This window comes from Malus domestica, chromosome 11 (genome assembly GCF_042453785.1).
Source record: "Malus domestica chromosome 11, GDT2T_hap1".
NCBI classification, from domain to species: Eukaryota; Viridiplantae; Streptophyta; class Magnoliopsida; order Rosales; family Rosaceae; genus Malus; species Malus domestica.
The window spans coordinates 20532800-20675669 of NC_091671.1; the positions used below are offsets into that span (position 1 = coordinate 20532800).

General features: G+C 38.9%; 9 protein-coding genes, 2 long non-coding RNA genes and 1 pseudogene across 20 annotated transcripts; 5 read left to right on the forward strand and 7 right to left on the reverse strand.

Moving 5' to 3' along the window:
* Window positions 1-20760: 20760 nt before the first annotated feature.
* Window positions 20761-23667, forward strand: LOC139189370 (uncharacterized). Its single transcript, XR_011573279.1, has 2 exons — window positions 20761-21973; window positions 23269-23667. It is a non-coding gene; the product is annotated as an uncharacterized lncRNA (long non-coding RNA).
* Window positions 23668-25100: 1433 nt separating this feature from the next.
* On the reverse strand, window positions 25101-35564 carry LOC103430052 (abscisic-aldehyde oxidase-like). 3 transcript variants are annotated; one of them, XM_070807974.1, is made up of 11 exons: window positions 35219-35552; window positions 31657-33336; window positions 30525-30781; window positions 30171-30380; window positions 29791-30009; window positions 28022-28987; window positions 27692-27742; window positions 27479-27574; window positions 26308-26406; window positions 25748-25937; window positions 25101-25623 (listed from the first exon to the last, which is right to left on the reverse strand). In XM_070807974.1, the coding sequence occupies exons 1-11, from the start codon at window positions 35379-35381 to the stop codon at window positions 25406-25408; spliced, it is 4149 nt and encodes a 1382-aa protein (XP_070664075.1). In that variant the 5' UTR covers window positions 35382-35552; the 3' UTR covers window positions 25101-25405. The 3 variants fall into 3 exon arrangements, with proteins under 3 accessions (XP_070664075.1, XP_070664076.1, XP_070664078.1); XM_070807975.1 differs by lacking the exon at window positions 27692-27742 and having other exon boundaries at window positions 35219-35549; XM_070807977.1 differs by lacking the exons at window positions 25101-25623; window positions 25748-25937; window positions 26308-26406; window positions 27479-27574; window positions 27692-27742 and adding an exon at window positions 27754-27917 and having other exon boundaries at window positions 35219-35564.
* A 3575-nt stretch (window positions 35565-39139) lies between these two features.
* LOC139189481 (uncharacterized) lies at window positions 39140-40573 on the forward strand. Its single transcript, XM_070808435.1, has 2 exons — window positions 39140-39610; window positions 39875-40573. Exons 1-2 carry the CDS (start codon window positions 39140-39142, stop codon window positions 40571-40573), a joined length of 1170 nt encoding a protein of 389 aa, XP_070664536.1.
* Window positions 40574-42801: 2228 nt separating this feature from the next.
* Window positions 42802-44734, reverse strand: LOC114819754 (indole-3-acetaldehyde oxidase-like; annotated as a pseudogene).
* LOC103448235 (uncharacterized) lies at window positions 44408-54086 on the reverse strand. Its single transcript, XM_008387487.4, has 14 exons — window positions 53754-54086; window positions 52920-53576; window positions 52574-52780; window positions 52156-52467; window positions 51276-51406; window positions 49851-51005; window positions 49464-49605; window positions 49210-49369; window positions 48809-48972; window positions 48103-48188; window positions 47007-47106; window positions 46046-46107; window positions 45373-45532; window positions 44408-44919 (listed from the first exon to the last, which is right to left on the reverse strand). Exons 1-14 carry the CDS (start codon window positions 53997-53999, stop codon window positions 44746-44748), a joined length of 3756 nt encoding a protein of 1251 aa, XP_008385709.2. The 5' UTR covers window positions 54000-54086; the 3' UTR covers window positions 44408-44745.
* A 1184-nt stretch (window positions 54087-55270) lies between these two features.
* On the forward strand, window positions 55271-57069 carry LOC103448236 (inactive protein RESTRICTED TEV MOVEMENT 2-like). The gene is made up of 2 exons (XM_008387489.4): window positions 55271-55614; window positions 56023-57069. Exons 1-2 carry the CDS (start codon window positions 55503-55505, stop codon window positions 56937-56939), a joined length of 1029 nt encoding a protein of 342 aa, XP_008385711.2. The 5' UTR covers window positions 55271-55502; the 3' UTR covers window positions 56940-57069.
* Window positions 57070-57297: 228 nt separating this feature from the next.
* On the reverse strand, window positions 57298-65340 carry LOC103448242 (double-stranded RNA-binding protein 1-like). Of its 5 annotated transcripts, none has more exons than XM_070807981.1 (6): window positions 65070-65340; window positions 60809-61087; window positions 58924-59018; window positions 58610-58829; window positions 57951-58127; window positions 57298-57808 (listed from the first exon to the last, which is right to left on the reverse strand). In XM_070807981.1, exons 2-6 carry the CDS (start codon window positions 61047-61049, stop codon window positions 57501-57503), a joined length of 1041 nt encoding a protein of 346 aa, XP_070664082.1. In that variant the 5' UTR covers window positions 61050-61087; window positions 65070-65340; the 3' UTR covers window positions 57298-57500. The 5 variants fall into 5 exon arrangements, with proteins under 5 accessions (XP_070664082.1, XP_008385715.2, XP_028944553.1 ...); XM_008387493.3 differs by having other exon boundaries at window positions 57951-58082; window positions 60809-61107; XM_029088720.2 differs by having other exon boundaries at window positions 60809-61107.
* Window positions 65341-66031: 691 nt separating this feature from the next.
* Window positions 66032-68932, forward strand: LOC103448237 (protein AE7-like). Of its 2 annotated transcripts, XM_029088724.2 has the most exons (7): window positions 66032-66280; window positions 66555-66687; window positions 66898-67003; window positions 67100-67199; window positions 68253-68298; window positions 68416-68507; window positions 68581-68932. In XM_029088724.2, exons 2-6 carry the CDS (start codon window positions 66561-66563, stop codon window positions 68469-68471), a joined length of 435 nt encoding a protein of 144 aa, XP_028944557.1. In that variant the 5' UTR covers window positions 66032-66280; window positions 66555-66560; the 3' UTR covers window positions 68472-68507; window positions 68581-68932. The 2 variants fall into 2 exon arrangements, with proteins under 2 accessions (XP_028944557.1, XP_008385712.1); XM_008387490.4 differs by lacking the exon at window positions 68416-68507.
* Window positions 68933-85582: 16650 nt separating this feature from the next.
* LOC103422946 (5-methyltetrahydropteroyltriglutamate--homocysteine methyltransferase) lies at window positions 85583-96804 on the reverse strand. 2 transcript variants are annotated; one of them, XM_029088726.2, is made up of 12 exons: window positions 96493-96804; window positions 95799-96208; window positions 95613-95700; window positions 95386-95513; window positions 94905-95296; window positions 94660-94823; window positions 87557-87637; window positions 87298-87464; window positions 87088-87193; window positions 86730-86980; window positions 86448-86649; window positions 85583-86215 (listed from the first exon to the last, which is right to left on the reverse strand). In XM_029088726.2, the coding sequence occupies exons 2-12, from the start codon at window positions 95945-95947 to the stop codon at window positions 85838-85840; spliced, it is 2106 nt and encodes a 701-aa protein (XP_028944559.1). In that variant the 5' UTR covers window positions 95948-96208; window positions 96493-96804; the 3' UTR covers window positions 85583-85837. The 2 variants fall into 2 exon arrangements, with proteins under 2 accessions (XP_028944559.1, XP_028944558.1); XM_029088725.2 differs by having other exon boundaries at window positions 95799-96152; window positions 96493-96771.
* A 7409-nt stretch (window positions 96805-104213) lies between these two features.
* LOC103443774 (uncharacterized) lies at window positions 104214-114457 on the forward strand. 2 transcript variants are annotated; one of them, XM_029088727.2, is made up of 13 exons: window positions 104214-104334; window positions 109536-109652; window positions 109768-109918; window positions 110024-110101; window positions 110202-110317; window positions 110537-110590; window positions 111282-111369; window positions 111474-111566; window positions 111745-111785; window positions 111954-112007; window positions 112160-112323; window positions 113601-113670; window positions 114123-114457. In XM_029088727.2, exons 2-13 carry the CDS (start codon window positions 109554-109556, stop codon window positions 114246-114248), a joined length of 1134 nt encoding a protein of 377 aa, XP_028944560.1. In that variant the 5' UTR covers window positions 104214-104334; window positions 109536-109553; the 3' UTR covers window positions 114249-114457. The 2 variants fall into 2 exon arrangements, with proteins under 2 accessions (XP_028944560.1, XP_070663954.1); XM_070807853.1 differs by lacking the exon at window positions 110537-110590.
* A 5646-nt stretch (window positions 114458-120103) lies between these two features.
* Window positions 120104-120872, reverse strand: LOC139189264 (uncharacterized). Its single transcript, XR_011572969.1, has 2 exons — window positions 120736-120872; window positions 120104-120328 (listed from the first exon to the last, which is right to left on the reverse strand). It is a non-coding gene; the product is annotated as an uncharacterized lncRNA (long non-coding RNA).
* Window positions 120873-136542: 15670 nt separating this feature from the next.
* LOC139189658 (uncharacterized) lies at window positions 136543-140804 on the reverse strand. Its single transcript, XM_070808727.1, has 2 exons — window positions 140677-140804; window positions 136543-139835 (listed from the first exon to the last, which is right to left on the reverse strand). Exon 2 carries the CDS (start codon window positions 137746-137748, stop codon window positions 136606-136608), a length of 1143 nt encoding a protein of 380 aa, XP_070664828.1. The 5' UTR covers window positions 137749-139835; window positions 140677-140804; the 3' UTR covers window positions 136543-136605.
* Window positions 140805-142870: the final 2066 nt, after the last annotated feature.

Consider the following 142870-nt stretch of genomic DNA (forward strand, 5'->3'; position numbering starts at 1 on the left):
ATTTTCAATCAATCTTATTTTTAGTTATGAATAAAGAAGTTTATTTTTCAACGTCTGCTCTTTCTTTCTTTCTTTTTTTGTTGATGATGCAAGGAATACCTTACTCATCCCAAACAAAGCATGAACTTTAAAAACTTCACATGAACGCAAGTCTAAAAATTCAAAGCAACATTGTCAACGGAGTCTCTCTTAGCCCATTCCATACTAAACGGTCAACAACTTGGGATACTCGAACCATAATAAGCGCGGTTACGATTGGCAGGTTATGGGCACGGGTACATGGCACCTTGACCTGGAGTCTAATGCACCATTCGACCTCCGAAAATTTTACTACTAGAAAAGTTGTGGGTTATCCGGAAATTCAAAAATTATCTGAAGGCGGCTCTAAACTCCTACCCAAGTACGACTACTTTATCTCGAACTGACATACTACGAAAAGTATATTCTGCAATAGCGTATGTTAGAAGGTTCGAAGGGGGCATCCAGACTAGGTAATCCTCAAGAGGAATTTTATTTTAACAGAACTCTATTATGCAGAAATGCTTTGACCAAGCCAGTCAAGGTAGTCGGATTGGAAACGTTCAGGTCTAACGCATATGGTCTAATAAGAGGATTCAAAAAGTGTTTTCGACCGGCATGTTGACAGCCAAGTTTCCAAAGAACTTTCGCGTAAGTTTCACTGGAAACGGACACATAATTCGGGCTAGGGAACGATCTTTTCATTGCAAGTATTCAAGCCATTGGCCTAATAATCGGGGCAAGGCATACAGAAATCAATTCTTGTTTTTAAGTCATTTTCAGGTACAATTTGAAGCACTTAAATATGATAATGTTTAATTCTTGGTACCTGAGTAATGTGGTACTTCAGATACTGAGATGAGAATACTTTATGAATCCTAAGTTTGGGAGGCAACGTTTGATAGGAGCATATTTATGCGCCTTAGTTAGCTAGTTCTTATGCATCTTTGTTATATTTTCTTTGTTAAAGTAGTCTTTTAAGCTACTTTCATGTGTTTTCAGGTTTAAGGGACATATTACATGAAATGATGCAAGTTGGAGCTTTTGGAGCAAAATGTGAGCTTGGATTGAAAAGGACATGCTTGGAACACAAGGTTGGGATGGAATTGAAGAGTTGAAGATTTGAGGTTTCCTACTCGAAGTAGGAAAGCTAAGCCTAAAAGTTTCCATTTTGGGTTGATCTTTCCTAAATCGGAATTGGCAACTAAAGTTTCTAAAGTTGGAAGTTTCTATTCTTGGAGGTTTCCATTTTCGTGAGTTTCTATTCTTGGCTTTGGGCTTTTGGATGACCCATCTTCACTTCTTGGACCTATGCCGCACCTAGGCCTTGTTCACATGCAAAAATCAGATTAGTAACCTTAGCCCACATACCAGCCGCACCCTAGGCCCTTTTTCCCACTAAATGTCTAATTGTTTCAACCTAATTTCTGATGGATTTGTGTTTTAGAGGCCCTAATCTGATTTGCTAGGGTTTTTAAATGCCTATATATATATTTCTCTAAACCCTGGCCGCACATATCATTCCCTCTACACAAATCAGAAAACTCCATTCACGCCAGAACCTGTCCCTCACCTTTGCCGAGCCCAACCTTCACCCAACTCCATATTTTCTGACCCCAAACCTTCCTAGCCGTGCCCTACACCCATCCTAGACATTTTTCCACCATTCTCCCTCGTCCAAAATCATCCAAAACTACCCAAAAATCCCCTAACCCTCTCTGCCGCAGCAAGGAGAAGAAGAAAGAGGAGCTTGCTGTGCAGAATTCAAAGTGGAATTCTTTGGCATTTTAGGTGTAATCTTTCTTATGTCTTCGATGTTTCAATTCAATAAACTTTGTGTTGTGAGTATGAGGAACTAAACCCCCTTAGTTGGGGGGTGATTCGAAACCATGTACATGCTTGCAATTTGATTCGATTACATTCAGTTGTTATTTCATAAGTTATGGATTCAATTCGTTCATCTATTTGATTGATAACTTATTTGTGTATGTTGATTGAGAGTGCACGCTTAGTTTTCAAGCATGAATATGATGCTAGATTATGAGGGAGTTTCACCTAATAGTTACAATCTTATAATCACAAGTAGTGAAGATCGCTTGAAAACGATCGCGTTGAATGAATTCTTAGCATAAGTTTCATGCAATTCATAGTAACAAATGCTTCGTCAATGCTTATGTTTTTCATAGAACGTAATGATTCTTGCTTGTATCTCTATTATGCAATTCATGTAGGGAACTTGTAGGGAATGTTTTGGGTTGTCGTATGCAATCATCCAACTTAATAACTTGTGGAAAAACTGAGGGTTAATTAGTGCAATTCACGGTTAACTTGGGGCGTTGAGTATTCATAATTCATTGGAAGAACAACTGAAAATCGTTTTGTTTGCAAGTGTGACATGTGTGGAGAAGAACCTCCTAACTAGCCTTTTACCCATCTATTTCACCAAAATCGTTTTTACAATCTGCCCTATTTCCAATCTGTTTTCTTTATTTTAATTTTCGTCAAAACAAAATCCCCCTTTATTTTAGAGTCTTAGATTAGTTAGAAAGTGTTTTGATTTGTGTTTCTAAGTGTTTTGATTCAAGTTTTCATCAAATTTCGTCCAAATTAGTGTAGGTGCTTAAAACAGCCCAGAAAGTGGTTTTTAGGCAGTTTTGAGCCTTCTAGTTGCTGTTTTGAGTTTTAGGTTTGTTTAAGTGTTTTAACCTTTACTTTTGCATTCTTTGAGTCTAGTTTAGTGTTTTAAACTTTGTTTTTGAGTTTTAAGTCAGTTTCCAAGTGTTTAGCAATCCCTCCTAATCCCCGGTTTAGAACGATCCCTACTTACATCTTTGCTACAATTTGACAAAAAGAGGGTTTAATTTGTGTGCTTATCTATTTCGCATCAACGTTTTCTCAGATCAACGTTGCCAAGGGGGATTTTGAGCTCTTTCCCAGGCCCACAAACTTACTCGTACTCCGCTCAGCCATATATTTCTCATACAAAGTTCGTTTACTTTAGAGAGGTGTATCGGATTGGGATTTCTTCCATGAACAAAAAAGGAACAAAAAGGAATTCATATTAAGATGCAAAATTTAGATCACATAATGGACAGACCCCCATCCTAGACAGGAAACTTTAAGGCTGGTCTCATTTCGTCACTTTTTTTCCTTTGGTAACGATTAAAGACTCTCTAGGGGCATCAGGTGCTGGGTCACAAGTGAGTCAAAAGATGTAGGAGACTTCTTCTTTCTGTATAAATGTCTTTACTATTATTTTAGTGCAATTTATTTAGGCTTTGAACACCACTTGTGTGAAATGGGTCGATCCCGTTCACATGCGCACTCTAGAATTAGTTACTTTAGGTTTAAATTAGTAGCACTTTACACATCACCATCACTTTATGGCTTCATCACATTCCGGGTGATGGCCAACAAATCCCGATTTGGGTGTCCAGGTGGATATTCCGGGTCGGGGTGTGTCAGTTTGGTATCAGAGCATAGGTTAGACAGTATTGCAATCATCTCACATGTGATGTAAGCATTCTCAAATTTTGAAATCTAATGTCATAAGTACATCTCAGAACGAAAATTCCTAATGCCAATCAGGTGACTATTTGACCCTCCAGAAAAACGCTCTGGCAACCGCCTTAAGACATTAAGTGATGAACCTCCCTGCCAAGGAAGGATTTGGATTATAGAAAAGTTCATTGCCCTAATGTATCGTTAATTAAGTACCACAAAAAAATACCAATTAATCCCACCACTATCCATTCAGCACTACCAACCATTCCGAGATAAAAAACCGTAAACAGCTTTATCCTTGGCAATGTTAATGTAAGTGATAATGTAAGTGTTAGAAGTGGTAGCATTCAATGGAAGAACATCTGGGGAACAATCACTTTTGGTCCTCGACAATACTAATCTTTCAAACGTAATAGTTATAATTTCGAATCATCAGGAGGAAAATTGAAGTCCCCTAAACACCATTCTGAGGTAGGTTAACACAATTCCTATTCTCAAGCTTAGGCAGTTTCACCAACACTGGTTCCCATAATTAGTTCTGATGCAGTATCCGTCACTACGGTGAGTATTGGCACGAGCATACAAGTTGTTATACCTACGGTTAGAAGACATATCAAAAGAAAAAGTCATGGTTAGCAGACATATTAAAAGCAGTAGTCATTGTTCCTATAAACAACAAAATCAGCTCACTAGAGCAGCCTTCTTAGAAATCTTACTTATTCTTCCAACCATGCCCTAGATAGTTGCTAACCTAGGTGACGCTAATTGCCACCAAAATGAGATTATCCTGTATCTGAGAGCTGTCAACCAGTATCCAAGTGGTATGATTTCTTTATATTGAAAATTCAATACGGTATATTAGTATCATACCTCTTTGCCAGAACACTGGTTCATAATCCCATAGAGGCAAATGGTACTAGAATACCATAGAAATGCTAGGTAGCAACACAACTAGCATGCACACATATCAAGACAATTAGGGCCAACGGAACCACAATCGTGTAAACTTAGGAGTAAGCCATGCATGAGATATGTAAGCCTGTAGTTGTGCCATAAACATTAACCACCAGGCAGTCATATTATCCTTGTTTGTTCAAATACTTCAATCACATGGTACCTAAGTTGGGTACGTCTTAAGAATCCCAATGCCATAAGGCAAGTCTGTTATGTCCATTGCGAGTGCAGTAGTTGCACTGTGTCCATTACAAATCCAATAATGCCAGTTAATCTTATTTCATTGGATATTGTGGATTTCCACGTAATCCAAGAGGTGAATCAACTACATCATTATTATTCGTTTGGTGAAGCATCCATCGAAAGTGGTCATTTTTCCGACGACCTGTCATCCTTGTGGTCACCTCAACATGCAAACGTCAGAATCTGAAGCACGAGTTAATTCTCACTGTAAAGGTGAAACAATTATTGAGAAAAAGTTATGAAGGCTTATTAGCACGTGTGGTGGAGGAAGAAGACAATCCGGTACAACTAGAAATTATGAACCTAATCAAACTAAATTCTTAACGTCATTCCTAAATATCTACCTGTGATACCACTAGATTGAGATGTGTGTCATTTATGACCTGGTTTCACCCTAAATACATTTTGATGGATTTGTTGTCAACCGTTCAGATTTGATTCGATGGACCTAATTCGGTTCGCACATAAGGCCCGCACCTTTGAAACGTGTTCACTTTTATGTTAGTTTGGTTTGCTTACAAGAGATTGGGCTTTTGCCAGATTTGTTCTTTAAAACAATTTTCAGGTAAAAAAAAAATCGTACATAACCTAAACCGAATCGACAAAATCGAACTGTTGGAACTGAATTCGCACACTTCCGTGAGCTGTGGTCGAGAACAAATCCGAGTAAATCTGAGCAACCTGCAAAACAATAAATAGTTGTGAGCAAGCCTAAGATCCCGCTGAGGGGGGATGTGTGCCGACCAAAGGCTCTCCGGTGATGAAGTTAGTGAATGAAATTAGACTCAAGCAGTAGGCCAGAGAATTTAAGTGTTTAGATTGCGTTACCATAGATGAACCCTAGGTGGGTATATTTATACCATGGGGAAAGAAACCTTACCCTTTTAGGATAGAATCTATGTTCTAAGATGGGAGAATCATAGAGGATGTCTAGAAGTAGATATTGCACCCTCTTAGGATTTGTGATTACTTACGGCGCACGCCAATCCCTAGGTTATAGAAACTCCAAGACTTATATGAACTGATTGTGTCCATATCTGGATTAGATCGGGAGTCTTGCAGAACAAGCATGGTCATCCAGCACAACCACTAGGACTCCGTCTAGTGCCCCGGAATAGAGTGATGGTGGCACCACTACTCCGTCTGATACAGCTCCGCTTGGAGCTGGTGAATCCATGATTGGACTTTTGAGGTAACTATATTCATATCAAACTTACTCTGGTCCTGGAAAATCATGGTCCCACAATTGCCCCTAACTATCTGTATGAGAGGCAACCTGTTCCCCTTGAGAATGGATTGTTATCCAAAGACCATGCCTATTAAAGTAAGCTAGAATACGTATTGTTTGGTCTTCAAATTCTTGGAATACGCCTCCATTTCGCACACATGCTTCTCGAAAAAGAATTCGTATATTTCATTAATTGGCTTTGACCCTTATTCAAGCTGACCTGATGACGACCCTTTGTCTTCAACAATGAGATCCTCTTCTTATCTGTCTTTATATAGCCTTCTCAAATAACATTTTTCTTATCCTTTCTTATTTCTACCATGACATCTGTTTTTCCTTTGCTCAACCCTAATCTTCTTCTAAGTCTTTCATTGAAGAAAACTTTGATCCCAGAAAACCGTGTTGTCCATTGTAAATCCCTACATAATCGTAGAAATGTCTCCTTACTTCCAGCAACTTGTTTGATAATTTTTCACGCTTCTTGCAACTCGTTCTATAACACCCATCCCCATGTGGTTGAATATCAGAGTGCGCAATGAACAAGACTAACAAGAATAACAGAAATATTATTAAACAAACGAAAACGCCGGAACGGCTACAAAACCCTAAAAGGCTACATTGTGACTAGCTTGTTATAAACTAAATTACAAGCTCTATTTATAGAGCAATAAACCTAAGAAACCCTAATGCGTAAATGCCAAAAATACCCTACTACAAAATCAAATCAAATCTCTAATTAATTTCCTAAATAAACCTAATAAATTCCAACACCTCGTCAAACTCATGGTAATACACGTCATGAATTGGCCAACAAGCAGATGTGGATGTAAGCTCCGAATTCCAATGCCAATGTCGATGCCGATGCCAATGCCGATGTCGATGCCGATGCCGATGCCGATGCCAATACCAATGCCAATGCGAATACCAACATCAATACCAATACCAATACCAATACCAATATAAATACTTCTTTCTTTCCCGTGTGGGCCCAAAGTCAAAACCTTAAAAAACAAAGCATTTTCTTCTATTTCCCTTCTGTCTTTTTCATCCTCCTTTTTCTGTTTCGTTTTTCCTTTTTTTTCTTCAGGATCTTCTTCAAAGTTTTTTTCTTTTTCCTCCTCCTTTTTATGTTTCGTTTTTCCTTTTTTTTTTCTTCCTACAGTTTTCTCCACAAAGAACCTGCAAAACACAAGAGTGCAACGATGCGAGTGCAGGAACGTGAAGGGTGCAGATGCTCCAAATGCGGTTTAGACTACCAACAACTAATATCGAAATCCAAAAACAAACAAACTGATACGAGCAAACAGAAGCAGATTAAATCCCGAAGGATCAAACCTACTCTGATACCAAGTTGAATATCAGAGTGCGCAACGAACAAGACTAACAAGAATAATAGAAATATTATTAAACAAACGAAAACGCCGGAACGGCTACAAAACCCTAAGAGACTACATTGTGACTAGCTTGTTATAAACTAAATTACAAGCTCTATTTATAGAGCAATAAACCTAAGAAACCCTAATGTGTAAATGCCAAAAATACCCTACTACAAAATCAAATCAAATCTCTAATTAATTTCCTAATGCATCGGAGTTGATCCTTTGGATTGGCTTGTCATTCTTGTGGAGGTCTTTCATCACCACTTTCTTCCTCGTCTAGCACTTGATGACGGTGGCGGTGAAGCTTCTTCGTTCAAACACTAACCCATGCAGTATTTATGTGGTTTGACCATTGAAGTCACATAAGAGTGTCCTTTCATCAATGTTCTTCCCTCCCTGGCTCCTAGTGCAAAATTTGCATCGGAGTGGAATTCCTTTAAGGTGATAGAACGTTCTTGTGAATTCTTCGTCTCCGTTTCTTTCCATTTCCTCTACTCATAGACGGGGACGATGGCAGACTCCATCTGAGTACTTGCCCTCAATGTAGTGTCGTGCTCGGTATGCAGCAAGGTGGACGTAGTGTGCTGCTAACTTGATAGTGCCATTCTCTCTTGAATCCAGTGGCGGAGCCACATAGAGGCCAGTAATGGCCTAGGCCTATCCTGAAGCTTTAGCTCTTATTCATACTGCCTGCAAGCTTTCACAAAAATGAGCACGTAGCTCATTGGTTTTGGTGTTTTGCATATCGAAATGACCTTGGTTCGAGACTTGCTTTAGGTTTCAACATTTTAAAGATTTTTTTAAACTGAAAGAAGAAAAAATCCTTATAATTTGCCTTATTTTTTACCATAATAAAATTAAGCCCTTCTTTTTTTGTTATAATTAGCATTATGTTTAAACATATAAAAAAACTATCCTTTCTTTTGGCTAGACGATATAAATCAAAGACTTATACTGTCTAGAGCAAACTCTAATTTTAAGTTATGATCTTAAATTTTTGTTTGAATCTATTTTATTTTATTTTTATTAAAACATGTAAACAAGTTTAATTCTTATGATATAATCATTTCAATACTAAGTTTTTTCATACATAATATAAAGCTCCACCATTCTTGTTTGATTAGAATTTTCCATGCAAATACGAAAAACAAAACCTTTAATTTTTCTTCATTAATTATACTTCAAAGCCTAATTTCTTTTTATGACCTAAGAGGCCCCTCATAATCTGTGATTCCAATTCAACATGCTGTTTCGACCCCAGATTTTCTCTTTCACTAGGGGTGAGGGGTTGTCACACCCAAACCATTGTACTAGTTATATCTTCTTTGTAACTTTGGTAGTAATGATTAATTTGTACGAGAATCTTCATGTCTTGTGTATCTTTTGGCATAAAGAATTTTCAATCTGATAAATGTTTCCAAATAAGTAAACGAACTTTGAGAAATAAAATAAGCAACGGAGCAAAAACGCGATTAAGTTTGTAGGCCCGAGACAGAGTTTAAAAAAACCCCCCTTGGCAATGTTGATTGGAAAACCATTACCTCCTAAACTTTGTATTTTATGAAGGACTCTAATCGTGATATCCAGAGTACCACCTTGTCTGGTACTAGGAATTGAATATTAAACCCATGAGGAGCCCCTTTGCTCCGAGCTGTTTTTCGACATTGGTCGAATCTAAGACGACTTCGCGTATATTGAAAATATCCTATAAAGCATAGGTTTAGTGAATTTTCCATACTTCTCATGTTTTTAGGTTAAGAGCTTTGACAATTGCAACGTAGTGAGGGAAATGAGTTTCCCTTCCCAGATTGGGTTGCAAGTACGTTTCTAGTGAATCTTAAATGAAAGTTCTTTGGAAACATAGTCATCGACATATGGGTCGGATTTTTAGAATCCTCGCATTTTCCAGGATGGTTTGTTCTTCGATATACAGATTTGACATGATTTTGATTTGAAATGGGATGATGGCCTCTTTTCCGTAAGCCATAAAGAATGGTGTTTCCCTTGCAGCTTTCAAGACTGTCGTGCGGTACGCCGATAGGACTATGGGTAGTTCTTCCAGCCACTTATTTTTCTTTGGTTCTTGTATTTTCTAGGGCCAGCTCAGACCCAATGCGGGCTAGGCGACCGTTTGGGGCCCAAAAAATTGGGGGCACCAAAATTATTAGGGTGTTATATTCATATATGTTTTTATAACAGTATAAATTTATAAAATTAGGTTAAATGGCAAAGAAATTTAACTAGAATTGAGGGTTTTTGTTGTTTGAAATTAATGAGGAGGTCTTGGGTTCGAAACACCATGTATGTTTATTTACTTTCAATTTTTACGAATTTCTTGTCATAAGATCAAAAGTGGTTGTTTATGTTGTTTAAAATTAACGAGGAGGCCCTAGGTTTGGAATACTATGTGTTTTTTTTACTTTCCAATTTTTATGAATTTCTTTTCATAAGAGTTTAAACTTATGAAATTTGGCTAAATGATCAAAAAAGTTTAATCAGAAGCAATGGTTTTTGTTGTTTAAAATTAACGAGAGGTCATGAGTTCAAAACGTTATGTGCAGTTTTTAAACATTCATTCCAATTCATGTCTAACCTTCAACAAAGAGTAATGCATAGATCAAATTTGCAAATCATATATCATGTCACCAATAGGTTTAATTTAGTGCTCATTCATTACTTATACATATCAATTAAAAGTTTGAAAACATAATTATTTTTAGTCTTGTATTGACAAGGTTAGTAAATAAGCAAAAACCCCTCACAATTTATCTAAAAACATTTTTTTTTTTAAACAAACAATATTATCTACACTAAAGAGGTGGGGGAGTGGGCTTAGCCTCATAATGGGATACCAATAATGTGGTTCATGTTCGCCTTTGGCAAGAATCGACCCTAAGACCTCTCACTTACAAGTGAAGAGGATACCACTCGACCATAAACTAAGTGGCAAAAAAACACATTAAAAATTCAGATAAAAGAAAAACAAAACTCATCATCTATCTACTTGTAAAAATTTAGATAAAACGAAAACAAAACTCATCATCTATCTACTTATAAGTCTGGGGTTTTCTAATAAATTATTTTTTCCGTGTTTCTAATTTATTGAGTTTGAAGTACTTTTCTAATAATTTTTTCGAAGTCTTACATGTCAAAACAAATCATTTTCTTAAATAAAGTTGGGGCACATTTTTTGGCGTCACTCAGGGCCTCAAAAATCTCAAGACTGGCCCTGGTCTTTTGTTCAAGCTCTGCAAGATGGTTTTGTTCGAGGCTTCTACATGTCCATTGCCTTGGGGATATCTCATATGGAGGTGACGTGGCGGATCCCAAGTTCTTTGTACTAGTCTATGACTTTGGAGCCAGTAAACTGTAGCCTATTATCGGTTAGTATGGCATTGGGAATCCCCAATCGATGATTGATATTTTTCCAAACGAAAAACTTGACGACTACGACCATGATTCTTGTTCGGGGTTCCGTTTCTATCCATTTCGAAAAGTAGTCTATCGCCACTATCAAGTAATGTCTGTTTCCTGGAGCGTTCTGAAAAGGTCCTACTAAATCGATGCCCCATTGCATGCAAGGCCATGAACCTGTCAGGGTATTGAGTTCTTCCACATGTTGATGGTTCATAGGAGCATATCGTTAACATTTATTGGAACTCTGAGCGTATCTATTTGCACTTTGTCGCATGGTAAAACAATAGTAACCTACGGTCATTGCTTTTTGGGCTAACGACGTCCCTCTAGCATGATTGTCGCAGATCCAAGAATGGATGTGATTCAGAATTTTCCGGCCAATCTATGGTGTGACACACAAGGTATAGGGCCTGGAGTAGGAACATCGATAGAGCTTCGCGCGGATGACTATATACGTCGTCAGCCTTCTGGATTAACTTTCTGGCTAGGTTGCAATCCTCTGGTAGTCTTTCGTCTCGTATGTAATCAGTGGTTTCATCCATCCAATTTTCTCGAGCATTGATGACGGCTACTAGTTTAGGCTCAATCTGATTAATACTAGGGGCTTCTAGATATTCAAAGGGAATTGCTCACTAGAAGGAGTAATCTACATTTAAAGCTATCACGACAAGTGCGTCGATGTGGCTGTTTTCTCCTTTGGCAATTTGTATGATTTTATATTTTTTGAACTTCTTAAGCAGGGCCTTAACTCTGATCAGGTAGAGTCCCATGGTGGGATGGTGGGAGATGTAATCTCTTGTGACTTGGTTAACTATAAGCATCGAGTCACAATGGATTAGTAGTTCTTTTACTTGGAGTTCTTCTACGACTCTCAGTTCCGCCAGAAGGGCCTCCTACTCTGCTTTGTTGTTGCTTGTTTTTAATCCAAGTTTTAGTGCCTGGTCGAGTATGGATTTGTCTAGTGTTTGAAACACCATCCCTACATCGACCCAGTAGATGTTGGACGATCTACCTATGCAAAGCTTCCATAGGTGTGGATTTTCCTAATTACCTTGGGAACTGGCTGCGTCTGTGGTACCTTAAGCCACTGATGTGCATTTGGCTACGAAGTTTGCCAGTGCTTGCACCTTGATGGATGTCTTAGGTCAATAAATTATCTCATGTTGCCCTAGTTCGATGGCCTATTTGGTGACTCTGGATGAGGCGTTGGGGCTGTGCAATATTGATCTAAATGGATACTTTGTCATGTAGATTACTCTAAATGATCTGAATGTAATATACCGATTTTTGCTCCCCCAAGTCTTCTCGAATCTGAGTTGCATTTACTGCATAGTTGGACATGGTCAAGTACAAGTACAAGTCTTCTCTGTCGATTGGCTTGGATAACATTAAAGGTTTGGAAAGGTACTCATTAAGTTTAGTGAAGACTTATTCGCATTCATCTGTCCAAAGAGGGTCCATTCTTTTCTTTATTGTCGTGAATAATGGTTTGCATTTGTCGGTGGATTGTGAGAGAAATCGGCTGAGAGCCGCTGCTCATCTTGTTAAACTTTGTATTTCATTCATGGTTCTAGGCGATCTCATTTTGATGATGGCTTTGATCTAATCCAGATTAGCTTTGATTCCTTGTTTGGTAACCATATAACCTAAGAATTTGCATGATGCTACTCCAAGTATGCATTTTTCTGAATTCAACTTCATGTTGTACTTCTCGAGCATATCAAACGACTCTTGAAGGTGTGTTATGTGGTCCTTCTTTTCTTCGCTTTTAACGACCAAGTCGTCCACATAGACCTCCACTGTATCTTTGATTTTCTCCTTGAAGATTCGATTGACAAGTCTCTAGTATGTTGCCCTTGCGTTTTTTAGTTCGAAGTGCATGACTTTGTAGCATTATGTTCCTCAATCAATGATGAAGGAGGTTGCTTCCATGTCTATTCCATACATTTTTATTTGGTTGTATTCGGAGTAAGCATCCATGAAGCTTAATAGTTTGTGCCTCGCAGTTGAATCCACCAATAGGTCGATCCATGCGAGTGGATATGGGTCTTTTGGACAAGCCTTATTTAGGTCCGTAAAGTTTACACATACTCTCCACTTTTCGTTCTTTTTTTTTTACATTATTATAACATTCGCTAGCTAGTCCGGATGGTGGGCTTCGACGATGAACTGTGCATCTTTGAGCTTGTCTATTTCAGCCTTTATGATGTTACTGCGCTCTATTCTGTGGTTCCGTTTATGCTTGATAACTAGTCCAGCAATTGGGTCCAGTTGAGACAGTGGTAAATCACAGAAGGATCGATTCCAGGCATGTCTTCTACTGACCATGTGAAAACGTCCTTTTTGGCTCGTAAGAAGTTGGTGAATAGTTTTTTTTCTTGATTGGTCAACTTCAAACCAATCTTAATCTTCATTTTCGACCTGTTGGGGTCGAGGCTAATGTAAACGGCATCTTCGTCAGCCTTCGACTCTAGCGTGCCGTCATCCTGGGGATCAAAGTCCAGGTCAAACTCCTTGTAACTCATCTCCTGACCCCCAGGCTGTGATTGCTATGTTGTTTCATCCATTCGTGCACTAGAGCTTTGTTCTCCTTTCCAGATCATGTTCATGCTTTTAACGGCTCAATAGCACACTACCGACTGACCTCCTTTTATTTCCTTTACCCAGCTGAGAGCCGAGTAGTGAAGTAACTGGTGATAACTGGACAGAACGGCGTTCACCTTATGGAACCAGTTTCAGCTAAAAATGGCGTTGTGCGGAGTTAGGCAATCCATCACATGAAAAGTTACCAAGTGGTTATAGGGTTCCACTTGGACTAATAACTTCAGATGATGCTTTTTCCGTCAAGTATTGGACAAGGTGCACATACTAACGCCTTGGGGATTTTATGGGGTGCCTCTCTAGGGTAGTTCGTTGAGACGACCTGTCTAACATTAGTTTGATCACCTTTTCTTTCTGGGTGGTTAATTCTCCAAAGCGAGTTACTGCTTCTTTGAGATCTTTATTACATGCCTTCATGTCGGCGAGCCTAGTGGGCTTTTTAGCCAAGGAGTTTCGTCAAACGCCTTCTAGGGAAAAGCAGATTTTCATGACATCTTCCCATATCTCGTCAATTGCAATGACGCTGTCGTGCCTTTTCTAGGTAATGCTTTGAGAGGTGGTGAAGTCGATATGATCAACTGAATTTTCTAACATCTCAAATGGTAAAGTGATATGGCCAAGAGGAATATAAGTTCACTCTCAATGAAAGCACTAATTGTTAGAACCAAATTTGCGCACCTCCATGAGTGCTGGTCGAGTGCAAATCCAAGTAAACCTGAACAACCTACAAAATAGTAAACAATTGTGAGCAAACCTAAGACCGCGCGGAAGGGGGTGGTGGGGGGGAGGAAGGGGGCGTGCCCGCCAAAAGCTCATTGATGGTCAAGTTAGTGAATGATTTTAGACTCAAGTAGTAGGCAAAAGAATTTAAGTGTTTAAATGGTGCTACCATAAATGAAGCCTAGGTGGGTGTATTTATACCATGGGAAGAGAGATATTTTTAGGACAGAATCCTCATTCCAAGCCAGGAGAATCCTAAAGGATATCCAGTAGTAGATATTGCACCCTTTTTGGAGTTGTGATTACTTGTGGTGCACATCAATCCCTAGGTTGTAGGAACCCTAAGACTTAGAAGATCTAATTATGTCCATATCCGGATCAGATTATATGTCATGCGGAAAAGGAATGGTCATCCATCGAAGTCACTAGAACTTTGCCTAGTGCTTCGGAGTAGAGCGATAGTGGCAAAATTCGATAGAAAAATCAAACCAAATAGTAATTTCGGTTTTGACAAAAAATCGGACTGATTGAAACCAAACCCAATACTAGTCTTGTGCTTACATGTGAACACTATGTTGGGTGAATCTATATATTAGAGTATCTATAATCATATTTTCTATCTTATAGCAAAATTTAAGCTAAAACTATCAAAAAAATTATATTAGAAGCTTCGTGGAAAAGTTATACTTCAACCATACTCTTTACTTGAGAGAGTTATAATGACTATGATTCAATAATTAGCCAATTAGAATTATTAATGATTTAAAATAATACTAAAATAGTTAATATTACTTATAGAGAACACTAGGAGCTCAATTCTATCCCATTGTATTTAAGAGCTTATAGATGAATCCCTACCCAAGGTTCCAAAAGGTGTTAGGTGCTACTTAGGCAGTTAGTAAGAGCTTAGGGGCCTAGGCGGTTTTTATATTTTAATTAAATTATTAATAGGGTAAATTACATAGTAGCCCCTCAGGGTTGAGATCTATTACAACCCTATACAACATCTTTAAAACATTTCACTTTCATACCTCAATTACTATTTTATTTCAAAATAATACATCCGTTATATTTTCCATCTATTGATCCGTTAAGTGCTGACGTTACTGCCACATTTATGCCACGTGGCAAAAAAAAAATTAGAAAATCCAGATCCCTCCCCTCTCCCAAAGCCCTCGTACCTGAACCTTGAACCAAAGAAAAAAAAACATAAAGATCTGAAACCCCGATCCCATTATCCCCCCCTCCCCGCAAAAACCCAGTTCCCATTAAAAAAACCCCAGATCCCATTATTCCTCCCATCCCTAACAAAAAAACCCAGATCTAATACTTGGCGAAGTCCGACGGTCCGCACCCATCCTCCACCTCCTCATCTGCACCCAACTCCACCTCTTTCGTGCACCCATCTTCTGCTACCCCAACCTACAACCCAGAAAGAAGAAGAAGAAAAAAAACCAGCGCACCCACCCTCGCACGCATTCACTTCCCTCCTCTACACACCTCACTCCTTAAAACCACACTCGTTGGAGAAGACGGGATCTGGGTTGCAGGGAAAGGGAGATGGTTTTTTTTTCTTTTTTGGGTTGCAAGTAGTGAGTACGGAGGAGGAGGTAGAGGATGGGTGCATGGTGGGTTTGGGGAAGACAGGAGGGGGAATAAAGGAGTGGGTTGCAAGGAAGGGGGGTCGGGGAAGATGAAGATGGGTTTTTTTTTTTTTTTTTCCCTCTCCTCTTCTTCTTCTTCTGGGTTGCAGGTTGTGTAGGTGTGTTGTGGGTTCAACTTTTGATTTTGGTTTTTGGTTTTTTTTGTTTTGTTTTTTAATTTAGAAGATTCATGTTTTTTTTTTAAAAAAAATTTGCCACGTGGCGCACATTTGGCAGCCACGTCATCACTTAACAGATCAATGGATGGAAAATGTAACGGATGTATTATTTTGAAATAAAATAGTACTTGAGGTATGAAAGTGAAATGTTTTAAAGATGTTGTATGGGGTTGTAATAGACCTCAAACCTGAAGGGCTACTATGTAATTTACCCTTATTAATAATATATAAATAAGTGTCTACTTAGGTAGCGAAAGCAGTCACTCTTATGAAGTACCAAAGAGCGACCGCTTTCGCTACCTAAGATCTATATTGCAAAAGAACGGAGTGTTGGATGGAGAGCTCAACCATAGAATACAAGCTGGATGGATGAAGTGGAAAAGTGCATTCGGCGTGTTGTGTGACCGTCGTATGCCACTAAAGCTCAAGGGAAAATTTTATAGGACGGCAATAAGGCTGGCAATGCTTTATAGCACAGAATGTTGGGCGGTGAAGCATCAACATGTACATACAATGGGTGTAGCGGAGATGAGAATGCTTCATTGGATGTGTGGGCACACGAGAAAGGATAAGATTAGGAATGAGGATATCCGAGGTAAAGTAAGAGTAGCTGAAATTGAAGGAAATATGAGAGCAAATCGGTTACGGTGGTTTGGACATGTGAAATGAAGGTCTATTGACGCTCCGGTTAGAAGATGCGATTACGAGACAGAGGTTCAAGGTCGAAGGGGTAAAGGAAGACCTAAAAGGACTTTGGAAAAGACTCTAAGAAAAGACTTAGAGTACTTGGATCTAATGGAAGACGTGACACAGAACCGAGCACAAGGCGTTCTAGGATTTATATAGCCGACTCCACTCAGTGAGAAAAGGCTTTGTTGTTGTTGTTGTTGTTGTTCTTGTTAGGAACATAAATTACAAAATACAATGATATATGTTATAGATAATATTTATTATGAGGACATTCACTTTTGAGTCAATAAGTACTACCTAAATAGTTGAACATCCTTCTATTTAAATTCTACGCCTATAAATAGGCACTCTAATAAGAAAGAAAACACACCTTAATTTCTCCTCCCCCAAAGAAAAAAATAAAGCTCAAGGTGTGGAATATCCACTCTCTCTTGTGAATACAGAGGTTCTATTTTTCATTTGTTGTCTATGTATTCCCACATTTTCCTAATTTATAAAAATTATTTGTTACTATGAATTTCTTAATTGAGCTTATTGTTATATCCATTTGTATATCGGTCAATTTATTTTTCCAAATTAGTGTACACTTGTCAAGAACCAGAAGTTCAGTGGCCAAATAATGGCATATGATTAACATGGTCATTCATGATATACAATGACGTGTCAGACTATTATAAATCCATATGGACATTTTTTTTAGGCATAAACGAAACTCTGAAACTTGTTTACCTTAGTCTTTTCAAACTTAGACGCATCGGGTTGAGTCATATAAAGCTCGTCCTCTAGATAGCCATTCAGAAACTGTCTTCACATCCATCTACCATATCTCATAATGATGGTATGCAACTATAGCAAGCAAAATCCCAATGGGACTTAACCATGACTATAGGAAAGAAAGTTGCTTCATAGTCAATCACTTCACAAGATGTCAAAAGACAGATATCTCAGCTCATTGGGTAATGACCACATGGGCACTTGTGAACCTTTTCTATTGGGGAAGATGTCCAAATCTCCATTCACTGGGAAATGAGAGCATGCCAAAGATATACTAGGGTTAATCCACACATATATGTGTGGTGTCCACCACATCAGGCTTCTCATACTATATCACATTTACCGACGTTCCCTCTCGATTTGGCTATGTGTATCTTATGAAGTACAATTTAGAAACCATTGAAAAGTTCAAAGAATTCAAGAATGAAGTCGAGAAGCAAACTAGGAAACAGATAAAGATCTTAACATCAAATCACGGGGGTGAGTATCTGAGCACTAAATTCCTAGATTATCTCAAAGTGTGGAGTAGTATCACAGTGGACTCTACCGAGAACTCCTCAACATAACAAAGTTTTGGAGAGGAGAAACTGAACCTTGATGGACATGGTTCATTCCATGATGAGTTTCGTTGATTTACCACTATCATTCTAAGGATATGTACCACAAACGGCAGCTTATCTGCTAGACACAGTGCCTCCAAATCAGTTCCACAAACACCATATGTGTGATATGGCATGGGAGAAGCCAAGTCTTAAACATCTTAACCTAGTGCATTGTGCACGTCCTTACAAGTAGTGCTCACATAGAAAATTGGTCCTCAGACCATCTTAGTCAACATGTAAATGTGGATTATTTGACCTAAATGTATTTACAAGATAGTCATCATATAATTTGCTTGTTATTACAAGCACAGTGTCCTAAGTTTTGTTGGCTATTTCATGCCACTTGGGATTAAATTATGAGCACACAATGTTTCATGGCTTACCACAAGTTTCAAGCAATTTATTCATTGTCATTTTTTGCTTATGAGATGCATCTTGATCACATGCATCATCATGATCAATTCGGTTGAGGTAAAATTTTCCAACCAATAAGTAATTGTGTACTGATGAGTCAATATTATGTATATATTTTAGAGAACTTTAATAAAAAGGGCTTAAGCTGAGTTTAATTTAACAAAAAATCATCCTATAATATTAGTTAATCAAAAGGGATTCATATTAAATGGTAAGAACAAAACTAATCTATATCAAGTCCCACAAACATTGAACACATATGGATTGAATTAAAAGCCCAAAATGAGATAAATTTGTTTCCAGCCCTTGCCCCTAACAGAAACCCCTTCTCTCAGCCAATTCTAAAAATTAATTTTTTATTTACAAGTGTGCCACTACCTCATTAATCCACCAGACAAAGGGCTGGTTTGGTATTGATGTGCTTTGAAAAAAAAGTTGTTTTTGCTGTGTTGTGAGAATAAGCGGTTGTGAAATAAAGCTATAGAGTGTTTGGTAAACTTTTTTTGTAAAAATTCTTTTGAAAAAAAAAAAAGCAGTATTATAGTGTTTGGTAAACTTTTATGTAAAACAAATGTGAAAAAAAACCGATTTTTCAAAGCTGGGTTTTGCAGCTTCTTGTTTTTAGCTTTTTTCACCCAAAATTGTGAAGAAAAAAAACTGAAACTAAATATTTACCAAACACAAAAAAAACTTTCATATCAATTTTCTTTTTAATCACCTCAATCCCAAACTGCACCAAAGATTAATGGGTTGGTTATTCAAAAGGTGCCTACCTCCTCCAACGAGGCGCAGCCGACATTCTCGTCGAGATGAGGAAGTTTGACTGAGCAAAAATATGAGAAGGATGGAGGATCAACATCCCAGTTTCATTTTCGGTTCGTGGTTTTTTTAAGGAGAAAGTTTAAATATGGGGTAATTTCTTGATGATTTATATCAGTCAACATAGAGCTTCGCTAATTCCCAAAATTTGGGTTGCGAATCAAGCGAAGAATCAAAACAAGCAACAAGGGAGCAATCAACAGCAGTAAACCCAGGATGGCGTTAAACCTTTGTGGGTTACGGATAAGGAAAGTAAATTTTAAATATAAAATTGAAATTTAACAGAGTATCTTCAAAAGAGATGTCAAATATAACTAGTATTTGCCTACACACTTTGTGTGTATGAAAATATTTTTTTAGAAAATGAGAAGGAGAGAGGGAGAGAGAGAACGTGGGGGGAGGGAAGTGGGAGGTTTTTGTTTTTTATTTTTTATTTTTAATATATGATGTATTTTAACATCATATGTAGGTGAAGCTTCAATTAAAAACAGTAAAATTTGTACATATGAAATTACATTATTGCCCATCAATTTTTTTGTTTGATAGAAGATTAATTTGTCTTTTCACCCTCTTTTGGTTGACAAAAAAAGTTTTATTAATTAGTAAAGATATGTCAAAATTTTATTTGATGGCTGATATGGCAAATTGAATACAAGTGTTAAATTTTTTTCTTTTCCAATGGATGTATCAAATATTTATTTTATTATTTTATTGGGCCTAGAGTTACATTAACTATTAAAAAATAATCAAAATTAATTGTAGTTTTTATTCTATTGGTTGTTAATGGGACCCATGTATTAAAAATTCAATAAAATATATTTGACTCCTTCTTTATTTGCTGTCAAAAAGGCCACTAGTCAAACAACGGACTGGGACCTAGCAGCTTGGTGCCTAGGCAAGATCTAGGCAGGAGCCTAGATGGATTTAAATTATCGTAAAATAAGCATTAAACAATGTTTACATTGTTTTTAAAAAGTAATACAATATTTATAAATAATGTGAGAGTTTAAAATAAATACAGTGGAAGTCTTAAAAAAGAAAATAAAAATACATACAGGAATAAAAATAAATAAAAAAAAAGGAGGAGAGAAATAAACCACAAAAAAAATATTGGGTCAGAATAGAAAAAAAGGGGGGGGGGATGGGTAAACAAACAAGTAGGGCAAAAAGAGAAAGACCGGAAGAGAAGTGGTGGATCAGCACATTATTTTAAGAGAGAAAAATGTAAACAAATGGCCAACAGGATAATACTTGGTAAAGTGTCAGTACCCAATTTTTACTAACTTAGATGGCCTAATAATTGTCCAACATCTATCTTTAAAACTCACATCCAAATTCTTGCTATCTTGATAACCGAATCCAGATCCCCTCTCAATCATTCATTGCGGATCCACGCTGACCAATTCATCCTAGCCCTTGATTTAAATCTCACGGCCTAGGTTTAATTTTCACCTTTTTAATTTCCTTCTTTCGCGCAAAACAAAGTCTTTTTTTCTTCCACCAGATGCATCTTCTTCGTTCTTTCCTCTTTAAGCTGTCCATTCCCAATGAAAAAAATGGAGCAACAATCACAAAACAAATCTGGTGGGGAGGTATCAAAAGAATTAGATGGATTTAAGAGGCCTTGTCCCACTCTCGCTCTCTTTTGCCCAATCTTTTTCTCTATCTGCAATTTTTCCCTAAATTTAGCCTTCCGTCACCAGAATAGACGCCGGAGACGACGGGGTCAGTGATGTCGCTGAGTAAGTGGGTGAAGTATCGAGTTTGAAATCAATATTCATCCTCGTTTTGGCCTGGATGTTAAAAAAAAAAAAAAAAAAAAAAACTCAGCTCTGCTGCACGCAGAGCAGAACCAGACAGACACCAACGGAGAGCAGCAGCAGCATAACCAAATAGGTTTTCAGGCGAGGGGAGGGGCTGAACCAGCGCTCCAGTCTTGTTTTTTATTGCATTTTCGTGGTATGTGATCAAGGATACCGTGACACCTATCAATTTGATGGGGTACTTGATTGCGTTTGGCGGTGTTGCGTACTACAATCATGCCAAATTGCAGGCAGCAGTGCGGCGGGGATCGTTGTGAATCGCAATGGTGGGGAAGGATCAGGCTAAACACATGTTCTGGGTGCAGCGACAGTGAGTCATGCAGGCTAGCTAGGGCGAGTCAAATTGGTGCAAATGCAGTGGATCTTGTACTGGTGCAAGAGTGGTCCAGGCGGGCCTGGATGCGGTGATGCAGCGGTGGGGTTACGGCAGATTCAACTTTTTTTTTTTTTTTTTCAAACAACAAAACCCTAACTAAAACAAAACCGAAAGTCTAATACTGAACAAACAAACAAATCGATATCAACCCCAAAACAGATTAATTCCCGAGTGATTTAACCTGCTCTAATACCAAGTTGAATATCAGAGTACGCAATTAATAAATGAACAAGACTAACAAAAATAATAAGAATATTATTAATAGAGAAAAATGTCAGAATGGCTACAAAACCCTAAGGGGGCGTTTGTTTGGCCTCACTAAGTGGGACTGGACTAGACTGGATTAAGTATTTAGTGAGTCCCATGTTTAGTAGGTAGAGGGACTGAGTTTAATGGGATAAACCTGGACTCGCTCAGACAAAGTCCTTCGCTAAGCGTTCTTAGCGAGGACCCCCAATTTTCACGGTACTACTAAGCCCAGCGAGAGGGAAATTCGTCGCTCGTCTGCGAGAGAAGACATCCTACTCCTTCACCCTCGTCCTCCTCGCCCTCCTCTGCGTTCTGCTTGCCGTCCTCTGCTCCTCGTCAGGTAAATTTCGAATCTGACGATTTTCTTCTTCGATTTTCTTTTGCTGATCGTGAACGAAACGAATTCGATTTTGTCTGGTAAATTATTACTGGGTTATGAACGACTTCGTTGTTTTGGTTTGAAAACTTTTCAATAACTGATCTGGGCAATTGAAAATAAATTAGGGTTTTCATTTTTAGGTTCAACTTGATATTAAAATTTGGGCTTTTACTGGAGTGGATTTGATATATATATGAATTTCATCATAATTTGTTCTGCCATTGTTGAATTTCATCTAATAATTGATATGTGTATATAGTCTATGATTGTATGTGTCTATATGTATGTATGTACTGTGTGTGTGTAGGTGTGTCCTTCCATATGGGTATGCTGATTTTGGGTGTGTGTGTGTGTCCTGGAATATTCAGCATATTCAAATCCTTGCAATTGGACCGGAGTTCATTGTTCTGATTTCAAGGTGACTTCTATAATAAATCTCAATGGACTTAATTTGTCTGGCACTTTGTCTCCAAGCATTTGTAATCTTCCCTACTTAACTGAATTCAATGTGTCCAAGAACTTCTTCTCTGGTCCTTTCCATAGTGAGCAAAGAAGGTGGGTTTAACTAAAACGAATCATGCTCTGAAAAATATCTTGTTTATCTACTGTAAGTTGGAACTAATGGTCTTGCTTCAATTTCCTGCATCTAATGGCTCATGTTCATGGGTTGTTTGTCTTCTTGATTGATAAATCATATTGCAATATATGTGTGAAGCCCATGAATAATGGGGCTTAATTGCAGGAAATAATCTTACCGTTGCATCGTGATCCTGTTTTGATCTGGGTTCAGATTTTCGTTTGGGAGATGCATCCTTATCTTTCTTTGTTTGAGTATTCGTCTACTGTGATCATTGGAGTTTGTATGTATAAATGAAGGAGCTCCATGGCAAAAATGAATAGAAATAGAGCAACCTCAAAAGCTGTAAATTGATTGCTCAAAGGCTAATTTTTTTGTTAATTAGTTAGATATCCAATACAAACAGAAAATAGAATGAGCGACTTGTTTCTTTTTCGACTTGTGATAGCTACATATTCGAATGCCTTTATCGTTTGATTATGATTAAAATATCTTTGTTCAACCCCTACTTCTTGATTTAACAGATTAAAAAGACCAAATAAAAAAAAAACTATAATCCTTAATTCAAACTAAGCATACGAGTATTCTTGTTTGATCTCTAATCCTTGTTTCCATTTGTTTTTACTTGATTTTTTGTACTTTTATTTATTCAGTACGATTGGTGGTTGTGATCTTTTAGGCATGGAATTAATACACAGAAGGCAAGTCCATTGAAATGCTCGAGACATCAGTAGGAGACTCCAGTAATCCACATGAAGTTTTGCGGTCAATCCATGTGGGTCTTTTATGCGTGTGCGTGCAACGAAATCCGGCAGATAGGCCAAGCATGCCAGCTGCAGTTCTGATGTTGAGTGGTGAAAGTGGATTGCTTGAACCTTACAGTGAAAGGGATCTAGATGACAACAAAGTCGATCCTTGTGTAAACAAGGTTACAGTTTTTTCAGCTAATGAAAACACTTTTACCCTACTCGAGACTCGATAGTTGATATTTCATGTTGCTGTTTATTTCATCATAACTTAATCTGATGTCTACTGAAGTGAGTCAAGTCAATCAAATATTTCTTGAGTAACCTGCTTATACATTTTCTTGCTTTACATATACTTTGAGATTAGCGGTGACTCGATTGAAGAGGAATTTAATTTGATTAGATGATACATTTGAATTTCTGTGATTTGGATTCAACAGATTGTTCACTGTATTTTCTAATATTTGCTGCAGTATGGGATGTACTAATGGCTTTTTTCTTTTCGGTACAACTTAATTAAACACGGTTCAAAAAAACACCAACATGAAAGGTAATAAGGCAAACGACAAAGCAAACAAAGTTGCAAAACACAACCAAAAAAAGCAAACAAAGCTTTAACTTTAATCTACAACTTTAAACCAAAGGTGAATAATTAAGAAAAGCATTTTGAACCCTATCAATTGTTGAGAGAATACTTTTTTAAATTGATGTTTGGAACAATGCTACTCTTGAATCATGTATATTTCTTTCATTGGCAAAAAAATTTGGTTTTTGTATTTTTATTGAGTCTCACTCTCATCCAATATTATTAATTTAAATAATATCTTTAATAAAAAAAGCAATTAAAATAGAACAATAATGTAGTCGTAGTCTGAGCAAACACCAAACTAGTGAACATTACTGTTTTCATTATCTTGCTTCTTAGTCCGACACTGCACCAAACGCTTCACTAAACTAGTCCAGCTTAGTCTAGTCTAAGCCAGTCCAGCTTAGTCCCTGCAGCTAGTCCAGTCCGAGACAGTACGGTGCAACAAACGCACCCTAAGAGACTACATTGTGACTAACTTGTTTATTCTACGAGCTACAAAGCATCATATATATAGAGAACTAAATTCCAATTAGGAGCTCATTTAGAGAGCCTATCTTACGTTTTATGATTAGGCTTTTTAGTCAAAATGATCCCTTAGATTGACATAACTCCTCATTTTGGTCCTTAGGATTTGAAATCGATAGAAGTAATCCCTGAGTTTGTCTACTATCAATCATTTTGGTCATTCTGTAAAAAATCTATGTTAAGTAAGGACCAAAATAACAAAAATGCCCACAATTTAATAGGAAAAATAGGGCAATTTGATTTGACAAAGTTTTGAGAGTATTTTTGTCATTTTACCTTATTAAACGGAGATTTTTCACAAAAAAAATCCAAAATGATTGATGGTGGAAAAACCCTAAGGAGTGGTTCTATCGATTATAAATCTCGGAGACCAAAGTAAGGAGTTATGTCAGTCTCAATGACCATTTTAACTAAAAAGCCTTATTATTGTTATTATTCACATAAGCGTTGCACCTTAACTGGTTTCGTCCCCAACTTTGTACACCATTTCACGGTATAGGAGTTCGATTTAGCAGTATTGGGGCAGAGCGTTTGGACAATAATGACCCCATTTCTGCATAGAATTTTCCTCAAGTATAAATATAAACAGAAAACACCCAATTTCCGGGACCACGAACCATTTGTCTCAATATAAGTTGCAAACACAAAAGGTATAATAAGATAGTTCATGTTTAGTTGTCTTTCAGATTAAGGCTTATTCAATAGTAACGTTCACAAACTGGACAATGAACCTCAACACAAGTAACATGAGATGGAATCGTATCTATCGCCAGTTCTCGTTTCTTTTTAGTTTCGCACTATAAACAAATCTAAAATATGTTGTAAAACGTATATACTTGAACCATATTCGTATCCTTACTGAGATCAAGTGATGGCGATTGACTCACATTTTAGGTTCTTTGGCTGTGATGGACAAATTAACCAGCATGATCATGCCTTCCAGCCATAACGTACGTTTATTCTCTGCCTACAATCCATTCCAAGTACCTCTCCACAGCTTCCAGCCCACACAGCTCCTTCACAACAGGCATGGTAGCGGGAACATCCAACTGGAATATTGATGCCGATCCATCTAGGCCGCCCCACTCAAGAAGCTGTTTTCTTGATTCTTTAATGGCAGCCCTTGTCGCACAGTGAACAGAAACCGCAAGAAGTAATGGTGGCTCACCAGAAGCTGCACACAAGATTTTCAATGTGTTTTTTTTCAAAATTTGGCTACTTTTATGCACACAAAACACTTTTCAGGCATCGGTTGTAATTGATGTAAGTAGAATTGTGCAAGGCACGACATGGCATACCTTTTGAAGAGAGCACGCGTTTTTTGTGATGCCCACTGCTCAATACTTCAACGTTGAACCGTTTGGGTATGGTGTCCATTGTAGGAATCTTATACGTCCATGTACCTTCTGAAATCACCAACCCATCAGAGTTTTCCGAGTATTCTTCAAGCATGAAAAACCCAATACCTTGAACAAAAGCACCTTCGATCTGCAAGAAACATGTAATGTCAAACTTAAGTTAACTAAACCACATTGACTACGCGCCAGTGAACTGGTGTTATGGATCTTAACAGATTGTAGAAAGTTGAAAACTACGATCTTATTCCAAAGACGACTAGATGATGAAAATGCTACAATGCTTCGAATAGAGAAGGCCTAAAGACGCTAAATAACGAAAGTATCCTAAAAATGTGTAAATAAACCAAACTGTTAACTTCTCTTACAATGGATTTTGAAAAATTCTCCAAGGCAGAACCTACCGATTAGCAATACGAAAATAAAATCTAGGTAGAGCTTAACTCAAAGAAAATGTATGCAAACATTATAAAAATCTGAGTAGCATGTTCAATCATGCTAACCTGTCCTAAATCCACAGCAGGGTTGAGACTCTGACCACAATCGTAGATAATATCCGATTGCAGAATTCTGGTTTGTCCAGTCAGAACATTTACCTCCACCTGTGATCAAGTAGTTTCATTGTTATTACTCTAGAAAATTTAAATGATACAAACTGGTAGTAATCACCCTCAGACCACCTCCAATGGTGGGCTAAATGCTAAATTGCCCCCCCCCAAACCATCTCCAACCCATGCAAAAACATTGGGCTAAATGCCAAATGTTAAGGCTGGGCCAAATACCCCCCAAAATTCCCCCCTCCCCCCAAGCGACTGGACTCGTTGGCCATTGGGCGAGTCTCGGCCTGTTCATGCTCCAACGCGCCCCACGCGGAGCGCCTGCAATTCGTTCCCGACAGGGGTCGGCCCCGCTATCAACGGTTTTTCGGCCACCCAATGCAGTCCAACGGCTACATTTTCAATCCGATGGCTGGTTTTCACGGACCGTTGGTTGATCCAACGGTCCAAATTTAAATCCAAAGGCTAAAATAATTTTAAAAAATTATTTAACTCAAAATTCACCCAAAAAACTCTATAAATACCTATGTATTTGTTCAAACATCCACACAAAACTCAATTTTCTCTTACAATTCTTCCAGTTTATCTTTCTACCATTTCTTTCCATTTCCAAATTGTTCAACATGGCAAGAGAGAATATTAGAGGTTGAGGTGAATTGAAAGTTAGCCCAGTGTTGAAAGATTGGTAAAAGTTGAAGACTTGCTTTGTGAAAAATTTAGTGATTTTTCAATATTTATAGGAATTTAAATTTTTTTAGATTAAAATGTTCATAAAATTAATTTACAATAGTCTACATATTTATTTATTTTTTTAATTTAAGAAAAAAAATAGCCTAAGTTAATTCTTTAATAATCCCGGGTTAAAATTGTAGACCAGAACGGTTGGAGCAAAAAAACTGTTTCTGGGCCAAAAGCTAAATTTTCCGGGCTAAAATATTTGGCTTTTAGCCCAATCATTGGAGATGGTGTAATAGTGTGACTGTGACATTGCACTATGATTTTCTCTGCATTTTGTAAACCTGCATCAATGCCCTTTGGTTGCCGAAAATTCAACAGGCGCAAAAGAACTACAATATACAAGAATGAAAATGGAGTACGACAGTCAACACAAACTTGCCTCACTCACAGCAGCGCCATAGTTAAGGTATCTCTTGGAAGCAAAATCAGGGACATAATAAGAACTTGCTGATAAGTTCACATCTTGCAAGGATGCCTGCATTTTGACAGAAGAAAGATAAACTGCAACGAGTACATATAAATTTCGGAATAAAGAAAAATGCAAGCTAGAGAGATTTTCTTTTTTTTTTTCTTTTTTTTTTCGGTCTATTACCCGGAGAGAATGTTTGCTAGTCCTAAGCTGCCACTGGGAAGTAGGGCAAGCCTGAAACTTTGAGAAATCATTAAATTCATAAGTCTAGAGAAATCACCCATTTACTCCACCTGCAAGAGTTTCCTACAAAGGAATTCTGGGGCGTGGTGTTGCTACTTAAGTGTGCTGATTAATTTTTATTCCTCTGGGGTTTGAGTTTCTTGGGCAGTTCAAGATTCAGTGTGAACTATTGGAGCGCCATGGCATGGATGTGAAACAAATCAATAAATTAATTCTTTCAAAAGAAAAAAGTGATGCATCACTAATTTCCTGGCAATCCAAATAGAATACCTGCTGAATACGAGTCTCCCAGTTAATAGAGCCCATTTGCTCCTTCAATCTCCCTTTGAGAGTAGCTAACCTCTCAACCAAAATATTACAGCAAAGTCTAACTGCCTCACAGCTTGCCTCAGATGTAGTGCTCCCGACAGTAATTCCCCCTTGAATTAAGCTCAACGTATCTGATTGCACCACCCGTACTTTATCCGAAAGATCTCCACTACCATCGCATTGAATCGAACCAAGAGCAAAAGCTGTCACCTGTTTTACCTTCGTCCAGAGCCCCTGACCCAGTTCAATTCCTCCAACTTCAACAACAACAGACCCATCACTTAAAATGCTTACTTTTCCCGGAGTTGGCCTCAAAGACACTTCACACAATATCGGTACTCGAGAAATTCCTCTTTTCTGCCATTTAGTACACCTATTAAATTCTTTTACCATCTCAGTCCTTGGGTTAAAGCTTGAAGACATGGCCAACTTGTTCCATATCAATGGTAAAGTATACTCCAGAGGTTCACCAGCGCTGTGCTCGTAAAACAAATCAAGGCTGCGAGATGTGTGAAGATTAACACTTCTCACATAATCTACTTCTATAGAAAGGGTGGATGCTACATGTTCAATTACAGCTTCAGCGATAAATGACCCCTGCACCTCCCCAGGGGCCCGCATAGTAGACCTACTCGGAGTGTTTGTTTTGCACACCTTTATATCGAAAGCCAGAGCACCCCAGTCATACTTCTTAAGTGCCCACAGAATAGTTCTTGGCAATACTGGACTAAAGCCTATGGAAATCCCAGCATTTATCAATATCTCAAGTTCTAAAGCTGTAATCTTCCCATCAGACTTGAATCCCACACTGTAAGTTATCTTCATGGGATGCCTTCCTCCAGCCATTATCATATCAGTCTTGCGATTGAGATACATCCGCACTGGTCGATGTAATTTGTGTGCTGCAAGAGCACATGCAGTTGCGACCTAAAACATCAGAATTGCAGCAGCTTTATCTTCTATTGAACATTGGGAATCAAGTACCCCAAAAACCATAAACATAACAAGCGATACATATTATGTGTGTGTGTGTGTGTGTGTGTGTCTCGTGTCTGCACGCATGTGTAAGATAAAGTTTATTGGTTTACCACCATTCCCAGAACTGACACTAGTAGCACATACAACTATTGGTTTACAACTATTCCCAGAACTGACACAAGTAGCATTTGTGCTAACTATTGCTTTATATTCTAAAACTTCGGGTCAAGTGTACACCTCTCTGCACCGCTAGAGAGCCAAGACATTCTATTCAACAAACATTTTTTTAACAGAAACGAATGTTATTGATCATTTTAAAATCATATTGAGTTCAACATTCGCAATGAGCTTGTAGTTACAGGATCCTAAGATCTCCCACTTGACAGAAACAAATGACAAAGTTTACTGGTGCGCTGCTAAAAAATTATATGGGTCAGTATCAATATCATTTTATGTATGAACTATATATAAGGGCTTGGTTGGAGTTCTTTGGTTAAAAAACCTCCTATACTCATTCCCAACTTATTTCTAAATTTCTGTGGTGCATGGTGAGACTAAACTAGTATGTTTCTCTCAATCTGCATTTGTGTAAACCACGCATGCAGGATCGGAGTTGTATGTGCTTAATCTACACTTAAATGGACAATTGGAGTTGCATTCATTGTCTAACAAGTGCTTAATCTACACTTAAACGGAAAATATCGTCCACGATTAGATTGAAATATATAGATTTCTGTAGGTTTTATACTCACAGGCACTGATTGTATGCCCTTTCCACCAAAGCCCCCTCCGACCCTTCTTGTAATTACACGAATATTATTTTCAGGAATACCAAGACATTTTGCAATTGTAGAGTGGGCATACTCAGGCCCTTGACTTGAAGTGTAAACCACCATGCAGTTTTCTTCATCTGGTACAGCAAGGGCTGTTTGTGTCTCCATGTAGAAATAGTATTGTGAACCAAGTTTGATCTGAAAGCAAGGCATTCATGGATTTGTAAGTTAGTGGGCGATTCTACTTGAAACCATGGAATCCAAATTACAAGAACATAGAAAAGTAGAAACAGGGCAGAACATTAGTGTGGGAAGGAGACCGGGAAACAAAGAAAGAATGTCATATTGATTTCAAGTACCTCAGCAGAAATAATCTTGTGATCAGCTGCAGCCATTCCATTTGATATGTCACCAACCTGTTTTGGATACAAGAAAGGAGGGACCTCAAAAAAACTTGCTCTCTTAACTGCCTCTTCGACTGACAAGATAGGTGGATCTGTATCTTCCATGCCATAATCAACCACCGCAAAGTTTGTAGCCATATCTGCATGTTTCTGCGTATCGGCTACCTACAAATTTTTTTTTTCATGAGTAAACTGACATACAATCCAAAGAAAGAAGAAAAAGTATTTGTGTATAATCACGATTATGGATAATGTTTAGCATTCATCCCACTAAGGTTGTTGGTTATAATCACAGGATCGTTGAATTACCAGGAAGGCAAGACGCTGACCAGCACATTCGGTAAGATCGTCAGCAAACAGAGGTTCTGTACCAAACATAGTCTTAGACCCTATGTTCTCCCCAGACTTGGGAATATCTTTAAAAGATATCAGTGCACCAACTCCTGGATGTGGTTTAGGTTCAAATTTTATTCCCTTCACTCTAGCCAGAGGCTTTGTACTATAAATGAACGCTCCATGTAAGCAATATTTCGGAGATGGAATGTCATCTACAAAGACTGCCTCACCTACAAATTGATGGTCATGAATGAGATAATCAAAAGAAATATAAAAGAAACAGTAAACACTGAAGTCGTATCAAACCCACTGTTTTCCCTGTTGGAAAACAATCGACAACTATTACAAACGAGGAAACAAAATACCATATAGCAGGGGAACTAATTGTCCACAACTGATCATCAGTTTGTATTCTGTCAATCAAGATTGGTTTGATCATTCTTATATAAAAGAATGATCAAAAGATGGAAAATAAAACCTTTCTAATTATCTCATATTGTAAGTTTATAATTCAAACTCTCACTACTTTTAGGTATTTAACATGACTGGCCAGCGGGAAAAGGGATATCAAGAACCAGCCATTCTAATCCTAAACACAATTTTCTCAGCTAGATAAAAGGGAACATTTTGGAGCAGAGAACAGGCCTGCAGACCAAGTCCAATACCAAAAAAATGGAGACAATGATTGCTTGTTGCCTTACTGGTGTATTTTATGCAAGTCAGATTCAGAATCTGTTGATCAAATATTTCTTCATTTAACTTTAGGTCTGTGGCTGAAGCTGGTTTGGGAGGGAAAGAAAGCTAAGTTATGTGGGGCTCACACCATGGTTTGTTTTGGGTGGTTTGGATGAAGAGGAATAGAAGGATTTTTGAAGATTTCGTGGGAGCTGGCTTAACGGAGCTTTGGATAGCATTTGTTGTTTGTCAGCCCTTTGGGCTTCTGTTTTCCCAGAGTTCGTTAGAAGTTTTTAGAGTTTCGTTGTTTCTTTCTTGTTTTGTTGAGGCTGTAGTCTGCTAGTCCTCCTCCCCCCACCCCAAAAAATAAAATAAAAGGATGCTTAGTAATTAGACATCCGTATAATCATCTATGTGAAGGATGACTAACCTGAAGCTTGTATGAGACCTCCAGATTTTGTAATTGGCTTACCAACCGGATCATACTCTGTACTTAGTTCAATCACCTGTTTACCAGATGACAGAACAGTTCTCATCTTATCGTTAGCGCTTTTGTTCCTTTTTAACTTAGAAGCATTGGCCAACGAAGTATTTCCCAAGAATCCATTGGAACCTTCACTGTCAATTAAGGGGCTAAAGAACTCGAAAATAAAACCAGCAGCCAAGCTTGACCTGTAAGCAGGGCTCGTAGTTCCTTCTTCAGGAACCACAGCATCCCTAACTAATTTAATAGCGTCATACAGAACACCAGGACTCAGCACTTTCCCAGTTAAAAATTCCTCAACCTTTCTTGCTCTAATTGCATGTTTAGTTCCATAAGCACCAAAAGCCAGACGACAATGATCCACCATAATTCCATTGGAAATCTTCCAAAACGATACTTCAGCTAGGAAGGCAGCATTCAAATAAGCCAATGCGCTTCCTAGGGGTCTTGGTGCAGCTCGATAGGTTTCAAAAAGCAACATGGTGTTGGTTTCTCGAGAACCTTTTCTAATTGCTTCCCAGTTTGGGATTTTAACACTTAAAAGTACACTTTTCGGATCCAGTGGAGGCCTTCTCAGAAAATCCTCCAACATAATCGTCTCAGATCTAGCACCATTCATTATATCTACCTCTGAATCCACAGCAAGAAGTATTGTAGCAATATCTGAAGGAAAACATTTTCTCTGTGCCATCACCAAATTGCCTCCTATACTAGCTGTATTTCTGATGAACCCGGAAGCAATTTTCTCCATATGAATGGCAATATTTTTTAACACATCACCACCTCTTGATGGAGATCCACCGTTGTCATTCTTTCTCAAAGACTCAATAACTTTAGAGATTGTTACAATTGCTCCGAACTCAGCCCCCGTAGGATCGATCTTAATCATTGATAATTCAGGAACACATCTGAGATCAATGTATCTGTCATAGCGCTTTAGTTCCTTGTAATAGCCCGTCCCTGTGTTTCCAACAACTAATTTCATCTCGTTTGCACTATCAAAATCATTATCTTTCAATAAGTTTTGAAGCTCCTCAACTCTAACAGGATTGTACCAACCATATCTCTTAGGATCCAAGGGCATGGAAGAACGAATTTCTTTCTTTAAGAAGTCCGGAAATGTACATATGTCTCCATTACGGTTATATGGAGGCAAACTCTTTACTTTTACTTCCTTACTATCTCCCTTTTTCCAAAAGGAGTTGAACCCCAAATCCTCCATATCAACATCAGCTGCAAAACTCTTGCAGGCATCAGCAATCGGTCGATACCCAGTACATCGACAGAGGTTACCTGCAATAGACTTTTCAGCTTCGGAAACAGAAAGCTTGGAGAACCCAGGAGGGGGATCAGGTCTATTCGTCTTTTCAGCATTGACAAGAGCTCCAAAGAGTGAAACACACATGCCAGGAGTACAAAAGCCGCATTGAGAAGCATGGAAACCAGCAATCCTTTGGTGAATTGGGTGGAACCCGTCTTTGATATTTCCAAGGCCTTCAGATGTTGTAATTGAACATCCATTTATACTACAAAGCAGAGTGAGACATGAACTTGCAGTAAAATCTTTCACTTCGTCGACAACAGGGTCGTACTTGGACAGTAGCACAACACAAGCACCGCAACCACCTGCAACCAATTTTTATAAGTGCATATCATAAAACTTATCCAAATATTTATAGTAAGACGTAGTTTTCCTTGAAAAATTTGAAATCCAAACTACAACCTCATCTAATATGATCACTACAGAAGTAAAAAAAAAAACACCTTACATTACAGATTTTTCATCACAAAAGAAACCTCTTTAAGCATCAATTGGTCACCACGGAAGCGAGGTGATTAACGAGTTTCGTTTCCTGAATTACTTTAATTTGAAACAATTGTTCAGCATAGTAAACCAAAATTTCGAAAACTTCATTTTAATCCTTAAAAAAGATGAGTTTTAGACTATAATCTTGTGTAAGATTAAAATCCAATTTTAGTCCTTCATACATTTAATCATCTCATTTATTATTTATATTTTGATGTTTTATTTATCTTTTTCTTTCTTTTTTAATGTATTAATTACATTTAAATTTAATTTTCATTTCATTCATTGTAATATATTTTAATGTCTAAATTTAGGCAAACTAAACTTTTTATAATATATTCCAATAACAATTTTGTATGTTCTTCATTTAGGTATATTAATACATTTGAATATTTCAGTATATCCATGGATACAAACATATAGGTACATTAATGCAATGTAATGCATTTTGGTGTGTACATTTTGATACACACATTTGGGTATTGACGTTTAGGTACATTAATTCAGTATACTATATTTTGGTACATACATTCTAGTACGTGCATTTCGGTATATACATTTAGGTACATTAATTTAATATAATACATCTCAGTACATACATTGAGGTTCATTATAATATATTTCGGTACAAACATTTAGGTATTAACATTTAGGTACAAACATTTCGGTATAAAGAAGTCAATTTTATATATTTCGGTACATTCATTTGTGTACACTTACATATTTACATATTTTTGTATCACAAATTTCTTTTAATATTTTCTCATTTATGTTCATTTATAATTAAAGAACTAAATATGTGCATATTAATAAAATTAAAATTTAAGGAAAACTAACGAAAAATGCTTGAAAACTTTGAGTTTTAACGATAAGGACAAAATAAAAGGTAAAGTGAATAGTACCAGGATTGACTTTTTAGTGTAAAAATGTGGTTTTTCGGTAAAGTGAATAGTACCGGGAGTTTTTCGTTAAAGTTCTCTAAAATTTAATGTGGAGAGATTAAATAAAAATACACATTAAATAACAAAAATTGAATATAAATTTTAATAAAAGTACATTTCAAGGGATTAAATTGAATATGTAATCTAGTATAGGTTTTTTTTTTTTTAATTTTAATCTTTTGCAAGGACTAATGTTCAAAAATTCCCCAAAATTTCAAAATTCCTTCTTTTAGAAGCACAAAATTTCATCATAACATGCAACATAGTAAGTATTACAAAGTGGTCCGGAAGATCCCAATAAGGGTTGGATTTTGCATAAAATCCATAACACAGAATGGCACGTGCCGGACCCACAAAGCTACAAGCATAGCTAACGCACGAATGATGATACTCTTTATTGGAGATCCGTGAATGATGTCCGTTCATTATACATTATGTGATTAGAAATCATTTTAATTTTTTTTAAATTAACATTGAGCAACAAACCGTTCTTGATAAAAACTAATCGCATGATGTACGATGAACGGACACGATTTACCGATCCGAAGATCCATAACACTGCATGGTACTTGCCGGACCGATAAAGCTACAAGCATTGCTAACGCACATTCAATCAGCATATGGAGGAAGAAAGGTATTCGGGAAAATCGAAGCCACAAACGATACTCATTAATCATCATGTGTATAATATACATAAAAAAGCCACAGAAATTCATGATCGTACACGGACAGAGCACCAGTCAAAGTTAGAGAGAGAGACCTTCACCACAGCTGAGCTTGACACTTTCGAATCTCGTCTGAGAACGCAAGAAGTGGAGCAAAGTGGTTGAAGGGTCAACAGTCGAGAGCTCAAACCTCTCCCCGTTAACTGCAAAAACAAGGCTGCCATCGCTTGCTGCTGCTGCGTCTCTTTCGTCGGCCATTTCTGTGAGCAAAGCGAGAGGAACACAGCTGCTGCTTCAGAGGCAAAGCTGCTAAGCTACAAGTCCAAATCTCCCCATGCAAAACCAACTTTACTTATCCTAAAACTAACCCAACAACCACTCCAATAACAATAAAAAAGAAACAAACAAATCGACGATTTGAAAATTAATAACTTTAGATTATTTTATTTTGAGAAGAATTTCACTCACTCACGCCACCTGACTTTTAAAGGATGTTTCACCTCATCCTTTGAATATAGGGTGAAAATGGCAATACCTTGACTTTCCTTCTTTTGTGATTGGTGGAATGTAAAAGTAAAGCCACTGACTGTCCGACAGAAAAAAAAAGGGTGCATTGAGAAATTTGGTGTAGAGTGTTTGGATCTAATGGAAGAAGTAACACATAATCGAGCGCAATGACGTTCTAAGATTCATGTAATCGATCTCACTTAATGGGAAAAAGCTTTGTTGTTATTGAGAAATTTGGTATGAATTGTAGTATATTGGATGATTTATAGAATAGTACATAGGTGATAGGAGCATATTTATGCTACTTTGTTAGCTTGTTTCTTTGCATTTAGTGAGTTAGTTTCTGTTTATTATAGTGATTTAAGCTATTTCCGTGTGTTTGTTGGTCCAAATGGTAAAAGAGGCAAGAAAAGGCAATTGAGCATTTTAGAGCAGTTTTGGGCTTGGAATGGATAGCATGCGTATGGAACATAATGGATGGATGTTTTTGATGTTTAAAGAGGCTAAAAATGTGCTACAAATCTGGAAGAATTAATTTAAGACTTGGAAGATAAGAAATCAGTTAAAATGAAGGAACATTATCCAACCTTATCTTATCCAAACTAACCTTATCTTATCTTATCCTATCATAATTTTATCCTACCTTAATTCCAGCTGCAAGGGGGAATCAATTTCACATTAAATCACCTAAATATCTGGTTCTAGAAGCCCTATTCTCTGCCCTAAATTGGTGTCGCACCCTCTTATCCCTTTCCTTCTAGAAACCTGATGTGTATCCTATTCCCTTTCCTCCTAGGATTGTGCTATCCTTCTCCTCTACAAATTATTTATATGCAATCCTTTTCCCTTCAGAAATTGTGCGGAACCCTAGCCCTATAAATACACATCTTTGCCGCACCATTCAGAACACCACACGCAAGAGAGAAATTCAGAGAGGAAAATAAAAAGAGTGCCGCAGGTTTCTGAGAGTTTTTAGAGACTTGTGTCGTGCTTGCAAGGATTTTTTAGAGACTTGTGTCGTGACCCTGCAGCTAAGGATTGTGCCAAATCTGCCATTGGAGTGCTAGAGCGTTTCTGGGTTCTTTCTATCCTTAGTTTTAGTCCAATGTTTATTTTAATTTGGTCTTCAATTATGATGAACATGTGGAACTAATTTCGTTTTAGCTAGAGGAGAATCAAAGCCATGAACATATATGTGATATGAATTGATTACATCCAGTTATGATTTCATAAATCATGAATGCAATTTACTTATCTGTTTGATTGATAACTTATTCTTGTGTGTTGATTGAGGATGCATACTTAGTTTACATGCAGGGATTTGATGCTAGAATATGAGGGAATTTCACCTAATCGTTATGAACTTATATTCACAAGTAGTAAAAGTCACTAGTTATGATTGTGTTAAGTAAATTCTTGGCAGGAGTATCATGCAGTTCATAGTTACGAATGTCTTGTCAATGCTTATGATTTTTATAGAACTTAATGATCTTTGATATGTATCTCTATCATGTTGTTCATATAGGGAACTTGATAAGAATAATTTGGTTGCGTCGCTGAGTCCAATTCAATGAATTTAGGAAAATCTGAAAGTTAATTTGTGCTTCTCACGATTAATTTGGGGCATTGTCATTCATGGTCGATAGGAATAATAACTGGAAATCGATTTGTATGATTATGTGTCATGTGTGGAGAATGACCCTCTAGCTAGCCTTACACCCCTAAAAACATCCAATTTCGTATTACCTTTAGTTTGTTTCTGCAAGTACTTAGGTTTACTTTAAATTCGTCAAAACAACCCCCATTTAGTATTCTGAGTCTTTTTAGTTTAATTTTCGTCCAAATCACCCTCTAGTTCTTGTTTTGAGTCAATTTAACTTAGTTTTGTGTTATTTGAATCAGTTTAGTTTGTTTTGAGTTGTTTGAGTCTAGCTTTCAGTTTTTAAGTTTAATTTGTGTTGATAAGTATCCCTAACTAATCTCCGGCCTAGAATGATCCCTACTTACGCGTACTACAACTATCTTAATAGGGTTTAATTTGCGTGTTAGTTTTTACCACATCAAATTTTGGCACCGTTGCCGGGGATCTCTTTGTTTCTGTTTTTGGTTTTCTTGTGTTTCTGATTTTGTTTTGTTTTGTTTTCTTTGTTTTAGGTACTAGTTTACGACTCGAAGTTCTCAACCTGTTTGTGCACACATATTAGAGTTTGACGACGATTTTGAACGAACGTTGAGAAGGAAGATGAAGCAGCCAAAACCCAATCCACCTAGTTCTAGTTCCGAATCTGAATCTGAAGTGGAAATTGAAGAATTCGAAGAGGAACAAGAAATGGTTGTTGACAATCGAACAATCAAGGAACTTTCAACCTCGGGATTGGACAATGTCGTTCCTCTTTGCATTCAATACCCTACAGCACTCAAGGCAAGACGATGAGTTTGAATTGAAGTCTAGTTTGCTGCATCACATTCCCAAATACCATGGGCTGTCCATGGAAGATCCGAACAAGCATTTGAAGGAATTTGAAGTGGTGTGCTCAAGCATGACACCAATCAACGTGGATGGCAATATTTTGAAAATGAAAGCCTTTCCATTCTCTCTTATGGACAAGGCTAAAGATTGGCTCTATGAATTAGCACCTGGAACCGTCACTTCTTGGGAAAGCATAAAGAGAGCATTCTTAGAGAAATTCTTCCCAACTTCAAGAGTCATTCTTTTGAGGAAGAAAATTAGTGGAATTCAACAAAGCCAATGAGAGTCATTTCCAACGTACTATGAGCGTTTTAAGACGTTAGTTGCATCCTGCCCACAACATCAAATGAAGGAAGATCTTTTAATTCAATATTTCTAAGAATGACTACTTCTAATTGAGAGACAAATGCTAGATGCCTCGGCAGGTGGTGCTTTGGTTAACAAAACCCCAGTTGCAGCAAAGATCTTAATAACGAACCGAGCCTTGAATGCACAACAATACGAGGGAGTTGGAAAAAATGACCCCCCATGGCAACACCAAGTTAATGAGGTAAGTTCAATGGCTGAAATTCAATCTCAATTGACTAATCTCACTATTCTTGTGTCACAGGTTGTTGAAGGATCCAAAGGGCAAGGAACAAGTGCTTGTGGCGTGTGTTATATGCAAGGACATCTCAATGATCGATGTCCTTAGTTGATAGAGAATGGGGGATGGAAAAATGCCAATGCCATAGGTTATCAAAGCCAAAATCAACCATGGAACGACCCATTCTCCAACACTTACAATCCGGGCTTGAGAGATCACCCAAATATGAAGTGGTGGGAACCTCAAACTCAACAACAAGGAAGATATAGACAGCCACCTCTGGGGCTCTTTCCAATGCCATTCGCACCACCACAACCTCATCCACAATCTGCCCAACCAAATTCAGGTTCGTTAATGGATAACGATAAAATTCTTCAAGTACTAACTTCATTAACGCAGGGCCTACAAAATCAAGCCAAGGAGATGGGCGAATTAAAAAATCAAATGGGGCAAATGGCGGAATTCATGGGACAGTTTAGAGAACAAGGCAAACTACCTAGTTTAACCGTTGTCAATCCAAATGGAGGATTTGAAACCGCCAAGGCAATCACGTTAAGAAGTGGCAAGGAGGTTGGAACCAACCCGCAAACATCCAAATCAAGCCAAAAGAAGGACGAGAAGCTGATACTTGAAGAGGAAGAACAACCCTTGCTGCAGCCCTCTAAACCTTCCACACCGTCCAATCCAAGTAAGGTTGGTTCAAATTCGATTCTTTCTAATCCTATTCCACCAAATGTGCCTTTTCCTAGCAGGTTCAAGCAATCTAAGAAAGAAGAGAATGAAAAAGATATTCTAGAAACCTTCAAGAAAGTACAAGTCGATATCTCACTCCTTGATACAATCAAGCAAGTTCCAAAGTATGCTAAATTTTTTAAAGAGCTTTGCACAACAAGGAAAAGGATTTCGAACAAGGAAGTGGTACGGGTAAGTGAGAATGTTTCAGCAATTTTACAAAGGAAACTGCCTCCTAAATGCAAGGATCCAGGTAGTTTCACAATCCCTTGTGTTATTGGAAATACTAAGTTTGAACATGCTATGCTAGATTTAGGTGCTTCCGTTAATGTCATGTCATACTCTATTTATGCATCTATGAACCTAAGAGAGCTTAAAAACAATGGGGTTATTATTCAATTAGCTAATTGTTCTAATTCATATCCGAAATGAGTTTTGGAAGATGTTTTGGTGCAGGTTAACCACTTGATATTTCCAGCAAATTTTTATGTGCTTGACATGGAAGATTCGGCCCATTCTACACCATTGTATATCCTACTTGGGAGACCTTTCATAAAAACAGCCCGCACCAAGATAGATGTGTTCAAGGGGATATTAACAATGGAATTTGATGGCAAGATTATTGATTCTAACATTTTTGAAGCTATAAGGTATCCTAAAGACGATCATTCTTGTTTTTCTATTGATGTATTTGATTCATTGGCGCAGGAATATCTTGACTCCTTGGAGAAAGATCCCCTTGAAACAACCATTGCCGAAGGAATAGGACTTAAACCCAAAGTGGTCGTGCCTAATTGTTCAGAAATTGGCGAGATGGTGGCTGCCCTTAAGTCTTTGCCACAACACATTGGTAAGCCTCCAATCCCAATTCCAATTCATGTTTCTACTAATAAGTTGTTACCCTTAGTGATTCGGGCACCCTCCCTCGAGCTTAAACCGTTACCAAATCATTTGAAGTACGTTTTCTTGGGAGATAAAGGGACGTTGCCTGTCATAGTCTCTTCATCACTCATGGCAATGGAGGAGGAGAAATTGGTTCGGGTGTTGAAAGAGTACAAAACAACCATTGGATGGACCTTGGCCGACATTAAGGGAATTAGCCCTACAACATGCATGCATCGCATACTTCTAGAGGAGGGGGCTAAACCAACTTGAGAGGCTCAACGTTGAATCAACCCTCCAATGATGGAAGTTGTAAAAAAAGATATTATCAAGCTTCTTGATTGTGGAGTGATTTATCCAATTTCGGATAATCGTTGGGTTTCACCGGTTCAAGTTGTTCCAAAGAAATCTGGAGTCACTGTGGTGAAGAATGCAGAGAATGAACCTGTGCCCACTCGTATCCAAACAGGTTGGAGAGTTTGCATTGACTATAGGAAGCTCAACGCCACCACTAGGAAAGATCACTTCCCTTTGCCGTTCATTGATCAAATGCTTGAAAGGTTAGCTGGTCATTATTTTTATTGCTTTCTTGATGGTTGTTCGGGATATAATCAGATTGTTATAACTCCAGATGATCAAGAAAAGACTACTTTTACTTGTCCATTTGGTACTTTTGCTTATCGTCGAATGTCATTCGGTTTATGTAATGCACCAGCCATGTTTCAAAGATGCATGGTAAGTATCTTTTTAGATTTTGTTGAGAAGATTATTGAAGTATTCATGGACGATTTTAGTGTTTTTGGTGATTCGTTTGATGATTGTTTAACTAATCGCACATTAATCTTGAAACGTTGCATTGAAACTAACCTTGTTTTAAATTGGGAAAAATGTCACTTTATGGTAAAATAAGGCATAGTTTTAGGTCACATAGTTTCAGAAAAGGGAATTGAGGTTGATAAATTGAAAATAGATCTTGTACGCTACTTACCCTTTCCCATTTCGGTGAGAGAGGTTCGTTCTTTTATTGGACATGCAGGATTCTATAGACAATTCATCAAAGATTTCTCGAAGATCTCCACACCCCTATGCTGACTCCTACAGAAGGATGTGCCATTTAAATTCGACGATGAATGTGAGAAGGCCTTCAATCACCTCAAGGAGATGCTCACTTCGGCACCCATCATAATTCTACCAGATTGGAGTCTTCCTTTTGAGCTTATGTGCGATGCTTCAGATTATGCATTAAGGGCCGTTTTGGGACAAAGAAATGACAAGCAGCCGCATGTCATCTACTATGCTTCTCGAACCTTAAATGACGCTCAATTAAACTACTCCACTACTGAAAAAGAACTTCTTGCTGTTGTGTTTGCTTTAGATAAGTTTCATTCGTATTTACTTGGTACTAAAGTTATAATTTACTCTGACCATGCAACTTTGAAGTACTTACTCACAAAGAAAGAAGCTAAGCCAAGACTTATTCGCTGGATGCTTCTTCTCCAAGAGTTTGATGTGGAAATCCGAGACAAGAAAGGAAGTGAGAATGTAGTGGCTGACCACTTGAGTCGTTTGATGAAGATCCATTACCTATCCCAGAAGCATTCCCGTACGAGCAGCTGCTGTCCATTGAGGTAAGTGAGCCATGGTATGCCGATTTAGTGAATTATTTGGTGTCTATACAAGTTCCAAGCACCCTAAACAAGCACCAACGTGACAAACTTAAAAAGGATGCACAGTTTTATGTATGGGATGACCCTTATTTGTGGAAATATTGCCCTGATCAAATTCTTCGTAGGTGTGTGCATGATTCTGAGTTTAATTCAATTTTAACTTTCTATCACACTTATGCATGTGGGGGTCATTTTGGTACACAACGCACAACACTTAAGGTTTTAGAATGTGGATTTTATTGGCCTACTATCTTTAAGGATGCTAGAATTTTTTGTATGACTTGTGATCGTTGTCAAAGAATGGGCAATATAGGTGCAAAAGATCAAATGCCGCAAACCCCTATCTTTTCTGTTGAGATTTTTGATGTTTGGGGTATTGATTTCATGGGTCCTTTTCCTTCCTCACATGGTCTATTTTACTTGTTGTGGATTATGTGTTGAAATGGGTGGAAGCAAAAGCCACCAGTACTAATGATTCCAAAGTGGCTGCAGATTTTGTCAAAACTAACATATTTGCCAGATTTGGAATGCCAAGAGTACTTATAAGTGATGGGGGTTCCCATTTTTGCAATCAAACCATCGAGGCGTTGCTCAAGAAATATAATGTCACACATAAGGTTTCGACATCTTATCACCTTCAAACAAGTGGGCAAGCTGAAATTTCTAACCGAGAAATCAAGCAAATTTTGGAGAAGACAGTTGGGCCAACTCAGAAAGATTGGAGCTTGCGTTTGAATGATGCATTGTTGGCGTATCGTACAACCTACAAAACACCAATTGGGATGTCTCCATTTCGGCTCATCTATGGGAAACCTTCCAAAACGATACTTCAGCTAGGAAGGCAGCATTCAAATAAGCCAATGCGCTTCCTAGGGGTCTTGGTGCAGCTCGATAGGTTTCAAAAAGCAACATGGTGTTGGTTTCTCGAGAACCTTTTCTAATTGCTTCCCAGTTTGGGATTTTAACACTTAAGTACACTTTTCGGATCCAGTGGAGGCCTTTTCAGAAAATCCTCCAACATAATCGTCTCAGATCTAGCACCATTCATTATATCTACCTCTGAATCCACAGCAAGAAGTATTGTAGCAATATCTGAAGGAAAACATTTTCTCTGTGCCATCACCAAATTGCCTCCTATACTAGCTGTATTTCTGATGAACCCGGAAGCAATTTTCTCCATATGAATGGCAATATTTTTTAACACATCACCACCTCTTGATGGAGATCCACCGTTGTCATTCTTTCTCAAAGACTCAATAACTTTAGAGATTGTTACAATTGCTCCGAACTCAGCCCCCGTAGGATCGATCTTAATCATTGATAATTCAGGAACACATCTGAGATCAATGTTATCTGTCATAGCGCTTTAGTTCCTTGTAATAGCCCGTCCCTGTGTTTCCAACAACTAATTTCATCTCGTTTGCACTATCAAAATCATTATCTTTCAATAAGTTTTGAAGCTCCTCAACTCTAACAGGATTGTACCAACCATATCTCTTAGGATCCAAGGGCATGGAAGAACGAATTTCTTTCTTTTAGAAGTCCGGAAATGTACATATGTCTCCATTACGGTTATATGGAGGCAAACTCTTTACTTTTACTTCCTTACTATCTCCCTTTTTCCAAAAGGAGTTGAACCCCAAACCCTCCATATCAACATCAGCTGCGAAACTCTTGCAGGCATCAGCAATTGGTCGATACCCCGTACATCGACAGAGGTTACCTGCAATAGACTTTTCAGCTTCGGAAACAGAAAGCTTGGAGAACCCAGGAGGGGGATCAGGTCTATTCGTCTTTTCAGCATTGAAAAGAGCTCCAAAGGATGAAACACACATGCCAGGAGTACAAAAGCCGCATTGAGAAGCATGGAAACCAGCAATCCTTTGGTGAATTGGGTGGAACCCGTCTTTGATATTTCCAAGGCCTTGAGTGGAACATCCATTTATACTGCAAAGCAGAGTGAGACGTGAACTTGCGGTAAAATCTTTCACTTCTTCGAGGACAAGGTCGTACTTCAGTTAAACAATATGATCAAGAGTATTGGATTAGAGGACAAGGTCGTACATTGGTAATGAAATGTGGTTTCAATTCATTAAAATTAACAATTGACCACTGCCTCGCTAATTGAAATTTAATGGATTGTACATCGAATAAGGATAATGTAAAGAAATATAAATGACATTGATAAGCAACTAAATAGTTTAATTGAGCATAATCAAGAATTAATTAATTAATTAATCAATCATAAGAAAGGTTCGTATTTGCCTTTTAAGTTAGTTTCGGGTTTCGGGACCTAAACGAGTTCTAGTCCGCAAGGCATATTTAGTTTAGTTGTATGACAACTAAATTAAAACGAGCAATTAACCAAACTAGAAAGGGGAGGCCGGCCATGCTTGGGGTAGTGACTTATTTACAAGTTTACCACTCAAATGAAGAGACGTATAAAAGTAACTTCATAGCATTTCCTTGGGTATGTAGAATGTAATATACAACGGCTATCATCATCTCTCTATATGCAGCTCTTAACGTCCCACAAGAAGTAGTAACTATCCTTCACTCTCCAAAAACCAATAAGTAAATTTTGTTAACGTTCGCCAAATAACACTCAACAAATAAGAATCTGCTACCTCAAGGCCTCAGGATTTCTGAAAAATTTGACACAAATCAGTTGGAGACATCATCTACCGTGAATCTTTGAGAAATTACACTCTTCAATCATTGTAACCAATGGGGCTGCTTCACGTATTGTCGGAATGTCCAAATTCATGTCACGGATCTTTAGATTGCGAAAGCATAGAAGGCCATTTCATTACCAACGTCTGAGTAATACTTGTTGTAGTTGAGGTATTCCCAAAAATGAGAAAGTCCAAACTCCCCATGTTTCGGTGACTTTAGGTAACAGAGGTGCAGTTCTTTCATGTTCTTGTCAAAGGTTTGTTTTATAGCAACCACCTGCAAAACAGGTACACATGCATGTCATCAACAGGTTCGTTCGTGTTTTGAACATGATATTTCAGCTCACCGATTTTCATTTTAATATTCAACTGCACAAATCCTCTATAATGTCTCATCACAAATGTGCATGACCATCTACTTAAGCACCCGAAGCAACAGAGAGTTGTTTAGGATGCCATGACACATGAATGCATGTACGAAAACAAACCCCATTTCCTTGATGACTTGGGTGTTCCTGAAAACATAGTATGCTTTGCATTTTAAGCACCCAAAGATCGCAATACCAAGCTAGCAACATTTTTCTTGCACTTTCGCCTAATGATCATAGTTGCTGTCCCCTACTATATAAATGGCATTGCTAGTTCAACTAAAATGAAATTGTTTATAATTTTATGTCACCTTAAATTTCATGTCCACGGTTATTTTCAACTTTACAAATGTGATCATCACCTGGGATATATTCATTCCAGAAAGCCTTGCAGTTCTATTCCCTTCACCTGTTCCAACATCCCACATTCCCCCAGTCAGACAAGACCTGAAGTCAAGAGCACACTGCAGAATGCTTTCAATGATGCGAGCTATAGGTCGTGTTTCATCAGATAGGAAACATCTGCAAAGGTAAGATTCATGGTTAATTGACAATCAAAGGAACATTATCGAGAAACATAGAAATGTCAAACCATTCCACAAGGAGGGCAGAATTCCCTTTGTTCAAAATTCAAATTGCTTATCCCTAACCACCCTTTTGCTGGGGACAAGAAACAGTTTTCCACCTTATGAAATGATCTCTTAATGTGGGCCTACCTCTTTTCCACAATCAGATCCCAGTCCCACAAATTCAAACCTCGATTTCCACCAGGTGGAAGAACCCAAAATTTCATAAGCCAACTTCACAGTTGACAACCCAATTTAGCAGCTAAACCCTTCAGTTTAGTTTCTTGTGCATTGATTCAGAAATCTTTCAGCAGACACCAAGACACACTTGGTGCAATCTTTTTTTCTCACTTACTAAAAGTGAATAAAATGCTTTTATTGATACAATCACAAAGCATGGAAATTTAGAAATACAGGGCATACATGTAACAATGGTAAGAATAATTTACGCAATGACCAATGAACTTACATGTCAAGCGAATCTGTTAAATATGCCATATGTGCAGACTGAAGATCCATCATATCTTTGACCTACAGTAACCAGATGTCAATTTTTAAGATCGTCGTCATAAAATATTCTAGAAGAAAAGGCATACCAGAAGCAATTGAATTATATGGCATAAAGAGACATGATATGAATCGTAGATGTCTACGTGTGGCAATTTATTTTTCAAGAGATACTGCTAAAATTAAATAACTTTACAATTTACTCGACAATAAATAGTTCAATCTAACATAGAGCAATCTACCCAAATTTGAATTTTGATTTTTCTTTCCCTTTTTTTTTCCTAGTAGAGTTCAATCAATGAATTGTTTTTTAGTTCCAATAACACCCTTTATAAAACAAATTTCCATTACAAACAATTACCAACCTCATGTCAGAGGATCTCCAGAGTTTCACATCAACAATTGAGACGCTCAAAACAATCTATGCGTTTGAAGATTTATCGTATTTTTTTTATCTTTCTAGCGTGGGACCTAGCAGCAAAGAAGGAACATATTCCAAAGGCATTGGAAATCATAAAATGCGCAGTTTTTAATTGCCTTCATGGCGGGGGAAACAAAAGTAGGAAACTTTGTTATCCATCACACAGGGCAGGCTTTAGATGATTTCATCAAACCACTTCGGGAACTGGAATCAATAATTTTATTTTTATATCAAAATTAGTTTAGCAAAGATTTTTATGGTCCTTTCATGCGTCATGAATTCAAATAACATAGATATCTCTCATCACCATCAAATGTAACGTGCACTAGCCATTACATGGACATCTTATAGAACATAAACATGGAGAGAGAATGAAACTTCAACCGCAAAGTTGATGTACAAAGATTTATGTCCTATATGTTAACCTTCCCCAAATATCAAAGTCAATTTTCAAAGGTAAATTGTATGAAAACTTTTAAGAACAAAATAGGAAGCTTCAAACCTCATGCTTAAGTGAGTATAGAAACCTGCACCATGATACATGTGATAGCTGTGACTCCACATACTGCTGTAGTGTAGATACAAAATGATTGACCTGGTGCCTAGGCATATAGATCAGAGAGACAATTAATATACTTTCAATTTGAATTCTTAAAGCTAGTTCTTGATCAAATTTAAAATTCCTCTGAGGAAGTTAGATTGTTTGAGAAAATGGTCACCCATTTCGCCCTTCTTTAGTTTTTACCCTAGGTTAAAGTTAACCCTGGTAGAAGTAAGACTACCTAACATATAGACAATAAGAATATTCTTAAAAAGTTTAGAGTCATTATGACCACTCTACCCAACATCTCACAGAAATCCTACAATCAAATTTCTTCAATCTTGCTACAGGTAAAAGAAATCGATTGAAACACATCTCCAAACATTTGAGGAATAGGGCAGTTTAAAAGGATTTCTGTCCTACACATCTCATTAAACACATCTTTCAATTAGTCAGACTTGAACCCTTCACCTGTCACACCTCTTGCCTATTCCTTTCTCTTGTTTCCTCCTGTTATTCCCCCTCTTATGGAGGCCAGTAGTCCTACAAATATAGAATGAGAGCAGCACTTTCCATCCTATAAGGCCCCCAAACTTGGTGAACTCAAGATTCAATCCCAGGACTCCCCTACGATGACAACACAGCTTATTAACTGAACCATTCCGCAGGGATGAAAATGTTGGTCGATAGCTCTGACATTTTTGGCCGAAGTATCCTTTTTTACAAGTGTCAACACCAATACTTGGGCAGGGGGTATTCTTCCTCAATGTGGCCAACAATTCATGCTTATGAAGATATTCATCCCAAATAGAAGGGAGGAACAAGATGCAAATTCAAATGAAATAAACTCTCTAAGCATGTTTAACACTATATAAGTCAATTCTAAATCAACGTAAGCCTTACTAGAGTACCCACATACTAACCCAACCAATTAATGTAAATCGATTCCTTCTCTGAGATCAATTACTCCTTTGAACAGAAAAGAAAACCCAAAAAATATCAATAAAACAAGAAATAAACTTTCTCATAATATGACAATCACAACTGCTCCATGTACCTCATCTTCACTAATGCATTAAAATGGCCCGCTCCTGTTTTGTATTGTTCAGAGTGATTATTCTGACTAATTGAATGTACCAAATCCTGCAGATACCAAGAAATAGGATCACTTGAACTACCATGCATTTCCATGACCAAATGTAAGTCCACGTAACTTATGCACCAAAAAAGATTACCATGAATTACCACGCAGTTTAAGAAGAAACAGAAAAGTTAATAAAATCAAGAACATCAAAACAAGCATTATGCAGTCAGAAACTGTGAAAAAAGGTGTAGTGAAAACAAAACTCATGTATCGATTCAAAACTTAATTATTTACAACTGTCAGAGAACACTTATGTCTCAGAAATTCATGGTTAAAAAATGAGAAGGCAAATCAGCCCCAAAAAATTCCCTATCACAAACCGATAGTAGTTAGTTCTGCTTCCAGTTTACTATGTTTTACTTTTTTAATGCTTAAGATTCAGAAGAATGATCAGCTGGTAAAGTACAACAACCAAAACTCAATAGGAGGCATCAAATCACACGGAAACGAAGGAAAAAAAATGCTATGTTACCAACATCTATAAGACAAGTATAGACAAATATTATCCATCCCCCTTCTGAAATTTAGAGCTTCATAGCTCTGGCTAAAAAAGGGAGATTTAAGAGTAGGGGAGGATGAACATCTACAATAAGCTTTTAGCCAGCCAAAGAATCCCTACCTTTAATGGGCGCCATACATCAGTCAATGAGAATATAGCAAGCTTCACTTGCATCAGAAAACTGAATATCTCAGCATATATATTCAATGCACCAGGACTCAAAACAATACTTATGGGCCAATCCACTTGATAACCCAAACCAAGAAAGTTGAAGGAATGGACTCCTGCATCATTGACGAGATACAGTATTAGAGGGTTGTGGGGGTAAAGAGAGAGAGATAACAGAAGAATTGACAAGTGAAAAGTTAGAAATATATGTTTCAAGTTCCAAGCTTAATCTAATCTGAAACGAAGGACAAGAGGGGAGGCACCATATGCCTTTTTCTGGTGGACAATAAATTAATTTGAACAATAATCAAGTAATGTTCCAATAGCTGATGAAACATGTGGGAGTAATGTACCACTAGCAGATGCAGAAAGAGTCATTGCATCATGTCCCTTCATGTACACAAATAACCTGTCCTTATGAAGGTCACGTTCACATGATGACCTCTGAACTGATGACTCAAGTAAACCTTGAATTTCTGAAAGTCTATGATCTGCCTCTGTAACGCACCATTTCTATAATTTCCAGGAAAAAAATTTGAAAAAGAGTCAGGATGGTACCATGATAACTCAGATACTAGTATTGTGTAATGACAGTAGTGATTATTACATGATGCCACAGGGACATAATAAACAAATCAGCCCAGTCCGCTAGTTCCATAAAGTGGTAGCGCCGCAGAGCCAGTAAATGTTCTTGCAAATCAAACCCTTCTTCAAGCAACTTAATAGTTAGCTTGCTGACATACTTATATCTAGTATGTTTAAGGATACCATCTCTCTTCCAACAGAAGTACTTTGAGTAGGACAAAAAACAAATAAGGGATATACAAGACTCGCAAACTTTGGATAGCTAGAAACAATCGAACGCACAAACTGATGGTTGTAAAACTTTCTATGCAGTCCAGAATGTGCTCAACCAAAGCATTTACAAGAAAGAAGAAAATAAGAGGTCTACTGATAAACTTTCCTTCTATGTAATGCACAGAAAAAAGGATACTGAAGCATGATTTCCTGAAGAAGGCATTTGTGAATAATAAAATCAAGTGGTATCTCAAAATTCTCTGGCTTGCATTGTCTGTGATCTTCAACTCTATTAACGACAGTGTCACTAAATCTACCAAGCAAACTCTCCCAACAACTACCACCAGAAACATTTGTTAAATTTGCGTCTGCTTGGTTGTGGTCCTTTGTGTCTGAAATTGGAAGAAAAACAGACACTTTGGCTTTATCAATCAAGACATTCTGTCCACCATAACCTTGTTTGCCAAGGTGATCCCTCCTGACACTGCTTGCTGAGGCACTGGAGTCTGAGAGCCCTGCAGGCGGCTTTTCCAGATACACCTTAAAAGGGTCCTTTATGAAAGAAAAGTCAAAGTAAGGCAAATAGTCCCCCAAGTCTGTTATGTGCCTCTGTCCTGGCTTGGTTATCAGATGAATTAAGTTAGTTTTTATCAACATTGGGTTCATGCTGAGAAAATTGTTATGGGAGTTAACCTTCCAACGTTGTAACGTCAATAAATCTGAAGAAGTATATGTAGCGTTTCGAGATTGATTCTTGCCAGAGGCTTCTTCAATTAAAGCATGAGTCTCAATTCCTTTTTTAAATGTACCTTCCTTTAAGGCCCCTATGATTCTCTCATTCACCTTTGAGGCAGAACCCATTGGATGTGACCTTGGACCATCACTGTACTCTTTATCAATGACAGAATAACTCTCAAATGAACTACTTTCTGGCCAATCCTTAGCAGATATACAATCAACCAACTGAGCGCTAGACATACAAGACCAGTTTGACTCCTTTGGTTTGACGGGCACAGATATCTGGCTTGTAAACATTCCTTCATGATGAGAATGTACAGGGGAATCTCTTTCTTCACAAAATCTATTCGGGTCAGTTATGATATGGCATGAATCTTCACATACACGAGGATTTTGCAAATTATCAACAGGACTACTCATTGAAAAGCTTAAAGCAGATACATATTTTTGTTCCAGCTCATTGATATTATTGGGAAGCTCAATATTCTGCTCCAACACATCTTGCTCTTCAGAATAACTGGAGGTTGAACACTCAGATGACTCGTATGTATCCACCAGATCAGATAGACCATCCCTTGCACTTAATTCATCAAAATCCAAATCAAGAACTGCCCTGAGAATTAGAGAAGTCCAACCATTTATGAAGCTACAATAACATTTGGAAAGAAAGAAAGAAAGAACTAGAAACACGAAAAAGGAGCAAATGTATTCACCAGCCTCTCCCAATCCTAACATGGTAAGAAAACCACACATGCAGAAGCGCAACAGTCATCCAAAAAGCATAGACATGCATGCATTCCCATGCACAAAATAAAAATACATAGACATTCCACAAACAGAAAAGGCGATAGGGGAGTGAGAGAGAGAGAGAGAGAGAGATTACACATGTGACTCCCTTTCATCATCTGTTGGAGAAGCAATAAAACTATCAACTTTGTCATCCAATGTGAACAGAACTGGGATGGTGGAACTCCTTCCATTATTATCCAAGAGAACTCTGCCTTGTGGAACTACCTGCGTAAAGAAAATGAATCAAGTTATAAGAAAACCAGATAACAACACTGCGGAGAAATTTTATGAAAGAAGGCAGACATGAAACCCATGTTTCCTCTCATACAAGACCCTTAATCCTTCAAGAGAGTAGAGAAGTAGATACGAGAGAGGCACCTATAAATTATAATCCATGGCATAATTTACTTTCCAAATATGGGCTGCCTGGAGGTAATCATGGCATGTCAAAAGACCTATCAATATAAGAACAGTTTTATGGCAAAGGACCTAGTGATATCAACTTAAACTTGCACTACGTGCTAAAACCCAATGTGCTCATCATAAGCAGAGTTTCAACGTCACACCATCAGAGATTGCTTCCAACCAGCAATATATACCATTTTAGAACATACCAGAGGAACGTCTTGTAGTTACATCTGGAAAGTGTTAATTCAACCTACGACTATAAGAAAATGACATGACGTGTTTTGGAGTGAAAAATTCAAGGGTAAGAAACTATCAGAGTACTCGCAAATCATACAGACAGTTTATAATTTTTATAAGCCTAGGAATGCAAAGACATCCTACATAAACAATTAAACATTGACCGGAAACTGAATAAAATGCTAATTGCATTGCATGCTGCAAACTAAAAAAACAAAGACAAAAATATTAAAAAAAAACTAATTAGAGTTATAATGCTATTCCATTTCTAATTTCATAGGAGAAACATGGTTTCTATCTAAAGAAACTAAATTATCACAGTCAATAACCTGTTGATATCTGAATTCAAATTTCGCTGAAAGATTCTTTAGTTTTTCTTGCATCTTTTTGTAGTAAGTGTCCCTTGAAAGTATCATGGCCTCAATATTTTCTTTGCTGAAAGTCAATGGAGATGAATAACATGGACTATTGCCCGAAAACCCACTCCAGCAGGGAAGAAACCCCTCATAAGTGTGGTCTTTGGTGGCAACAAAAGTACACAATTCAAGCAATTTCACTAGAACTTGCAGTTGCTGACCAGCTCGAACTAGTGGAATCAAGAAGTCCTTCAAAAAATAAGGAACAGCAACACCATCTCGTTCCTGAGGTGCAAACACCAACTGTGAGAACTCATGTGAAGAAGAGAATGATGAATTCATCAAAAACATAACCTAACTCCAGCTCCAATAGCAAAAGTAATAGCCTTACCCTAATAGTTGCCAATGGGAAGTCAATCGGGTTTCCGGCTTTACCGCATTGATTTGGAGACATACTGTCAACATATTCTACCACAAACTCCTTGTAAGGGTCACTGATCTCAGCTTTGAAAATCCATGATCTAATAAACCCACAATATGGTTCAAATGTACGAAGGAAAATAAATTTGAGTAGAGGACGATGAGCAGGATCAGAAACCTAATAAAATAAATATATATGTCAATGAAGTGTCCACTAGCAAAACCAGAAGTTAAAATTTTAAACTGAATAAATATGTCAATGAAGAGCATAGCATACTAAACAAGGTTTCACAGTCGGGAAAGAAAAGTAAGCTAACCTGTAATTGGGTATACAGATATGTGAGCAAATGCCCTCCTCTGTAGAACTTAGAAAATTCAGATTTTGCTTTTGTAACCAATTCTTCCAAAGAAGATACTGAGAAGCAACTAGAGAACTGATACACGTTACATAAGTTTGTAAGGGATTCGATCTGAGTCCTCAATTCTTTCGTGTGCAAATACAACTCCAACATAGTTAGATCAGAATACACTACACTGTTCATACATCCCACTACAGAAGACGAACGCGAAGAGCGCCTCAAACCCACTGATGCATGCAAGGTATCCAGTGCACGCATGTACCCTTCCACAACCTTTCCCACGGCAACGGCAAAAGCATGATTAACAAGACTAAAAGGAGGGCATTGCTTCACTTGAGCCTCACCAGCAAGATGATCTTGACTTTCCACATTCAAATTCGTAAAGAAGTCCACAAATTTTCGGAGGAGAAAGACTAGCAAACCTGAGCAGCCAATGGGTTGGAGAATGCTTCCCAGAGCATGGGTGCTTGAAGACCTATTCCACAGGCTTGGAATCTGATGGAAGCTCCGATCAGCCGGGTCGGAGCGAAATGCAGCAGAAAGCTTCTGGATACTAACAAGGGCTGATTCGACTCCTCCAAGTGCATTCATCGCCAACCTCACCAAACTTGCCTCCTGTACCCAAATGGTTCAAATTCTTAATTATTTTTTTTTCTTTTAACTTTTAAAGGACATCTACAAAATACAGAAGTTCAATTTTCCCTCAAACCAAACAAGATTCTGACTGAAAATCCAGAAACTTTGGAAAACTGAGATTGAAGAAACCCTAAGTTGAGAGAAGATGGGACTTACGGAGACGGCGGAGGCATGGTCGAGGGACTGAGAGGAAGAGGAGTTGGGGTTTAGAAGGTGGGAATTGCCGCTTTCGGAAGGGATCGATTCCCAATTAGTTGGAGGAAGCCATGGATGTTCCAGCTTTAGATTCTCAAACAACGAGGATGCGAAATTGGTGTCCACTGTCATACTAACGCTGCGGGCACAGGTCCTCGACTTGCCTTCTTCCTGAATTGAGTGTGAGTGAAGGCAGGAGAGACGCATAAATCTCTCACAGGCTCTGTTACCCCGCCAAAGCGATTCCCAATATCACACGCTCTGTTGCTACCAAATTTTTTAAATTAAATTTGCAAAACAAATCTAGATATAAATTATTATATTATTAATTAAGCGTAAATTAACTTGTTTATTTCTTATTAATAACATATCATTTGGTTTGCAATTTTGTGCCTTTAGCATTATCCTTCCTATTATTATAAGAGCATCTCTTTGATATGTCAAAATCCTAAGTGGAATGTCATTGTGTATATTTAACATCAAAAGTCATTCCAACCAAAATGTTACTTGCTGACTAGATTTGAAGAGTTTCTGATTTTGAGTCAAATTTGATATCAATATCAAATTTATTTTTAATTCATTTTAATGGTAGATCCCTTTTTCCACTAACATTTCAAGCAAAAAAAAATTTGTTTCAACATTTTTTAATAATTACAACCATTTAAAACTCTATTTAAATTTTCTCAAAAAAAATTATAAAAAAACTATTTAAATAATAAAAATAATATTTAACATTTCGGTTGGAGAAGTACAAAATTTAACATAAAACTTCAGATTATCACATCAACCATGAACTGTAATTTGACACTTATAATTTAACATTTCTTTTAGAAAGGTCTAATACAAACAATAAATTTATCACATTAACAGTAGGAAATAGATCAACGTTCTGACTTTTGAATGAGTTTATGTCCATTTGTTTTTATACAGTTTGATAACTAAAGCATCTCATGTTTTATTGATTTTTTATAAAAATAATCTTTAGAAATTGCTTTAGTGCACGAAGTTTCGTAAATCGACTTCGTAGTGAATGGTGGAGGAACTCCTACTCATTTATTATTGAAAAGTCAAGTTAATTTCATTCTCTATGAAGTGATGGGGGTTTAGGCTAAGGGCCAGTTTTTGATCTTGCTTGTGGTGGTACATGTTAGCGGTCACATTGTACTTAAAAGAGAGAAATTTTGTGTGCACTTTTAAAAATTAATGAAGGTATTAGAGGGAAGAGAAAATATTCATCAAAAGTTATTGTAGAGAGTTCATTGTTTTTAAACTAATTACGAAATTTGAAGGAGACGAGATATTTTGTAACAAGCAGCAAGCTACAAGAAAAGCCTGGGCTGTGTCCAAGGAAGGAAGGATGCTCATCTTAAGAGACAAGGAAGGAACCTTCACTTTTGCCATGCATCAAGTCAAGTTTGTCACCAATTCTATCTTGCCCCAACCAATTAAACCAAGCATATACTTGAACTTGTTAAACAAAGAACCCCAACAACAACAACAACAGCAACAAAAAAGGAATAACTTAAATCCAACCGATTAAACCATTCATACATGCCAATATCATCATCATGTGTATAACTATAAAACCCAACCAACCATTCCTTACATTTTGCACACCACTACATTCAAATACAAATCTATCTTCTATCTGCTATCTCATACAAGTTAATTAACAAGAGAGGCAGAGTCTAGTCTGATTTACATACATCGATGGAGGGAAAGCCGCTTTCTGCAAACATTAATCGTGTTTATGAAGACATTGAACCGTCAGCTGAATGGGAAAGAGAGGAAGCTTGTGACACTCTCCTCGTTTATCTGCACGGTTTGTTGCTTGCTTGCTTGCCAATCCCCCTTCCTCATAATGCGTCTATATATGTATATATATGTTAACTTATGTGGTGACCAGGACGTTGGATAATGCTGTTGCATTATAATCTCTAATATCTTTTATCATTTCTTAATTTGTCAATGTATCCATAAATCTCTCTACTTAATAAGTAAAATTCATTCTGTTTATTCAATTCATTGGTTTTTGTTTTAGCCCGTCCTGATGCGGGAACTAGTCTAGTACAACACCTTGATGGGGCGTGTTGGAGAATGTTAATTAACAATTATCGAAATTAAGCATGTGATGTGAACTTTTGTTTATTTATCTTTGTTTTTCATGGTCTTTAAAAATGATGAATGGACGAGTGTTGTTTGAGGAGGCTTTGATTGATTCATTGTGCAGGATTTAGAAAGGAGAATCTGAGGATTCAAGTAACGTCGTCTCGCAACATAAGGGTGTTTGGTGAACGCGCACTTGGTCATGACAACAAATGGCAGCGTTTCCGAATGGAATTCCCCATTCCCTTCAACTGCGATACCAACGACATCACTGCTAGATTTGAGAACGGCATTCTCTACGTTAAGCTTCCAAAGACTATTGCTCCCGCAGTAGTTGAATCGAGGGCCAAACCACAAAAGCCACCCACCACCACAGAAGCTCCTAGGCCACCCGCCACGGGAGCTCCAAAGCCACCCAAAGAAGCTCCCAAGCCACCAGCTGTGGAAGCTCCCAAGCCACCCAAAGAAGCTCCCAAGTCACCCACCACAGCAACACCTAAGCCTCAAAAGCCCGCACCCACCACAGAAGCGCCTAAGCCTCAAAAGCCCATAAGCACAAGTGATCTGCCACAGCCTCAACAGAGGACTGATGCTAATCAAGAACAGAACAAGAAAAGCGATGGTGGATCACATTACGTGCCTGAGGTGCCTCCGCGGGCACCGGAGAAAGAGAAGGAACCAATTCATCATCCAAGTACGGTGAAGAAGAGTACTGATAGCCATGCGTTAGCAGAGGCTAGCAATGCTGCTGCTAAAAAACTTGAAGATAATCGGGCGAAAAAGGTTGAGGAGGATTCGACAAAGGAGGAGTATAAAAGGGCAATATTCGGGCACGAGAACACCGCTGGGGGTGTTGATAGGTGCTATAGAGCACAAGGTTATAACTATAAGCAGGTGCTTCAAGGCTTGATCATGGAGCTGAAGCAGCAGCCAAGGAAATTGGTAAACTTGGGTCTGGCATTTTTATTTATTCTGGTACTTGGGTTTTATGTCAAACACGCAATCACTTTCGTTCGGGAATTCAAACGCGAAGAACTCTAAATCTGTAACAGCGTCTTGTGTATAGAAGCCGTTCTAACCGTTGAATAAAATGCATATACTAAATGCATGAATTGAATAAAATGGCTTAACAATTTGGAGGGCTATATATGCCCAATTGGTTTACTTACAATCCATTGTAATTGAAATTTACAGTTTTCTATATTTCATTTCACGATTGAACAATTATGATCGATGTGTTTATGTACTCCTATCATAAAAGCATTCATTCCTTGCAGAAACGAGTACCGGAAATTGACTGGTATAAATATGAACTTCATCCGAACAAAACTCTCTCTTTTCAGGAAGAATTGATCATTTCCTTGTTACCAGATACAGTATTACCGAAGCTGCTAATCAGTGAGCAAAAGGAATGCAATTTATTATAACTCATATGGTTATCAGACTGATGCAAACGGGGATGAGCACGAGAAAAGGCTACTTGCCATCAGTTTTGAGAATTAAACATAAAATTTATTCTAGTATCCGTGTAGAATTAAACATAAAACTAAGTCTGTCGTGTAGAAGACCATTTCTGGTAAAAGTTAGAACCGTCTCCACAACTCAATTGCTTTCTTCATTTGGGAACTCCAGGATGAAGGGAACCCACTTGTCATCACTAATGGGCAGCACCGTTATGTGATTAGGGAGTGAAATATCTGGAAATTGGTTGTAAACTCTAACCCTGTGGCACAGCAAGTAACTCTTCAGTCCACCACCTTTCCATCCATTTGTATCGGAAATTGAAACATCAGCAGGAGGTTTCAGTTTTTTAAATGTTTGAGAGGGACCGCTTTCTTCAGTTGAAGGGAATATCGATTCAGAACATGAGGAAGACTGTCCGGTTTTGTTCATGTTATCCATTAGCACTTCTGCATGAGATGATGAATTTTCTGATGAGACTGACTCTTGAACCTTGATAGCAATGCGTTCATAGAAAAATGGTAAAACAATTTGAAAGCCAATTGCACAAAAACTGGTAGAAAGATGCAAGGTATTAGATGAAGATGTCACCTTTAGTTTCGTTAGCACGGTCCTCATACTTGATAGCTGGAGATAAAACCGATTGATGTTCGTGTATGAGATTCTCAAGTGGCTCAACAGCAATGGTCAAGTCTGAGCTTTGAGTGGTTTTGATGGCACTTTCTAATACATGGGGGGAACTCAGCTTAGTACTCCGACTCAATCCACCTAACAGAAATTAACCTAGCTTCTCAATGTACAACATCATTGACTTTCTGTCATATGAAAATAAGCACAAGCACTGAAGCAAACACGACTCCGAAGTTGGATACAAAAATTTAAATTCTACGTAACATTGTGAAGCGAAATGTTGTAAACGTAACACATTGTTTCCCTAAATCCAGATGATTAAAATCAGACACTGGCAAGTCAACTAAGTCCTAGTAACGAGTCAAAAACCATGTGGAGTGCCAGATAAATCATTTATGCACCTGATGTCTGTCACTGTGAATAATTTGACATCATTATACCCTGCCTTGCCAGGTAAGTATGAAAGAAAAAAAAATTCATATGCAGCAGAAGAATATATACGATTTTTCTGTTTGTAGTGCATGCTCATGCTAAATGAAAACCATAAGAACCTTGCTTCTGCCACCAAAATGAAACAACCGAAAGCTATCATCAGAAAAGAAAGAAGTACTTTAACTTACGCTTTTTTAACGAAATATAGGCAACCTTAGCAGCACTCAGCTCCGCCTGTTTCTTGGATTTCCCTGTTTTCCCGCAGAACTGCTCACCTTCTACCTCCACAGTGGAAGAGAATGTTGGCATATGAGATGCACCGGATTTCACAGTTTTATATGTCGGCATGCAAAAGCCTTCTTCCCGAGCTAACTCCTGCAAAAGATTCTTGTAATGTCCCATCTCATCCTGTACAAGGAAAGTAAGAAAACTTATATTATTCATGTCTGCAACCACTGGAAATTGAGAGAAGAAATGACAGCAACTAGTTTCGAGAACTTGCATTAATTCGGGAGCTGTCTTCTGACAGTGACATCAAAACAGTGTTTGCAGCTGCGCGCTCTGCCTCCTTCAAAGTGTTGTACACCTCTGGATCAGCTGTGAATTGGAAATGTATATGAAACGTTAGTTCCATTTAAGTTAGATTAAGTTTGCCAAGTTGAAATGTGCTTGATTGTCTACTGTTATGTACTCAAAGTAATAATAAAGAGATCACTTTTCATCGTTTAGTAGATGATTTACAGGTTTACAGTGCATGTATTCTGCAGAGCAGTATTGCGAAAAAGAAGTTTTAACGAAAAGCCCACGATACTGTTCACTTTAACGAAAAACTACATTTTTACACTAAAAAGTCAAACTTGGTACTATTCACTTTTACCTTTATTTTGTCCTTATCGTTAAAACTCAAAGTTTTCAAGCCCTTTTCATTAGTTTTCCTTTGCAAAATAGTCTCTTGGTCACCCGGCTACCAAGAAACTGGGACTCGTTATTAGTCCTTGATGAGTCCATTTCATATTATATATTTCACCCTATTGTTAGTATGTTTTCGGGAATTATTTTGGTAGAATTTTGATACTTTGTTTTATATTTTCAATATAGGACATTCGACTTCCTCTAGAGGAAAACATGATCAAACGGACGAATTTTGAAGTGATTCAAATTGGAGGGCGTTCATGTGTCTCTTGGTGTGTTCGTGTCAAAATTTGGAATTTTTCTATCAAGCGGTTATTTTCTGGCGATGGAATAAAAGAGCAATGTGCAGTGCTGGAAAATGACATTTTTAGGCTTAACTTGCGTTTTTGGAGCCCAAGATGACCTCTAAATCTGATGAGTTCGTAGCCTTCTGGAGAAGTGTTCAGAATATTTCAAAGCTTATATCCAGCTATATTGGGCCGATTTTGGAGCAGTTTAGGGGTCCAAAACGTGGCTATGCAGATTTTAGGCGAATTCTACCATTTAATTTAGGGTTATATTTCCTATTTTATTTTAGTATTTAGTTTCCTAGTTGGATTGGAAGACTTTTTATTAGGAGGATTTAATTTTTACTAGGTTAAAAAGAGCTTGGCCGGCCCTAGTTAGAGAATACTTCTTCTCCGTGCATTGTTTGAGAGAGGAAATTGGCCAAGTGTAGAGATTTTCAAACTTTTTCATTCAATGTGTTTTCAATCTTTTATTATTTCAATAAAGAACTATATGATTTTTATTATGAATATGCGTAATTAATTCTCTTTTTGCTAGGGTGAGGCCACGAGTCTTAGCAAGAATATGTAGTATCTTTTCAATTTGCTTATGATTATATGCATGTAGGTTTTCGAATTATTAATCACCGGTTTATACAATCTAATTATCTTGATGATTCGCTACCATTAGGATGTTTAGAAAAGTAATTTGATACAATTTTGGTTGAAGGTCGGTCTTTGAAATTTACGAAGGCTTCTTGTGATTAATATGTGCAAGTTCACTTAGGATGAATGTCATATCCTAAGGGTGGTATGGTTTTTCAAAAGGTTTCACAAAGCTTAATGAGTCATACATGTTTAGATTTGATCTGAATACCACAGACGGCGTATATTAGGAAAACATAACCTTCGAAATATGCATGTAGGTCATAAGTAATTGGGAGAATTTTATAGGATTGTCAAGATGACAGCGGATCCCTAGTGTTTTCTTAACTTGATTTCTACAAAATTGTTTCCTTTTTCCTCATCTTTAATATTGTAGATTGGTTTCCTTTAGGTAGGATTACATACTATGCATGCTATTCTTTACATAATTTTACTGGAAATATGTTTGTATGTGGTGGCAACGCAAAATTATACATTTTGGAGACTAATTAATTTATACATTAAATACAACGCAAGTTAAATCACGGTTTGACATGTACATACCAGCGCCAGAAGAAAGGTTAGAAGAAGGTGGAGAGGTGAAGTGAAAGAAAGCGAGCATGGCAGCTTGGTTTTGGGCTTGTTTGGACGATTTGCAAGCAACCGGGGAATCGAAGGAGAAGCCATTGACCGAAACAGAGGCCCTGAAGCAAGGGTTGTGATCCGGTCCGTCTTTCATGGCCGTGTATGTTGGCAACCCCCATTGCTTCCCATGGCAGACCTCCTGCAGCTTACTCTTGTACATTGTGATCTCAACTCAACTCTCAAGTCCAAGTGGAAGAGCTGAAAGTATATAAGTACCGCTGTTGAGTTGAGTTGAGTAGTTAGGAGCTAACTTATCATTATCTCTTCATGTGAAAAGCATGAGTGCATTTGTAACCAAGAAATCATGAAGAAATTGCAACTCCATATGCATTTCTTCAGAACAAGATGGAAATGTGGATTCTAATTCCGTGCCTAACCAATAAAGAGAGCATGCAGTTAATATGCATTCGGATACGAACTGATGTAGCACATAATATGACAGTAATTGTTGGGTTAAACGAAAATATTACAGGCCAAGGTGAAACAAAGCCCAAGGTTGTGGTGTAAAATATTGTGGAGCCATAAAAGGCCAAGGATGAAGACAAGGCCCAAAATACCGTTTCAGTTAAGGTCGGAACTAAGTTGGGTCGACTAATATTTGAGTCGAAGCTAAGTTACTCAATGTGTGATTTTTTGTAGTTCGAGAATGATTCTTTGCTTGAGATGGGGGCTCTTTAAAGTAAGAATCAAGAATGTTTTTCTAATAGGAACGGTTATTGAAGAACCATAACTATTGCCTAGGATATTCCTTCAGCAATATTCAGTGCCAAGCTAATAAACTTTCTCACCCTTTGATTAGAGGTAGACCTGGTATTTTGGACCCGACCCGTTAGCATGACCCGACCCGACCCGTTAATATTAGCATTTGTGTGGATGCTTAACGGGTCGGGTAGTTAATGGGTGAACCCATTAACAACCCGTTAAATAACGGGTCACTTTGGGTCAACCCGTTAACACCCGTTAGTTGATGATGTTTTAGTAATTTCAGTAAAGTCTTAACAACAAAATATAAACTCTATGCAAAATAATAATAATAATAATAATAATAATAATAGTTGTTAACGGGTGAAATGGGTCGGGTTCGGGTGATCCATTAGCTTAACGAGTTGAGTTCGGATGACCCGTTAACTTAACGGGTCGGGTTGAATCCGACCCAAACCCAATAAACCCGACCGGTTTATAGGTCTAATTAGAGGCTCCTTCTAATTGCTCTGAGCAGGAGAAAAGGTGGGCTGCAATAGTCACAGTCTGAATTTTGACTTGTAGTTTAACTTGCTGCTTGCCTAATTCTTTATGGCATGAGTTTCTCACTCTAGATCTAAATGCAAAGACTCATAATCCTATGTTTTTTACAAAACAAAACACAAAAGAAATCTAAGATCCGTTTGGTATTTGATTTGGATCCAATGTTTTCAACTCAAAAACAAGTTTTGAGTCACAAATTTAAGTCTTTTATTTGGTATTTGATTTCAAAACAATTCTCAAAACCACAACTCAAAAATATTTGAACACAAAGCCTATTTGTTGAAAACGCAAAAAGTGTGTTTTAAACATTTTATTTTTTGGGATTCACCACTCACTTTTGTTTGTCTCTCTCTATCACTTACTCCCTCCTCTCTCTTCCTCTCTCTCTCTATGCCACTCACTGCCATCTCTCTCTATCACTCACTCCAGTCTCTCTCCTCATCTCTCTTCTGTGTTGCCTCTTCAATCTCTTCCCACTTGCATTCACCATAGCCACCACCTCTATCCTTCTTCCTCTGACCGAGATAAATCGACGGCAACAAATAGTCATTGGTTTTGGAGGTCGTTGGATCTCAGATTTGAGATCACCAACTTGACCAACCTTGGTTTGTCAGCGTGAGTTTGGAGGAAGGAGTTGGTAAATAGTAAAATGGGTCACCAGGGAGGGGAGGGATGCGGTGGTCGAGAAATTGGTCTGGCCTAGGCATTTATTTTTTCTGTTTTGGATTAGTTTTGAGAAGTTGCATGCCAAACAAGGTTTTGAATTTAAAATTTTTAAATCAAAACATGTGTTTTTAGAAAGAAATCAAAAGTTTAAATTCTGTTCTTAAGTTAGATACCAAACAGGCCCTAAAGTCTTGTTAGATGTTTTTTTTTTTCCAACAATCTTGTTAGGCTTAAAAAAGGAAAATGTTAGGAATACCATTTTCTAAATCACAATTGTTAACTATATGATGTGTCACTAATAGAAATATAAGCACATTAATCAAATAATTAAGTAATAGGGTGAAGTGTCGATTTAGCCCCTGAACTATCACCTCAGTGAAAATTAGGTTCCTGAATTATTTTTTCAGTAAAATAAGTCCCTAAATTAGTTAAAATTGCTAATTTCATCCCTAATATTATATTCAAAGCTATTTTATCCTTTTTATTTTGTCAACTTAAGTCACTTGTGACACACCCGACCCTGATATTCTCCCAAACATCAGGGTAGGCACGTGCTGGCCGACACCCGAAGGTGACGAAGCCATATTAGGATGCATGAGAACTATGAAGAAATAAGACTTATAAATTTAAATATAATGAATATGCAACTTAGGAACTTGTTCAGAGCATACAACTAATTAGAACACTAAAAAGAAATAATATAAAATTGAATGAGCGAAGGAGTGGGTCCTACACCGAGAGGACTCGAAGATGCCGATGCCGAAGGGGGCGCAAAACAAACATGAGTGGACCAAGTTGATATATATATATATATATATATATATATATATATATAATATTGAAACAATTATCAACATACTAACCCCCAAAGTTTAATGAAAACAATAGCATAATATGTAATAGGTTTTCTGAAAACCCTAGCATGCCATAAAATCTTTCATGAAACATATCTCGTATATAGTGTGCTAGTTAGTGGTATCAGTATCAATATCTCTCGGCCCGAAGCCATTAACATATACCTCCTGCCAACCATATATCTCCCTCAGCCTTATTTCTCCCTCGCCCGTAGGCAGAACAATAACCACTAGATACGCACAAAACCATTGAACATAGTCTTTCCAAACATAGGTATACATATCTCAAAAACATCTTCATAGTATAAAGTCATCCATCATCTATACTATAAAGAAGTGTGTAAAAGCATGTTCATAAGCATTATAAAGTCATCCATCATCTATACCACAAAGAACATGAGTTTGATAAAATATGGTATTCCAAAATATTCTCAGTAAGCATAATATCTTGTACAACGTTTCATAAAACGTAGTCATTAAATCATGCTTTTCTTGTATGCATTTCTAATATTAAAACATGCATTTTTGAATGGGTCCACTCATTGATACTCTGCCGCAGAAGAGCCACGCAAAACTAGCGAAGACGGAATCGCCACAATATATGCACCTATGCACATAAAGGGTACAATTAATAAAACTCTATCAAAACTATTGAATTTGGGAAAACAGACGTCAAAAACGGTTTCAGGACTTCGAATTACCCTAAGAAGGGTCCCGTGTAAATTTCAAAAAAAGTCAACACAAAGTATATTCCAGAGAATATTCCCTGACGGAATATTCCATCTGGGTCAACCGGGTTGGGCCTAAAGGGTTTGGGTCTAATGGGTTAAAGGGTATTGGGCTTAGGGTTAAACAGGCCGAGGGCCCTGGGTTCTATATAAGGGGCTTGGCTTAAAAGCTTCGCCCAATGCCTTTGGGTTTTAGAAAATAAAATAAAAAGGTTAACGGGCATAAGGCCCGAGTCCTATACGACCCAAAGGCCTAAACTAAAAGGGTTTTGGGTTAAAGGCTAATTGGGTTGGGTTTAGAGGGTTTTAGGGTTGGGCCTTAAAAGGCCACCGGTTTGTTAGGTGGGTCGCCGAACCTCAAGAAGAAGAAGCCTAGAACACGGCCAAGAACTTTTCTAGCTCTGACGGAGCTCGGAACACCACCAACATACAACAAAATATACATGGAATTGAAGCTCAAAGAGATGGGAGTAATTTTATACTAAAAAACAGGTCAAGTCGTGGTCCGATTCGGTCAGAAAAGTGCTTGCAACAGTCGGCATCCTTACCATAAATTGGGGAGTGCTTCCCCATCTTGTTTCTGTGTACAACAACACTCATCACACCTCCTTTGATGCCATGTGACATAAAAATGGAGAGGTAGAGATTTCTCGATGCTTACCTCACGTTGGAAAGAAGGAAACTCACCGGAGAAGGAAGCTATACAGTAACGGTAACCATGGGGAGGTTAAGGTGATCCTCCCTCAATCCTAACTCCCTGGAATTTGCAGGGAAAGAAGGATGGTGGTGAGTGTTGCTGCTATCGTCTTTGTTAAGGTAGATGGGTGTGTGGGTGTTGCCGGGAAAATGGGAGGGGAGAGTCTGTGCAAGAGAGGGAGAGATAAGGGAGAGTGAGGGAGAAGAAAGAACTGTGAGAGAGAGAGCCTTGGGCCTCGGGGGACACAAACCAAAGGTTGGCCCCTCATGGGCACACCTATTAAGACCCAAAACAATGTTTTAAACCAAAGAATTCCTTAACCAACATGAAATTACAACATTGCCCTTTTGTTCCGTAAATTTTGGGACTAGTTGTTACAACTTGACACACTTTATAGTGTATTTCCGTTCTTGTCTCGCCTATAATAGCCCTTAACATTTCATATAGGTTGTGAATCTAACGTCTAATTTACACTTTAAAGTTAACTCCATACACTATTTCTTTATGTAAAATTACCAATCTACCTTCCAATGTGTATCACATGCAAGTAATGTGACATAAATGGACGGAGAATTGAATATATTAGATTCGAATATATAATTGGCAGATTTTTATAATTCAATGACTGATTTTTCTAAAAAAATAGTTTAGAGACCTAATTTTTACTTAGGTGATAATTCAAAAACTAAATTGGCAGTTCACCCTAAGTAATAATCTAATCATTATCAACCAAATCATATGCTTTATAAAAGAAAAATGCTAAGGAGATTCTCTTAAGGTGAGACTCTTCATGGACTCTTCACCATCTCATATGTTTTGCACAATGCTTTAGAATATTTTGGCATGAATTTGTTTCAAAAATATGAGATGGCAAAAAGTTCATAGAGAATCCCACTTTTAAGAGAGTATTCCAGGATTTCTCTTTATAAAATATAATTTAAATAGATGATGTTGGGAAGGGAATACGGTGCACCATCCAACACCCGATCCCTCGATCAGGTTTTCTATCTCCCTCCTCGCTCCTCCCTCCTCCGACACCACCGCCAGCCCAAAATAAAGGTTCCCCCTCCCCCCTCCCCCCCTCCACCAACCTCCTCCTCTCTCAGCCCTTATCCGCTCACAGCCTCTCCCTCCGTCGCTCTTCAAACCATCAAAATCCGCAATTTTGACAGCCTGACGAAAGCGACGTAAAGCGAAAGAGGTTGGAGTTCTCTCTCGGTTTTCCTTCTCATATTAATTTCTGGTTAAATTATCAGCAAACTTAATCTCTGCTAAACCTCGTATGAATGTCTGTATCAACACACACACAGAGACACCTATGTATATATTTAACAAACAATTTCGACTGTTTAATGTTTCAACAGTGTCTGTAACGGAAAACAAAGGTTTTAGCTGTTTCACATCCATGTCTTTTCACACGTTGACGTTGGTGTGCTTTTTGTTTCTAATTTTGTTTACTGTTATTTTTGCTTAAGGAAAAAATGGTGTCTGAGTTAATAAATGCGAACCCGGTCATCTACGAAAAGAAAAAGCGTCGGGTTCGTAGCGTTCCAAGTGCTGCTGCTGATGAATATGCCGTTGAAGCCATTGACCAGCAAGAGATTTTTGATATCCTTTCTGTAAATACTTGTATTTATGCATTTTACTGTAAGTGTATATGAAGCATCTATGTGTATGCCGAGAAGAATTTTTTGTTTTCTATGAACGAATATTAATCCATTGATTAACTTAATTGCTGTACTTTAATCAGTTTCGAAAGTAGTTTTATGTTTTGTCTTGTATGCCGCGATGAATTTAGTCGTCCTTAACAATTCTTAAATCATATTAGAGATATAAAGGACCCGGAACACCCTTATTCTTTGGAGGAGCTCAAAGTAATAACCGAAGATGCAATTGAAGTCGATGATGGCTGTGGCTACGTCAGGTAGACAGACCTTTTTATGCTCATTTTAAATAGGCTTTTGCCTAATTCTGGCTATGTTTTGAACCCTGTTGGCTAAATGATGATTGTTTTCTTCAGGGTCACGTTTACTCCTACCGTGGAACATTGTAGTATGGCAACAGTTATTGGTCTTTGCTTACGTGTTAAACTCTTAAGGAGCTTGCCTTCTCGTTACAAGGTACGATCTTTATCTTCTTGTTGAATTGGATTCACATTATTCTCTATTACCATGTAATATAGGTTAAATTGGGAGTGAATACCAGGACTCCATCAAATTGAATTTCTGCCCGTATAATAGTACTGTTTTTTAAGCTGTTGAGATGAATGTAAAATGTAACTGTCTGTTTAATTTATGAGATTTGGGTAGAAAAATGGAGAGGGGTTTGTTTGGAGAGTCATATTATTGTGCATTATAATACTATGATATACATACAAAAGAGTCATGCACCATTTCTTATGTTGGGTGAATAAGAGTGGAAGCGGGGAAGACATTGCTCAAGATGTGTTTCTCTACAACAGTGTGATAATATGATGAACCTTTCCTATGTTGTTATTTGGTTGATTTAATATCTTGATGTTTAGCTTACCTCATAGGTCGCAACACGTAGTGGAGATAGACTCTGTATTTGGTCACGATAGTATGCTTTTGATTGATGCCTGGAAGTTGGAATAACTATATAGGTAGGCTCTCAAATTTGGTTGAAAATCAGTAACAATTAGAGTCTGCCTTTTGCGGGTCTTTTTGTGTCCACTTATCTATTTACTTTTTCTGATAAAATGCTAAAAGGCATTCTGAAGTTTCAATTTTGTGAAAGCATCATTTTGTGCTGTTTGTTAAAGAGAATGAGTGTTTAAGGGCATCTTCTGATATGTCCACGCTTGGTGTACAATCCAAGAATAAATGCATAAACATGTAGGCACACAAACACATACTCAAGAAATATTTTACAGCAACCACCTGACATAAGTGTAGAAAATAAATTTTGATCGGAAACAAGTAGTTAACTATGCCTCCAAATTTCAAGTATTGTTGTGAACTATTTGACCATTTGAACACTCTTGTGACGCTGTTTAGAAAAAATTATTGGACGCCCCATATTACTCCAAATTGGAATAGCTCAGTATTGTCAACCTATGATTCATGATGGTCCTTTTGTTTCTTCTCTATTGTACTGATTAAGTCTCAGCCTTTGTAAGCCTGCTAATTTTTTAATCTTTTCATTGTGGTTAGGTGGATATTAGGGTGGCACCGGGATCTCATGCAACCGAAGCTGCCGGTACTCTCTCTTGCTCTCTCTTTCTCTCTCTGGGTTTTTGTGACACATGGTTGGGCTGTGGAATTTCTCATGATTCGTTGATATGATTCTCAAACCAATTCACAATTTATCTTATAGCAACACATTCCATCTACACCAAGCTTACATTGCAATGGTTACTGACATCTGTTTAAAAGAAACCTAGATGAAGTAGTCTTCCGAATAACATGGTAAAGGCATCTTAATAATTTTTTTGATAATTCTTGTCTAGCATTCGTGATTTTACTTTTCTTACGTGTGCAGTTAATAAGCAACTGAATGATAAGGAACGGGTGGCTGCAGCGTTGGAGAACCCGGGCCTCGTTGATATGGTTGATGAATGCCTTTCTCCTTCATACGAGTGAATGAATCGCTTATCTTGACTGATCGACTGGTCCAGTCATCAGTATACTACTTTTCTACCAGATTCATACATCTTGTAGCCACTTATGTTGGTATAATTTGAATGGCCAGTTAAGATGGGGAATATATGGATTAAAAGAAATAGTCCCTTGTTTAAAATTAGTTTCATTGTTTTTCCTCTCGACTGATTTGTATTGTAATAATGTACCACAGAATAGCATTAGTTTATGTTATGTGATTTAGTTTGAGATCAGATTGTTGAATAATTGGGGTTGCTTTGCTTTGATAACTTTATTGTTTGTTTTAAAGATAAATTAAACAGAGAGCGAGGAGATGGAGAAATGCATAGTTCTGATTTACCCTTACACTGTTTAGATGAGGAAATTTAACAACAACAACAACAACAACAACAAAGCCTTTTCCCACTAAGTGGGGTCGGCTATATGAATCTTAGAACGCCATTGCACTCGGTTTTGTGTCATGTCCTCCGTTAGATCCAAGTACTCTAAGCCTTTTCTTAGAGTCTCTTCCAAAGTTTTCCTAGGTCTTCCTCTACCCCTTCGGCCCTGAACCTCTGTCCCGTAGTCACATCTTCGAACCGGAGCGTCAGTCGGCCTTCTTTGCACATGTCCAAATCACCGGAACCGATTTTCTCTCATCTTTCCTTCAATTTCGGCTACTCCTACGTTACCTCGGATATCCTCATTCTCAATCTTATCCTTTCTCGTGTGCCCACACATCCCACGAAGCATCCTCATCTCTGCTACACCCATTTTGTGTACGTGTTGATGTTTCACCGCCCAACATTCTGTGCCATACAACATCGCTGGCCTTCTTGCCGTCTTATAAAATTTTCCCTTGAGCTTCAGTGGCCTACGACGGTCACATAACATGCTGGATGCACTCTTACACTTCATCCATCCAGCTCGTATTCTATGGTTGAGATCTCCATCTAATTCTCCGTTCTCTTGTAAGATAGATCCTAGGTAGCGAAAACGGTCGCTTTTTGTGATCTTCGCTAAATTGCTCCGGTCATTAGTGTGGATAAGTATATAAATGGATAGAGATAGGAAAGCAAACACAAGATGTACGTGGTTCACCCAGATTGGCTACGTCCACGGAATAGAAGAGTTCTCATTAATTGTGAAGGGTTTACACAAGTACATAGGTTCAAGCTCTCCTTTAGTGAGTACAAGTGAATGATTTAGTACAAATGACATTAGAGTACAAATGACATTGGGAAATATTGTGGGAGAATGATCTCGTAATCACGAAACTTCTAAGTATTGGAGTGTGGTATCCTCTTGACTTGCCTTATCTGTCTCATAGGTAGATGTGGCAGCTTCTCTGGAAGTACTCTTCCTCCATCCAGGGGTGGTATCTTTAACTGGTGGAGATGCACAAGGTAATGTATCAATTTCACTTGAACCTTACATGTAGTTTCAGGCTTGGTCAAGCGCGATACAAACCATGTAGTAGGAGTCCCCCAAGTCGCCGAGCTAGGGGATTTGCTGAAAGAGGTGACAGACAAGGTAAGCAATCAGAGCTCCGGCTGATTGTTCACCTTCTCCCCATCTTGCAGCAGCATGAAGGATAAAGAGAAGAAAAATGAGAAGAGATGATATGGGATACTTTTGCTTTTGAAGAAGTAACTTTCCACAGGCTTATTCTTGAACTGAGCTGGAGGGTTTTCTGGTTTCCTCCAGAGTACAAGGCCGACTGAAGAATTTGAGGGTCAAAACAAGTCCATCAAATCTAGAGTACGTTCGACCCTGCTGATATGGGATACTTTTGCTTTTGACAGAGTAATGGATGGATCGGCATGTGTGCTGTTACGCTTGTCTCCACATGCTTCCTTGTATCCTTCGCACTTGCCCTATCTGTTCCTCAAGCAGATGCGGTATCTTCCCTGGCAACATAAGATGTTGAAGATGAGTACTCGAGAGCAATGCCAGGTAAGTAATCAGGTAAGGGGTTCCAGGCTGTCAGTTTCTGGCTGGAAGCTTGATTTCAAGTGCTGACTGATTGCTCTCTTTCTCCTTGTCTTGCAGGTAAAAACAAGGCCAAAGGAAAAGACAGGGAAAAAGCATGATATGGGATACTCTTGCTTTTAACCTTGATGATATGAGATATTCTTGCTCTAGTATAGCTTGTTTGCAGAGGTATTATCGGGGGGAAAGAAAGCTGAATATTTCGAAAGACTTCGTTGGGAGTGCCCTCTCAGATATGAGGAAGGGTTGAGCATTTTTGCAGGTCTGCCTGTCCGTTGGGGATGGAGGTCGACATATATAGGAGTCTCCCTAACAACAAGTAGTAATGCTATTCCTTTACCCTGCTTGGTCATAGCACGGTAGTGGGAGCTGCCAGCTTCACATGTTTTAACTCTGTCAGAGCACTTTGAAAAAGTGGTATGTGGTATCTGGCTCTCGAGATTCGGAGAACGATGCTTCTTCGATTTTTGAGAAAGCAATCATGGTGGGGGTCTGGCTCTCGAGATTCGGGGAGCAGTGTCTCTTCGATTTTTGAGAAAGTAATCATGTTGGGAGTCTGGCTCTCGAGATTCGGAAGGTGGTGCCTCTTCGATTTTGGAGTAAGCAATCTTGTTGGGAGTGTTTTCTCGGATGTGAGTAAAGGTTGGGCATGTTTGCTAGTCTACCTTGCCACGAAGCACGGAGGTTGACACACAGGGACTTTCCAATTATCCAGCAGTGGTACTGTTCCTTTACCCTTGTGGGTAATAATATGGTAGCTAGACCTTCAAAATTTATGTGTCTAAACTTTGTTAGTGCTGTTTCTTTGCTATTCTTTTACCTTTCTTGGTCAGAGCGATGTAGTGGGAGCTGCAAGCTTCACGTGCTCAACTTTGGCAGAGACTTTGACAAAGTTATCTGTGGTACCCATGAGCTATTGTTGCGTGTGGGAAGTGGGTGATTGAACAGTAAGATTCAAGTGCTTTCTACTTCACCAGAAGTCTTCGACAGAATGCCCATAATTTCCGCAAAGCTGAGTGTGCGTGTGACAGGTGCTGACAAGGCTAGAAAAGAAGGTGCCTCTTCGATTTCTGAGATCGGCCCTCGTGGTCTCTGAGCAGCCCAGCTTTTGAGAAAGCGAGCGCCTTTTCGATTGATTCGGAGAACGATGCCTCTTCGATTTTTGAGAAAGCAATCATGCTGGGGGTCTGGCTCTCGAGATTCCGGGAGCAGTGTCTCTTCGATTTTTGAGAAAGTAATCATGTTGGGAGTCTGGCTCTCGAGATTCGGAGGGCGGTGCCTCTTCGATTTTGGAGCAAGCAATCTTGTTGGGAGTGTTTTCTCGAATGTGAGTAAAGGTTGGGCATGTTTGCTAGTCTACCTTGCCACGAAGCACAGAGGTTGACACACAGGGACTTTCCAATTATCCAGCAATGGTACTGTTCCTTTACCCTCTCTTTGATTTTTGAGAAAGTAGTCATGTTGGGAGTCTGGCTCTCGAGATTCGGAGGACGGTGCCTCTTCGATTTTGGAGCAAGCAATCTTATTGGGAGTGTTTTCTCGAATGTGAGTAAAGGTTGGGCATGTTTGCTAGTCTACCTTGCCACGAGGCACAGAGGTTGACACACAGGGACTTTCCAATTATCCAACAGTGGTACTGTTCCTTTACCCTTGTGGGTAATAATATGGTAGCTAGACCTTCAAAATTTATAGGTCTAAACTTTGTTAGTGCTGTTTCTTTGCTATTCTTTTACCCTTCTTGGTCAGAGCGATGTAGTGGGAGCTGCAAGCTTCACGTACTCAACTTTGGCAGAGAACTTTGGCAAAGTTATCTATGGTACCCATGAGCTATTGCTGCGTGTGGGAAGTGGGTGATTGGACAGTAAGATTCATGTGTTTTCTACTTCCCCAGAAGTCTTCGACAGAATACCCATAATTTCCGCAAAGCTGAGTGTGCGTGTGACAGGTGCTGACAAAGCTGGAAAAGTAGGTGCCTCTTCGATTTCTGAGATCAGCCCGCGTGGTCTCTGAGGAGCCCAGCTTTTGAGGAAGCGAGCACCTCTTCGATTTCTGAGATCGGCTTTCGTGGTCTTTGAGCAGCCCAACTTTTGAGAAAGCAAACACCTCTTCGATTTATGAGATCAACCCTCGTGGTCTCTAAGCAGCCCAGCTTTTGAGAAAGCAAACGCCTCTTCAATTTCTGAGCAGGCGCCTCTTCGATGTCTGAAGCTCCGTCGAGTGCAGCTTTTTATAGGGGCTGGCATTAAGTTCCAAAGCACACTTGAATCTCCACCAGTAGAAGCTCCATTCTTGCACTTCTAAGATCTTGATTTGTCCGACCTCTTCTCTCTTCAATACCTTTGAAAATGTCTGGCCCCTCCGACCGTCGTTTTGACTTGAACCTTGTTGAAGAGGCAGCCCCGCCTTCTCCAAACAACATATGGCGCCCATCATTCGTCTCCCCTACTGGTCCTCTTACTGTTGGGGATTCCGTGATGAAGAATGATATGACCGCTGCGGTGGTGGCCAGGAACCTTCTCACTCCCAAAGATAACAGACTACTTTCCAAACGGTCTGATGAGTTAGCTGTTAAGGATTCACTGGCTCTCAGTGTTCAGTGTGCAGGTTCTGTGTCTAATATGGCCCAACGCCTATTTGCTCGAACCCGCCAAGTTGAATCATTGGCGGCCGAAGTGATGAGTCTCAAACAGGAGATTAGAGGGCTCAAGCATGAGAATAAACAGTTGCACCGGCTCGCACATGACTATGCTACAAACATGAAGAGGAAGCTTGACCAGATGAAGGAAACTGATGGTCAGGTTTTACTTGATCATCAGAGATTTGTGGGTTTGTTCCAAAGGCATTTATTGCCTTCGTCTTCTGGGGCTGTACCGCGTAATGAAGCTCCAAATGATCAACCTCTGATGCCTCTTCCTTCTAGGGTTTTGTCCAGTACTGAGGCTCCGAATGATCCCCCTCCGATGCCTTCTCTTTCTGGGGCTCTACCGACTGCTGAGACTTCTCCTAAGCAACCTTTGTGAAGGCTCCATCTTGTTTGTTTATTTTGACTCATGTATATGTACATATTTGTAGCTTATCGGGGATATCAATAAATAAGTTTTCCTTCATTTCAACGTATTGTGTTAAATACACCAAAGCCTTCTTCGCTAAGTTCTTTGAATTTTCTTTTATTGAAGCTTGTATGTTGAAGCTTTCTGAGTGGAGCATGTAGGTTGGGGTAGTGTTCCCTTAATTTTTCGAGTGAGGAAAACTTCTCGGTTGGAGACTTGGAATATCCAAGTCACTGAGTAGGATCGGCTATATGAATCGTAGAACGCCATTGTGCTCGGTCCTGTGTCATGTCCTTCGTTAGATCCAAGTACTCTAAGTCTTTTCTTAGAGTCTCTTCCAAAGTTTTCCTAGGTCTTCCTCTACCCCTTCGGCCCTGAACCTCTGTCCCATAGTCGCATCTTCTAATCGGAGCGTCAGTAGGCCTTCTTTGCACATGTCCAAACCACCGTAACCGATTTAAGATAACAAAAAAATTTTAAAAGGGTTTACATCACAAAGGGTTCTTGAAATTGACCCATACCATCAAGATGGTCATTGAAATTGAAAATTGATTAATGTAGTTTCTGAAAGTAGGTGTCGCAAATTAATGTGCTCTTTCCGTCTCAATTTTGTCAAAATTTTTGTTATGTGTTGGTGTGGCACATAAATGAGTTCCACAAGTCGTTTTTATTTTATTTATTATTATATTTTTTTTATCATAAATGGTCCCTGAAATGACCCACACAATTAAGATAGTCCCTGAAATTGAAAATAAATGTAATTCTAAAATAGATTTCTCAAATCAATGTGGTCATTCTGTCTTATTTCTTTCGAAATTTTTGTTATTTGCGAATGACACACCCCTACCTAGATAAAGGCATGCTGGTTGTCACATGAGAGTGACGTAGCCATGTGTACAATGCGGAAGCATATTAATACAAGAAATGCGAATAAACAAAAACCAAACCAACTAGAGCACTAGATAAGATAAGGTGCAAGTGCGATATTAAGTGTGATTGCACAACCAGAGTATAAGTAGCCTAAGTCCAGTCCAGCAAGGCGAATACTAATTATACAACACCAAAGGTGATCCTACATTGGTGATAATCTGTCAGAACCTCCGTCAAATCCTCGTAAGCCACCAACAAGCACTCCTACCTAAAACATGGAGGGGCGCAAAACAGAAAGTGAGTGGGCAAAAACAAAACTTTTCAAAACCATTTCACTTATCAAAAATAATAACCCCTCGCCGTAAAACCTGTATAATTCCCAGAAAATAGCATACATGTTTATATCTCAAAACCAAATTCGAAATAACAATTCCCCAAATATACCATGTGTGAAATCCCATTCCTGGATTTCACTATTATAATCTACGTATTTGTATTATTGAGGTTTTATATTTATTTTTCGGGAATTTATATTAATTTAATTGAAATTAGGTTTTAATTAAACTAGTTATGAGGATAGAAGTTTGGAAATTAATTATCTAAAATCCGTAGACCTTTTGAGGTCACGATTTATATTGTCGAATAGATCTCAAAGCCACGAGCGCATAGGTGAAAGTTGTTTGTGAGTTCGGATTATAATGGTATAGTTACGGATATTTGAAGTTGTTCTGCTAAACTATAGTTTTTAAATGAGATAAACCCCACCATGTGGGAATTGGGCTGAGGAGAGGTGAGTAAATTTTGAGAGCCCAGTCAGAATTAAAACCAAGGCACAATCAGACCCAAGGGAGGGAGGAAAAATGGACCAATTTGAGGAAAGGAGAAAGGGGGGATTGACGAATAGGAGGGAGAAAGAGGAAGAGAAAGGAGGGGAAGGGAGAAGCAAAGGATCACTAGTCCATTTTCCCCTTGCGACCCGACCCGCCCTCGGCGGCTCTTCCCGACGAGTTCCTGTCCACTTTTCTGGCCTTCTTCAACCTCCCATCAATACCAAACCTCATCATAACATCTCATCATCCTATTCTAGCGAAAATCGACATGAATTGGTTACGATTCCATGAATTTTGAACCCGTGGGTGTCGTGAGACCAGTGGCCACCAAATCTGAAACGTTTTCTTTCAATTTCCACCACCACTAGACTCCCCTTGAGGTCTGGAACAAAGCCCAAACAACCTTGGTGGTGGCGAAGTATTGGAAAAGTCGAATCGAAGCTCACCCATTCTAGGATTTTTGGCGGGTTTGAGTGAATTTGGGGCTTTTCCCGGCCGAATTGGATTTCGGTCCAGGTATGAAAGTTGTTCCTCTCATTGAACTCTACTTGCTTGTAAAAATTGGTAATTTTTAAAATAGTTGAATTTTCCGGCGAGTTGGGACGGCCAATCACCACCGGCGGCGCATGACCAGTGGGCCTATATTGGTTAGATAGTGACTTGAATATACGAGATATGATTATTATCTTAATTTCTTATATTAGTATCAATTGTGAATATGAATTGGTCTTATAAATATGATTCTATTGAAATGTGATTTTATATATTTAGCCATAGACCTATGCTTATTAAATAGGATTTGGCTTGTGTACTGATGATGTTTGTGATATATATGTGTTTAATTATTTTTTTTAATAATGTGATTGATAATTATGATGAATGTTATGACAATTATGGGATCTAAATATTGTTTAATAATTATTTGGATATGATTGCCAACTGAATACCTATTTGAACTTGGCATTACTACCAAGCATGAGATGGAGATGAAAGTCAAGAGATGAGTTAGGTACTTTATTAGATTTTTAGTAGAAATAGTAATTAAGGGAATTCCTTGTGTTGTGCTCCATATGACTAGATGCTGGTTGATATAGGGAATCGATAGCATGTATGCGTATAATTATGTATAATGTGTGATGATGAAATTGCACCATGTAGTAGTGGTACATGGATGATCCTGCTTGGTATATCCGCCATGGGGGACCATACACATGCTAGGAGGGATCATGCTTGGTATATCCGCGATGAGTGATCACTACCTAGAGCTATATGATACAGTCATGATTGGTATATCCGCAATGGGGGACCATACACATGCTATGAGGGATCATGCTTGGTATATCCGCGATGAGTGATCACTACCTAGAGCTATATGATACAGTCATGCTTGGTATATCCGCGATGGGGGACTGTTATGGGTGATCATGTTTGGTATATCCGCGATGGGTGATCATTGCCTACGGTGTTAGACTATGCATATGGTTCTGCTTGGTATATCCTCAATGGGGAACCATACGCATGCTAGAAGTGATCATGCTTGGTATATCCACGATGGGTGGTCACTACCTAGAGCTAGGATGTGGTCCTGCTTGGTATATCCTCGATGGGTGATCACTGCCTGCACAATGAGATTATGCCTATGGTTCTGCTTGGTATATCCGCAATGGGGGACCATACGCATTCTAGAGGTGATGATAATTAGTTGTACTTGTACATTTGATAGGCGATCATATTTAGTTTGCTTCCGTTGAGTGGTCCGGAACCCGAGGTTATTGAATTTCGTGGAGTAGTCTAAAATCTCATTATTTGGAGAAGTAGGCTTGGCCTAACTGTGTCACTCTAGCCTTAGTTATATATATATTTGTGTCAATGGGTTCAAGAATCTTGTGAATTGAATTAGACAAGATGTTGGACGTCTGAGTGACTCTTTTGGGATTTTCTACGATTCGATTATGATTTCATAAGGTATGAATTTAGAAGATATGGGAATAATTGTTATTGCTTTGATCAAATTAAAGAATGGTTTTGTGTTTCGTCGGTTCTTAAATATGATGTATGTTGTGAATTGCGATATCATGATGAGACATAATGATTTATGTTGGATGGGAGAGAAATCATGTTTTCATGGGGGTTGGTTATGTAGCCTGAGTCTAGGAATTACATGTTGTCAGGTAATAATAAATGATTGAGGAATGATATGCTTTTCTGCTTGAACTTAGTGGAATAAACGTCTGATTTTGTGATAAGTGAACTACGAATAGCTTGATCCCTATTGAGGGTACGTAGGCAGTCTAACGAGGAGGTTAGATGCAGCCATAAAGTAAACAAAAATTACTTTGCAATTTGATTCTCGAGTTGTGATTTGCCATATCCCGGAGATGGGGTATGTGAGATATACGAGTATTTGGTGACATCACATGTCGATCCTGGACGTATGTCGGGATCAGGGCGTGACACCATGTCAAATCTCAACAAGAAATAAGTATGCCATGTGAAATAAACCAATATGAAATGGTATGCCAGCTGGAGTCACCTAACGCGACCTATACGACTGGATCTATAACTCATCAACTAGTTCTTTGCACACAAGTCGGAACCACCTAAAGTGGCCTGTACGACAGGCTAGGTGTAAATAAATATGCTCAAGTGCTATGGTCACGTGAAGGCTGTGCGAAGTATCGCAAGTCACATACGAGTCAGAACCACCTAAAGTGGTATGTACAACAGGCTGGCACCTGCCTTGGATCCAAGGTGAGTGTGTAGTGCGAGAGTTGAACGATGACGTGAAGGCTAGGCCCTGTCCTTGGGCAGAGCACTAACACCGGGGTGCAGAATAATAAGCTTGAAATATATCTCAGCACTATTATACTCACTACCATCACTACCATCAATATACTCACTTGAAGCTTACCTGAGCGTCCGCAATATCGAGCAACGATATATATAACCATACTAATGCACAATTAAACGTAGAGAGCATTTGACATGGCATTTCAAAATATCAAACCATTTAATTAAGTTTTCTGGGAAAAATACCAAGTGTGTGTGTATATATATATATATTGAAAACCAAAAGCCCACTCATTGATATATGGAAGGGTCGTAGCCCCGGAGTCTCGCTTGACTGCGCTCTTCCTCAAGATAGGTCTCACCTATAAGTGAAACAACTATTTAAACGTTATTTTTTAAGCACATAACCAAAATTAGGTAATAACTTCTCATATATTGCTCGATTGGGGTGTTTGAATATACCAACATGACCTACTCAACCTCAGAAACATCCCCATATTTTTAGAAAAAATTTCCGATCACCCACGCACCCTGATGTGCCGGTCAAGGCACGGCCACACGCGCGGCCACGCTCAGGCACGTGCCTGGCACACCATACGGAACAGTTAACGCCGTTAGAGAATATTTCGTAAAAAAATCAGCATATACCGATATATTTTCCTGACGACATTAAGAATATTCTGTCAAAATTGACGGAATATACTCCTTCTCCTTCCTTGGTTCGCCAGAGTCTGGCGCCGGCGCCGCTGCGATCAAAGAATGTTATTCATAATACTCGAAGAATGTTAAATTTTATCTGGAGGCATCTTCGTTTAATATTGTGTCTCCCTTAAAATCTCTTCCAGACGAGTTGCACTAACAGGCTTACGGAAATTAAATCCTATTTTACTTAGCCGAAAGCTTTTGCTTCTTCCTTTACTTCTTTCATATAGAAAAGGTAGGGTGTTTGGAGAAAATATGAGGTGTATGTTGAGAATGTAGGGTATGAGGGTATTATGGGGAAATATGTGGGGTGTGTTAAGATAATTTTTAATTAAAAAGCCAAATGTATGGTGTATTAAGTATATAAGGTTTATTTAACAATATGTGGGGTGTTAATATAATAAGCATTTTTTAATCAATTTGGGGATTTATGCCAACCAAATGGGGCTCGGTTGAAAGGGTAATTATTAAACTTTAGGAGGGTAATTATTCAATGGACATGATTAGGGGTCGTTTTGGTCATTTTGTACCTTGGGTTGGGGTAGGTTGATTCGATGGCTCAGAGTGTTTTCTTCCTGCAATTTTGTCAGTTGTAAAGAGAGAGAGAGAGAGAGAGAGAGAGATGGGGGAGTATGGGGTAGGGGAGAGGATTATCGGGAAGGAGGTATGGGTTTAGGGAGAAAAAGTAGGATAAGGATTGTTTGCACTCTTTGTTCCCGTGCCCTTTCATGCCCTCCTGCTTATGTGGTCACGGTTAAGTCACGTCAATATTTTATATTACTATTCATTTTTGTCTTATTATCTCTATAAAAAAAACAATATAAAATGTTAACGTGACTTAACCGTGACCACACAAAACAGAAGGGCACGGGAACAAGGAGGGCAGACAATCCTTGTCCGAAAAAGTAAGGGAGAAGTATGGGGTTAGGCTGTGCCATTGGGACAAGGATTGTCTGCTCTCCACTTCCAGTGCCCTCACAGTGCCCTCCTGTTTTGTGTGGTCACGGTTAAGCCACGTTAACATTTTATATTGTTTTTTTTATAGATATAATAAGACAAAAAATGAATAGTAATATAAAATGTTAACGTGACTTAACCATGACCACACAAACAAGAGGGCAGGGGGAGGGCACCGGAACTGGAGGGCAGACAATCCTTGTCCGTGCCATTGAGGGTAGAGGAACAGAGAGCTACTATGAGAGAGAGGGATGGCTTCGGCTTAGGGAGAAAAAATAAGGGAGGAGTATGGCTTCAGCTTTGATCTGATCAAACCCACCTCCAAAACCTTTCCTGATCACCATCTTCAGCAACCCAATTTGGAGCCTGCTCGGATTGGGAACTTGTGGAGATTCGGAGCTCCGGGTGAGATAATTTTCCCCAAATTTCCCCCAAATTGTATTCAATTTATGTCGCTTCATTCCATTTTCCATTTTAATTTGGAATTGGTTGATATTTTAGGCGGGTAGCGATTCGAAATCCAGTTTGTTTTTGAATCCCTGCGCCTTCAAATGAACTGACAGTGATTTTGTTTTGTATTTATTTATTTTTCCAGGTGAAGTAGTCACTAGAGCGCGACAATATCACCAAGTATATGTGTTCTTATCGATGTGCAAATCTAATGGGTTTTGTATACCAATCTTGGGTTTTTTTTTTTTCTGGAAAATTGTTTTGATCTGATTGTAGGTTCGTAGGTTTTGATTTCTTTCGTTTGTTTCAGCTTGCAAAGCAAGGGGTTCTGACTTGAGGGTTCGTTTCAAGGTACTGTTATTATTCTTTTTTGTTCTTAGAGTTTAATGTTTCGAAGTTACATGTTTTTGGATTTTTGTGTGTATTTTCTCTAGGGAAAAAAGTTCAATACTGTTTTTGGTTTCTTAGCTACCAAATGGGAAATATTTCATTTATTAGTAATGCTTTGAAAAACGCGTGATTCATTAAGTGAAAGACGTTAACCGAATAGTTAGAGATGCCGCAAGCAAAGATCATATACCCTAATTGACTGCAAGTTACTTTTATTTGTGTTTGTAGTGATGTAATGCTGGTTCTGTTTATTGTGATTTTAAATCAAATGCCTTACCTCGTCTAAATTTACTACAAGATCTGATATGTATCTTGCGGGAAATGGTAAATAGGCCATTTTCGGAATAACATGAAATTAGTTGGATATGGCATAAAAAGAGGGGATACTTATAGTCTCATAAAACTATCTTAGTCGAAGAATGTATTTTGGCAAGGGAACTTTGAACTTATTAGGTGAAGAACCAAATTGTCTTATAGCAAGCTTCTCATTTATTTAAAAAATGGATTGGATTCCTATAAATATTTTAGCGATTGACTATAGATAAGGCAGTTGCATTTTTCAAAGTGAATTATCTCATACATATACAAAACTATGTGAAATGGACTAAACTGTAATCTGGGACTTTTACTTTAGTATAGAACTTGGCTATATGCCAGAATGGTTTGTTCAAGCACCTTTTAAGTTATATTATGTTTTCTATTTTTTTTTTAAAAAAGAAGTTATCTCCTGTCTTTTGGTATCAGAACTGTCTATCTGTACATGATCGTTTCTTCATTGCTTCATTGTAGGTGAGAATGTTATGCGAGAAAGCGTAAATTTTGGTTTCTTTAGGCTCTTATTATATTTGTATTACATTACATATTTCTTGTATGGGGAAAAAGCGTTATTATTGTCCTTCATTTTGAACTGGTAACGCTGGTGTGGATTTTTCAAATTATATGGGTAGACACTTATTATTATTTATTTGCATGCATGTGAAAAGGCCAGTGATAATTTGTGGCGATATTCATGGAAATTTCATGACCTTGCAGAGCTTTTTCGAATTAGAGCTTTTCTTGCTTGCGATTTTGAATTATTTCAAATTATGATTGAAAAAGCTTTTTTTTTTTTTTTTTTTTACAACATTGTTGAGAGCTTAAGCTTTCGAGTTCTTAGTTTATATCAATGTTTTAAAAGGCTCGCCTCAGGGCGTGCCTAGGTGTCATCTGAGGCTGGGCGTGAGGGTTGCCGCCTCTGTTTTGAGGGAGTGGGCAGAAGGCTTCGCCGGAGCCGCCTAGGCGCACCTGAGGTGAGCCTTTTAAAACATAACGCTGGTGTGGATCTTTCAAATTATATGGGTAGACACTTATTATTATTTATTTGCATGCCTGTGAAAAGGCCAGTGACAATTTGTGGCGATATTCATGGAAATTTCATGACCTTGCAGAGCTTTTTCGAATTAGAGCTTTTCTTGCTTGCAATTTTGAATTATTTCAAATTATGAATGAAAAAGCTTTTTTTTTTTTTTTTTTACAACATTGTTGAGAGCTTAAGCTTTCGAGTTCTTAGTTTATATCAATGTTTTAAAAGGCTCGCCTCAGGGCTTGCCTAGGCATCCTCTGAGGCTGGGCGTGAGGGTTGCCGCCTCTGTTTTGAGGAAGTGGGCAGAAGGCTTCGCCGGAGCCGCCTAGGCGCACCTCATGGGTTTTTTTTTTTTTTTTTCAAACTCCCAAACCCAAATTTTGGGTAGGGTTTTACCTGACTCATACCTCTTCCTTGCACTATTGTCTCTCTGCTTTATTTTCTTCTGATTTTTGTTTTTTTATATAATGGATGTGTGCTGTCAGCGTGCATTGTTATATGTGCTCATTGTGCTTTTCATCATCTATTATATATATAATATGAATATATGTGTATATATATTTATAATACATGTGTGTGCTCAGGGTAGTTATTGATTAATAATTTTTTTTTAAGGGTAAATTACATAATAACCCCTCATGTTTGAGATCTATTACAACTCCATACAACATCTTTAAAACATTTTACTTTCATACCTCACGTACTGTTTTATTTCAAAATAATCCTCCGTTACATTTTCCATCCATTGATTCGTTAAGCGCTGACGTGGCTGCCACGTTTGTGTCACATGGTTGCCAAATGTGTGCCACGTGGCAAATATATATATATATATATATATATATATATATATTTTTTTTAAAGCTGAATTTTCTTAAAAAAAAAGAAAGAACAAAAGCTGAAACAAATGCCCCCCAAACCAGGAAGAAAAAAACCACCCCACCTCCTTGCCGATTATTCCCCTCACCGCCCCTCCCCCCTTCCTGCTGCAGCGACTGACCCCCACCCTCCCCCCTTCCTTCTATGACTGACCTCACCAATTATTCCCCCCCCCACCCCACCTCCATTCCCGATTACACCCCCCCCACACTCAGAAACCCACATCTCTCCCTCCGCACTCACCCTCTTCCCTCCTCTACACACCCCACTCCTTAAATCCAACACTCATTCCTTCCATCTTCACCTCACGAACCCGGCGTAAACGGGATCTGAGTTTTTTTTGTTTTTTTTTTGGGTTGCAGGTGGGGGGGGGTCAGGGGAAGAAGATGAAGATGGGGGGGAGAAGAGAAGGGAGGAGGAGGGGGGAAAGACGAACTGAAGGGGTTTTTTGTTTTTTTGTTTTTATTTATTTTTTCTGGGTTGTAGGGGAAGAAGATGAAGATGGGGGAGAAGACAGGAGGAGGATGAGGGGTGGGGAAGACGAACTGAAGGACTTTTTTTTTTTTTTTTCTGGGTTGCAGGGGGGAGAAGATGAAGATGGGGGAGAAGAGATGAGAGGAGTAGGGGGGATAAGGTTTCAGCTTTTGTATTTGTTTTTTTTTTTAGACGATTCAGGTTTTTAAAAAAAAATTAATTTTTTTTGCCACGTGGCACAAACGTGGCAACCAAGTCAGCGCTTAACGGATCAATAAATGGAAAATGTAACGGAGATATTATTTTGAAATAAAATAGTACGTGAGGTATGAAAGTGAAATGTTTTAAAGATGTTGTATGGAGTTGTAATAGACCTCAAACCTGAGGGGTTACTATGTAATTTAGCCTTTTTTTAATATAATATATATGTACGCTCAATGTATATATTAAAAAATTTAGGTCATGTGAGGCTTCGCCTCACACTTCGGCCGGGCTATCCCTCGGACGCCTCGTCCACGCCTCACGCTTTTAATAAATTGGTTTATATCAAGACATTTGATATGGTTTCATTTATTTTGTGAAATTAGATACTTTCTATGAAGATTTTTCTTTGGAGTTCGGTAAATTGATTGCTCCTTTGGCAGTAAGTTTGACATTAGTAAATTTTGGACTTTAATTTCAATGATTACCCAGCATTAATTGTTATTGATTAGCATTTTGTTTTCTGGAATTTGGACTATGAACAGTTCAAAGGTTTTGGGAAAGGAATGTTTTTTAATTAGGCCAATTGGGTCCTCCTGGCAATACAATGTCGAAAATTTTTAAATCCGAGTCCGACAATTTTGGCAAGGTGAAAATGAGCTGTGATTGGGAAGGTAATATCATCCTAATATATTTTTCGAAGCAATTTACTTATTTGCATTTTTCAACTTTATGTGTCCAAGAGGTTTCAAGTGTTAGAGAGGACCTCGAAGTGTATGTATTAAGGTTAATCAGTAGTGGTACAAAATGTAAACATCACTTTGAGTGATTAATATAAACTCTCTACGTTTTCATTTTGAATGTTGAAGTTGGAAATTGCATTGGTTAGGATACTAATGATCAGAAAATAACTTTGTTTAAGGAATGCCCGTCTATGGGTGGATTCTCATTTTATGGAAAAGTTGACTAAATTTCTTCTTTGTTGTTTTCATATGGTGCTTTTGTGGTGGGTTTTGAAATTTCAGTTGTGGATGTGAAATTCACTTCTCAAGATAGTTGCGATAATGCCTATTTTTCTCTCAAAGCTCTTTCAATCGAGTTGCCAGAATCAGTGATTGAAGCTCTCCATGACGAGTCGGACATCTGCCTGATACACTACTCTCACCCTTTCCTGCTTTTAATTTTGATTGTTTATGTAATGTGTGCTTTTCATTGGCAATTTGTTGCTGAATTTTATTTTGATAATTTGTGAAATTTTTGTTTTATTTTTGTCGACAGCTTTTAGGGTTATTGCCTACAAATTCCAAACAGAAAAGTTAGAAAAGCTGCGGATTTGCTTTCGACTGGTTCCCCTCTATTGAGTGCAAACGTGCTCCTAATATACTTGAATTGATTCTAAAGTTAGTGTCTTTTCTGGGATTGTTTGTGGTTTTGTGAGTGTTGCTTAGGTACAACGTGGGTTGTCTAAATTGCTACATTTAAGAATGCGATTGTATTGCTGCAGGATTTTCATTTAATTTTTCTGTGGATATTATTCATGTCTGTTGTCGGTTATAGTTTGAAAACCCGTAGCAAAGCATGGGCATTCCTGCTAGTTAGTACTCCTAAAACTAAGGAATCATTGCATCACACATTGTTGTAAACAAGTATGAATGCTGAGATTGTGGCTTGGAATTGATATCAATTTCCTGAATTTACTGAAACTTTTAGACCAAACCAGTTGCTGTTTCAGAACACCAGTAGCGAACACTCCGCGAAAATAATCGTACCCGACCCTAGTATCAACAGAGCACGGATACCTTACATATACGTACCAACCAAAATGCCTAAAACTGAAAGAATTTAGGTTGTAATGCACTGAAGCGAGAGGGCCGCCCCACGTCCCATGCTATGATGGAACTCTTCACTTTCTCAACGTGAGATTACGTTCCACATTCACTATGTATAAGCATCTTATGTCATCATCACATAATCGCAGCGTTACAAGCAAACGATTCACTGCATATCTACCAATATGACAGGTACAAACAATTGAACAAAGAGAAAATCTGCTGGCATCAAAACGCAACGATTTTTATGTGCAAAAATGTAAATATAAAGGAGAAAAGAAAATACAGAGAGCATATGGAGATTTAAAGATGATAAACGGCAACAGAGCAGACATCAACGGAAAAGCTCAACAAAAAAGAGACAAAATTTCCCGTCTCAAAGCTGAAACCCAAATGGGCCCTCAGCTCACCGGTTACTTGCCTGAGTGCCCAACATCTTCCGATTGTACTTGGCAGCAGTAACCATGTTGTTGAGGGCAGGCTGGACTTCAGAGTATTTGCGTGTCTTGAGACCACAGTCGGGGTTAACCCAGATGATGTTCTTCTCAAGGACCTTAACAATATTCTCAATTTTGACACTGAGTTCCGTGTCTGACGGGATCCTTGGTGAGTGGACATCATAGACACCAGGACCAATGCCAGAACCAAACTTCAGTCCCTCAGGGAGGACCGAGAGCAGTCTCTCATCCGATTTGGAGTTCTCGATTGTGATCACATCCGCATCCATGTCAATGATTGAGTGAATTATGTCATTGAAATTTGAGTAGCACATGTGGGTGTGGATCTGTCCAATACAATAAGTCCAAGCATTACACTCCGACATAGTAGGCCCATTCATGCTATGTTAATATGCATTCAGTCTTTCATTTCTGGAAGTCATCTCTTTGTATTCGTTTCTTTGATACATAATGTCTTTTGTCAAAGCACTTATAAGATCTAGTATTGAAGTCTAAGAAAATATGATAGGAACTATCGATTTACAGACAGGAATAAATGGTAGAGAAGTGAAAAGGAACCTGAGTAGTATCCTGAACACTACAGTTAGTTATCCTGAAGGAGTGAACAGCCCAATCAAGATAGAGAGACTGCTCGGCCTTCCTCAAAGGCAAACCTTCTCTTAGAGCAGGCTCATCAATCTGGATCACAGTAATTCCTGCTTTCTCAAGATCCTCAACCTCATCCTTCATGGCCAAAGCAATCTGATAGCAGGTCTCAAATCTGAAAGCATACATCGTGTTAAACACTAGAAAGAATAAAAAACGAAAAATTACATGAAATCAATGTGCTTGTACTCTTACCTGGGCTGGTCATTTCTCACAAAAGACCAGTTCATAATGGTGACAGGTCCAGTGAGCATTCCCTTCATAGGTCTCTTTGTCATTCCCTGGGCTAGTGATGACCAGAAAACTGTCATGGGATCTGGGCGACTCACATCACCATAGATAATAGGTGGCTTTACACAGCGAGAACCGTAAGATTGGACCCACCCATTGGAAGTAAACGCAAAACCAGATAATTGCTCTCCAAAGTACTCAACCATGTCATTCCTCTGGGTTGGCAAGTCATTGGCAAATATAATCAAGAATAAAAAACCCTCCTTTTACAACAAAAACATGGCCTATATGAGAGAATAAGCATTCGATCTAGGGAACTCACCTCGGGCTCTCCGTGCACCAATACATCAATGTCCAGCTCTTCCTGAAGCTTGACAACTTTGTTAATTTCTTCCTTCATTGCATTGACATAATCTTCCTCAGAGATTCTAGGAAGATACAGTGACTGGTTTAGTATCTACTGTCAGATTAAAAATTAATAAGAAAATAACAGAGTATGCGGCAACACAAACTTCCAGACAAGTATGCTAACTTTTTATCCTTGTATTCCCGGCGCACTCTTCTAAGATCCATTGTTTGAGGGAAAGATCCAATGGTTGTTGTTGGAAGAATTGGAAGGTTTAGCTTCTTTTGCTGAGCATCCAGCCTTGTACTCACATTTGTGGGTCGGCGGTGGTCAGAGCCCTTCAGAGCAGCAACCTGTGCAAGAAAGAATGATACTCCAATAAGTGAAAGATAATCACTGCATGTCAATTTAAGATATTTAAGCATAAAAAAATTCAAAAACTTACAGCCTTTTGCACAGCCTCATTCGTCACCCTGGGGGAGGATTTTCTTGAAGCTTGAGCTGCAGCATTGGCAGTGAAAAATGCCTGGAAATGAATTGGTAGTGACAAGATAAAAAATACTAACCAAAATATCCTCAAGAAAGCTTTGAAGAATTACAAAAACGTTTCTCTAACACAGAATCATACATATTTTCTCCCTCTGATTATACAGATTTTACATATAATACGAATTCAAGTGCAATGATCAGGGTCAATTTTAATGTCCATTAAGTTACCTGCTTCTAGATGGAACAATGGCAACAACGTTGTAGATAAACAAACATTAAATATTGCACATAAAAGTTATCGGTCAAACACTTCAACTTCAAAACGCTACTGGATCAAAAGTAAAGCAAGAACAGATGACATTTACTGGTTGAATTCTGTACTTCATGCACAGAGGCATGAGGGTATACAAATAATCTATCAACAACTAAAGATGGAGAATGTCCTATGTGATCTTCTAGGATATGACCAATAGAAATCTTTGACCAAAGGAGACAATTATAATAATTTGGAAAGAGTTTTTTAAATTTATGTATAGGAGTCATATGAATTAGATCATACATCAACAACAACAACAACAACAAAGCCTTTTCCCACTAAGTGGGGTCGGCTATATGAATCCTAGAACGCCATTGCGCTCGTTTTTGTGTCATGTCCTCCGTTAGATCCAAGTACTCAAGTCTTTTCTTAGGGTCTCTTCCAAAGTTTTCCTAGGTCTTCCTCTACCCCTTCGGCCCTGAACCTCTGTCCCGTAGTCACATTTTTGAACCGGAGCGTCAGTAGGCCTTCTTTGCACATGTCCAAACCACCGGAACCGATTTTCTCTCATATTTCCTTCAATTTTGGCTACTCCTACTTTACATCGGATAACCTCATTCCCAATCTTATCCTTTCTCGTGTGCCCATACATCCCACGAAGCATCCTCATCTCCGCTACACCCATTTTGTGTACGTTGATGCTTCACTGCCCAACATTCTGTGCCATACAACATCGCTGACCTTATTGCCGTCCTATAAAATTTTCCCTTGAGCTTCAGTGGCCTACGACGGTCACACAACACGCCGGATGCACTCTTACACTTCATCCATCCAGCTTGTATTCTATGGTTGAGATCTCCATCTAATTCTTCGTTCTCTTGCAAGATAGATCCTAGGTAGCGAAAACGGTCACTTTTTGTGATCTTAGCTAGATTGCTCCGGTCATTAGTGTGGATAAGTATATAAATGGATAGAGATAGGAAAGCAAACATAAGATGTACGTGGTTCACCCAGATTGGCTACGTCCACGGAATAGAGGAGTTCTCATTAATTGTGAAGGGTTTACACAAAAGCAAACACAAGATGTACGTGGTTCACCCAGATTGGCTACGTCCACGGAATAGAGGAGTTCTCATTAATTGTGAAGGGTTTACACAAGTACATAGGTTCAAGCTCTCCTTTAGTGAGTACAAGTGAATGATTTAGTACAAATGACATTAGGAAATATTGTGGGAGAATGATCTCGTAGCCACGAAACTTCTAAGTACCGGAGTGTGGTATCGTCTTGACTTGCCTTATCTATCTCATAGGTAGATGTGGCATCTTCTCTGGAAGTACTCTTCCTCCATCCAGGGGTGGTATCTGTAACTGGTGGAGATGCACAAGGTAATGTATCAATTTCACTTGAAGCTTACTTGTAGTTTCATGCTTGGTCAAGCGCGATACAAACCATGTAGTAGGAGTCCCCCAAGTCGCCGAGCTAGGGGATCTGCTGAAAGAGGTGACAGAAAAGGTAAGCAATCAGAGCTCCGGCTGATTGTTCACATTCTCCCTATCTTGCAGGCAACATGAAGGATAAAGAGAAGAAAAATGAGGAGAGATGATATGGGATACTTTTGCTTTTGAAGAAGTAACTTTCCACAGGCTTATTCTTGAACTGGGCTGGAGGGTTTTCTGGTTTCCTCCAGAGTACAAGGCCGACTGAAGAATTTGAGGGTCAAAACAAGTCCATCAAATCTAGAGTACGTTCGACCCTGCTGATATGGGATACTTTTGCTTTTGACAGAGTAGTGGATGTATCGGCACGTGTACTGTTACGCTTGTCTCCACATGCTTCCTTGTATCCTTCTCACTTGCCCTATTTGTTCCTCAGGCAGATGCGGTATCTTCCCTGGAAGCATAAGATGTTGAAGATGAGTACTCGAGAGCAATGCCAGGTAAGTAATCAGGTAAGGGGTTCCAGGCAGCCAGTTCCTAGCTGGAAGCTTGATTCCAAGTGCTGACTAATTGCTCTCTTTCTCCTTGTCTTGCAGGTAAGAACAAGGCCAAAGGAAAAGACAGGGAAAAAGCATGATATGGGATACTCTTGCTTTTAACCCTGATGATATGAGATATTCTTGCTCTAGTATAGCTTGTTTACAGAGGTATTATCGGGGGGAAAGAAAGCTAAATATTTCGAAAGGCTTCGTTGGGAGTGCCCTCTCAGATAAGAGAAAGGGTTGAGCATTTTTGCAGGTCTGCCTGTCCGTTAGGGATGGAGGTCGACATATATAGGAGTCTCCCTAACATCAAGTAATAATGCTATTCCTTTACCCTGCTTGGTTATAGCACGGTAGTGGGAGCTGCCAGCTTCACATGTTTTAACTCTGTCAGAGCACTTTGAAAAAGTGGTCTGTGGTATCTGGAAAGCTGATGTTGCGTGTGAAGATTACAGACAAGCTTTATCCAAGGAGATCCAGCTCTTGAAGTTGGGAAAGTGGTGCCTCTTCGATTTTCGAACAAGCAATCCTGTCGGGGATCTGGCTCTCGAGATTCGGAGAACGATGCCTCTTCGATTTTTGAGAAAGCAATCTTGCTGGGGGTCTGGCTCTCGAGATTCGGAGAGCGGTGTGTCTTTGATTTTTGAGAAAGTAATCATGTTGGGAGTCTGGCTCTCGAGATTCGGAGGGCGGTGCCTCTTCGATTTTGGAGCAAGCAATCTTGTTGGGAGTGTTTTCTCGAATGTGAGTACAGGTTGGGCATGTTTGCTAGTCTACCTTGCCACGAAGCACAGAGGTTGACACACCGGGACTTTTCAATTATCCAGCAGTGGTACTGTTCCTTTACCCTTGTGGGTAATAATATGGTAGCTAGACCTTCAAAATTTATGTGTTTAAACTTTGTTAGTGTTGTTTCTTTGCAATTCTTTTACCCTTCTTGGTCAGAGCGATGTAGTGGGAGCTGCAAGCTTCACGTGTCTCAACTTTGTCAGAGAACTTTGGCAAAGTTATCTGTGGTACCCATGAGCTACTGTTGCGTGTGGGAAGTGGGTGATTGAACAGTACGATTCATGTGCTTTCTACTTCGTCAGAAATCTTCGACAGAATGCCCATAATTTCCGCAAAGTTGAGTGTGCGTGTGACAGGTGCTGACAAGGCTGGAAAAGTAGGTGCCTCTTCGATTTCTGAGATCGGCCCTCGTGGTCTCTGAGCATCCCAGCTTTTGAGAAAGCAAGCCTCTTCGATTTTTGAGATCGGCCTTCGTGGTCTTTGAGCAGCCCAGCTTTTGAGAAAGCAAACGCCTCTTCGATTTCTGAGATCGACCCTCGTGGTCTCTGAGCAGCCCAGCTTTTGAGAAAGCAAACGCCTCTTCGATTTCTGAGCAGGCGCCTCTTCGATTTCTGAAGCTTCGTCGAGTGCAGATTTTTATAGGGGCTGACATTAAGTTCCAAAGCACACTTGAATATCCACCAGTAGAAGCTCCATTCTTGCACTTCTAAGATCTTGATTTGTCCGACCTCTTCTCTCTTCAACACCTTTGAAAATGTCTGGCCCCTCCGACCGTCGTTTTGACTTGAACCTTGTTGAAGAGGCAGCCCCGCCTTCTCCAGACAACATATGGCGCCCATCCTTCGTCTCCCCTACTGGTCCTCTTACCGTTGGGGATTCCGTGATGAAGAATGTTATGACCGCTGCGGTAGTGGCCAGGAACCTTCTCACTCCCAAAGATAACAGACTACTTTCCAAACGGTCTGATGAGTTGGCTGTTAAGGATTCTCTGGCTCTCAGTGTTCAGTGTGCAGGTTCTGTGTCTAATATGGCCCAACGCCTATTTGCTCGAACCCGCCAAGTTGAATCATTGGCGGCTGAAGTGATGAGTCTCAAACAGGAGATTAGAGGGCTCAAGCATGAGAATAAACAGTTGCACCGGCTCGCACATGACTATGCTACAAACATGAAGAGGAAGCTTGACCAGATGAAGGAATCTGATGGTCAGGTTTTACTTGATCATCAGAGATTTGTGGGTTTGTTCCAAAGGCATTTATTGCCTTCGTCTTCTGGGGCTGTACCGCGTAATGAAGCTCCAAATGATCAACCTCTGATGCCTCCTCCTTCTAGGGTTTTGTCCAGTACTGAGGCTCCGAATGATCCTCCTCCGGTGCCTTCTCTTTCTGGGGCTCTACCGACTGCTGAGACTTCTCCTAAGCAACCTTTGTGAAGGCTCCCTCTTGTTTGTTTATTTTGACTCAAGTATATGTACATATTTGTAACTTATCGGGGATATCAATAAATAAGCTTTCCTTCATTTCAACGTATTGTGTTAAATACACCAAAACCTTCTTCGCTAAGTTCTTTGAATTTTCTTTTGTTGAAGCTTGTATGTTGAAGCTTTGTGAGTGGAGCATATAGGTTGAGGTAGTGTTCCCTTAATTTCCCGAGTGAGGAAAACTTCTTGGTTGGAGACTTGGAAAATCCAAGTCACTGAGTGGGATCGGCTATATGAATCTTAGAACGCCATTGTGTTCTGTCCTGTGTCATGTCCTCCGTTAGATCCAAGTACTCTAAGTTTTTTCTTAGGGTCTCTTCCAAAGTTTTCCTAGGACTTCCTCTGCCCCTTCGGCCCTGAACCTCTGTCCCATAGTCGCATCTTCTAATCGGAGCGTCAGTAGGCCTTCTTTGCACATGTCCAAACCACCGTAACCGATTTTCTCTCATCTTTCCTTCAATTTCGGCTACTCCTACTTTACCCCAGCTATCCTCATTCCTAATCTTATCCTTTCTCGTGTGCCCACACATCCAACGAAGCATCCTCATCTCCGCTACACCCATTTTGTGTACGTGTTGATGCTTCACCGCCCAACATTCTGTGCCATACAGCATCGCCGGCCTTATTGCCGTCCTATAAATTTTCCCTTGAGCTTCAGTGGCATACGGCGGTCACACAACACGCCGGATGCACTCTTCCACTTCATCCATCCAGCTTGTATTCTATGGTTGAGATCTCCATCTAATTCTCCGTTCTTTTGCAAGATAGATCCTAGGTAACGAAAACGGTCGCTCTTTGGTATTTCTTGATCTCCGATCCTCACCCCTAACTCGTTTTGGCCTCCATTTGCACTGAACTTGCACTCCATATATTCTGTCTTTGATCGGCTTAGGCGAAGACCTTTAGATTCCAACACTTCTCTCCAAAGGTTAAGCTTTGCATTTACCCCTTCCTGAGTTTCATCTATCAACACTATATCGTTTGCGAAAAGCATACACCAAGGAATATCACCTTGAATATGTCCTGTTAACTCATCCATTACCAACGCAAAAAGGTAAGGACTTAAGGATGAGCCTTGATGTAATCCTACAGTTATGGGAAAGCTTTCGGTTTGTCCTTCATGAGTTCTTACGGCAGTCTTTGCTCCTTCATACATATCCTGTATAGCTTGGATATATGCTACTCGTACTCCTTTCTTCTCTAAAATCCTCCAAAGAATGTTTCTTGGGACCCTATCATACGCTTTTTCCAAATCTATAAAGACCATGTGTAAATCCTTTTTCCCATCTCTATATCTTTCCATCAATCTTCGTAAGAGATAGAGTGCCTCCATGGTTGAGCGCCCTGGCATGAACCCGAATTGGTTGTCCGAAACCCGTGTCTCTTGCCTCAATCTATGCTCAATGACTCTCTCCCAGAGCTTCATTGTATGACTCATTAGCTTAATACCCCTATAGTTCATGCAATTTTGTACATCGCCCTTATTCTTGTAGATAGGCACCAAAGTGCTCATTCGCCACTCATTCGGCATCTTCTTCGTTTTCAAAATCCTATTGAAAAGGTTAGTGAGCCATGTTATACCTGTTTCTCCCAAAACTTTCCACACTTCGATTGGTATATCGTCTGGGCCTACTGCTTTTCTATGCTTCATCTTCTTCAAAGCTACACCCACTTCTTCCTTCCGGATTCTACGATAAAAAGAGTAGTTTCTACACTCTTCTGAGTTACTCAACTCCCCTAAAGAAGCACTCCTTTCATGTCCTTCATTGAAAAGATTATGAAAATAACTTTTCCATCTGTCTTTAACCGCGTTCTCTGTAGCAAGAACCTTTCCATCCTCATCCTTGATGCACCTCACTTGGTTTAGGTCCCTTGTCTTCTTGTCCCTTGCTCTAGCTAGTTTATAGATATCCAACTCTCCTTCTTTGGTATCTAGTCGCTTATACATATCGTCATAAGCCGCTAACTTAGCTTCTCTCACAGCTTTCTTCGCCTCTTGCTTCGCTTTTCTATACCTTTCACCATTTTCATCGGTCCTATCCTTGTATAAGGCTTTACAACATTCCTTCTTAGCCTTCACCTTTGCTTGTACCTCCTCATTCCACCACCAAGATTCCTTTTGGTGTGGGGCAAAGCCCTTGGACTCTCCTAATACCTCTTTTGCTACTTTTCGGATACAACTAGCCATGGAATCCCACATTTGGTTAGTTTCCCCCTCTCTATCCCACACACACTGGGTGATTACTTTCTCTTTGAAAATGGCTTGTTTTTCTTCATATATACTTAAATTAGGCTTCCAAAAATAATCATCTTATTAATTTAGTTGGGGAAATTTGCGACAGAAGGATTCAATGAGACTAAAGGTTCACAAACATTAATACTGAATTGGGGTAGTAATGATAGTTGCTAGGTGTCATTCGGGATTTATGAAAGTTCTAAGAATAAATTAAGACTCATAATTAGTAATTATTAGATGGATGTATAAGAAATGGTTCTCATCCAAATTAAAGTTCTAATTTGTGGATGCCTCAGATTAAAAATAGGTAATCTATAACTACCTCATCCTTCTGTCCGGACAATGCTTTAGCCAAGGCATTTACTTCAATAACTTTTTGGGCTGCAAACGCAAGCCATGGTTTAATATCTTTATCCAACTTAGTCTCGTTCTCTAAATCAACTGCAGTGTGGAGGAGGGAGCAGGATGTTGAAACCACAATCTTGTCTGCCAAAAAATCATATGGATCAGATTATGCAGCCAACTGAAAATCCTTCTCTTATAAAAGAATGCCCTTATGAATAAGACCTTTTCCAACAATGCTTTCAAGAGCCTGCAGGATATTGACGGAGGATGCAAGATCGTTGGCCCATATATTCCTTCCATCAACCACTCCAGCAAAAAGGTGTTTTCCAGTAGGAAATCCACCCTTAATCAGATCAAGGGTCTTTGCTCCACGAACCAGGTCAAACCCATAACCAGTAACACCCTTCAAAGAGGTAATTGTTTTGTACGCTTCGGCAGTAACATCAGAAAAGTATGTCTCAATCAGAACATTTAAACCAGAGAAAGATGACTCTAGTTCCGAGTACGTATGAGTAAATGCTTCCAATTGATTAGCATCGAGATCCAATACAAGGGTGGGCTCATCAAACTGGACCCAGGTAGCACCGGCTGCCCTTAGTTCAGCCATAACCTCCCTGCATGGTTTTAATCATTAGTAGAGATAATTTCAATCACGGCCAACATACCAACAAATAAATAGTTTAGAAAAGGTAAAGTCAGTTACTTGTAAACTGGAAGAATATAGCGAAGTAGGGAGAGGGGGGAAAAAGATTGTTCAATACCCCTTGCTGGTTTTGATAGCAACAAGTAGGATACAGGTCCTATAAGGACTGGAATTGTATCCACTCCAAGCTGCATTGCAAGTTGTAACCAATTATCAATGAGTCAACAATTCAAACAAAAGAACTTGGAACAAAAGGCAAGACGATATTGCAATTGAGGAATACTTACAGCTTTGGCCTCCTTGAATTCATCCACTGCCTTGTGCGATGCATAAGAGAACCTAATATGTGGGCCCAATTCAGGGACAATGTAATGGCTGCACAAAAGGACACGCGGTACATGTTCCATTAAGAAAATTTATAAACACAAACCAAAACTTATTGAAATACTATGAGATGCATAACTATTACTTACTAGTTGGTGTCAAACCACTTGGTCATTTCCATAGCAGGAACATTTGCATTTCCCCTAGCCATGGAAAAGTAGGTCTCGAAACCAATCTCGCTGTGTTTCCAACCATACCTAGGGGGTACAGCCCCAAGCATGGCTGTGGTGTCTAACATCTGATCATAGTACGAGAAGGTGTTGCTTGGAATATACTGAATACCAGCATCAGCCAGCTGCTTCCAAATGCTGGACCTAAGACCTGCAGCCGCCTTTTGCAATTCTTCGGCACTGCTCTTCCCATCCCAGAAAGATTCCAAGGAAAACTTGAGCTCTCTTTTCGGTCCTATGCGGGGAAGACCAACAATGTGGGAGGCCACTGCTCTGTTCCGCCGTATCCATATGTCATCAAACAAAGTAAAGTTCACCTATTTGGGTTGCTAACAAAAACCAAAAGAGCAACAGAAAAGACCCATTTGCATGTGGTCCTTCCTATCAAAGTCTATTCAAACAATCAAAGTGGAAAGAAAAACACTGACAGATATCACAGTTACAAGCCATAAATTAAAACAAAAATTCCAGCGTTTTCTTGATTAATTTGCAAACAAACCCATCATTCCTTGGCAAAATAAGAAAAAAAAGACTCAAAAAACAAACAAAAAAAATACAGAAAAAGCTATGAAATGAGAGAAATGGAAAACCCAGAAAAGGAGAGTACAAATACCTGGTAGAGGTTGTGTGGAAATGGAGGTGGTGGGTACAGCGAAGAAAAGTGGGACGCTTAACTGAGAGATAGAGAGAGCCATAAGGCCCAAAACTAATTGACGACACTTGGTTCATTTTCGTAAGCTCAAAATTGTCTCTGGATGCTGGAAGGATGGGTTCCATATGGGTTTTTCTTTATTGTGGGAGTTGGAGGGATTCAAGGTGGGAACGCCGAGCACAGTGGTGCTTTTAGGGTGGCGAAGGTTTAAATTTAAAGAACTTTAACGAAATAAGTGTATAAGTTCATATAATATTTCAAAAATTTTCCTTTTTGTTTAATTTAAACACCACCATCTATCTAAGCTCACACCAATTTTAATCTATGCCCACTAAAAAAAAGAACAACACGTTTATTACCAATTTGCCCTTAAACACCAACAAAACACACGCACAATTCCTAATCTTTAACTTGAAAGTCTAATTCTCTTAAAAATAAACTTAAAGTCTATATGCTTATTTTAATTTGATTAAACACTAGAAGCAAGGGTTTTCATATGTATGTTTTTCCAAAAAAGTAATAGCTCCCAACAAAGCACCCATGCTGAATGCAGTTCTAAAAAACATAGGAGCTATAAATATTCTAGAGCTTAAAATAATTCCAAAAATCATAGAGGCGACACGTGGACTTATGTTCAAGAAAGATAAGATTGCCCTCATTAAATGGGCATGCTTATCAAATACTCTCACGCACAGCTCATCACCCCTGAAAGTCTAAGCAGCTGAATACGACTGCTCAGCGGAATGGGCTTGCATAATAGTTGGGTGAGGTGGCCTGTGTAATTGGAATTTGTATTCTCCGAAGAGAGTGAGACCTGCAAAACACTATAAGGAAAAGGAAACTTGTTGAAAGTAACAAGACGTGACACATAGATATGACCAGTGGAGGGATCAAGACAATGGTAACCTTTATGATGAGAAGTATAACCTAGAAAGACACAGGGTTTATAACGACTCTCTAACTTGTGAGCAACATACAATTGAAGATGAGGAAAACAAAGATAACAAAAAACGTGAAGATGGGAACAAGTGGGAAGATGACCAAAAAGAACTTGATAAGGAGTGTTCCAATCTAAAACGAGTGTGGGAAGAAGATTAATAAGGTGAGCTGCAGTAAGAGCCACTTCAACCCACAAGGTGTGATGTAAGTCGGCTGTGTGGAGAAGAGAGCGAATAAGGGTGGCAATGTTGTGATATTTTTCGTTCGGAAAACCCATTTTGTTGTGGAGTGTGGGGGCAAGAATACCGTTATTAGATGCTTTGCTCATGACAAAAGGTAGAAAAGGATGGATTGACATATTCGGTACCACTGTCACTTTGGAGAACTATAATAGTGACAGGAAACAGGTTATGAATCATGGAAACAAAGGTTTTAAAGTGATCAAAGACCTCATATTTTCGTTTCATAGGATAAATCCAGGAATAACGGGAAAAGTCGTCATTATAGAGTACATAATAATGAAAACCATGACAGAGGGAACTAAAGACATCCACACATCAGAATGAATTATATATATAAAAAAGGAAGAGCCATGAATATTATTATTATTATTACTATTATAAAAGGGAATTGTTATTAGCATTCCAAAAATCTCATTCTACACTCCTCACAAATGTATTTTTCTTTCTAATTATGGAAAGTTTGGAGTGCCAAATGAGATTTTTGGAGTGCTAATAATAATTATCTTATAAAATGGATAATTGGGTAGACTTTCTAAGGGCACTATCGGTACAAAAAGATTTATCAACTTTGATAGTAGGACCTAAACTAGAACAAAGATGCGACATAACTAATGATGATGGAAGACCAAGACGTTGGTGCCAAGTGGTGGAAGAGACGGCGTTATAGGCTTGAGGGACAACAAAGATGGTGGAAGAGAGAGACAATGGATAAAACTTATCTTTGCCGCCTTGAAACAACAACACACAGGTAAGTAAGTTATAGATTTGATAAAAATTGGGAGCAAAGACCAAGAATATTGAATTGTCTTGGGTGAAACGAGCAACAGAGAAAAGATTTTTAGGAAGGCTAGAAAGAAAAAAGGTATTTCGAAGAGTAAAATTAGAACCAAAAGAAAGAGGAATGGTACTGGTATTGTAACGCCCCGACCCAACAATTTTATTTCGGAAACAAATTTCGGTGATAGGCCAAAATTATACTCTTGTTTAACTAACTACTATTGATCAAAATTCTTTATTTAAGTTTCTTAAACACTCACAAAATCTATAAATAGAATTTACTTACCAAAAACATAAAATTAAATTTTCAAATAATTCACCAAAATTTCACTTCTTCAATCAAATTCCCAACAAAAGATTAATCTCAATTATTTAAGGTTGCAGCTAACCCCTGTTAAACTGCCTATGTACCCTTGATGCGGGATCAAGCCTTTCATAGTTCACCATTCATTCTTTTATCCATTTCTGAAAATATTCTAGGAATGGAAATATTCAACATTAACTTTCATAATCGAATCACCTCAAATGGGTACCAATTACGAATTTAAAATATCAAAATTTGCATGAAAAGGCGGTTTTCGACGAACGGAAACCCAATTTTCCGACTAACTTTAAAATTTACCAAATTTTACAAGCAAGTAGAGTTCAATGAAAGGAACAACTTTCATACCAATGCTGAAGTCCAATTCAGTCAGGAAACGCGTGAAATTAGCATTGGACCGCTGGAAACCCTATAAATAGGTGTTCTCAATTCAACTCAAAACAAACTCTGACGCTCCAACCATTGCTTGGGCTTTGTTCCTAACATTGAGGGAAGACTATGGGAGGTGGTGACTGACGGAGTTAGCTTCAGATTTTGGTGAATTGAAGCCAAACCTGTCGCGTCCCCCAGTACAGTTTCTCTTGAAATCCACCAAATTTCATCAAATTTTCAGATGAAAATGGGAAGGAGAATGATTGGGTTAGAAGTAAGGATCATTTTGGCAACGGTCCCATCGTCGATGGTGGCTGGAATCGGAAAATAGGGCATAGGGCATCCAGTTCTCTCTTCCATTTCTCCCTTATTTCCCCTATTTTTCTCCTTACCCGATTAGTCCCCCCTTCCCCTTCTTCTCTCTCGCATCTCTCCTTTTCCTCTTCTCTCACGCTGCTATCTGGCAGCTTCCAGACTTCTCTTTATTTATTTATTTTAAAGCCTTTAATTTCTTCGTTTCAACTCCGTTCACAAACAGTTTTTACCCACGCTTTAGCAGGGTTGAGCTCTATCCAATTATATCAATAAATACGATAAAATATATGAGGATAAAATACGTCATCGTAAAATTACATTTAGTCAACTAGTGCATTTTTGTCTTTTCCACTTATCGATAAATTTTTCGACGTAAATTATAATAAATACCGGAAACAAAATTCTAAAATTTCTCTAATCAAATTTTCATAACCATAAATCTATTTATTCTTGATTTACTCCACATATTCATATATTTAAAATTTTTAGGGTATTACAAGTATGGGTAATGTTCCTATCATCACCATTACCCATGTAGACATTAGAATGACCAGCATATGGCTGCATATGAAGAACAAGATGATTGACCCATCATGTGGTGGGTAGCATCGGTGTTAAGATACCAAACAATTTTCGGTTGCTAGGTAAATTGGGCTCCAACGAAAAGGGTATGGCCTGGTCAATCCCATTGTAGCGATGTGGACATGTTTGTTGGGTATCTTGAGAGGTGTTACAGTTGTAGCACCAAGTTAGGCTAAAGATGAAGGCTGTTATAGTGGGCCAAGAAGTGCGTTGGGCTTGGGAGTTGGCTGGACTACACGGCTGCTGAGGCAGGAAAGTGGGCCAGGCATTTTAGGGATAATTGTTAGCTATGCCCACGTTGAAGTAATGTGGCAGCTGTGCATGCAATAACTATTGATACAGGTTGTTGAGCTAGGCCACATAGGTTTGTTGCTGCTGATTGAAGTTAGTCTAAGACCTACAATCTTCCTCTCGGCAAGAGGGACGAGATAAGCAAAATGTCAGCTTATTATAAAGAGTCTTTCATTGTTGTTGAAAATCGTGAAAAATGGATCACTATTGACGAAGCGCCATGGGGTATCCAGGCGAAGCTTATTTTTTATTGAATAAGAAATGAGCTCACCTAGATCCAAGTCTCCGCAATCCTAGTGCGCCGAGTTGGGCCAATCAAATTCCAGATTGAAGTCCGATCGTGACATCCGTTGCCCGACCTTTGCCAATCCCATGAACCACACCAGCCTTCATGGCTGCCTCCACCACCACAGCTATAGTTGCCATGACCACCATCAAGCCGACAATTTGTATACTATAGGGGATTCACCATAAGAAGGGCTTGTCCTTTATGAACGCCATAATTATTTTTGGGATTTTGTTGGTCAAAGGTTTGGAACGTAACTCGATGAAGGAAGAAAAATGACCATTGATCAAGGTGGTGATAAGTATATGGTAGTCGGGGCCAAGTCCACAAATAGTACACATAATGAGATCTTTATTAGAAATAGGTTCACTAATTTCGGCAAGTTGATCAACAATAAATTTGGCTTCTTGGATGTATATATCCGTAGTCTTGGAGCCTTTAGACAAATCCAAACGCAGAGTGGCTACATTTGTAATAGATGTTTGAGAAAAGTGCGTATGAAGACAATCCCATAAAGTATGGGATGTAGCACAACCAACAATGCGATAATGTAAAGATTCAAAGGTCGTACTTGTGGAGCAAAAAATAATCAAGAAAATATGGAGGTGACACGTGGACTTTTGGGTAAAAAGGATAAAATTACCCTAGAGGCACATCGGAATTCCCACGTGCATGCAACGGACAATAACGACTCAATCAAGGAAGAGTCAAAAGTGATCAAAATTATTCAAATCCTTCTCATCACCCCTCATCAAATCCTTATTCAAAAGGTAACTCCCAATTTTCCTATTTAATTTAGGATTAATTGCCATGTTAATTGCAAGATATTATCTCACATAATATTTTGTAATTATTCTCCAATTACACCATATATGGCCGGCCACTATTCTCCAAATAGGGTCGGCCATTCCTGTCACTAGGGGTGGGCAAACGGGTACAGGAACCGCAGGTAGGGGCGGGTAATTCAGGTTCGAGGTGGGTCCAAAATTTCTAAACACAAAACGGGGCGGGGCAGTTCGGGTATATGAAATTAGTGGGGCGGGTCGGATCTTAAAATAAAAGGGAACGGGCCCCCGGCCCGGCCTGGCCCGTTTCTAGCATGGAATAGAATCTGAGGCCTGTCTTTGCATCTCTCACCCCAACTTCTTTCATTTCACTTAGATTCTCAGACTTCGATCTCTCCTCCGAGCTCCACCCGTTCTCGAATCGTTCTTCAATCCCTGCGCATTTCCATTGATCCAAACACCCTCCACCGCTCCAGAGACCCACATAGAACCATATCATTGTTCTCGTACACCTCAAATTCAACCCCACCGGTGACCCTCACGCTATCGACGTTGACGTACATCACCTCTGACTACTCCTTATCGACTCGATCGCGGCGGAGCATGAGCGATGCCAAGTCTGACGCCAGAACCCATGTCCTGTTGATTTCAAGCTATACCCCAATCTCACGTCAGAGGTGGCGGAGCTTGAGGTGGTTGGGAACGCTCCCAGTCATGCAAGGGGTAACCTGGACGTAAAACAACCGGATTTCGAACCAGTCATCTCCTCCGTCTGACTCAGACCCATATTTGCAGCGCACGACTCTACTCCTCTTCAGTTTTAAGGTATTACGTTTTACGTTTCAGTATTTGCAGCGCACGACCCAATCTCGCGTCAGATGTGGCGGAGCTTGAGGTGGTTGGGAACGCTCCCAGTCACGCAGGGGGTAACCTGGACATAAAACAACCGGATTTCGAACCAGTCATCTCCTCCGTCTGACTTAGACCCATATTTGCAGCGCACGACTCTACTCCTCTTCAGTTTTAAGGTATTACGTTTTAGGGATTTAAGATTGAAAATTAAATTAGGGTTTTCTAGATTTAGGGATTTTGTTGGGTTCTTGAACCTTGGCCTCTGTTATGCTCCAATTTCAAATCTTTTATTGAATTGAATTTGAATCGACTGAGTTGAAACTTTGTTGAATTAAATTGAATTTGAATCGATTATGTGTGTGAGTATGTGTGTGTGTGTATTCAAGAATTGATGTACTGAATATATATATATATGTAAGAATTGATGTGCAGTGCAACCTTAGTTTTAAAGAACAGCTCCTGTAATTTTCAAATCTGTTTATCTTGGATTGCTTGTGTTATGCTTGGATTGTTTCAATTCGATTGTTAAAATTTGTATTTGTTTATCTGTTTTAGACTGCCCATGCCATTAGGAAGATGCATTTGGCAAAGGCTAAAAGGTACTTGGAAGATGTTTTAGGCCACAAGCAAGCATTACTTTCTGCCGCTTTTGTCGCGGTGTTGGTCAAACTGCTCAGGCGAAGAACCGCCAGTCCAATGGCTAGGGACGTTGGCCGGTTTAGTCTGCTAATTTCATTCCAGTGTTGTTGCATTGCAGAGCAGCACTGCAATATAAATTAAAAAAAAAAGAGTTGGACCCATGGACCCGCCCCGAATCGGCCCGTTTCAAACGGGCCGGGTTAGGTCCGGATCCAAAACTCAAAATCTTTCTACCCGATCCGGCCCGCTCCGTTACTATTTAAAACAGGTAAGGTCCGGTTCCTTCAAAATTGGGCCCGGCCCGGCCCGTGCCCAGCCCTACCTATCACATCCCGGCCCGGGCCCTCACCACATCCCGGACTCGACTCCACCGTAGCACGATATTGTCCGTTTTGGGCCCCAACTACGCCCTCACAGTTTTGTTTCTAGGAACTCACATGAGAACTTCCCAGTGGGTCACCCATCCTGAGATTGCTCTCGTGCGAACTCGCTTAACTTCGGAGTTCCGATGGAACCCGAAGCCAGTGAGCTCCCAAAAAGCCTTGTGCTAGGTAGAGATGAGAATATACATATAAGGCTTACAAGATCCACTCCTCTGGGCGATGTGGGATGTTACAATCTACCCCTCTTAGGGGCCTGACGTCCTTGTTGACACACCTTCGGCTAGGGATTGGCTCTAATACCAAATTGTCACATCCCAGCCCGGGCCCCCATCACATCCCGGGCTCGACTCCATCATAGCACGATATTGTCTGCTTTGGGCCCCGACCACGCCTTCACGGTTTTGTTTCTGGGAATTCACATGAGAACTTCCTAGTGGGTCACCCATCCTGGGATTGCTCTCACGTGAACTCGCTTAACTTTGGAGTTCTGATGGAACCCAAAGCCAGTGAGCTCCCAAAAGGCCTTGTGCTAGGTAGAGATGAGAATATACATATAAGGCTTACAGGATTCACTCCCCTGGGCGATGTGGGATGTTACAACTCCCCTATAAATAGCCATATTCTCCTGCTAAAAAGCTAAGCCATATGCTATCCACAAACTCCTAAACACATTCTTTTCAGAATTCTAACTTTGACATTGGAAATTCTTTGGCCAAACACCCCTCTGTTCATCGTGAGCGTGTCAGGTTTTTGGGCTTAATTTTAGGTGTTATTATTTTGCAGGTACATTTTCGTCAAAGGAGAAGATGACGGGAATTTACATCCACAATGAAATAGCTAAGTACCATAAGATAATAAAAACGTTTCACATTTAAAGTTTAAATTAGGTTAAATGGTGGAAATAAAATTTCCCAAACAGTAAACAGATAAACTAGAAACAACTCCGAAACCCAGGAGCCGCAATCAAACCAAAACCCGGAAGGGCAGAAGGAGAATTGGAGCACAACAGCAAACATTGGGAGATGTTATGATCTTGCAATTGGCCTATTAGTGAATCCTTGGATCACTATGAAGTAGTAGTTAAATAATGGGGGTCAGATTGTATTAGAGTAAGGATTAGATTGTAATAGTCTTGTTAATTGTGGGTTTTAGTTTTAATTGAGTTGTTGTTATGCCAGATGGCACTCTCGCGAATGTAAGGGCTGGCTTGTGGGATAAAAGCCTCAGCTAGTGGATTGAAAAGCACATATGAAAAACAATTAGAAATTTCCTTTTCTTGCTGTGCAATTCCTTTCCTCAGTACCCACCATTACCACACAGTCAAGGTTGCAGCTAGGTATTGGCTTGGGTTTTATCATTGGTATCACCCTCCGATTCTGGTATCCCTTCTGTATATGCCCCGTTCCACCACCACGGCCCGCCTCTCTGCCATGGAATCTCGTGTTGCTGCTATTGAAACCATCTTAGCCAACCTTCCCAATCAGTTCGCTGAAGCCATTGATCATGCTTTTGAAACACGATTGCCTGTCTATTTCGAGCAATTTCGTCGTGAGCAAGCTGCTCGCGGCGGCGGCGAGGGTCCTTCTGCTCCTTCTTTCACGGATCTTCCTCCACATCGCGACATGGACCGCATCCACGCGCCGCACAGTCCGGTCACCCCTGGCAGTGCTACGGTCAAGCCACCGTGGTCTCCGCGCATCGACTTTCCCCGATTTGGCGATGGTGACGATTTGTTATCCTGGATCTATAAGGCTGAACAATTTTTTGTTTATTATGGCATTCCTGCTTCTCAGCGCGTGGTCACAGCTTCATTCCACCTCGAGGGGGAGATCCTTCAGTGGTATCGATGGATGGATTGTTCCAATACTACTCCCTGTTGGGAGGACTTCACTCAAGCACTGTGTAAGGAGTTTGGTCCTTCCGAGTTTGACGATAGTACTGAGGCACTCTTCAAACTTCGCCAAACAGGTACCCTGCGTGATTATATTGCTGAATTTAGAAAACTGGCTAATCGTACTTGTGATGTTGGTCATCTCTTGTTAAAGAGTTGTTTCCTTGGTGGCCTTAAACGAGAATTAAAGTATGATGTGAAATTGTTGAAGCCTCATTCTGTTCATGATGCTATTGCCATTGCGGTTCAGTTAGATACTAAGTTTCAAGAGCTCAAAGGCGGTATCCCTAAACCATCACCCACAGTTCCTAAACACCACCCAAACACTACTACTGCCATCAATCCCTATGTTCCTCGGGTCCAAAATTATCCTGTTAAGAAGCTTTCTCCAGCTGACATCCAATTAAAACGGGATAAGGGCGAATGTTGGTTTTGCACTGACAAATGGGTTCCGGGTCATAAATGTGGGTTGAAGCAATTGCTTATGCTCGATGTTGCTGACCAAGCGGAGCTTGATGCGTTTCCCCCGGACTCCCCTCCTGAAGTTCATCACATGGAACTCAGTGAGTGTGCGTTCTATGGGACAACCGCCACCCCGAAAGCTCAAACTATGAAAGTGCAGGGCACTCTCCAGGGTCATTCTGTGCGGATTTTGTTAGACTCCGGCAGCACGCACAACTTTGTCGACACTCGGTTGTTAAAACAATGGGGCCAACCAGTTCATCCTACTAAGTCATTTGAGGTCATGATTGCCGATGGTGGTAAAGTCCAAAGTTCAGGCTGTTGGCGGTCCGGTGCACTGTCCTTAGGAGGTTATACTTGCAGTGTTGATTTGTATTCATTGCCTCTCGGGGGTTGTGATTTAGTCTTGGGGGTTCAGTGGCTCTCTTCCATTAGCCCTGTCTTATGGGATTTCCATCACTTGACTATGGCATTCACGAAGGACAATCAGCACTACCAATTGTTTCATTCTGCGGCTCCACCTTCTCTTATTCAAGAAGTCTCCTTACAGCATCTTGAGAAGGAAGTTGCTAATTCCAACTTGGGCCTTTTGTTGTATTCTATGGAGACACGACCGGTGCTTGTTCGTGACTGTGAGTTGTCCTCAGCTCAATCTACACAACTGCATGCGTTATTGGCCGACTTTGAGTCCCTCTTTGTGCTGCCATCTCAACTTCCACCCTCCCGCTCACATGATCACCACATTCCATTGTTGCCCGGTGCCAAACCACCTAATATACGGCCCTATCACTATGGGCCTCTTGCAAAGGATGAGATTGAACGAGCTGTCAAGGACTTATTGGATGCCGGTTTTATCCGACCCAGTCATAGTCCCTTTTCCTTCCCTGTACTTCTTGTCAGGAAGAAAGAGGGCACTTGGCGTATGTGTGTTGATTATAGGGAACTTAACGCTCTCACAATCAAAAACAAATATCCAATTCCTCTTATTGATGATCTCTTGGATGAACTTTGTGGTGCCACCTATTTTTCCAAGTTAGATCTTCGCTCCGGTTATCACCAAATCTTGATGCAACCTGCTGATGTTGAAAAAACAGCATTCAAAACTCATGCAGGCCATTATGAGTTCTTGGTAATGCCTTTTGGGCTTACTAATGCCCCGGCAACATTTCAACAACTCATGAACGACATTTTTAGGCCTTTATTAAGGAAGTGTGTGCTTGTATTTTTTGACGATATCCTCATCTACAGTCACTCTTGGGCGGATCACATGTCCCACTTGTTGGCTGTTTTCCAAATCTTACAGCAACATCGCTTGTTCCTTAAGAAATCCAAGTGCTCTTTTGGTCAACAGTGTGTTGAGTACTTAGGCCATATCGTGTCCCGAGAAGGGGTAGCTGCAGATCCTTCCAAATTACAAGCCATCCGAGATTGGCCTATTCCTAAGACTCTTAAAGAATTGCGGGGTTTCTTGGGTCTCACGGGATATTATCGTAAGTTCATCGCTGGATATGGTCAGATTTGCCAACCCTTATATCAATTGACCAAGAAGGACAAATTCTATTGGACTCAAGAAGCTACAGAAACTTTCAATCAGCTCAAAGATATTATGACATCCCCACCAGTTTTAGCGTTACCTGACTTCTCCAAAGCCTTTGAACTGGAGTGTGATGCCTCAGGTAATGGCATTGGAGCCGTGTTGCAACAAGGAGGAAGACCTATTGCCTTTACCAGTCAAGCACTTGGTCCAAAAAATCAATCTCTCTCAACCTATGAACGGGAGCTTATTGCCATCGTTTATGCTGTGAAGAAATGGCACTCCTACTTACAAGGCAGGCACTTCACCATTAAAACTGATCATTGCAGCCTCAAATACTTCTTGAGTCAGAAAGCCAATACTCATTTCCAACAAAAATGGGTCTCTAAGCTTCTCGGCTATGACTATGAGATCCAGTTTCGTAGTGGCAGTGACAACCATGTAGCTGATGCTCTCTCTCGCGTACATGGCTCTCCTCTACTTCCTGAATGTGCAGCAATATCATATCCTCATTTTGGTTGGTTTGATGAACTTCGACAATATAATGAACATGATTCTTGGATTCAGAGTAAAGCTAAGGAGTATTTCCAAGCACAGGAGACTAATGCTACCACCCCTACATCTTCTAATTACTCTTTCCAGAATGGGTTTTTACGGTACAAGGCACGGATATTGTTAAGCCCTTCCTCTCCATGGCGCACCAAGCTTATCGAAGCTTATCATTCCATACCTGCTGCAGGTCATCAAGGTGTGATTAAAACCTATCACAAACTTAAGAAGGACTTTTATTGGCCAAGTATGAAGAATGATGTCAAACTCTTCGTTTCGGAGTGTCACATCTGCCAACAACATAAGTATGAAACAGTGGCACCTCCTGGAAAACTGATGCCTCTTCCAATTCCTGAACGAATTTGGGCTGATATAAGCATGGACTTTATTGTCGGACTTCCTAATTGCAAGGGTAAGACTGTTATCATGGTGGTGGTTGATCGGCTGTCCAAATATAGTCATTTTGTTCCTATGGTACATCCATATACAGCGGCTAGTGTAGCACAGCTTTTTCTTGAGCATATTTTCAAACTCCATGGCATGCCCAACTCTATAGTCAGTGACCGTGATCCGATCTTCATAAGCGCCTTCTGGAAAGAGTTATTCAAACTGCACAATGCCAAGTTGTGTATGAGTTCGGGCTACCATCCTCAAACTGACGGTCAAACTGAGGTTATGAACCGCTGCTTGGAAACCTACCTGCGCTGTTTTGTTGGAGGCCAACCTAAAAAATGGGTACAATGGTTATCGTGGGCCGAATGGTGTTTCAATACCTCATACCACACTTCTTCTAAGTTCACACCCTTCGAATTAGTGTATGGTTATTCCCCACCTCATATCACACCGTATGAACCTGGTTCTACAAAGTTCGCTTCTGTGGAGCAATGTTTGGTTGAGAGGGACAAGGTTTTGGAGATTCTGAAAAGGAACCTTGAATTAGCTCAGACAAGGATGAAGTCACAAGCTGATCAAAAGAGATCGGAACGGAGTTTTGCAGTTGGCGATATGGTTTATATAAAACTTATTCCTTATCAACTCCAATCCTTGGCTGCACACAGTTATCATAAACTGTTACCCAGGTTCTATGGTCCCTATAAGGTTCTCAGCCGAGTAGGTGATGTGGCTTACAAACTTGAACTTCCTGCCATGTCTAAAGTCCACCCTGTTTTTCATGTCAGCAGTCTTAAGAAGCACTTAGGGCCGAATGTGGTAGCCAACAACCTGTTGCCCCAAGTTACAGAAGATGGTCTTCAACAGTTGGTTCCTGCCTCCATTCTTGCCAGGCGCATGTATAAGAAGGGTAATTCTGCCGGCGTTCAATTGCTTGTTCAGTGGCAGGATCAAGATGCCAGTTCTGCAACATGGGAGGACTTTGAAGACTTCCAAGCTCGATTCCCTGCTTTCTCTCTTTAACCTTGTGGACAAGGTTTTTTCGAAGGCGGGAGTAAATGTTATGATCTTGCAATTGGCCTATTAGTGAATCCTTGGATCACTATGAAGTAGTAGTTAAATAATGGGGGTCAGATTGTATTAGAGTAAGGATTAGATTGTAATAGTCTTGTTAATTGTGGGTTTTAGTTTTAATTGAGTTGTTGTTATGCCAGATGGCACTCTCGCGAATGTAAGGGCTGGCTTGTGGGATAAAAGCCTCAGCTAGTGGATTGAAAAGCACATATGAAAAACAATTAGAAATTTCCTTTTCTTGCTGTGCAATTCCTTTCCTCAGTACCCACCATTACCACACAGTCAAGGTTGCAGCTAGGTATTGGCTTGGGTTTTATCAGGAGAAAGAAACAAAACAATGAGCAAGAACATCTCTCTGATTCTGATGGGTTGCGGCGGCGTTGGGCGTCAGCTCCTCCAGCACATTGTCTCCTGCCGATCACTTCACGCCAAACAGGTACTGCTTACATTCCATTTCTCAATCATTCTTCCAAATTCATTGCCTCCGGTTGTTGTTGTTGTTGATGTGCGGTATTGATGGGATAATCTTGATGTGGGCGGGCACGGGGCAGGGAATCCACCTGAGAGTAGTGGGAGTAAGCGACAGTAAATCCTTACTCGTTGCATCCGACGCTTTCACCATGGAGCTGCCTGATGACTTTTTATTGGAAGTTTGCCGGGCCAAGTCGAATGGCGCTTCTCTCTCCACGCTCAGTGGTTATGGTAACTTCACTTCCCCGTGAAATTATGAGATGATTAATTGGGTTTTCGATCTTTTGTTTTAGCTGGTGTTTGTTTCGTATGCTTAGTATTTGTTGTTTTGTAAAGGGGAGTTCCAGGTATTCACGAATTCGGAATCAACCAAAAAGATTGTAGATGTTGCTGCATTCTTGGGTAAATCAACAGGTTCGTGGCGTGTATGATGATCTTTTGCAATCTTTTCACCAAAATGAACGATTTCAACTTCATTTGTTTGAAATTTTTGTTTTGTTTTCGTTTTGCAAAGGTTTGGCACTTGTCGATTGCTCTGCCAGTTCTGATACTATTCCGGTACTAACCCAAGCGGTGGATTTGGATTGTTGCGTTGTCATGGCAAATAAGAAGCCTCTTACTTCAACAATGGTACTAAACTTTTTCAGTAATGTTCTAATACCAAGAAATATTGATAGTGACAAATTTTATTCTTACGGCAATCAATGCAAATGTTCATTCTGATTGTAAATACGAGGTAAAAGGGCTTCGTTCTGCTCTTTTCTCGTTCATTTTACTTGTATATCACTGATTTCTGGTAGTTTAACTTCCACACCACCCAAAGATGCATTATGCATTTCTCACCTACAGGAGGACTATGACAAATTAGTTTCTCACCCACGTCACATTCGTCATGAGTCAACTGTAAGTTCACTTCTTGCTCCAGTTATTGATTTGTGCTGTGAATTATGACCAGGACATGAAAAGTAGAGTGTGTTTAGAGATGAATTGCTTAGTCTTGTTCATCTATATGGTCTACTATCGTTTTTGACTTATAATCTGATTCTTATCACAATTGATTGAACCTCAGAATTTTTGGTTTACTCATAACATATCCACGATTTTCCCCAACTTATTGTTGACTTCTTATGAAAATTACAGTCAGTCGCCTCTTCATTCCATATTTTTTTTTTTAAAACCATTTCACGCAAATTAACAAAAGAAATACTATAGTTAGATCAGTTCTGTAGCTCAAAGGAGCAACAATAGTACATAACTGAAAATGTAAAGAAGATTTTATATTGAAAACTACCTTAAGGCCTGCATTTTTTACTTTTCTTCCTCCTCCTGCATCATTTTTATTTTGTTGTTGTTGTCACCCTTTGCATCCTCTGTAGCAGCTAATTACTGTCATAGACACCCATTTGTTCATTTGCACACACCATCTGTCCAGCATGATACATACATGTGTAATTCTAATTCATATGCCTTGCTCAAGTGGAATAAAACTCTAATAACTGGTAGTGTTCATTGTTTACTATAATTTTATTGTGCTTTCTCTCTATATACGTTCATTTTCTTGCAATTTCCCCTGAATTGATTTTAGATTTGGTAGGTTGGTGCTGGCCTCCCTGTCATAGCATCCTTAAATCGCATACTGTCATCTGGAGATCCTGTCCACCGCATTATCGGGAGTTTGAGTGGTACCAAAGTTTTCCCTTGGCTTTCTTGCATTTTTAACATAAGCCACCTGCATGTAACTGAGTATTCATACTGATATATGTTTCGTCTTATGTACATGTGATAGGGACATTGGGGTATGTAATGAGTGAGCTTGAAGGTGGAAAGCTACTAAGTCAAGTTGTTCGTTCTGCTAAAAACCTGGGTTACACTGAACCAGGTTTTGAATGTTTTTAACTTTGTAGTAAATCACGGATTGATCATCTGAAGTTTATATTATCCTTTTTATTTATTGAGTTATTATCTCCCACTGTATATAAGTAGGACTAAGAAGTATGTCTTGAGCTTCGTGAGCATTTGTCAGTGTGGTCACTTTTGACTTTATATTGTAATTGCAGATCCACGCGATGACCTTAGTGGGATGGATGTTGCAAGAAAGGTGTGGACATGGTTTTTTGTGTGCGTTTAAATTCACTTTAATCAGCTGAAAGTTCAAACAACAATGCCATAATATGAAAGAACACTCGAACGATATGATGAGAATATAAATGATTTGATGTTGAAGCTCTAGCAATACTTCATAAATTTCTAATACCATCTTACACAGGCTTTGATACTAGCTAGGCTTCTTGGTCAGCGCATTAACTTGGATGCCATTAAGGTTGGTACTATCTACTGCTTATATATATATATATGTGTGTATATATATATATATATATATATATATATATATATGATTTATCACACTTGCTCCTATGTTCATGTTGTGAACTTATATGTTATTACTTTTATGATCGCTATTTCATTGTTTAGATTGAGAGTTTATATCCTGAAGAAATGGCACCTAGTGTAATGTCTATTGAAGACTTTCTGGGAAGTGGGCTATTATTGCTCGATAAAAATATCCAAGAGAGAGTCTCTAAGGCTTCTTTGGATGGGAAGGTGCTACGTTATGTCTGTGTGATTGAGGACTCAAGGTACTCTTTTCTACATTTATGTTCAAAATGCGATATGCTGAAAGAAGCACTCTCTCGAGCGTGTATTTATGTTTGCGTTGTTTTTTAGTTTGTCAGTGTGCATGTGTTCATATAAGCAAAGGTCCATTGTTCCCTATATGTAAGGCACTTGGATTCAGTTAATGGATGGTTTGGATTACGAAGCACCTATTTTTTTTCATTAGGTCACAAAGACTCGGTTAGACTTCCAAATTAGGTTTGGTAAGTTGTGTTAAAATATGAAGGCGCTTGTTGAGGACGGTGTCTTCATTTTACAGTCACCCCATAATGGTATTGTTGGTATTCCGTGGAGAGAGAAGAGGGTCCAGTGTGAATCCAGGTGAGAGAAATATTCATTGGAACCAATTTTATGAAACCTAGATTGGTAGGTGTTGTGTATATATAAATGCGTTCAAATGTATTTTTGGTGATTTTCCAATTTTGTTCTGAATTGTGAACATAAATGCTTATAGATGAAAGTAAGCCAACGTATAGAACTTTTTATTTTGGTAATTTTGTATCCTTATTTTAACAAAAAAAAACAAAAAGGTTGCATCTCGCCATAATTGACCACGCCAAACTTTTTTCTTGGTGGACCCATGGTTGGTTGCTTGCCAACGTAGTCTGTCTAGCAGTTGGTATTCGCCCAAGCTAGGTTACCCTAAGGAATAAGATGTTGTAGATCAGGGTAATAAACACATCTTTGTCAAGAATACACTACAAATGTACTTCAAGTTGTTTATTCATCTTTACAGATGGCTTAGAGGCAGTTGTTCATCCTCTTTCATCTAGTCAAACTTCTTTATATTCTCATACTCCATCTGGGAATATTAGAACGATCAACACAAAAAGTAAGGTAGGAAACAGAAAATGTTAAAAGGAGGCTTTATGCATCTTCTGAAAACTCTTTAGGACTTCTTGATCCTTCAAAGTGGAAAGCGGGCATTATATGTATATTTCTGTTGTTCTTTATGGTCATGATCATGATAACCAATCTTTTGAATGCAGTACGGTAAAAATTTTGTGAATTTTGAGTTACATCCTCTCATTCTACTACGTTACGCTTGTGATTTTGCATATCATATACTAACTTGGTCATGATCATGATAACCGAATGCAGTACTGTAAAAATTTTGTGAATTTTGAGTTGCATCCTCTCATTCTACTACGTTACGCTTGTGATTTTGCATATCATATACTAACTTGGGTATTTTAGTGACTCCTTTGGTGTGATACTAACTGATCCCAGCTTTTGGTAGTTGTGAAGTTGGCATTCAAGAGCTTCCCAAGGATTCTGCTTTAGGAAGGCTGAGAGGAAGTGACAATGTTGTAAGCCCATTTCTTTACAAATTTACTTTTGAAAGTTAAATAAAGATATTTTTTGACAATGCACAAATGAAAATAAAGTGGACATGCGATATAAACCTTACACTGTGCAATTCATTAATCGCACCTCAGGTCTTGTATTAGAGTTTTCATGGATGAGATTATTCGGGAAAGCAAGGTCATGTATCAAATTTCTTCGTCAACTTGTTCCTGGGAGACATAAGGAGGGAGACAAAATTATAGATTTCACTACGAAATGGTCAATAACAAAGAGAAGTTTGACCATTTATGGAACGAATCTTGAATTGACGATCAAAGTTCCAAAACAAATAGTTAGCATATAGTGGAATTGGACAGAAAATCAAAGTTACTTAAAAAGTAATTTGCATATATTGATCATTTCGTTAATAGCACAGATGAAGCTTGGCAATTCTTAACTGTTTATGAATTTGCAGTTGGAGGTTTACAGTCGATGCTATAAAGACCAACCGCTGGTGATTCAAGGAGCTGGAGCCGGCAATGATACTACAGCAGCTGGTGTCCTTGCTGATATCGTTGATATTCAGGATTTATTTCCTTGAACGCTTTTTCTGTAGGTTACATCGGAGAAACTCGATGCAGATACATTGTTTAGTATCTTTATGAGGTTATGCATCTGGGATTTTAGAGATCTCACCTTCCAGAATGTAGCGATGCATTTTGCTAATAATTGGGGACTTGGAGATTTAGCGATGCATTTGGCAGTTAAAATCTTACATCAAGGAAATGCCGCAACGGTTCAGACTATCAACTGCTAATTTTGTTTCAAAGAAACTCGACAAATCATGATCTTGTTACTAGGAAAAGATAAGGTCTGAGTTACGGGAAAGTGTCAGATGGGTACATCTTCTTCGGTGATCAATTTCTTATAGATGATAAAGGCGACCGATACAAATCTACCACAAAAGATGATAAAGGCGACAAATCTGGCACCAAATGCACGCAGAAAACCCTTGCTAAAACAGCGAGGCAAAGTCAAACTATCTCTAAAATAGTGAGGCCACATCAACTTAAGAAAGAGAGACATTCGTACCCAATAAATGGCAGCGAGGCGGGTGTTGATTTTAACCTTTGTGTGTTTCGGATAACTTTGAGGGGTAAAAGCTGAATTAATTGGCCTTACCAAAATATCAAGGCTCCCAAATGTTGCGTGTACGAACTTGGCCAAGGAATTGATGATAACCGGTGACAGACCTAACTTGTGGAGCTTAGATGTTGCTGCTCTTCCCCTCTTCTCATCCCTGGAAGTCAACACTACCACCACCCCTTGAGATGCAAGCTGCCCCTTGAGACCTAACTTGTGGATTCTTCTGCCTAGAAGTAATATTGCTAAGCAAATATATACCAAATTTTGTGTTTCTATTTGAGCCAAATCACCTGTTTATGTAATGCTTATACACTAAATGCTCTTGTTTGCACTTCTTTTTCACAGACGTTTCTTGCTAAGTATCTATACGAGAGCCTTCAATCTGTCCCCAATGTTCTCAGAGCACGTCTTTCGGGCGGCTCTTTGTTCTTTCAACGCAGCGGAACATACACCCTACTGATCTAGCTACTTTTCTTGACCAACAGGTATCAGAACAAACAGCGTTTTATTTCCTCCACTGTACAATACAAGTGAGCTTTAATATAGCAGCTGGTGCTAACTTATGTAATTCCAGCACGGAGTGGCTATCCGATCAGGTCACCATTGTGCCCAACCCCTTCATCGGCATTTAGGAGACTCTGCGAGTGCGCCGGCGAGTCCTCACTTGTACAACACCGTAGAGGATATTGATGACTTTACCCGGGCACTCAATGACGGTCAGCTTCTTTAATTCTTTCAAGTTAATCGGCAGCATAATTGCCAACCTAGCCATTGTAAATACCGACATGTGATCGAGTTCAAGAATCATTTGTGCAATTAGAGGTAAAGACATTGGAGGGATTCTTATTTTCCAGTCAAATTCTATTTTTCTCTTAATTAGCATCATAAAATTGAACCCGAAGTTTAAGTTCCAAAACTAATACCATAACACCCACTACAAGAAAACATGGATTAAGTGACTGAATTTTTTGTGGCGCGTGAAAATTCCTCACATATAGGTAAAACAAGTGACGCTTTTCTAAAAATCGTCACTTTAAGATTTTTGCAGGACACCAAAATATTTTGCGTCACTTATACTTTTGGATTCGCCACAAAAAAGTGGGCGGGAAAGTTTACTGCCAAACGAAACTTTAATAAGTGACGCAATGTTAAATTCATCACATATGAAGAGGGAAGGCCACCTGGCCATTCCTCACATATAATATTGAATTAAAAATAAAAAATATAGATGCAATTATCAAAACCCCCAAATAACAAAACTTATCCATTTATTCTCATTTCTTCCCAGTCTTCAGCACCCTTTCGTCTACTCCTTCACCCTAACTTCGACGACCGGCTACTTGGTGGTTGCTAGCGACGGCGACTACCACCTCTCCTTCGTCTCCCTCCCTCAGCCATTCTCCCACCCTTTGATTCTCGTTCACTAACTCTCTTATCTCTTTGACATAACAAGATCAAATTGGGGAAAGAGAAGTTCTATTTTTTCTCAAGTTCTTTCAGTTGACAACAAGGTACTTTGTTTCTCTATATTTCTTTAATTGTTTTTGGATTTTTTTTCTTTAATTGTTCCCCAGATTCTGATTTTCTTTCGCTAAAGATCCTATTGTTGGTGAATTGTTCTCTGCTTCATACTAGCAGTGAGTTTTCTGTTCCAGTCTTGATTCTTCTTTACTTTTTGGAGTCAAAATTTTGGTCTTGGTGGTTAATATATGTTTTTATATTTTTTCTTAGTCCCCTGACTAAGTGTTATCTTTTTGTTTTTTGTTTTTGTTCAAATGTTGGAAGTCGGTAACCATTAAGTTGCGTGTTGTCTTTCTTGAGAGAGGTGTTGTCAAGAGTCAAGACTATGTTCGCCTTGAATTTTTTTGGGTAGGGCCTACAATGATCTTAGTGCCATTTCTTACTAGCTACTTGTGCTGGGAATTCTTTAGATGTGTACTTTCTTGTGTTTTGGCTGGCTGAAAAGGGGTGATGGTGGAGATCTGGTAGCATATAAATATAAGAAATGATTAAAACTACTTACATCCCTCCAGTAGAACTCTGAAAACCACTCGTAGAATTCTCTGGAAATTTTAAGTTTGTTTGAATGTATTTTTCATAGATTGATTGAATGTACAAGAGGGGATATATAATGAGGTAGAAGGTTACAAGCAACCCTACCTTGGCAAATCCTACTAACTCGGTAAACCCTAAAGTTGTCACTCCTTAAATTAAGGGAGTGCAACAAGTAGCTAGCATACAACTATCAACAAGTCATCTAGATGTCAATCTTCCTCAAATTAAGGAATTAGACTTAATAGAGAATACCATGGAAAGAGGAAACATAAAATCTGGTAGCATCAGTCACCTCATATCGTCTAATATCCATATGCAGCATTAGTCATATGCAACATCAGTCACCCCATATGTATGCAACAGCAGTTATGCAGCATTAGTCACCCCATATGTATGTAGCATCAGTTATGCAGCATCAGTCATATGCAGCATCAGTCACCCCATATGTATGCAACATCAATTTTTCATTGTGATTCGGGGAAAAAAGAGCGTTTATATGACATGAAGAGGAAAGGTGGGAAAAAGGTGAATATGATAGTTTAAGATGATGGATTAAGAGCCACAGAGTGGACTCCATCTAGCATCTTACGATTACGCTCTTATTTAACTATACTCTAATGCACATTTATCTTTGTACATTTATGAAATTTTTATACTTTCATGATTTTCAGGATTGAAGGTGCTCAAGGTCAAGATTACTTAAGTACAAGACTAAAGCTCCAAGTTGGTATGTTGTCTTTAATGCTTGCAATTTACAATGACATATTATTAATGCTACCGCTAGCCAAATAATCATTGCATTTAAATAGTAATGATGAATACGAAGTATTGTGCATGTATATGCTGAAAGCACGGTGGTTTTTCTGTTAGATTATTGCAACTTTAGTATCTAGCATGGTGATTTTTTTATGATTTCTCTATTTTCTAGTACGTTTGTTTTAGCATCTAGTTGTTGTTGAGTTGGGATATGTGAATTTTTCAATTGAGCTTCTTGAAGTTTTTGGTTGTTATATTATACGTCTATTTTAACAACTTTACATATATATTCATATATATATTTTCTATTATGGCAACCTATTGAAATATGTCAGAGTATGCAGCTCAATACTAGGATTGAAGTGATCTGATTTCATGGATTGACAATGGATTCGTAGTCGGGATCGCCTTCGTTCCGAATATAGAAAAGGGATCAAGTCATTTATTGACATTGCTTGCCACCATGTGAACGAGAATAATCAAATACCATGTCCTTGTAGAGTTTGCCATAACACATTTTTTCACTTAGTTGAAGATGTTCATCTCCATTTGTTGAATTCTGGTATGGATATGAATTATGATAGATGGATCATGGGGAGCATATCCAACAAGTGCAGGGAGAATCTTCGGTATCTACGAACAATGAGCCAACCAGTAACTCTAATGTCAACATGTTTAATATGATTGAGGATGTCTTTGAAGGAATAGATGATGATGATGATGATGATGATGATGATGAAGATACAATGGGGAACCAAGATACCATGTGGGGTGGTGATATGACCAATGCGTGGACAGATGTTGATACTTATGAGATGTTACTTGGTGAAGCTCAAAAGGAACTATACCCTGGATGTAAGTAATATATAGTTTTGACATACGTCGTAGAGTTGATTCATACTAAAGTTGACAACCATATGACAAATAAGGCAATTGATAAGATGTTAGCAATGATGAAGAAGATGTGTCCCCAGCCTAACAATGTCCCTAACTCATTTCATGAGTGCAAGAAGATATTGACAAGTCTTGGATTGGGGTGTGAAAATATACATGCTTGCTACTATGATTGTGCACTATTTTATAAAGAACACAAAAAGAAAGAGAGATGTCCAGTTTGTAATGAGCCAAGGTATAAGGATAGTCATTATGAGCAGAGGAAGAAAGTTCCAAGAAAAATGTTGCGATACTTTCCACTTAAGCCAAAGCTATAGAGGTTGTTCATATCGAGACATACGAGCAAAGACATGAGGTGGCACAAGGAGAAAAGAATCAATGATGGGAACACAATGAGGCATCCAGCAGACTCGAATGCTTGGAAAGAATTTGACCAAATGTACCCTAATTTTGCTCGAGACCCACGAAATGTCCAATTGGGCCTTGTGAGTGATGGGTTTACTCCTTATTTAGATATAAGTAAGCCGTATAATATGTGGCTAGTTGTTGTATTTCCATATAATTTGCCCCCATGGAAATGCATGAATAAACCTTTTTCTATTCTGACCTTATTAATTCCTGGACCAAAAGCACCTGGAAATGAGATTGATGTTTATTTGCATCCATTGGTTGATGAGCTTAAGGAACTGTGGGAAAATGGTGTTCCAACCCATGATAAGATGACTAGGAGTATATTTAATTTGCGTGCAGCTGTTATGTGGACCATTAATGACTTCCCGGCTTATGAAAATTTATCAGGTTGGAGCACTCATGGCAAGTTGGCATGTCCAGTGTGCAATGAGGATGGATCTTACACTAAGTTGAGAGACAAGTATTGTCACATTGGGCACCGTCGTTACTTACCTATGAATCACTCATGGCTAAAAAATTTTCAACTCTTTAATGGTCGCCGAGAGATGAGACATTAGGGCTGGGTTCGGTTCAAATCGATTCGATTTTTTGCCAAAACTGAAACCAAACCGAAATTTCGATTTGGCCTATTTTTTTTTTTTGGTTTTAGTTGGTTCGGTTTTTTTTTTTTTTTTTTTTTTTTTTCAAAAAAAATGAAAAAAAGATTGAAATATGAAATTTTAACATCTCCAACACAATCACACTCAAGTCTTCGACACTTAAAATAAACATAACGTCCAAACTTTAAAGTCCTCAAGCACACACCTTCTTTTCAAGCTCAAGCTAATTTAATTAAGATACAAAACATATAATAAGATTCAATTAGAGAACGACCCTAAATCACGATTCATAAAGCTTTCCCATACACCAATTACATAACATATAGCTGTAAAGAACAGAACATAACATCCAATGGGTCAGTGAATGGATAACATGTCAGAACGTGAGAACTTAGATTGTCTACAGAACAACTGATCTTTGCTGCAGCTTGGGTTATCTATTTATACAAAAGCTAGCCTTTATTTTAGTATGAAACAAAATTATAATAAGGAAGAAGAAACTATATATTTTCTATTGTAAATTCATATCTTATTAATGCAGATAAGGGTATGGTTTTTGTCAACTAACTCCAATGGAGATAAGGGTTTACTAAGCTTTCCGAAACTCGGTCGGTATGGTTCTGTGCAAACATCACCATTTTTGGTACCTTCCATCCTTTCCAAAACCAGCATATACAAAATCACTATTCTATAAAACACTCTCAGAAATGACTAGTTACAATTAATCATTTGAAATACATGTATTTAATAATTTCATTCCAATACACACAATTTTTGAAATCGAGTTGTGAATTGACAGGGACACCATAATCTGCAGGGCCTGCATCATAATTTGTGAATTTTTGTCTATCGATTTTATCACCATTGCTTTGATAATTCGGCTTCCATTAAACAACAGTGTTGTAACATATCAGTGAAAAAGAAATTTATTGAATTGGCTATCAAACTGATGGCTGAAGAAGAAGATAGTTCATATTTGTATGGGAACACAAAGTATCGAAGTCGAACCCAGTTTTCACCACAAGGGTATGTATGTTCAGACTTTAGATGCACAGCCAATGGTTACAAACCCTTAAATTAAAACCTCATATTTTTTCTAATTGGCAACCCCTTCCTCACCCATCAGATTCTTCCAATTGACAACAATAGTAAGCATTCTAATTGACAATAATAATGAGCATTACTATCAAAGGAAATCTGTAGAACATGAGAGACTGACTGACTAACCTTGCAAAGGCAGTCATGGGTCGAGAGACTCGAGATTGGAAACGACGAGAGAACTCAGAGCCAGAAGAGGTCGCGGGTCACGCCTTCACGGGTCACGAGGGTGAGAGATTGAGAGTGAGACAGCGACACTGACTGAGAGTGAGACGGGTAGCACGGTCGCAAGTCGCAGGTCGTAGGTCGTAAGGAAGAAGACAAAGATAGGTAGCAGGTGCGAGGAGCAGCGTAACGGCGGAGGCTGCGAATGGGAACTGGGAACTTGGGATTTGGGAAGGCTATGGGAAGGGAAGGGTTTCTGACTAGAGTACAGAGGGAAGGGAAGACCCAAAGGTGGCCAAGGGTAAAGGGGTAGGGTTTCAGACTGAAAGAATGACATCGTTTAATAATAAAGATATTAATTTATAATTAATTATAAAAACTTCGGTTCGGTTCGATTTCTGAACCCTAAAAACCAAACCAAACCAAAACAATTTCAGTTTGGTTCGGTTTTTTAGTTTCGGTTCGTTTTTTTTTCGGTTCCATTTTTTTCGGCTTTGGTTCGGTTTAGTTTTGGGTTTTTTGAACCCACCCCTATGAGACATCGTCCTAGAGAATTCTCAAGTGATGACATACTTGATCAACTTGATTCCCTTTTACCTCGTACACTTGGCAAGCATCATACTAATAAAGATAAGAAGAGGAAGCAGAATGTCGAAGAATTAAATTGGACAAGGAAGAGTATTTTTTTTCGAGTTGGAATATTGGTCCAAATTGAAGATTCGGCATAACCTTGATGTTATGCATATTGAGAAGAATATATTTGACTGTTTGATTGGGACATTGCTGAATACGGGGAAGTCGAAGGATACCCTTAAGGCACAGATGGATTTACAAGACATGAATATTAGAGAGAGTTTGCATTTGAAACTAAATGCATGTAACACATTGGATAAGGCTTTGGCTCAGTATGTATTTAAGCCATATGAGCGTAAAGATTTCTTGCATTGGTTGAAATCAATTAAATTTCCAGATGGTTATGCAACAAATATATCACATAAAGTGAATGTGGATGAAGGAAGTATATTTGGTTTGAAGAGCCATGATTGTCATGTGTTGATGCAATGTGTGCTTCCTGTGGGAATTCGAAAATATTTGGAAAAGCATATCTATGGTCCAATTGTTGAGTTTTCTAGTTTTTTTTTCAACAAATATGTGTAAAGACTTTGACTGTTACTGATCTTGACAAGTTGGAAGAAGACATTGTCCTCATATTGTGCAAACTAGAAAAAAATTTCCTGCGCATTCTTCGTTCCCATGGTTCACTTAGCAGTGCACTTACCACGCGAAGCAAAATTGGCAGGACCAGTCGGATATCAATGGATGTATCCTGTAGAAAGGTAAATGGCCATGATGTTTCTATTAGTTGCTTATTTTTTTTTTATTTCTACGTACTAACAATTGTTCATTTATCTAGATTGTTGGGTTCATACAAGAAATCTGTTCGTAACAAAGCTCGTCCTGAAGGCTCTATTGTGGAAGCACACTTGGCATACGAGTCTTCAACTTTTTGCTCAATGTATTTATGTGAAGTTAAGACTGAATTCTCCCGACTAGAAAGAAACGACAATGGTAGTAATCCCAATGTGCTCATTTCAGTGTTTGCTAAAAAAACATGTCCATTTGGTGCTCATGTAATGACAAGAAGATGGCAAAGTTGTACTCTTAGTGTAGGCACTGGTTGCATCTACACTACTTGTCATGTGGAACACCTGCGAGAGGACGAGCTAAGCTTCCAAATGATATGATATGGAATGGGAGACCAAAGAGTCATTGGGATTGGTTATGTGATAATGTTTACAATACTATACTCTTTTTGGTATGTATTCTATACAATCTTTTCTAGTATAAATCCAAGTTAGAAACCAATTCTTTCAACATGAAGACTTCTTGTCGTGGTCTACAAATTCAATTTTTATAATCAGAACCTTTAACCTTTTATGCTTCATTTTCATTTTGGTTGTCATCTGCTTAATTTTCCAATGTGAAATTGTGACTTGTTGTGATCGGATCTCTTTTTGGTCTTGAAAACTACGTCGTCCACGTAACATTCTATGTTTTTGTGTAGCATGTTGTTGAAGATCTTTTGCATTGCGCATTGATATGTAGCTGTAGCATTCTTCAAGCCAAATGGCATTACCTTGCAGTAATAGATACCTTTTGGAGTGCAGAAGGCTGTTAGTTCCTCATCTTTGAGAGCCATGCGGATTTGATTGTATCCATAAGAGCCGTCTATGAATGATAGTGCCTCGTGGCCAGTGGTCACATCCACCATGATTTTGATGATTGGTAAGGGAAAGTCATCATTCAGGCAAGCATCGTTGTGGTCTCGTAAGTCTATGTAAGCACTTATTTGTCCACATTTCTTAAGGACAATGACGATGTTGGATATCCACTTAGGGTATTGTATCTCTTGAATGAAGCATGCTTCGATTAGCTTGTCAATCTTGACCTCAATTTGTGGGATGAGACGATGCACGGTGATGGTAGGGTCAAGGCTGGGCATTTCCTTGTAAGTCCAAGGAAATACGTCTTTGTACTCCAATAGCAGTTGGTTGTACTCCTTAATCTCGTCCACACTTAGCAGTGCACTTACGAAGATAGGCTTCGACTCCTTATTTGTGCCTAAGTTGAGCTCCTTGAGATCATTTACCGTGGCTTACCCTCCATCCTTGAGTTGTGGTGGTGTAACAATGACGTCTTCCTTAGGGGTTTTGTTCTCTTTGTCTTTTTGGATCGTGATGTGGAAGATGTCTTGGACCTCTTCTTCAGTGCCATCCTCTTAGGCTTGTTAGCGTGAAGATTGGCCAGTGTGTACGATGATGCTCCTCTTTACCTTTAGTTGTCCTTTTATGTTGACTTCCAAGGTTGCTTGGCGCTTCATCCTTGAAGAAATCGAGCTTCGAATGTTGTCTTTTTCTTCTAAACCGTCAAGCTTTTTTTCCTTCGGTGTTGTCTTCCTCTTCTTAGAAGACTTCTTGGTTTCTTCAAGCTTTTTTCCAAGGTCGACCGTCACGGAGGAGAGATAGCCATGTTGCTTTGCTTCTTAGGTTTTGACAACCTTTCGAAAACATAACTTTAGGGTGTTAGTGTGTTAAGCTGTTTGAAGATGGAAGTTCGGTCTTGACTACCAATGCGATCAAGTGCCGAAATTCTAGGTTTTGAATGATTCAGCCTATCAAAGACTAACGTTCGAAGGGTAGGTGTAGACTCTTCTTGATCTTATTCAATGCTCATGCTGACGTGTTGAGCGCTAACATTTTTTGTTTTGCTTGAAATCTTCACTGGTGTATTTGGTGTGAAACCAAGTCCTGCTTTGTTGTTGTCAACTCCGTAACTATGCTCATTCAACTTCTTTTGAGTTTCGATGAGGTCCCGTTCTTTGTCGTTGATGATGCTTGCATTCTTCTTTCCAAGATTTGAAGAGGAGGTGAAATCGTACCCAGCCTTTGACATGAGTTTGTAGGCTTTTGGGTCGAAACCTTCTTCGATCTTCTTGGTTGGAAGAGAGCTTGGTTCTGCCTCCTTTGGCAGGGGTTTTACAAAACTTTGTGGTGGTTTTTAACTTTAGCGTTGCCTAACTGTGTCAGAGGTAAAACTACATTTGTCTTGAGTAGCTTTACATCGTCCTTGTGCAGCTGTGTGTTAGCTTTGCTTGTTCTAGTTTCGAATGAGGATTGCCTATTCTTTCTTTTCAACATTGGAATGTATCGGAAGACGGGTGTGTTTGGTCATTTGGAGGGCGTCACACTCCCTTTGATTGTTGTGGGCTTATCAGACTCATCGTCGTTTTTGCTTGAAGATGACACGATTTCCCTTCCTTGTTTCTTAGGCACGGCTTGCCGTTCTTGTTTCTTAGGTACGACTTTACCTGTGGATTTGATTTCTTTTGGAAGAGCTTTGGACACCATGTCTTCATCTATGTAGAACTTGGTGTCCGCGAAGTGTGATTTGGCCTCGGTGAATGGCTTGGTGTTGCCTTGTATCACCTTTATTAATTCTTGGTAGAACTTTAAGCATTGATGAAGGGTGGACGACACTACTCCATTCTCGTGGATCCAAGTTCTTCCTAAGAGCAAGATGTAGGAAGTTCTTGCATCAATCACGTGGAATAGCGTGCTTAATTTGAGTTCACTAATGGTTATCTTCACTCGGATCATGACCATCACTCTTTGTCATCCTTGGTTAAAACCTAAGATTAGGAGACGACTTCGAGATAGTTTATCCACCTTGATGCCGATTGAGGTCATTGTTGACTTTGGCATGATGTTTGTGGCCGACCTACCATCCACAAGCATGCAGTTGATTTTGTTCTCTCTCACGTACCCAGAGACAAAGAGATGACGGTTGTGAGAAGTAGCAAGTCTTCGTCAGTGAAGTTGATTGCGTCATGGGCAGCACAGCTAGTGGCATATTCATGTGGTCGAAGCTTCAAGCCTTTATTCTTGCTTACTAGCACCTCGTGGTCATCGGGACTCACCAAGACCACTATTAGTGGTGCTTTCTCCCTGTTCCACCTTTGGCTATGTGGCTTGTGGTCTTGGCTTCCTTGTCTTTTTATAGGTCACCAGTGTCCACCCTTCATCATCATCGGTAAGTGCATTTTGGTCGCTTGCCCCCAGCGATGGTTGTGCTGAAGGTGCCATGTAGCCTGAGCATGGACGAGAATGGTCAGGCGTCACTTGGAGAGGCACGAGATCGAAGGTTCCAAACGAAATCGTAGTAGTATGTATGGCCGCCGTGTCTTCAAGGTCAAGCTTGATCTGCCCTTGTTATGCTAGCTTCATGATGAACTCTTTGAAGACGAAGCACTTACCGACAAGATGACTTATGATACGATGGTATTTGCAGTACCTGGGATCGTTAACTCGATTCATCTATTCGAGGCGCTTGCATTTAGGTAACTCAATCACCTTCTTTTTTAGCAAGTCATCTAGTATTCCAACCACGTCAGAGTCAAGAAAAGGGTATGTCTTTTGCTCTAGTTCCCTCAAGGTGTTTTTGTACCTATCTTGGGTGAGAGAAGGCTCACCTTTCTTCATCTCTTTCATTTTGTTTTTGAAGGAGATCTCGACGGGTACGGAGGAGGTCTTGATGAGGGTAGTATAGACGGCAAAAGCTTCATTGGCGGGCTTTTTTCCAGTCTTGTCTACCTTTAGGGCGAACACCTTATCCTTTTTGAAGTCGGTGATCGGCTCATTCTTTCCATGATTGGCAATACTCAGCTCCATATCATGGGATTGAGTTGCCAATTCTTCAAATGTTCTCGGTTTTATGACTAGGAGGATGTAATGTAACCCTCAGTGCATACCTTGAACACATATCTCAATGGCGGTGATTTCAGAAAGCTGATCTTTGCAATCTAGACTTAATGAACGCCACCTATTGATGTAATTGACGACAGTTTCATCTTTCCACTGTTTCATACTCGTTAGCTCCAGCATGCTTACGGTGCAACGAGTGCTGTAGAAGCAGTTGAGGAATTCTTTTTCAAGATGGTCCCAACTGTAGATAGACTCGGGCTCAAGGTCGGTGTACCAGTCAAAGGCATTTCCTTTTAGCGAGCGCACGAACTGCTTAATGAGGTAGTCTTCCTCCGTCCCAACATTATTGCAGGTTGTTGAGTTCATAAAGTTATATTTATATGCCCTCTTTCACTTAGGTTTTTGACTTAAAATATCTATGCATCACAAGATATTTTGTTGTTTGTCAATTATTTCAGGATGAAAGTAAGGGCGTGAAGAAATCATTTTATTTTGAATATTATAACAAGTGGCCCAAGATCCGCCCGAAGAGGCCCTTGTAGAACAGCTAACTTGTGAGCTTTGTCCCGAAGTGCTCAGAATAAATTAGAAAATGGGCCAGATGGTTGGAAAGCCCTGGAAGTCTTCTTTCTAATGGTCTTTACAACTTGTGATTTGGAGGTTTCGACAAGAAGTTATGACAAAATAAAGAAGAGCTGTTCAGTTACAAATTCTGATAATAGCTAGTTTTCAGTTATTCCTATACTAAAAGCTGGTTTGTATGAGCTATAAATGAGAGTCAATTCAAGGATGTATATGTGTCAGATGTTAGACAAGTCCTAAGCCTTTTAATAGGAGACAAATACTCAATAGAATGAGGAGAATCTGGAGAGAAAGTATGAGTCTTCGGCTTTGAGCAGTTTCTAGGTTCTAGCTTTCCTGACTTTTTATGTAATATTGTTTTAGGGCTGCTTTGAAGCCCTAGACACGATTGAATTAATGTTATGATGCAGTTTTAGTTTATCAATTTCATTTGCAAGCTAGAATCAGTTTTCTATTTCAATCATTTCAAGCACATATTTTCAAGCTTAGCTACCTTGTTTATGTTTGCTTTCTATTGAGAATGATAAGGATGACTACCATATCTTCTTTCATTCATTAGCAACATGTTGTTAGGTTCAGAACTAATCATGTAAAAATATTCCATGAAGTTCTAGGATAAATGCCATGTTCTAGGGTTCATGTGATGTTCATAATCCTCTTTGTTCTTAATGAGTTTCTAGGTGCTAAACCTGAGTATATGCCATGCTAGGTTGCACCTACAAATATAAGTTTTATGTATATGCCATGCATCTAACATGGAAAGAAAGTGAGGATTCATACAATCTAGTTATATGCCATGCTAGATATATGAACATCTTAGTTGTGCATTTGAAAGGGATAAGTTAAAAGATCATATCACTGATTTAGGAATGTTTAGGGGAAGGCCTTTGTTTATTTGAAGTTAGATTTATGTCCTAAAAACGTTTCTAACATATTCCATGTCTTAGGTTTGTTTTTAGATAGTTCTAATTTTTCCCTCTTCTTTCTGTCTTTATTTCTTTTCCAAAATTACTCAAACCCCCCATTTTAAGTCATATGAGTCTTTAACTAATGCTAATTTGTAAGAGTCAAAGGTTTTATTAAGTTGGTTCTCGGTCTCTGTGGTTCGACACCCTTACTTGTGCCGCTATACTATCCTTAAATTTGCACTCGAAAGGAACTTCAACAAAATGGCGCTGTTGCCAGGGACTACGGTTAAACAACTTTGTAATTCCTTTTAGTTTTGCTTACTATTTTGTTTCTAGTTGTATGTCTTTCAATCCATTCAAGCAGCCCATTGATTTAGAGCAGCTACAAAGTGTGTGGTATTGAATTTTTAGTCTTTTTGAGTCATGATTAGAGCTATTTGCAATTAAATAATGGGAATGTACATGTTTAACTTAGTCTTGCAATCATAACTTTGGCTATGCTTTGAAAGTTGTTGTATCTGCTATATAATACCACTGCTCTCAGTTTTAAGAATACTTGTGAAAAGTTACTAGTTTAAGCCTTAGAAGAAGGATAGTGGAAACTGCCTTTTATGAAATTTTGTGCCTATTTGCTTCTTTTAGAGGGATTAAACTGTTTCTACTCCTCCTATCTTTTTTTTTCAAATTCATTTGGAATGATCTCATTATTCATTTTTTATTGAATACTAAGAGTTGCTCTCTTTTGTGGATACTTGTGCTTATTATCAACCATGGATGAACTCATTGAGACGATGTTAGGCTGTGCACGTTTTAACTAGTAAATGACCTAATTCCCTACCTTTGTTGTGTGACACATTACCCATTTTGAAGCCAAACACAGCCATATCTTTCATCACCCACACTAAAATTTAACCATTTTCCCCCATAATAGCCATTCCCTATAGCTTGGGGAATACCAAAGTGATGAAGACAAATATAATGCTCGAGCTTTAAGCTAAGAAAGTGGCGTGTACCGATGTAACATGGGCTGAAATTGCAAAAAAAGAAAAAAAAAGAAAAGAAGATGAAGATGCAATTTCTAAATCCATGGGTCCTGGACGCCAAGGACAAGTAAAGAAGATCAATTCAAAAGGAGAGCATGCTGGTTTTGCAAGGAAGACACTTTGGTATATCTCAAGTTCTAGTATTCCTTATCCATCCTTTCATAGCCTCTTCCATAAAAACCTTACATTACAACCTTATGAAAGACCTAGCTGATCTTTAAGGATGTATTAATGGGTTTAGTAAGTATGTGTGTTATCCTATTCTTAGTATTCGATTCCTTTCATGAGATCTATCCATAAAGTTCTTTTGTTTCTAATTGAATTATGTGTGAGAATATCTTGCTTTCCATTACATAACCTCACTCACATATACTTGTTGACATCAAGCCCTCAGAATCAAGTGAAAGAGTGAATCAGTGAGATTAGAGTTAAGACGAATCTTATCTTCCTTGCTTGAGCTTGTAACTTAGTAACAAGTTAAATTTGGGCTAGAGCACCTTACTAACATGCAAATTTGATTGCTGGAAAGGTAAAGTCAAAGTTAGGAATGTACAACATAGTTGAGATTTGATTCTTATTATCTAGTTTCAAAAGTGCTCTAATCATTGTTTTGTAGGTTGTTTCAGACGTTTATGGGTACCGTCACTATTAAACCCTTAGGAGACACAACTCCTCCTACTAGGGATGCCTAGAGGTTTAAAGGCTTGATGCATAAGCTGAATGCATTCGTCTCACCAATGGAATTGGTCTTAGATTAACTTACGTTCGTCTTTTATGTTGTTTTTGTTTGTTTTAGTTTTGGTTTGCTTGAGGACGAGCAAAATCTAAGTTTGGGGGTATTTATTGAGTGCATAAAGTTATATTTATATGCCCTCTTTCACTTAGATTTTTGACTTAAAATCTCCATGCATCACAAGGTATTTTTTTTGTTTGTCAATTATTTCAGAATGCTTGAAGAAATCATTTTATTTTGAATATTGTAACAAGTGGCCTAAGATCCGCCATAAAATGCCCTTGCAGAACAACCAACTTGCGAGCTTTGCCTTGAAGTACTCAGAATAAATTAGAAAATGGGCCATATAGGGTTGGAAAGCCATGGAAGGCTTCTGTCTGATGGTCTTTACAACTTGTGATTTGGAGGTTTCGACAAGAAGTTATGACATAATAAAGAGGAGCTGTTCAGTTACAAATTCTAATAACAGCTAGTTTTCAGTTACTCCTATACTAAAAGCTGGTTGTTATGAGCTATAAATAAGAGTCAATTCAAGGATGTAAATGTGTCAGATGTTAGATAAGTCCTAAGCCTTTTAATAGGAGACAAATACTCAACAGAAGGAGGAGAATCTGGAGAGAGAGTAGGAGGCTTCAGCCCTGAGCAGTTTCTAGGTTTTAACTTTCCTGACTTTTTATGTATTTTGCTTTTATGGATACTTAGGGCTGCTTTGAAGCCCTAGACACGATTGAATTAATGTTATGATGCAGTTTTAGTTTATCAATTTCATTTGCAAGCTAGAATCAGTTTTCTGTTTCAATCATTTCAAGCACATATTTTCAAGCTTAGCTACCTTGTTTATGTTTGCTTTCTGTTGAGAATGATAAGGAAGACTGCCATATCTTCTTTCATTCATTAGCAACATGTTGTTAGGTTCAGAACTAATCATGTAAAAATATTCCATGAAGTTCTAGGATAAATGCCATGTTCTCGGGTTCATGTGATGTTCAAAATCCTCTTTGTTCTTAATGAGTTTCTAGGTGCTAAACCTGAGTATATGCCATGCTAGGTTGCATCTATAAATATAAGTTTTATGTATATGCCATGCATCTAACATGCAAAGAAAGTGAGGATTCATACAATCTAGTTATATGCCATGCTAGATATGTGAACATCTTAGTTGTGCATTTGAAAGGGATAAGTTAAAAGATCATATCACTGATGCAGGAATGTTTAGGGGAAGGCCTTTGTTTATTTGAAATTAGATTTATGTCCTAAAAATGTTTCTAACCTATTCCATGTCTTAGGTTTGTTTTAAATAGTTCTAATTTTTCCCTCTTCTTTCTGTCTTTATTTCTTTTCCAAAATTACTCAAACCCCCCATTTTAAGTCATAGGACTCTTTAATTAATGCTAATTTGTAAGAGTAAAAGATTTTATTAAGTTGTTTCTCAGTCTCTGTGGTTCAACACCCTTACTTTTGCTGCTATACTATCCTTATATTTGCACTCGAAAAGAACTTCAACACAGGTTTCAATGAAATGGGCAATATGTTGTTTAGGATTGCCCTTTCCATCGAATTGCATAAATTTGGGTGGTTGATAACCCTTTGGCATCCTCAAGGAGTCAATCTTCTTGGAGTATGGCCTTGAGTATAGCACCGAATCATGCAAGCTTCCTTCATATTGTGCCTTGATCATGCTTGTAATCATCTCTTGTAGCTGTTGGACAGAGAGAGATCCCATGAACCTCGCAGCTCCGTCCACCTTTAGCTTTTCCTCAGCTTTGTCCAACAGAGGCTCCTCTTTTTCGTCAGTTTCCTCCTTTAGTGGATCAACCTTCGGGTCAGCTTTCTTGTTGTGCTGCGCCTCCAGACGGTTGACGAGTGTAGCAATTTGCAAATTATTTTCCTTCACGATCCTTATCAGCCTTTCAATTGCTTTGCTCATTTGTGCCATCAGCTCTTCGAGAAATCGCATTAGTAGTCATGACTTGCATGGTTATGGGATACGAGCTGCTGCTTGAGTCGGCATTGGAAGTCAATGACTCAGAGCACCTTCTTAGGCTTTCTTCCCTTGGCGCTCTTAACGAGGCCAGGGTGATTATGGGTTCTTGTTTTGGGTGCTCTTGCTCACTCGGCATAGTGGAAGGCACGGCAGAGAGAGCTTTTGCCTTGCTTTGGGCTGTGATGCCAAAAGTGCCACCACTTGGGCAAAGATGTTCTTATTCTTCGCGTTGGTTGCGGTAATATCTTGATCCTTTCTTGACGCCATGTGTGTTTCTTATGGATTTGAAGACAAAGATGAGAGGTAGAGAAGTCCCACTGCGCGTCCCAAATTTGTAAACATCAAAATTTTGTAACGAATGAAACGAGAACACGTGTACAAGTAGTAGATTTGTATTGATGAATTTGTAGGGTTACAATCTCTTTTTACAACTTTCCTCTGATTCAGTCTTCAAATTTGATGTAGATGCGTAGGTTGTTGATCCAAGGGTCGCGATGACTTGATCTCAGATGAACGATTGAACAATTGCTTCAAATTTCGAGCTCGAAACAGCGCTTGGATGGTTTTCACCTCAAAGCTGCGGCAAAGGTAGTGTTGATGTAGGATTTTGTTGATTCAAGGGTCTTGGCGACTTGATCTTGAATCGAATGTTGTTACAAGTTTTAATCTTGCAACAAAGTCTTCAAGGAATCGGCACAAGTGCTTGTTGATTCTTCAAGGGAATGTTTCAGCTTTGGTCGAAAGAAAGCTTCGGCTTTGGTTGTACGTTCTTCGAAGAGAGTTTTGACGCGTATTTGTCTTCAAAGATTTGGCAGAGGTTCTCCTTTTGTGAGAATTTTAGCTCTTGAATGTAGAAATTGTTAACCTTTTGTTTGTCTTGGGACCTTGTATTTATAGACTTCCAAAGCCATGCCTTTGGATGGATTTGGCCTTGATTTGTGTCTTGTTCGTCTGGCATGTTTTGTGTCTTAATTTTAGCCACTTTCCCTTGCTTGGTCGAAATCTATAGGGTTTGTTGCCTATTTTGTGAGCAATCTTCAATTCTTACTTGTTTTGTGAAGATGTTTTAGCTGTCTTTCCGGTTTTGGGAGCAATTTTGACCCCTTGCCGATTTTTAAGGGATATTTCCCCATTTTTGCCCAATTTTGGGGAAGTTTTGAGCTTCCATTGCTTGATTTGTGCCACATGTCATTGATGACTTGTCCATTTATGAGAGTCATATGCCACGTGGAGCTTTATGATGTATCATTGTATGTAACGAAATTTACATGTCTATAGTGACACAGAATTTCTCAAGGCATTCTCTTTGTCTTTCTTCTCTAGTCTGCCATCTCTCTGTTCTCTCTCAAGAGTTAGTTTTATAATACATTATCAGCATAAATAGCTTTCAACATTGTGTATAGAGTAAAAAAAAGAAAGAAAAAGATTCGAAAATCTTAGCTTACGGAAGAGTCATGGCCAGAAGCCATCCGAGCCAAGCCGAGCCGCACCATTCTAAAACCCCTAGACCAAGTTTTGTACAACATGTCGCTTGACATGTCTTCTTCCTCCATGACGAACAACACGTCTTTTTTGATGTGATCTAAACCTGGTTGTCACCTCCCCTCTTCCTCACCTGAAAACGAGCAACTAGAGGCCACGATCTCTATAAATATGATTCCTAAAGTCATCATTTTAAAGATGGTGGTCATCTCCAATGACCTGAAACTAAAGAAACTTCTCCGAGTTTGAATCCCCATGCCTATATACCTCTATCACCACAATCGATATCGACCGGTACAGCCTTAGCATAATATCTATGATGGGCCGACCTTAGCAGACCACAACAACTACATGGTTACCAACTTTGAAATTCCGCTTCAATGATGAACTTGGGTTTCCTTAAAAACCTTGCTTGGCTCCTCTTCTAGAACCACCTTATCGACAGCAATCAAGGATGGTAGATAATGACCTTGAGCTCTAAATTAGATCCTTAAACCCTAGACATAGCTTGCAATGGCAGGTCTATATTTATTCGACGCGAGAGAGTACATGCCCAACTTTGGATGAGGTCTACCAAATAGACTTCGCCAATCTTCAGCTAATGCTTAAGCAACAAACCTGAGGCCTCTAAAGTGGATCAGCTCGTGGATTCTGTTTAGGACCTGAGCCCAATTTTGGCCTATTTCCCTGTGATGCCTAAGGGCCATGGCCTGCAGCCACTTTAGGTCTTCAGTCCAGCTGCATCATCAGCCTTTGCTGCTTAGGTTTTTTAGAATTGGGCCATTACCCCATACCCTCGCGTCCTTCATGGGCCTACAGGCCAACCTATTAAGCTTGAGCTCAAACATACCCAATGATGAGTCTGAAAGATCTCCCCCCTCTACCACATACACATAATTCCAAAAATTATCCACATTAAATTAATGAAATAAGCGAGAGATTCTATCTTGCAGTGTTATTGTTTATATTTTCATTTGAATTGCATATATGTAATTGTACTCTTGTATTGCTATTGAGAATGCAGGTACTATGAACTTGACATTCATACTAATCTCGAGCCCGAAGTTTCGAGATGCCATAGAAACCTAAAGTTTCATAAAATGCACCATGTATGTAGAGAACAAGATTCTCAAGGATTAATCTAATTAAACCAAACCATGTCTTAGAACCCATATGTTCTAACCTTAATGCATGGAGGTTTTATTTCCCATAGCACCAACTGCAATCTTGTTCCCTCCATTTAGTGGATTGTGGAATCGTAACAAGTTTGAATTCACTAAAATGGAAGTTTCTGGCAGAAACTGCTTAATGTGGGTATGAGTTGTAAAGCTCCACTTGATTACAAAGAAGCTGAGAAACCATAGAAGCCAATTATGTTGCGGAAGAGTTGAATAAGCCTCTGTCATGATCTTCATTTGAAGATTTATGCTTGAAGCATAACAAATGGAAGTACCTCGGTAAAGAGGATTTCTTGACTCTTTAACTCGCTCTACGGACCTTTCAATCATGAAAGACGACTTGCTCAAAGCAAGATATATCTTGCCTAAAGCAAGACATGATTGAAAATTCATGAATAGGTACTATTATGAAGTTTATAAAATCCTATTGAATTTTAACTGGAAAAGATTTTTCTTGTCTTTCCATGTCTCTTAACATCACTCATGAAACAACAATGTAGAAAGGGAAGTTTATCAAATCCTCGGATCAGATTACTACTTTGTTGCTCATTAAAAATCTTAACACTTCTCCTGATGACGATTCATCAGGAGTGCTCCCCACTGGCATAGGGGCTGCAACATGGTACGACACCCAAGCCTGCGAATAGTGGTAGAATCGGGGCCTACCAAGAGGTGGCATCACGACCAAAAGCTTGATCCCTTGGTACCTTAGACTCAAAACTTTAAGAATAAGGGATAATACTCCCAAACCTTAACTATGTAGAATCTACTTCCACTTTGATGGAAGAGATCATTGGTTATGCACATATCTATGCTCATACCAATGTTGTTAAAGAGTATTTTTCCTAGAGTCAACTTGGGAGACTAATTTTACTCCACCTAACACATTTGGAAGATCAGAATTTTGACATAGAATGGCCATGTTGGCCGAATTCCCCTAGAAAAATCTAGTTTACTTTGCAAACAATGTTTTGTGTTATCGAATTTAAGTTTGGTGATTGTTTTAGTTAGGGACAATGATATAGATATCATTCTCGAATATGAGTTGATTGAATCATATTTCATGTATTCATGTGACCCAATTCAATTAACATGTGATTAGGTATAAAAGTGGAAAAGTTAACTGTTTGGATGAATGTGCTACTAAGCACACTAACTTCATACCTAAACCATCCTTTTGACAATGAATTCAGGTCTACTCAACTTGATTAAGGGCCTTGAATCGCTCCTCGTTGTATGAATGATATTGATTACCATTAAAGAGGCCTTATATTTTTTCCATTTCAGAAGAAAATTGTTTAGTTTTAAGGATATTTGAGAGAACAATGAGCATGGCTAAAACCACTGAAGAAAATAGAGTGGAACATCTTTGCATCACCACCCAAATAATACGGCTTGATGTGTGTTTTGGAGCTAATGGGTGGCCCCATGAATGGGGCACACCATATGACACATGGCCAACAAGAAGCTGGGTGATTCACAAACATACTTTTCATGGGCATCTCCTTCCCCGAAGTAAGGATCATGTGCATACAAGCACACTTTAACAAGTTAGCTTGTTGGGGAAATTGGATTTCTATATCATCCCTAGCAAAGATCATTACGAACCCTCTTTTAACGGTAGATTCAAGGAAATAGTTGTGGACTAATGTAACCAAAATGTGGGCCAAGTAAATACTTATGGTTTTAGTTGATTTATCAACACATATTGACCACATATTTGTCCATATACAATGTTTCTAACCTCCTGAACGATTTTATCTTAAAGACTCACCACCTTGATTATCACAAAAGTTTGAAAGACTCGATAATGCTGAAGAGTTTACATTAAAGGTTTTTTGATAACCGTTGCATGTGTTGTGGGATTGAAATTGATAATTACATTCCCCATATTTACCCCAAAACAGCCTTGTAGAAGTGGTCATCAAGTGCCTTTAATTGACAGTCCAAACCTTCGGTTTTTGCCTAGACCAATGTTCTAAAAGTCATTACGTGGTAGTCGGACGGCAAAGAGGACCTAGCACCTAAGCAGAAGTCTAGGTTGCTTTTTTATATTAATTAAATTTATTATATATAACATAAAAATAAGTACTTAAATGACAAAGCTCTTAAAGCTAAGATAAAATACGACAAATAATAAACTTATTGAATAGTAATAATAACCAATACTTTTAAACCCTTAAAATGGATAAGTATTTAGCAATAAACTTTCGATTCCACAGCTACAAGGGTGGAATCTTGGCTATAGATATTAATAATTTAATATATGTTATAATAATTAGTATATAGACATATACTTAAAAGCAAGGTATTAAATATCGGTAATATCGGAAATATCGGTAGTCTGAAAACACGGAAATATCGATGGAAATATCGGGATAATATCGATATCGATAAAAATTACATGGAAACCACGGAAATTGTAAGAAAAACTTGGAAATTTTTATTGAAACTTTGCAGGATGTTTATTTAGTCAATTATCTATTAGTTTATCACAAAAAATTGGAAGGAAATGCATTGCATGATGGATTTAACATTATCAAGTTGATTATATAGCGAGCTGACAAACATTGTGAGTGTAGAAAATATATAGTAATTAATGAAAGAAGTCTAAACACACCATAATCATTTATATATAATGAATTAGTACAATATTTTACACTTTAGTACCACATAGAGTTCCTATGAGGTTCAAATTTTTCACTATCTTCATCATCTCTATGTGTAGAGTGAGTGTATTGTGAAGAGTAGTTATCAAATGATAAATCCCCAAAATAGTTTTGCATGTAATTGTTAACATGCCACCCATATGGATCCGAGATTGGTTGAGGTTGTCCATAAGCAAAATCATTTGAGGATTGAGTCTGGGATTGTTTCCATGAGTCGCTCGATTCCATCCCAACAGGAATGGGATATGAAGGGTAGGGAAATGGTTGGTTATGAGTATAACCATAGTTACTACTTCCCACTCCAACAGAGTCTGAAGTTCTAGATAACGAGTCATCTTCTTGACTTGACAAAATCCCCTTGCCTCTTTCTCTACGAGTATAGTCTTTCCCTATGGCACCAATTCCTGGTCCTGCCCGCCTACTGCCATGGTCATCATCCTGTGTTGCATGCGTGAAGTTTGCCTCACCAGTGAAGGGGGTCATAAATCCAGGAGGTGGTCCATAATAGTTTCCATATCTACCACCACTACCTCCAGCTCCATTACCTCCAGCTCCACTGTATCCTTCATCATTCCCATCTCCGGTGGTAGGTGAGTCTCCTGATCTTGTACTAGAGCTATCATTAGTATCAGCACGATGTTGTGGTTGTGTAGGATTGGAAGAAGGTGGAATTCCAGTGTTTCTTGGTCTTGGGTGCAAAAGTTCTTTCAAAGAGTCAGCGCTGCTAGATCCCACCTCTTCCTCTAATACTCTTTCTACATTTATCCCTTCATTACGTGCTTCTTCAGCAACTTTGGGAGCTGGGTTACCTTCATCATCATCTAAATGAAGAGGTCTAATCCATTGATAAAGTTGGTTACCATCTGTATCATCATCTTCACCAACAATATCAAACACATCTAGTGGGTCACCACGGTCGACATGATCTATTTCTGCTTCTTTATCTTGAATTTGAAGCTTCATGTTGTAGTAGCAATAAACTAATTTTTCCAACCTACTATGAGCCAACCTATTTCTTTGCTTTGTGTGTATGAGTGCAAATGTGCTCCAATTTCTTTCATAAGCAGATGAGGAAGCTGTTTGTGATAACACTTTGATTGCTAACTTTCTCACAGTTGGTGCATCGGTCCCATACATGATCCACCATTCAGCTACAATGAAAAACAATGTTGATAAGCCTAATAACTCGAACAAATTCTATTATAAACTTATAGTGAAATATGTTTACACTCACTATGAGACATTGTTGTTCGAGCAGCAATTGATGTTGGTTCTCCAAAAGTTCTTCTTGCATCTTTAAACCATGTTAACTGAATTCAATAAATCGTGTTAGTTTAATCCAACAAAGTAATTATTATAATTTAAGTAATTGTGTACCTTATTTCCAAATTGGCCAACTTCTGGTGATGCAGGGTCCAATTTAGAGTATACATTATGTACAACACGTATAAGGGCACCATCATCTCCAACACCGGGTCTGTATTGGTATCGAGGATTCAAATAATATGTTGTTCAAAGAAACACATACGCTAATAAGAGAAAAAATACTTATGCAACTAAAGAAATGAATTGCAAATTATGACATAATTTATACCTGCTGCATGCAAATCGTGGTATAATGTTTTATACCATCGGTCATCAATTATCTTTATGACCCACCTTGCACCAGGTTTTCTTTCCAATTCCTCCTTCACTACACGCATCAACTCATATACTGCCCCCATAGTAGGATACACTTCTGTGTCAACAATCCGTAAAACCTTGTAAAGAGGTTCAAACAGTTGGCACACATGTTCTGATTGAGTCCAAAAAGCATGATCAAGCACTATACTTTCCACCATATGACCTGCATTTGAGCGACTGAAATTGTGGTTGGCCCAATCGTCACTAGTGAATAGTTACTTCAACCCTGCTTTCTTCTTAAGTAGGCTGTCTAATGCAATATAGTTGGTAGCGAATCGAGTGGTAGCTGGACGAATAATTTCTCCTTTGCAAAATTCACGCATCTTTGCCAACAACCAACCGTGGTTGTAAATATAATTTGTGATCGTTCTAGCTCTTTTTACAACATTAGCAATATTCTCTCTCTTCCCCATTGCCTCAAACATGAGATCAATACAATGTGCTGCACATGATGTCCAAAACACATTATGATGCTTCATTAACTTTTTTCCAGCTTTGACAAATGCAGAACCGTTGTCGGTCACGACTTGGACAACATTATGCTCTCCCACCTCCATGATTACATCCCTCAATAACTTGTAAATATACTTGTAGTTCTTTATATGGTCTGAAGCATCAACGGACTTCAAAAAAATTGTCTTTCCCTTGGAGTATACCATGAAGTTTATGATAGACAATTTGGTTGGGCCAATCTATCCGTCACACATGATTGTGCAACCATTAGTTTCCCACTTTGACCTCAACTTGTTAACATACTCGCCAATGTCTTTATGCTCCATTTCCAAATATTTGTTTCTTACCTCATAGGGAGTGGGAGGTTGTACTCCAACACCGGCCTGTTGACATCCCAATACCATATTTTTGAAATGATGTGATGATGCCTTCTCAGCAGGGACATTTTCATAGATAAAGAACTTGCTAATTAGACACCCCATTCCCTCCTTCACATTACCTCCCTTGAAATAACTCCAAACACTCTTTTGACGTGCTTTGGATGAGTTATATAAACTTGGGGCTATTGGTGGTGTTGGTTGTGATTCTAAGACTGCCTCCCCGTCTCATTTGTGCACCACCACTTGTCCCGGAACCTTGTCATCTATTAGGAATTTTATGAAGGTGTTCTCTTTCCCATGCTGACTGTTTGGAGGCACGTAATGCTTGTTTGAAACTGCGCCATTCTTCAGGTCCCATGTCATCATCACATTCGTCCTCATCGTCATCATCATCACTGTCAACCGCTTGGCCAATGCTTTCTCCTCGTAGCCCAGCTCGAATATTTTCCATTCCATATGCTTTCTTTTCCTTCTGGTGTTTTTTATTTTTTAATAATGTGGTGATGAATGCCTTCACTTCTGGGGGGACACTATTGCATCGTTGGACATTATGTCCTGGATCTAATCCACTAAGATGGTGCTTAAGTCGTGTCACTCCGCCACTCTTCATTACATGACCACAATATTTGCAAATTGTGCCATGTTTGTTTCCGTCTATTAGGTCTCCATGTTCCCAAGCTGGATCACGTTTTGACATCTTAAACGTACCTGTATTTATTTTGCATGGAAATTAGGCAATTATTTTTTGGCCAAAAAATATAGTAGTGACGGTTATATAAGAGAACCTAAATAATAAAGTTATTCTACAAAAGAATTAAATAGGAAGTAAACAAAATGATTGTAAGGTGTAGAAATTATAAAAATAATATGGAATAATAAAACCTAATATTAATGAATAATAACCAGTTTGATAATAAAATAATAAATAACATTAAACATATTAAAATTATCCTAGGGAATAATTATACAACATTACTTAATTACTTCAAAAAATTAACATATTATTTGGTTCTTAGATCACATGCACGGGTCCACACAAATTTTTTTGTATAATTAACCTCCATATATATGTACATTATCTATGTATCCAACTTAACTAGTGTTTGTATTATATATTATTACAAATTGTTAAGAATTAATAAAGTGTTCTAGACAAACTTCTTTCTTTTTTAGTGTTTTAAAACCTTTTTTTTTTTTGTTTTTTGAGAAAAGTGTTTTAAAACTTTTTAAAATTGTTTATTCTTTCCTTTTCTTTTCCTTGCTGTTTCTTTTATATTCTTTGAAAATGGAGACTAAAAGGATTGATTATGGACCCTTTTTGTGGGAGGTATGTAGAAATTGTTTAATCAAAATGGATAATCAGGAGCAAACGAGCTCGAACAAAGCCATAAAGCAAAGTTAGTAAATGTTTTGCCCCTCTTTTGGTGTTGGAAAGTTCATTTACGATAGTGTGAGGATGTGAAATTAAAGAATCTCATGCATGTGTCCACACAAATTTTTTTGTTGTTGTATAAATTACAATAATATAAATGTAAGTTTGTAAACTTACCTTAAATGTAACAAATTTGGAACTTTCGATGTCGTACGTAGCAGCAGCAAAACCTCGACGATCCTCTGCAACTTGCCGTCTGTGAATAAATGAGAGAGAAAAGGTTTTGGAATTGATCTGAAAGGGCTAAGGGAAGAAGAAGAAACGAAAATGTGTAATAGAGGTTTTTCAATTTTCGAAGGGTAAAAAAATGTGTGATGATCTGATACTCCACCTCTGGGACGCACACGGTTTTGAACTTTTGGCGGTGTTTTTTTTTACACACACACTTGGGTTTGACAGTGAGAAACCACTCCAGCATACATTTTTGTCTTGTCACTGTTTTTTTCACACACGAATATATCTTTTTGTCTTGTCAAGATTTTTTACGGAAAATGATTCTCATGTGATTTGAAGGTGTAAGGCTACATGCCTGTATGGCAGTATGGGCATATGACAGTTTGGTTCAGGTTCAGTGGGTTTTCTTTGGATTTATTTGCAAAATTATTGGCACACACACAGTCACACTAACCTAACATCTCATAGTCACAGGCACATTATTTTCACATCTTTTCACCTCTGGGTGCAAAATTATTTTCACCTATTTTCACCTCTGCAACACTCTGCAACACACACATTCACCTATTTTCACCTCTGCAACACTCTGACACACACAATGCAACACGCACATACACACACGCAACACGCACACACGCACACACGCACACGCAACACGCAACAAGCACACACGTATACCTTTCTGGATCCTTCTCTCTCTCCCTCGGTCTCTCCGTCTCCTTCACACGCACATGCAACAAGCAGAGAACACAGAGCCTTCCGTCTCTGTCTCTCCCTCGGTCTCTCCGTCTCCTTCTCTCCCTCGATCTGGTCTCTCCGTAGTCCGTCCAATATGCTGGGTCACCTCATCACCTCAGACTCTCTTGAATCTCGATCTCGATCTGGATCCTTCCCTCAGTCTCTCCATCCTTCTTTTTCTCCCTCAGTCTCTCGAACTCGATCCTTCTCCGGTTCTCCCCCCATCTCTTCTTTGCAACCCCGCCGAGCACCATCACCACCTCCCCCCCATCTCTTCTCTGCAAATCCGCCGAGTTGCTTGAGGCCTTTTTACGGTCTCTCTACACCCTAGGGGACGTGATTTTGCTGTTGTTGAGCTCGTACCCACCACCTGTGGTTTCCTCCTCTCTTTCTCACCTCCCGTCGGCGGCGACGACGACGAATATCGCGATATTTTGAAGATATTTTAATTTTAGTAAAAAAAATATCGGCCGGTAAAAAAAAACGATATTATCGGCGAAATATCGCCGATAATATTGATTTTTAAGACTGTGCTTAAAAGTAAGAAAACAAATAGACTGGAAGAAGAAAAAAGAGTTAAGTCTTCAGAATTCACAAGTTCTTAGACGACGCAATGCCCACTCAATATCTTCGGCCACTTAGTACTATGGTCTAGTGGTATTCCTTTTTACTTGTACGTGAGAAGTCTTAGATTAGATTCTCGCCAAAAGCGAATTTGAGTCACATTATTGCTAACCCATTGTGAGGCTAAGCTCACCTCATCCTCCTTAGTGTAAATTATATCGTTTGTAAAAAAAAAAAAAGTAGAATCTCTTCTTCTAATCTCCTATTTTTATTTTTTATTTTTATTTATCAGGCTCTCCAATCTGCTCCGAGGATCTTTTATTTCCTCAGTTAATCATCCATGTTCTGGACGCTGGTGATGTTGCCATAGAAAGACAGAGTTAATCATGAGAGAGTATGAGAGTTTCAATGTAGTGAGCCACAAATTATTTCGGTAGCAAAATCTGGTGGTAGGCCAAAACAATATCATGGTTAATTACAACTCTATTAACCAAAATAAATTTCCTTATTTGACACTTACCCATAAAAATTGTTTCGGTTACCTTATGGCTGCATCTAACCACCTTGTTAGACTGCCTACGTACCCTCAAGGCATTCGTAGTTCACCGTCACAATTAAATCGTTTATCACTTAAATATTCAAGTGGCAGACATTTACGATATTGAATTCAAACAATCGAATCACATTAAACGCATATCAAATATGAAATTAGAATATCGAATTTAGCTTAAAAAGACCAAGTCAGCTCACTGGCCACATGCCGTTGCAGGTAGTGGCTTTCGGCGAACGGAAACCCAATTTTCCGACTAACTCCAAAAATTACCAAATTTTACAG

What these genes read in the sequence shown, in the direction of transcription:
- LOC103448235 (XM_008387487.4), bottom strand. Translation starts at nt 53,999, where the DNA reads ATGCGTCTCTCCTGCCTTCACTCACACTCAATTCAGGAAGAAGGCAAG. An exon ending in TCCCATTGGCAACTATTAGG is followed by an intron (nt 52,468 to 52,573) that starts GTAAGGCTATTA and finishes TTTGCACCTCAG; the next exon opens with GAACGAGATGGTGTTGCTGT. An exon ending in CTTCAGGAAATCATGCTTCA is followed by an intron (nt 49,606 to 49,850) that starts GTATCCTTTTTT and finishes TAAACATACTAG; the next exon opens with ATATAAGTATGTCAGCAAGC.
- LOC103448237 (XM_008387490.4), top strand. Translation starts at nt 66,561, where the DNA reads ATGGTGTCTGAGTTAATAAATGCGAACCCGGTCATCTACGAAAAGAAA. An exon ending in TGACCAGCAAGAGATTTTTG is followed by an intron (nt 66,688 to 66,897) that starts ATATCCTTTCTG and finishes AACAATTCTTAA; the next exon opens with ATCATATTAGAGATATAAAG. An exon ending in GCTTGCCTTCTCGTTACAAG is followed by an intron (nt 67,200 to 68,252) that starts GTACGATCTTTA and finishes CATTGTGGTTAG; the next exon opens with GTGGATATTAGGGTGGCACC.
- LOC103422946 (XM_029088725.2), bottom strand. Translation starts at nt 96,656, where the DNA reads ATGGAACCCATCCTTCCAGCATCCAGAGACAATTTTGAGCTTACGAAA. An exon ending in TATATTCTTCCAGTTTACAA is followed by an intron (nt 95,297 to 95,385) that starts GTAACTGACTTT and finishes AAAACCATGCAG; the next exon opens with GGAGGTTATGGCTGAACTAA. An exon ending in CGGGAATACAAGGATAAAAA is followed by an intron (nt 87,194 to 87,297) that starts GTTAGCATACTT and finishes GTATCTTCCTAG; the next exon opens with AATCTCTGAGGAAGATTATG.
- LOC139189658 (XM_070808727.1), bottom strand. Translation starts at nt 137,748, where the DNA reads ATGTATGGGACCGATGCACCAACTGTGAGAAAGTTAGCAATCAAAGTG.
- LOC103448242 (XM_070807981.1), bottom strand. Translation starts at nt 61,049, where the DNA reads ATGTACAAGAGTAAGCTGCAGGAGGTCTGCCATGGGAAGCAATGGGGG. An exon ending in TAACCTTTCTTCTGGCGCTG is followed by an intron (nt 59,019 to 60,808) that starts GTATGTACATGT and finishes TCCAATTCACAG; the next exon opens with CTGATCCAGAGGTGTACAAC. An exon ending in AAGACAGCTCCCGAATTAAT is followed by an intron (nt 58,830 to 58,923) that starts GCAAGTTCTCGA and finishes TTCCTTGTACAG; the next exon opens with GATGAGATGGGACATTACAA.
- LOC103448236 (XM_008387489.4), top strand. Translation starts at nt 55,503, where the DNA reads ATGGAGGGAAAGCCGCTTTCTGCAAACATTAATCGTGTTTATGAAGAC. An exon ending in TCTCCTCGTTTATCTGCACG is followed by an intron (nt 55,615 to 56,022) that starts GTTTGTTGCTTG and finishes TTCATTGTGCAG; the next exon opens with GATTTAGAAAGGAGAATCTG.
- LOC103430052 (XM_070807974.1), bottom strand. Translation starts at nt 35,381, where the DNA reads ATGGCCGACGAAAGAGACGCAGCAGCAGCAAGCGATGGCAGCCTTGTT. An exon ending in CTAGCAAACATTCTCTCCGG is followed by an intron (nt 27,575 to 27,691) that starts GTAATAGACCGA and finishes GTCAAAATGCAG; the next exon opens with GCATCCTTGCAAGATGTGAA. An exon ending in ACGCGTGCTCTCTTCAAAAG is followed by an intron (nt 25,624 to 25,747) that starts GTATGCCATGTC and finishes TCTTGTGTGCAG; the next exon opens with CTTCTGGTGAGCCACCATTA.
- LOC139189481 (XM_070808435.1), top strand. Translation starts at nt 39,140, where the DNA reads ATGGCGGAATTCATGGGACAGTTTAGAGAACAAGGCAAACTACCTAGT. An exon ending in CGAACAAGGAAGTGGTACGG is followed by an intron (nt 39,611 to 39,874) that starts GTAAGTGAGAAT and finishes GTTTTGGTGCAG; the next exon opens with GTTAACCACTTGATATTTCC.
- LOC103443774 (XM_029088727.2), top strand. Translation starts at nt 109,554, where the DNA reads ATGAGCAAGAACATCTCTCTGATTCTGATGGGTTGCGGCGGCGTTGGG. An exon ending in TGTGTGATTGAGGACTCAAG is followed by an intron (nt 112,324 to 113,600) that starts GTACTCTTTTCT and finishes AGCTTTTGGTAG; the next exon opens with TTGTGAAGTTGGCATTCAAG. An exon ending in TGAGAGGAAGTGACAATGTT is followed by an intron (nt 113,671 to 114,122) that starts GTAAGCCCATTT and finishes ATGAATTTGCAG; the next exon opens with TTGGAGGTTTACAGTCGATG.